This window comes from Schistocerca nitens, chromosome 2 (assembly GCF_023898315.1).
Source record: "Schistocerca nitens isolate TAMUIC-IGC-003100 chromosome 2, iqSchNite1.1, whole genome shotgun sequence".
Lineage (NCBI taxonomy): Eukaryota > Metazoa > Arthropoda > Insecta > Orthoptera > Acrididae > Schistocerca > Schistocerca nitens.
The window spans coordinates 37581051-37725229 of NC_064615.1; the positions used below are offsets into that span (position 1 = coordinate 37581051).

At 43.9% G+C, this 144179-nt stretch overlaps 1 protein-coding gene across 1 annotated transcript; it reads left to right on the forward strand.

Annotated features, from left to right (window-relative positions):
- Positions 1-51430: 51430 nt before the first annotated feature.
- On the forward strand, positions 51431-115515 carry LOC126234251 (UPF0764 protein C16orf89 homolog). The gene is made up of 6 exons (XM_049942943.1): positions 51431-51625; positions 74905-75045; positions 94511-94791; positions 97978-98122; positions 100909-101032; positions 115340-115515. The coding sequence occupies exons 1-6, from the start codon at positions 51439-51441 to the stop codon at positions 115449-115451; spliced, it is 990 nt and encodes a 329-aa protein (XP_049798900.1). The 5' UTR covers positions 51431-51438; the 3' UTR covers positions 115452-115515.
- The last annotated feature ends 28664 nt before the right edge of the window (positions 115516-144179 follow it).

Here is a 144179-nt window from a genome sequence, read left to right on the forward strand (position 1 = left end):
TTTAGAGTAAACTGAAGCCAATCAAAGTTCTTGTAGGACAAACAGTTTTTGAGAATATTTCTACACTTGTAAAGATTGTGATAACATTTTTACATTCAGATGCAGAAACTGGACGGAATTTTCTGTGTGTGTGACACTAAAACAAAAAAAATTAAATGGGATTTACACTTCTTAACTCGCTGCTATCAATTAAATCGGTTATGAAAGCTCAGAACAACGAATATATGCGACAAGCATTTGAATCTGCATAAGAAACAAACATATGATTTTAAGTAATCTTCAGCAAACGCAGTCACTAGCATCGTCTTCAATGAAAAAGAGGTGAGAGTACATACACCAAATTTTTGTTAAGTTACTTTACTGCATGACTGTGTTTATTCAGTGTTCATGAAAGCTTTACTCACGCATCTGTCTGAATTAGCTACTCTTCTCTATTATTTATCCAATAAGTATAGGGTGTTCAAAAAGACTATCCGCAGTGCCGTACGATTGTTAGCCGCGCGTGCCGTATGCCGCAGTGAATTTACCGAAATGAAACTCAGTGAAATACAAGTTACTAATATATTGAATATTCATTTTTACTTACAAATTTTCACATTAAATGTTGAATGTGTCCCCCCTGTAGTTGAATACACAATTCAATTCGTCTAATCATGTTTTCAAACACAAGCTGTAACATTTCTTCTGTAACAGAAACAGTGAAAGTGGATATTGCAGTTTTCAATTCATCGATGGATTTTGGTCGGTTTTTATAGACAGTTGCTTCCGCTGCACTCCAGAACAAAAAGTCAGGTGGTGTTAGGTCAGGCGATCGTGGAGGCCAAAGTCCCTGTGAAATTATGCGATCACCAAAAACATCAGCAAGGAGTGACATTGAAGCGCGAGCTGTATGCGCGGTTGCACCATCTTGCTGAAAATAACCGTTGAGTATTTCACTTAACACAAGTTCTATGAATGGGTACAGAATATCACTGCAGTATCGTTGTGCGTTTATTGTTTCGTCGAAAAACCCAGGCAGGCGAATAATCATAAGCCACGCGCGGCTAACAATCATACGGCACTGCGGAGAAACTTTTTGAACACCCCGAATAAAATTTAAATCAATCATTTCTTGATGTCTCGTACAAGGTGTTATTATGTTTTGTTGTTAATTCAGGGTATAAATAAATGAATGATTGTTCCCTTTATTTAGAGGCCCCGCACCCTGTTGCTGATCGCAACTAGTCGACAGAATTTGAAAAATTTCGTTCTGCTAGTAACTACCGCCAACCATTGGTATCTAAAACAGCGTGGCGTAGTAGCCATTAAGGTTCGTCCACACAATGCCCTTTCTCCGTTCCAACATTTCCCGAAGGGCAACTACGTACACACATTTGCGCATTTCCTAGAAATGGATGCCTTGCATAAGGGTGTATTCCTTCCCGGTTTCGCTGGGAATCACTCGCGCTGTTTAGCAGACGACAGGCAGTCGGGATCCGTATGTGTTTCGTAGTGTAGTGTGTTGAGAGTATACTTTACTGGGATTCATGTGCAATAATGGCTGTTGACTCCAAAGATAGCACGCTGAAATTTTATAGATGATTACAGACAGAGAGAGGTCATATTGAATGACCCTTTAAAGATTATATGAACAAAAATTTGAGGTGAGATGCCATGAGTGTCAAGTATTAGACTTAGTCTTCGATCATATTGGTGTAAAGAATAAGACTCGAAGTAGAAAATCCGGGAAGAAACAGCCGATAAACCTTTTAAAAGTATATGTGAATACTATGGAAAAATATTAATGTTGTGGTGACTAATAGCAAAGCACTTGAAGAGCAAGAAAGAAAACATGTGATAGTTGCAGCTTCTCAACAGGCTACATCGCCGATACAACAGACAGAAATGAAGAGCATCGATGATGGAAGAATACAAAACCGGAAAACACAACCTCCGTACTACGGATTCTGGTGTGTACGGCATTACCGAATTTATCGAGTATGAGGATGTTTACCAGTACATAATCTCTCTTGAATGAAGTTGTGTAAACAACTATCATAAAATCACAATGACGTATTAATAGTTAATTAACATTTAAAGAACAGCTAACAATCTCCCTTAAGTAGCCGTGGTATTATATTTCTCAGTTTCAAGGAATAAATACTGAAATGCGTTGTTTTGAAATGCGGAATAAATCACTCAAACTGGCATATAGGAAGCTGGTTACAAACTATCGAAATGTTATTGCTAATTTTATCGCTACATTTTCCCAAGCAGATATTCTTAAATCTCGCAATCACCAGCTTTCCTGGAAATATGAAAAGAAACGTCAGTGTCACTTTCTATTTCCCGTAACTCTGCTGTTTAGATACGAATCGTCTTGTGTTTACATTTTCGGTCACCTTTCATCACAATAAACACAGCACAAATTGCCGAGCGTAGCAGACTGCTTACACAATGAGGCAACGTCTGGACACGAGAAAGCGCATGCCTACGTGCATTCTTTCTACTAATTTTTGTGCATGCCATTATTTTCCCGTGCGTCAGCGATTGCGCGCGAAGAAAGGTGCATTGTCTGGACATACATTTACTTCGTCAATGGCTTACTGTTTCGCCGCGAGTTGTACGTTAGTGGAGTGCATAAGATGCGCAGCGGGACTCGAAACCGGTGTTGTTGTTGTTGTTGTTGTTGTGGTCTTCAGTCCTGAGACTGGTTTGATGCAGCTCTCCATGCTACTCTATCCTGTGCAAGCTTCTTCATCTCCCAGAACCTACTGCAACCTACATCCTTCTGAATCTGCTTAGTGTATTGATCTCTTGGTCTCCCTCTACGATTTTTACCCTCCACGCTGCCCTCCAATGCTAAATTTGTGATCCCTTGATGCCTCAAAACATGTCCTACCAACCGATCCCTTCTTCTAGTCAAGTTGTGCCACAAACTTCTTTTCTCCCCAATCCTATTCAATACCTCCTCATTAGTTACGTGATCTAACCACCTTATCTTCAGCATTCTTCTGTAGCACCACATTTCGAAAGCTTCTATTCTTTTCTTGTCCAAACTATTTATCGTCCATGTTTCACTTCCATACATGGCTACACTCCATACAAATACTTTCAGAAACGACTTCCTGACACTTAAATCTATACTCGATGTTAACAAATTTCTCTTCTTCAGAAACGATTTCCTTGCCATTGCCAGTCTACATTTTATATCCTCTCTACTTCGACCATCATCAGTTATTTTACTCCCTAAATAGCAAAACTCCTTTACGACTTTAAGTGTCTCATTTCCTAATCTAATCCCCTCAGCATCACCCGATTTAATTTGAATACATTCCATTATCCTCGTTTTGCTTTTGTTGATGTTCATCTTATATCCTCCTTTCAAGACACTGTCCATTCCGTTCAACTGCTCTTCCAAGTCCTTTGCTGTCTCTGACAGAATTACAATGTCATCGGCGAACCTCAAAGTTTTTACTTCTTCTCCATGGATTTTAATACCTACTCCGAATTTTTCTTTTGTTTCCTTTACTGCTTGCTCAATATACAGATTGAATAACATCGGGGAGAGGCTACAACCCTGTCTCACTCCTTTCCCAACCACTGCTTCCCTTTCATGCCCCTCGACTCTTATAACTGCCATCTGGTTTCTGTACAAATTGTAAATAGCCTTTCGCTCCCTGTATTTTACCCCTGCCACCTTCAGAATTTGAAAGAGAGTATTCCAGTTAACGTTGTCAAAAGCTTTCTCTAAGTCTACAAATGCTAGAAACGTAGGTTTGCCTTTTCTTAATCTTTCTTCTAAGATAAGTCTTAAGGTTAGTATTGCCTCACGTGTTCCAACATTTCTACGGAATCCAAACTGATCTTCCCCGAGATCCGCTTCTACCAGTTTTTCCATTCGTCTGTAAAGAACTCGCGTTAGTAGTTTGCAGCTGTGACTTATTAAACTGATAGTTCGGTAATTTTCACATCTGTCAACACCTGCTTTCTTTGGGATTGGAATTATTATATTCTTCTTGAAGTCTGTGGGTATTTCGCCTGTCTCATACATCTTGCTCACCAGATGGTAGAGTTTTGTCATGACTGGCTCTCCCAAGGCCATCAGTAGTTCTAATGGAATGTTGTCTACTCCCGGGGCCTTGTTTCGACTCAGGTCTTTCAGTGCTCTGTCAAACTCTTCACGCAGTATCTTATCTCCCATTTCATCTTCATCTACATCCTCTTCCATTTCCATAATATTGTCCTCAAGTACATCGCCCTTCTATAAACCTTCTATATACTCCTTCCACCTTTCTGCCTTCCCTTCTTTGCTTAGAACTGGGTTGCCATCTGAGCTCTTGATGTTCATACAAGTGGTTCTCTTCTCTCCAAAGGTCTCTTTAATTTTCCTGTAGGCAGTATCTATCTTACCCCTAGTGAGACAAGCCTCTACATCCTTACATTTGTCCTCTAGCCATGCCTGCTTAGCCATTTTGCACTTCCTGTCGATCTCATTTTTGAGACGTTTGTATTCCCTTTTGCCTGCTTCATTTACTGCATTTTTATATTTTCTCCTTTCATCAATTAAATTCAATATTTCTTCTGTTACCCAAGGATTTCTATTAGCCCTCGTCTTTTTACCTACTTGATCCTCTGCTGCCTTCACTACTTCATCCCTCAGAGCTACCCATTCTTCTTCTACTGTATTTCTTTCCCCCATTCCTGTCAATTGTTCCCTTATGCTCTCCCTGAAACTCTCTACAACCTCTGGTACTTTCAGTTTATCCAGGTCCCATCTCCTTAAATTCCCACCTTTTTGCAGTTTCTTCAGTTTCAATCTGCAGTTCATAACCAATAGATTGTGGTCAGAATCCACATCTGCCCCTGGAAATGTCTTACAATTTAAAACCTGGTTCCTAAATCTCTGTCTTACCATTATGTAATCTATCTGATACCTATTAGTATCTCCAGGATTCTTCCAGGTATACAACCTTCTTTAATGATTCGAAACCGGTAGCGGGAAAAAATAAAACAGTCTCAAAAAACAACTGTTGCATTCTTATTTACCTCACGTAATGGTACTAATAGACTACCACAGATGTACATGAAACGCTGATACTTCGCGCGTCATTTCAATCACTTCAAGTTTCGATAAGAACCAAAAACTGCAGCTTCCGACTCTTTCAGTTGCTACCAAGGCTTTAATAAAATGGCAAAGGTAATGTAAATCAGAACACTGGGAGGAGCTGTGGTCTAAATAACAATTGATTTATTCATTCTTAACATCATATGACAAGAGATGGCTAAAGAAATGCCACACAAACATTTTTATTTGACAAACGCTTTCAGTAATATGCAGTCTGTTGTTGTTGTTGTGTTGTTGTGGTCTTCAGTCCTGAGACTGGTTTGATGCAGCTCTCCATGCTACTCTATCCTGTGCAAGCTTCTTCATCTCCCAGTACCTACCGCAACCTACATCCTTCTGAATCTGCTTAGTGTATTGATCTCTTGGTCTCCCTCTACGATTTTTACCCTCCACGCTGCCCTCCAATGCTAAATTTGTGATCCCTTGATGCCTCAAAACATGTCCTACCAACCGATCCCTTCTTCTAGTCAAGTTGTGCCACAAACTTCTTTTCTCCCCAATCCTATTCAATACCTCCTCATTAGTTACGTGATCTAACCACCTTATCTTCAGCATTCTTCTGTAGCACCACATTTCGAAAGCTTCTATTCTTTTCTTGTCCAAACTATTTATCGTCCATGTTTCACTTCCATACATGGCTACACTCCATACAAATACTTTCAGAAACGACTTCCTGACACTTAAATCTATACTCGATGTTAACAAATTTCTCTTCTTCAGAAACGATTTCCTTGCCATTGCCAGTCTACATTTTATATCCTCTCTACTTCGACCATCATCAGTTATTTTACTCCCTAGATAGCAAAACTCCTTTACGACTTTAAGTGTCTCATTTCCTAATCTAATCCCCTCAGCATCACCCGATTTAATTTGAATACATTCCATTATCCTCGTTTTGCTTTTGTTGATGTTCATCTTATATCCTCCTTTCAAGACACTGTCCATTCCGTTCAACTGCTCTTCCAAGTCCTTTGCTGTCTCTGACAGAATTACAATGTCATCGGCGAACCTCAAAGTTTTTACTTCTTCTCCATGGATTTTAATACCTACTCCGAATTTTTCTTTTGTTTCCTTTACTGCTTGCTCAATATACAGATTGAATAACATCGGGGAGAGGCTACAACCCTGTCTCACTCCTTTCCCAACCACTGCTTCCCTTTCATGCCCCTCGACTCTTATAACTGCCATCTGGTTTCTGTACAAATTGTAAATAGCCTTTCGCTCCCTGTATTTTACCCCTGCCACCTTCAGAATTTGAAAGAGAGTATTCCAGTTAACGTTGTCAAAAGCTTTCTCTAAGTCTACAAATGCTAGAAACGTAGGTTTGCCTTTTCTTAATCTTTCTTCTAAGATAAGTCTTAAGGTTAGTATTGCCTCACGTGTTCCAACATTTCTACGGAATCCAAACTGATCTTCCCCGAGATCCGCTTCTACCAGTTTTTCCATTCGTCTGTAAAGAACTCGCGTTAGTAGTTTGCAGCTGTGACTTATTAAACTGATAGTTCGGTAATTTTCACATCTGTCAACACCTGCTTTCTTTGGGATTGGAATTATTATATTCTTCTTGAAGTCTGTGGGTATTTCGCCTGTCTCATACATCTTGCTCACCAGATGGTAGAGTTTTGTCATGACTGGCTCTCCCAAGGCCATCAGTAGTTCTAATGGAATGTTGTCTACTCCCGGGGCCTTGTTTCGACTCAGGTCTTTCAGTGCTCTGTCAAACTCTTCACGCAGTATCTTATCTCCCATTTCATCTTCATCTACATCCTCTTCCATTTCCATGATATTGTCCTCAAGTACATCGCCCTTCTATAAACCTTCTATATACTCCTTCCACCTTTCTGCCTTCCCTTCTTTGCTTAGAACTGGGTTGCCATCTGAGCTCTTGATGTTCATACAAGTGGTTCTCTTCTCTCCAAAGGTCTCTTTAATTTTCCTGTAGGCAGTATCTATCTTACCCCTAGTGAGACAAGCCTCTACATCCTTACATTTGTCCTCTAGCCATGCCTGCTTAGCCATTTTGCACTTCCTGTCGATCTCATTTTTGAGACGTTTGTATTCCCTTTTGCCTGCTTCATTTACTGCATTTTTATATTTTCTCCTTTCATCAATTAAATTCAATATTTCTTCTGTTACCCAAGGATTTCTATTAGCCCTCGTCTTTTTACCTACTTGATCCTCTGCTGCCTTCACTACTTCATCCCTCAGAGCTACCCATTCTTCTTCTACTGTATTTCTTTCCCCCATTCCTGTCAATTGTTCCCTTATGCTCTCCCTGAAACTCTCTACAACCTCTGGTACTTTCAGTTTATCCAGGTCCCATCTCCTTAAATTCCCACCTTTTTGCAGTTTCTTCAGTTTCAATCTGCAGTTCATAACCAATAGATTGTGGTCAGAATCCACATCTGCCCCTGGGAATGTCTTACAATTTAAAACCTGGTTCCTAAATCTCTGTCTTACCATTATGTAATCTATCTGATACCTATTAGTATCTCCAGGATTCTTCCAGGTATACAACCTTCTTTAATGATTCGAAACCGGTAGCGGGAAAAAATAAAACAGTCTCAAAAAACAACTGTTGCATTCTTATTTACCTCACGTAATGGTACTAATAGACTACCACAGATGTACATGAAACGCTGATACTTCTGCGCGTCATTTCAATCACTTCAAGTTTCGATAAGAACCAAAAACTGCAGCTTCCGACTCTTTCAGTTGCTACCAAGGCTTTAATAAAATGGCAAAGGTAATGTAAATCAGAACACTGGGAGGAGCTGTGGTCTAAATAACAATTGATTTATTCATTCTTAACATCATATGACAAGAGATGGCTAAAGAAATGCCACACAAACATTTTTATTTGACAAACGCTTTCAGTAATATGCAGTCTGTTGTTGTTGTTGTGTTGTTGTGGTCTTCAGTCCTGAGACTGGTTTGATGCAGCTCTCCATGCTACTCTATCCTGTGCAAGCTTCTTCATCTCCCAGTACCTACCGCAACCTACATCCTTCTGAATCTGCTTAGTGTATTGATCTCTTGGTCTCCCTCTACGATTTTTACCCTCCACGCTGCCCTCCAATGCTAAATTTGTGATCCCTTGATGCCTCAAAACATGTCCTACCAACCGATCCCTTCTTCTAGTCAAGTTGTGCCACAAACTTCTTTTCTCCCCAATCCTATTCAATACCTCCTCATTAGTTACGTGATCTACCCACCTTATCTTCAGCATTCTTCTGTAGCACCACATTTCGAAAGCTTCTATTCTCTTCTTGTCCAAACTGGTTATCGTCCATGTTTCACTTCCATACATGGCTACACTCCATACAAATACTTTCAGAAACGACTTCCTGACACTTAAATCTATACTAGATGTTAACAAATTTCTCTTCTTCAGAAACGATTTCCTTGCCATTGCCAGTCTACATTTTATATCCTCTCTACTTCGACCATCATCAGTTATTTTACTCCCTAAATAGCAAAACTCCTTTACTACTTTAAGTGTCTCATTTCCTAATCTAATCCCCTCAGCATCACCCGATTTAATTTGACTACATTCCATTATCCTCGTTTTGCTTTTGTTGATGTTCATCTTATATCCTCCTTTCAAGACACTGTCCATTCCGTTCAACTGCTCTTCCAAGTCCTTTGCTGTCTCTGACAGAATTACAATGTCATCGGCAAACCTCAAAGTTTTTACTTCTTCTCCATGAATTTTAATACCTACTCCGAATTTTTCTTTTGTTTCCTTTACTGCTTGCTCAATATACAGATTGAATAACATCGGGGAGAGGCTACAACCCTGTCTCACTCCTTTCCCAACCACTGCTTCCCTTTCATGCCCCTCGACTCTTATAACTGCCATCTGGTTTCTGTACAAATTGTAAATAGCCTTTCGCTCCCTGTATTTTACCCCTGCTACCTTCAGAATTTGAAAGAGAGTATTCCAGTTAACGTTGTCAAAAGCTTTCTCTAAGTCTACAAATGCTAGAAACGTAGGTTTGCCTTTTCTTAATCTTTCTTCTAAGATAAGTCGTAAGGTTAGTATTGTCTCACGTGTTCCAACATTTCTACGGAATCCAAACTGATCTTCCCCGAGATCCGCTTCTACCAGTTTTTCCATTCGTCTGTAAAGAATTCGCGTTAGTATTTTGCAGCTGTGACTTATTAAACTGATAGTTCGGTAATTTTCACATCTGTCAACACCTGCTTTCTTTGGGATTGGAATTATTATATTCTTCTTGAAGTCTGTGGGTATTTCGCCAGTCTCATACATCTTGCTCACCAGACGGTAGAGTTTTGTCATTACTGGCTCTCCCAAGGCCATCAGTAGTTCTAATGGAATGTTGTCTACTCCCGGGGCCTTGTTTCGACTCAGGTCTTTCAGTGCTCTGTCAAACTCTTCACGCAGTATCTTATTTCCCATTTCATCTTCATCTACATCCTCTTCCACTTCCATAATACTGTCCTCAAGTACATCGCCCTTGTATAAACCCTCTATATACTCCTTCCACCTTTCTGCCTTCCCTTCTTTGCTTAGAACTGGGTTGCCATCTGAGCTCTTGATATTCATACAAGTGGTTCTCTTCTCTTCAAAGGTCTCTTTAATTTTCCTGTAGGCAGTATCTATCTTACCCCTAGTGAGACAAGCCTCTACATCCTTGCATTTGTCCTCTAGCCATCCCTGCTTAGCCATTTTGCACTTTCTGTCGATCTCATTTTTGAGACGTTTGTATTCCCTTTGGCCTGCTTCATTTACTGCATTTTTATATTTTCTCCTTTCATCAATTAAATTCAATATTTCTTCTGTTACCCAAGGATTTCTATTAGCCCTCGTCTTTTTACCTACTTGATCCTCTGCTGCCTTCACTACTTCATCCCTCAGAGCTACCCATTCTTCTTCTACTGTATTTCTTTCCCCCATTCCTGTCAATTGTTCCCTTATGCTCTCCCTGAAACTCTCTACAACCTCTGGTTCTTTCAGTTTATCCAGGTCCCATCTCCTTAAATTCCCACCTTTTTGCAGTTTCTTCAGTTTCAATCTGCAGATCATAACCAATAGATTGTGGTCAGAATCCACATCTGCCCCTGGGAATGTCTTACAATTTAAAACCTGGTTCCTAAATCTCTGTCTTACCATTATATAATCTATCTGATACCTATTAGTATCTCCAGGATTCTTCCAGGTATACAACCTTCTTTTATGATTCTTGAACCAAGTGTTAGCTATGATTAAGTTATGCTCTGTGCAAAATTCTACAAGGCGACTTCCTCTTTCATTTCTTCCCCCCAATCCATATTCACCTACTATGTTTCCTTCTCTCCCTTTTCCTACTGACGAATTCTAGTCACCCATGACTATTAAATTTTCATCTCCCTTCACTACCTGAATAATTTCTTTTATCTCGTCATACATTTCATCAATTTCTTCATCATCTGCAGAGCTAGTTGGCATATAAACTTGTACTACTGTAGTAGGCATGGGCTTTGTGTCTATCTTGGCCACAATAATGCGTTCACTATGCTGTTTGTAGTAGCTAACCCGCACTCCTATTTTTTTATTCATTATGAAACCTACTCCTGCATTACCCCTATTTGATTTTGTATTTATAACCCTGTAATCACCTGACCAAAAGTCTTGTTCCTCCTGCCACCGAACTTCACTAATTCCCACTATATCTAACTTTAACCTATCCATTTCCCTTTTTAAATTTTCTAACCTGCCTGCCCGATTAAGGGATCTGACATTCCACGCTCCGATCCGTAGAATGCCAGTTTTCTTTCTCCTGATATGCAGTCTATGGTTTACAAAATGATCAACTGGGGATCAACACACCACACTCACCAGAACTATTCGCTTTATCTGACTTCATAAATGTGAATCCGTGGTATGGCCGAAAAACTACTCTACTGTCAAGCATCTATATTCTACTATTCCATAAAGAAAAATATGGTTCCAAAGAACAGGGTGCTGAGAAGCATATATTAGAGCCCTACGCCGTAGCAGCGAATACTTTTCCCCTCTGCAGGTCAGGGCGGCACAGCACGACACGCTCGCTGACTGCAGTCACGGGCAGAGATAATGTTATTAATGGCGTGCACCCACGGGCAGAGATAATGTTATTAATGGCGTGCACCCGCAAATATGCAAGTACGCGGCCTTGCGTTCAGCTGATTCAGAATGCAAATACTTCCCTATGAGCCTCTGAAACCCCAGTGGATTCCAGTGTACAGGTGGACCCGTTTGCTGTTCTGCAAAATAAATTTGACTCATTGACGGGGTATGTCAAACGTTTTTATCGCCGACCCACGCATATCTCGTGTGTGTGATGCAAGAAGCAGTACCTCTGACAGTTCAGATGGTGACTGGCACAGGCTCTAAGTGGCACACTAGCAAAGGACAGTAGTCTGACCTGCCATTCTTTGCTAGCGAAGCGCCACTACAAGAGTGATCTTCTCTTTCTCTACAGCTTTCCCCCGCAGCTCGGTACCATAGCACATTTGCGTGCTTAGACTGTGCCCACCTTAGCACAACCCAATCACGAGCTGGAGCTCAGCGTTCGAGGCTGGGAAAATGCCCTCCTGCTCTGCATACGCAGATTTGACCAACAAGCGACTTTCAAAATTAATTGGGAGACAAGGAAAAAAGATTCAACTTCGCACCCTCTTTCCCACACGTTTACGCCATGTCTTTGTTAAAAGCTTGACTTGAATGGAACTACAGACCTCGATAAAAAGATCGTTATCTCCCCTGTTGCATCCATTTCGAACTTTCCAAAGAACGGCCGTAAACTTGCTAAAAGCCTCAAGCCTTCACAGATATTTTTTGCAGCAGAGTCTGGACGCCTGGGCGCCACTGCTGCAGAAACTCTCAGCCATCTCATCCGCTTTCTACCTAAGAAGGGCCCATACTCCGCTTTATTGCCAGCTATCAGATCTTACAATGCCACTCATAGCTGTGGCGACTCCTCAGCGCTGGTCAGCCTACCTGGGCGTGGTCGCTGACCGATCGGCGCCAGCCAATGTGTCTGCACAAGGAGACCAGGAGACTTAGCTGTCAGCAAACCTTTTCACCCACGTTCTGCAGGAAAAAAGCTCCCTTCTGCTCTCAGCAGCCGTACGCTTTTACTGCAGTCAATTAACTCGGTACCCTCTTCCTTCGAACGCCGGTGAAGCCTACAGCTACACCTTCACCAGAGCACACAAGAAAGAGCTTTAACTACTGCCAAGCATTTCATCAAATATAGCAACCAAGCAACAAAGATCACCTACCCTATGAAGCAGCATGACATCGTATCAAAAGTGAGAGTGGCCTGCAATCTCTCAAGTTATTAGAACTGCGGAATATCTTGAAAATCTTGGCAGTGGTACTGGTACCAGCACTTATCCTGTATCTGTTTTGTTTTACCATTATACAAGATGAACAAGGTGAGCTTTCAGATGCAAATTTTTATTTCCTCAATTATGCATTTCGCAGTTTCACAATATACACTACTGGACATTAAAATTGCTACACCAAGAAGAAATGCAGATGATAAACGGCTATTCATTAGACAAATATATTATACTAGAACTGACATGTGATTACATTTTCACACAATTTGGGTGCATAGATCCTGAGGAATCAGTACCCAGAACAACCACCTCCGGCCGTAATAACGGCCTTGATACGCCTGGGCAGTGAGTCAAACAGAGCTTGGATGGCGTGTACAGGTACAGCTTCAACACGATACCACAGTTCATCAAGAGTAGTGACTGGCGTTTTGTGACGAGCCAGTTGCTAGGCCACCATTTACCAGACGTTTTCAATTGGTAAGAGATATCGAGAATGTGCTGGCGAGGGCAGCAGTCGAACATTTTCTGTATCCAGAAAGGCCCGTACAGGACCTGCAACATGTGGTCGTGCATTATCCTGCTGAAATGTAGGGTTTCGCAGGGATCGAATGAAGGGTAGAACCACGGGTCGTAACACATCTGAAATGTAACGTCCACTGTTCAAAATGCCGTCAATGCGGACAAGAGGTGACCGAGACGTGTAACCAGTGGCACCCCATACCATCACGCCAGGTGATACGCCAGTATGGCGATGACGAATACACGCTTCCAATGTGCGTTCGCCGCGATGTCGCCAAACACGGATGCGACCATCATGATGCTGTAAACAGAACCTGGATTCGTCCGAAAAAATGACGTTTTGTCATTCGTGCACCCAGGTTCGTCGTTGAGTACACCATCGCAGGCGCTCCTGTCTGTGATGCAGCGTCAAGGGTAACCGCAGCCATAGTCTCCGAGCTGATAGTCCATACTGCTGCAAACGTCGTCGAACTGTTCGTGTAGATGGTTGTTGTCTTGCAAACGTCGCCATCTGTTGACTCAGGGATCGACACGTGGCTGCAAGATCCGTTACAGCCATGCGGATAAGATGCCTGTCATCTCGACTGCTAGTCATACGAGGCCGTTGGGATCCAACACGGCGTTCCGTATTACCCTCCCGAACCCACCGATTCCATATTCTGCTAACAGTCATTGGATCTCGACCAACGCGAGCAGCAATGTCGCGATACGATAAACCGCAATCGCGATAGGCTACAATCCGACCTTTATCAAAGTCGGAAACGTGATGGACGCATTTCTCCTCCTTACACGAGGCATCACAACAACGTTTCACCAGGCAGCGCCGGTCAACTGCTGTTTGTGTAAGAGAAATCGGTTGGAAACTTTCTTCATGTAGGTGTCGCCACTGGCGCCAAACTTGTGTGAATGCTCTAAAAGCTAATCATTTGCATATCACAGCGTCTTCTTTCTGTCGGTTAAATTTCGCGTCTGTAGCACGTCATCTTCGTGGGTAGGAATTTTATTGGCCAGTAGTGTAGTAATCTGAAGACTGGAACTTTTTGAAAGCCCTAAACCAGTCATCTGATGAAATAAAATTTTTCATCTGGAAGCTAACTTTCTTTCTTTGTATAATGGAGAACATCTGTTCCTCGCCACACCTCTGACCACATCCCTGCGCTTCCCAAATGCCCAGTGGCGAAGAGCCTTAGGCAAAGGGAACAGACAATAAAATTAAGAAATATATATAAAAATTAAAAATGAAAACTAAAAATGAGCCTTTTCTGTTCAGAAACCTCTAATGGAGAGTAACTGGAAATAGTGCGTCATTTCCCAAAGAAAGTCTCCCGTCTTTAGTAGGAAGCACAAAATGTTGTGTTGCTGCAGTGGCATTGAGGCTAACAGCGGTAAGCTTCCCAAATAACATTGTGAATATTTTGTTTGAAAACAGTGACCATTCAGTGTAGAAAATTTTCAATAAAGGGAAAATGTTACTACCCAATGCGCGATTTTACAGAGATTACTCATAAAAAAAAGTTACGTTACGTATAACTTTCTATGTCAGCTTCATAGTGAAGTGTCCATCTTCTCGCTATCTGTCATACGTATTGTGATATTCGCATTTAAGTAAGACGCTGTGAGAAATTCAGAAAAGTTTGCAATGAAAAGTAAGCGCCACCACGATTTTGTGTATGGTGCATATTACACCGTATGTTGCTGCGAATGAAATTTAGCTAACATATTCAATTTTTCTTTCGACTTGGGAGGAGGTCTCTATCTGGCTCCAATCTCGAGAAAATGGAATTTATGTAGATTGTTCACTGCACGGCTGTCAGAATGAAATATTCATCACATACCTCATATCTCCTTAACCGCTCGAGATACAGAAACGAGATTTTGGCAATGATAGTACACAACGAGGAGGGTATTTTGCTGTATGATTATCAAGTGGAGCTTTCTTATCTATGTTGATACAGCCGAAGCTACAGTTTTTATTTAATTTTGTTTTAAACCCAGTACTGTATTGATAGCTAGTGAAAAGAGAATCTGCCGATATGAAAGTAAACGTGAAATTCCTTCTTTTATGTTTCAGCAAACTGATACAATGAGATTTTCCGTAACATATTGACTTCTATGGTCGCCTATTGCTTATTTAATAAGTCATTCTGTATTGCAATTTATACTGTGTTTTGGCATATCAAGCAAAATTAAACAAGACAAATGTAGCTGTTCCTCATAATTGATGATGCTTCTTCAGATGAGAATCGGTTAACAGTTCAGACAAAAATCATCTGGCAATTTCAGAGGAATCCTGTAAACCAATGTATCTTTAATAATGAACAGCTGGGAATGAAAATTGTCAAAGGATTTTCTTTCTACACCTCAGTTATATTTGACATATGAAAAATTACAGCAAATAGCTTACCGTCTTTACCTTGCTATCGACGTCAGAGGGGGGAAGTCAATCTTCTTGCTACAAATATCTTTCAATTGATCAGTCATACTGACTTTGACGAATAGTTGACAAGACTATGCAAGTCGTCAGTGTGTTCGCAGCTTCATAGTTATGGAGGAGTTTTATTGGGTCAGTTCTACTGTCCAGCAAAAATGCAGCAGTGTTCTACTAGAATTAACAAATTTGGTGCTTGTATATACACTCCTGGAAATGGAAAAAAGAACACATTGACACCGGTGTGTCAGACCCACCATACTTGCTCCGGACACTGCGAGAGGGCTGTACAAGCAATGATCACACGCACGGCACAGCGGACACACCAGGAACCGCGGTGTTGGCCGTCGAATGGCGCTAGCTGCGCAGCATTTGTGCACCGCCGCCGTCAGTGTCAGCCAGTTTGCCGTGGCATACGGAGCTCCATCGCAGTCTTTAACACTGGTAGCATGCCGCGACAGCGTGGACGTGAACCGTATGTGCAGTTGACGGACTTTGAGCGAGGGCGTATAGTGGGCATGCGGGAGCCCGGGTGGACGTACCGCCGAATTGCTCAACACGTGGGGCGTGAGGTCTCCACAGTACATCGATGTTGTCGCCAGTGGTCGGCGGAAGGTGCACGTGCCCGTCGACCTGGGACCGGACCGCAGCGACGCACGGATGCACGCCAAGACCGTAGGATCCTACGCAGTGCCGTAGGGGACCGCACCGCCACTTCCCAGCAAATTAGGGACACTGTTGCTCCTGGGGTATCGGCGAGGACCATTCGCAACCGTCTCCATGAAGCTGGGCTACGGTCCCGCACACCGTTAGGCCGTCTTCCGCTCACGCCCCAACATCGTGCAGCCTGCCTCCAGTGGTGTCGCGACAGGCGTGAATGGAGGGACGAATGGAGACGTGTCGTCTTCAGCGATGAGAGTCGCTTCTGCCTTGGTGCCAATGATGGTCGTATGCGTGTTTGGCGCCGTGCAGGTGAGCGCCACAATCAGGACTGCATACGACCGAGGCACACAGGGCCAACACCCGGCATCATGGTGTGGGGAGCGATCTCCTACACTGGCCGTACACCACTGGTGATCGTCGAGGGGACACTGAATAGTGCACGGTACATCCAAACCGTCATCGAACCCATCGTTCTACCATTCCTAGACCGGCAAGGGAACTTGCTGTTCCAACAGGACAATGCACGTCCGCATGTATCCCGTGCCACCCAGCGTGCTCTAGAAGGTGTAAGTCAACTACCCTGGCCAGCAAGATCTCCGGATCTGTCCCCCATTGAGCATGTTTGGGACTGGATGAAGCGTCGTCTCACGCGGTCTGCACGTCCAGCACGAACGCTGGTCCAACTGAGGCGCCAGGTGGAAATGGCATGGCAAGCCGTTCCACAGGACTACATCCAGCATCTCTACGATCGTCTCCATGGGAGAATAGCAGCCTGCATTGCTGCGAAAGGTGGATATACAGTGTACTAGTGCCGACATTGTGCATGCTCTGTTGCCTGTGTCTATGTGCCTGTGGTTCTGTCAGTGTGATCATGTGATGTATCTGACCCCAGGAATGTGTCAATAAAGTTTCCCCTTCCTGGGACAATGAATTCACGGTTTTCTTATTTCAATTTCCAGGAGTGTATGTTGAAAACATTATATGAATGCAGAGTGGATAACAAGGGTAGAGAAATGTGACAGTCATTACTTTACGAATCACCTGAGACTACTCATTAAGGTAAAAATTGATTGTAAATGTATATAACCTATTTTTAACAGACCAAAAGCAATTAAGGCGAAGAAGATCACCACTTCACTCTGAATGGGAATATGGACAAAAAGATGATACACTACTTCCTGCTAATTATTCATATTTCTCGGATGAAGAATAGGGTGAAAAACATTTTGCTAAGTTTTCGTTGTAGTTGTTGACAGTTAAAAATGGTGACTTACAGAATACTGCCAAAATTGAAAGAGAATTGGCGAGTTATTTTTGTCTGAATTGTAAACTTTTCTTATTTGCACAAGCCTCGTCAGTTATGATTAAAGGCTATGTTTTTCTTGTCGACAGGTTTAAAACACAGTCTAATTTGGACACACTGGTCTTGCAGTAGTTGTTGCGACATAATTCTGAAACAGCTACACGTTAAACAAGAAATTGATGACCAGAGAGGTCTGGTTCAGCTACTTATGCTATTATGGTTATCGCAAATTTTGCTAATAAACGTATCAGTAAATTAGCCTACTATGCCCAGTTTCATTCACTGCTTTCATATGGCATCATATTTTGGGAAAATTGTTCATTAAGAGAGAAAGTATTCATTGAACAAAAGCGTGTAATCAGAATAATAGCTGGAGCCCACCCAAGATCATCTTGCAGACATTTACTTAAGTAATATTCACAATACCTTCGCAATACATATATTCACTTATGAAATTTGTCATTAATAGCCCATCCAGATTCAAAAATAACAGCGAAGTGCATAGCTCCAAAACTAGAAGAAAGGATGATCTTCACTACTCTGGATTAAATCTCACTTTGAAACAGAAAGGGGTGAATTATGCTGCCACAAAAATCTTTGGTCATTTGCTAAATAGTATTAAAAGTCTGACAGATATTCAACCAACATTTAAAAGCAAATTAAAGGACTTTCTGAATGACAACTCCTTCTACTCAAATAGATGAATTCATACAGGGTGTTTCAAAAATGACCGGTATATTTGAAACGGCAATAAAAACTAAACGAGCAGCGATAGAAATATACCGTTTGTTGCAATATGCTTGGGACAACAGTACATTTTCAGGCAGACAAACTTTCGAAATTACAGTAGTTACAATTTTCAACAACAGATGGCGCTGCGGTCTGGGAAACTCTATAGTACGATATTTTCCACATATCCACCATGCGTAGCAATAATATGGCGTAGTCTCTGAATGAAATTACCCGAAACCTTTGACAACGTGTCTGGCGGAATGGCTTCGCATGCAGATGAGATGTACTGCTTCAGCTCTTCAATTGTTTCTGGATTCTGGCGGTACACCTGGTCTTTCAAGTGTCCCCACAGAAAGAAGTCACAGGGGTTCATGTCTGGCGAATAGGGAGGCCAATCCACGCCGCCTCCTGTATGTTTCGGATAGCCCAAAGCAATCACACGATCATCGAAATATTCATTCAGGAAATTAAAGACGTCGGCCGTGCGATGTGGCCGGGCACCATCTTGCATAAACCACGAGGTGTTCGCAGTGTCGTCTAAGGCAGTTTGTACCGCCACAAATTCACGAAGAATGTCCAGATAGCGTGATGCAGTAATCGTTTCGGATCTGAAAAATGGGCCAATGATTCCTTTGGAAGAAATGGCGGCCCAGACCAGTACTTTTTGAGGATGCAGGGACGATGGGACTGCAACATGGGGCTTTTCGGTTCCCCATATGCGCCAGTTCTGTTTATTGACGAAGCCGTCCAGGTAAAAATAAGCTTCGTCAGTAAACCAAATGCTGCCCACATGCATATCGCCGTCATCAATCCTGTGCACTATATCGTTAGCGAATGTCTCTCGTGCAGCAATGGTAGCGGCGCTGAGGGGTTGCCGCGTTTGAATTTTGTATGGATAGAGGTGTAAACTCTGGCGCATGAGACGATACGTGGACGTTGGCGTCATTTGGACCGCAGCTGCAACACGGCGAACGGAAACCCGAGGCCGCTGTTGGATCACCTGCTGCACTAGCTGCGCGTTGCCCTCTGTGGTTGCCGTACGCGGTCGCCCTACCTTTCCAGCACGTTCATCCGTCACGTTCCCAGTCCGTTGAAATTTTTCAAACAGATCCTTTATTGTATCGCTTTTCGGTCCTTTGGTTACATTAAACCTCCGTTGAAAACTTCGCCTTGTTGCAACAACACTGTGTTCTAGGCGGTGGAATTCCAACACCAGAAAAATCCTCTGTTCTAAGGAATAAACCATGTTGTCTACAGCACACTTGCACGTTGTGAACAGCACACGCTTACAGCAGAAAGACGACGTACAGAATGGCGCACCCACAGACTGCGTTGTCTTCTATATCTTTCACATCACTTGCAGCGCCATCTGTTGTTGAAAATTGTAACTACTGTAATTTCTAAAGTTTGTCTGCCTGAAAATGTACTGTTGCCCCAAGCATATTGCAACAAACGGTGTATTTCTATCGCTGCTCGTTTAGTTTTTCTTGCCGTTTCAAATATACCAGTCATTTTTGAAACACCCTGTAAATATGAAGTAACTGTAAAAAAATTACTTAATAATTTTGTACAAAAGAAAACTTACGTTAAAGTGACACGTTCCACATCATTACTAAATGTCGTATTCATGATCTATGGAACAATGATTAATGTATGTATGTATGTATGTATGTATGTATGTTTGTATGCAGCTTATGGAAAACATTGTTTCAGTTTGCAGTAACACAGTAGAACAAATTTCATGTTTATTTTCATAATATTAGATTCTCGTCTCAACAGCTGTCAAAGACTCTCAAAAAAATTCCAGTACTTGATTGAAAAGATAAAATAAAAACTGTAGTTTCTGCTACATCGCGACAGATAAGAAAGTTCCGTACGTTAACCTTATAGCAAAATATTCTCCTCTTTACGAGCTATCATTTGCCAATATCTTGTATCGATATCTCGAATGGGTTAGGATATATGAAGGTATTATGAATATTTTATTCTCGTGACGTGCGGCCGGAAGTGAAGATCCTAAATAAATTCCATTTTCTCGAGATTGGAGAAAACAGACCTTCCCACAAGTCTAAAGAAAAGTTCTGTATCTTAGCCAAATTTCACTTGCAGCAACGTATGACTGAAGAAGAACTTTCTAAGCATGTACATTCGGAGGCCAGCACTGGATGGTAGTGAAACATGGATGTGGGAAAAGCGGAATAGAAGAGAATGGAAGCATTTGAGATGTAGCGCAACAGGCGACTGTTGAAAATTAGGAGATTCAGCACAGAATCGGAGAGCAAAGAAATATGTGGAAAATACTGGCAAAAAGAAGGGATAGGATGCTAAGACATCTGTTAAGACATCAGGGAGTAGCTTTCATGGTACTAGAGGGAGATGTAGAGGGTGAAAACTGTAGAGGAAGACAGAGATTAGAATACATCCAGCAAATAACTGAGACGTAGGTTGAAGGTGGCACTCTGAGATGAAGAGCTCAGCACAGGAGAGGAATTCAGGGTGGGCCACATCAAACCTGTCAGAAGACTGACGATTAAAAAAAAAAAAGTGAAATACGCACCAAATGCAAGATCACACCGACCTTTATTTTCATTGCAACCTTTTTGAACTTCGCGCTGTGTTGCACTTGAATTCGAAAATCACATCAAGTATGACCGTTATCGAAATTCTGAGCACTTCATCCTGAAGCTGACATACAAAGCTAAAAGTAAAGTGAACATCATTTTTTACACACTAGTTTCTGTAAAATCGTTTGAGAAAGATTGCAGGGCGCGCGCCTGGATTCTGTTAGCGCAGCGCGTCGCCAACCGGCGTGTCGAAAGCGGGAACAGAAAGTCTTTCCAGATTGAGATTTTCACTCTGCAGCGGAATGTGCGCTGATATGAAACTTCCTGGCAGATTAAAACTGTGTGCCGGACCGAGGCTCGAACTCGGGACCTTTGCCTTTCGCAGGCAAGTGCTCTACCAACTGAGCTACCCCAGCACGACTCACGCCCCGTCCTCTCAGCTTTACTTCCGCCAGTACCTCGTCTCCTACCTTCCAAACTTTACAGAAGCTCTCCTGCGAACCTTGCAGAACTAGCACTCCCGGAAGAAAGGATACTGCGGAGACATGGCTTAGCCACAGCCTGGGGGATGTTTCCAGAATGAGATTTTCACTCTGCAGCGGAGTGTGCGCTGATATGAAACTTCCTGGCAGATTCAAAATTCTGTACCGGACCGAGACTCGAACGCGGGACCTTTGCCTTTCGCGGGCAAGTGCTCTACAAGGAGAACTTCTGTGATGTTTGGAAAGTAGGAGACGAGGTACTGGCGAAAGTAAATCTGTGAGGACGGAGCGTGAGTCGTGCTTGGGCAGCTCAGTTGGTAGAGGACTTGCCCGCGAAAGGCAGAGGTCTCGAGTTCGAGTCTCGGTCCGGCACACAGTTTTAATCTGCCAGGAAGTTTCAGAATGTCTCGTTCATTGCGGCTCGCTGGAAGGCGCTGTCCCACGCCAGTCGGCACCGCCAGCTGCCTGCCATGTTGTGCTGCCTCATTGGGTAACGAGGGGATATTTTCCGCGTTAGGTCAGGCCGCCTCGCGCTGGGTCCTCCTGTGAAGGTAGCCCGCTGTCTTTATGTGAGCACCGTTTAAAGTGAGACGACAGAGCGCACACATCCTGGCGCATTAAAGCTTTCCACAATTTCTACGAAATTTCGAAAATACAGTAAAATACTTGTAGGAAGTCAAATGGGACTCCTACAGTCCGTAGAAAATCAAAGGGCCAAATACTAAATCAAATTGTGAAAAGGATCACCAAAGATACTGAAAAGTAAATAAAACAGATAAAAGTGTGAAATTATTATAGTAAACATGAGAATATATGGTCATAAAAGTGAGATAAAGTCAAAATAGTTTGGAGATGGGATTTTAAAAAATAGTAGAGAAAGGTTAAGTTGGTGATTTCAGTGTGTCACATGTTCTACATAGTCTCCCACGTCTTCCCCACTGAAATACGACGCACAGAACGTTCAAACAACTGTGTGAAATTGTCAGAAAAGTCCTTCTACATCTACATCTACATCTACATCTACATCTACATCTACATGGTTACTCTGCAATTCACACTTAAGTGCCTGGCAGAGGGTTCATCGAACCATTTTCATACTACTTCTCTACCATTCCATTCTCGAATGGCGTGTGGGAAAAAGGAACACCTAAATCTTTCCGTTCGAGCTCTGATTTCTCTTATTTTATTATGATAATCATTTCTTCCTCCGTAAGTGGGCGTCAGCTAAATATTTCCTGATTCGGAAGAGGAAGTTGGTGATTGAAATTTCGTAAATAGATCTCGCACCAAAGAAGACCGCCTTTGTTTCAGTAACTGCCACCCCAACTCGCGTATCATATCAGTGACACTCTCACCCCTGTTGCGCGAGAACACGAAACGAGCTGCCCTTCTTTGCACTTTTTCGATGTCCTCCGTTAATCCTACCTGGTAACGATCCCACACCGTGCAGAAATACTCCAGCAGACGAATATACACTTACTGTACATGCAAATGCATATCTATTACATATTTTTTGTTTGCTATGCTGTACTATACACGTTCCTGCGGTATTTGCCTTTATAAGAACATAAGGCATTAATGTTATTATAAACATATGGGATTTTTATTGATAAAATGTTAAATAAAAGTATACATTTGTATGATCGGAGTTAACGGGTTTGCCGAACGCCCGTGTCCCCCAATTACTTCGTATGATTGACGCTCTACTGTACCTCATTTCCTGTCCCATTCGCGAATGGTGTGCGGGTAGAAAGATGTCGACAGCCCTGCATGAGGTCCGGTTTTCCCTTCGTGATCATACTGCAACATGCAATATCGCGAAAAATAATATGATGCTTGTCTCTTCTTGGAATGTACGCTACAGGAATTTTGACAGTAGACCTCGTGACGCAGAACGCTTTCGCCGTGGCGTCTGCCGCTGAAGTGCGAAGAGCACGGCAGTAACGCTCTCACGCTTACTGACCCGAACAAGTGAAGAACCGTGCTGCTTTTCTTTGGATCTTCTCTATCTCCTCCATTAACGTTACCTGGTAAGGGTCTCAGACTGACGGACAATAATCGTAAGAATCGATCAAAAGAGTGTTTTACAAGCCACTTCTTTGTGGATAATTCCATTTCCTCTGGATTCATGGAATGAATTTCAGACTAGCATCAGCTTTTCCTAAGAATAGTTGTATGGTTTCATTTTACTTTTGGTTCTTCTTTGTGATGATGCTCAACTTGCATGTTATTTTGTCTTGAATGTCGGTTATGTTCTCAAAGTATTGAGCCTTCATCTGAATTTCTGCACTTGGTCGTTTGTGGTAGATTCGAATTGTCAACAGCAAATTATGTCATCCGTGAGGATTTTTTCCAGCAAGGAAATGTCCGCGGTTTGCGCACCTCTCAAGTCGCGGCAGGCGTCCATTCGACGTCGTCCTTGTTCGGGAATCAAAGTGTGCGGGACAAACTTTGCACACACTTTTGTCCACTACAGAACTTTCTGCAGAATTTCTTGAACTCTTTATTTAGAGGTGTTTCGCTCACTGCTCCATGCGATTTGTGACACAACTATGTTGACACACTACAGCCACATGTCCACTACTTAACACTGTTTGCTTGCAACTGACTCGTCGAATGACACATACTGTTTACAGCTGTTAGTTCTAGATGCCACCATAGTTACTGTGCCGACGTCATTTGTATGCCAGGAAAGCTTTATGGACGGGCGGTATACTCTATGCAAGCCACCGTTCGCTGTATGTCAGAGAGTACCTTGTCACACTATCATTTCCCCCTTCCTGATCCACTTGTGGAATGGCACGCAGGAGGAACGCCTGTCAGTAACTCGGTATGATTTCGAATATCTCTGACAAGGGAACCTCCCCATCGCACCCCCCTCAGATTTATTTATAAATTGACACAGTGGATAGGCCTTGAAAAACTGAACACAGATCAATCGAGAAAACAAGAAGAAGTTGTGTGAAACTATGAAAAAATAAGCAAATTATACAAACTGAGTAGTTCATGTGCAAGATAGGCAACATCAAGGACAATGTGAGCTGATGAACGCCGTGGTCCCGTGGTTAGAGTGAGCAACTGCGGAACGAGTCCTCGAGTCCTCCATCGAGTGAAAATTTTACTTTCTTTATTTTCGCAAAGTTACGATCTGTCCGTTCATCCATTGACGTCTCTGTTCACTGTAATAAGTTTAGTGTCTGTGTTTTGCGACCGCACCGCAAAACCGTGCGATTAGTAGACGAAAGGACGTGCCTCTCCAATAGGAACCGAAAACATTTGATCGCAAGGTCGTAGGTCAACCGATTCCTCCACAGGAAAACACGTCTGATATATTCTTTACGACACTGGTGACGGCATGTGCGTCACATGACAGGAATATGTTGTCGGTCCACCTAACTTGCACACTTGGCGAATGGGTAAAAAGATTCTACTACCTTGCCCGATTTAGGTTTTCTTGTGGATGTGATAATCACTCCCAAAAAAGTGATGAAAACATAAGAGTTTGTCACATAAACTGCAACAAATGAATGCAACAGTTTCACAGTCGCACAGTTTTCCCTGTGCTCTGTCAAAACTTATGTTTTTTTACGTTTTCAAATGTTTCCGTGCGTAGACCGTCAAATCCTGTATATGTCCAAGCAAATCTGAACATGTCCTGGAATTTTGGAGAGCGAAGTTGATTATGTGTGAGTGACTGAACTTTGATAATTATCTGAAAATAAAAAATTAAACTTTTCACTCGAGAGAAGATTTGAACCAAGGACCTCTCGTTCCGCAGCTGCTCACGCTAACCACGGGACCACGGCGCTCGTAACCTGACACTCTCCTAGATGTTGCCTACCTTGCACATGGACTATTCAGTTTGTATGTTTTGCTTATTTTTTTCATGGTTCCACACAACTTCTTCCTGTTTTCTCGATTGAAAAATGGCTCTGAGCACTATGGGACTTAACATCTATGGTCATCAGTCTCCTAGAACTTAGAACTACTTAAACCTAACTAACCTAAGGACAGCACACAACATCCAGTCATCACGAGGCAGAGAAAATCCCTGACCCCGTCGGGAATCGAACCCGGGAACCCGGGCGTGGGAAGCGAGAACGCTACCGCACGACCACGAGCTGCGGACTTTCTCGATTGATCTGTGTTCAGTTTTTCAAGGCCTATCCCTGTGCCAGCTTATAACTAAATCTGAGGGGGGTGCGATAGGGAGGTTCCCTTGTGAGTTTCCCGTTAGCGTCGCTTCGGAAGATGTATTTGGAAAGTAATAACATGTTTTCAGACTCCTTTTGGACATAAGTTTGAGAAATTTTTACCGTAATCTTCTCCATGATACACAAAGCCTGGTTTTGTCGTTCCTGAATGGAATTAATAAGCTTCCTTGACGTTCTTCCGACTTCTAAACAAATTCGTGTACAAATTCTCCGCTCTGGTTTGAATATTTACTGTCTCCTCTAGTATTCCCACCCAGTAAGGGACCAAATTTTCAACGGTTACCTACATCACTTCAAGTGAATGAAAGACACAGTTTCTGTAGGACCAACGTTGTCAATATTCTGCTCTGTTCTGGTCCAACGGAGCGTCTGGCCCGTTTTTAATGGCTTCGACCTCGGCGCTTTCAGTTTCTTCCATTCAGTTCATAATAGTTCATACTTCCAGGTTACTTTATCCGTTTCATTTGAAAGGAAAACACGATGCTTTTTTTCAAATATGAGATCTGTTTGAAAGGCAGTGAGACAAAAGTAATCTCACCTATAGAGGTGGTTTAAAGCATGTTTGGTTTTCTTTCCAACATTTACAATAGTCGGCTGCGGCAACCAAGATGGACGAATTCGTTTAACCGAAACGGATTCGCTGCTGGTAATGCTGCTGCGAGTAACGTTGTTTGCATTGGTTTCCACTCCTCCAGACTCTACAGCTTGGGTGGTGTGGCACAGCAGCCCTGGTGAACCCAGAGATGTGCATCAGGGTGCCGGGGGCCTACACTTCTGACAAAATTAAAGAAAAACAAAACAAGTTTGCCTGTGATACAGGTACAGTAGCGTAGTGCAATGTGGTATAGTGTAGTCAAGTGCAGAATTACAGAACACAAAACCCGTGAGTTAGGAATGGGGCGCAAAACAGTAGTACAGTACCATTCCGGATGAGCATACGAGTATATCTGTGTGCCACACGGCCAAAGGGTAGTATGTAGATTCTTTTCCTCTCAATATGTAATTACTCCTTCTCTGTTTGTCTCTATTTCTCATTTTTTCCTTACTAAATACTTTCCCTAAACAGGGCAACGCTGAGACACTCTGATACGTTTAACTTTGACATTAATACATTGTGCGTTACAGTAGTATATACTACCGATATCTTGCATGCAATATCTATTCTGTTTTTCTAGCTAAATTACAGACTAAAAGGAAATAGCAAATAAATTTATAGTAAATAATTTCCACAGCTTTTGAAGGTAGTCTGAAGGAGAATTCACACAGCCATTACTAGTATCGAGATTTTTCGTTAGATAAGCTGGGTTAAGATTTGTGAAACTATCCACCAATGAATTACTTTGTTGCCTTGTGTGCGCTCATCTGCGCGTTTCAGGTTGTTCTAGCCGTGTGGAAACAATCGCTTACGAAATGAGACATCTCGTCTTCCCCACGGAACACAATTTTATCTCCAAGCAAGAATCACAGCCAAATTGATCGCGAATACTTTTCATGTAGACTGACGGTACTAGAAAATGCACTAGAAAATGCACGTCCTCATCATATCTGAACATTGATTGAAGAACTGGACTTTATAGCTGGACACGCCGATGTCTACTCATCATAAGAAGTAGAAGGCATGACTCACAGCGGAAGACAGCGGGCCGCCATTTAACAGAAGGCCAGCTTTGTTGCAACCGAGTAAATTATTGATCTTCGGTGCTCCGCCGTTAACACGTGCAGCCGGCATCTGTCTGCAACGGAGGACCATAAGCAGCAAGGTTGTAGTAGGCACTACCCTGGTTGTACCCTGATTTGCTGTACTAGCGAGCTGTTCCAGTGCAGCGCGTCGATCGACCGTCAGGTAACGCCAAAGTCGACGTTCGGCTTGCACATCAATGGTTCGTGAATCCCTGCAGTTAGACATGCTGTGCATTCGGGTTCGAAAGCCCGTGATCAGCTACTTTTTTTTCCCAGACGGATTAACAGCTATCTTGTTTCCTGTGGCCGCACACTCCCGGTCCCACTGAGTACCAACTCGCACTTGGAACAAGCTCTTGTGAGGCATACGTGGTAGAACATATTACACGTTTAATAAAATAATAATTAAGAAGTCGATTTCCAGCCCCTATATTGTGCAGCTTTTCTACGCTGTAATTATATTTTCTTGTGAATCCTTTCTTGTATAGAGTTTCCTGTTTTGCACTGTTTATGTCAAACTAAGGATGTCTGAAAACTACCAAAATTGAAAAATTAGCAAGAAAAGGAACCACACGAGATTAGTTTTCAGAATGAATCTTTGGTATCAGGACCAAAACCACGCGACTTGATAAGGAATAAGAGTTCGAAAAGTTTTAGAAGTCATAACAGCCAGTATCCTTCTGAGATAAGTGTAGCTTTACGATATTTGTGCCCCGGTGGGTAATAAAACACCCATTACCGGACATTAGTGATTGACGACGGCATAGCTGCTACTAGCTCTTACTGCTTGAGAGTAAGACATGATGTAGGCCTAAGCAGGGTGGTCCACTGATAGTGGCCGGGCCAAATATCTCGCGAAACAGGCATCAAACGAAAAAACTACAAAGAACTAAACTCGTCTAGCTTGAAGGGGGAAACCAGATGGCGCTGTGGTTGGCGCACTAGATGGCGCTGCCATAGGTCAAACTGCGTTTTTTTTTTTTAATAGGAACCCCCATTTTTATTACATATTCGTGTAGTACGTAAAGAAATATGAATGTTTTAGTTGAACCACTTTCTTCGCTTTGTGATAGATGGTGCTGTAATAGTCACAAACGTATAAGCACGTGGTATCACGTAACATTCCGCCAGTGCGGACGGTATTTGCTTCGTGATACATTACCCGTGTTAAACTGGACCGTTTACCAATTGCGGAAAAGGTCGATATCGTGTTGATGTATGACTATTGCGATCAAAATGCCCAACGGGATTGTGCTATGTATGCTTCTCGGTATCCTTAACGACATCATCCAAGGGTCCGGATCGTTCGCCGGATACTTACGTTATTTAAGAAAACAGGAGGTGTTCAGCCTCATGTGAAACGTCAACCACGACCTGCAACAAATGATGATTCCCAAGTAGGTGTTTAGCTGCAGTGGCGGCTAATCCGCACATCAAAAGCAGACAAATTGCGCGAGAATCGGGAATCTCAGAAACGTCGGTGTTGAGAATGCTACATCATCATCGATTGCACCCGTACCATATTTCTATGCACCAGGAATTGCATGGCGACGACTTTGAGCGCAGTGTACGGTTCTGCCAGTGGGCACAAGAGAAATTACGGGTCCATGACAGATTTTTTGGCACGCGTTCTATTTAGCGACGAAGCGTCATTCACCAACAGCGGTAACGTAAACCGGCATAATATGCACTATTGGGCAACGGAAAATCCACGATGGCTGCGACAAGTGGAACATCAGCGACGTTAGCGGGTTAATGTATGGTGCGGCATTATGGAGGAAGGATTACTGGCCCCCATTTTATAGATGGCATTCTAAATGGTGCAATGTATGCTGATTTCCTACGTAATGTTCTGCCGATGTTACTGCAAGATGTTTCACTGCATGACAGAATGGCGATGTACTTCCAACATGATGGATGTCCGGCACATAGCTCGCGTGCGGTTGAAGCGGTATTGAATAGCATATTTCATGGCAGGTGGATTGGTCGTCGAAGAACCGTACCATGGCCCTCACGTTCACCGGATCTGACGTCCCCGGATTTCTTTCTGTGCGGAGAGCTGAAGGATATTTGCTATCGTGATCCACCGACAACGCCTGACAACATGCGTCAGCGCATTGTAAATGCATGTGCGAACATTACGGAAGGCGAACTACTCGCTGTTGAGAGGAATGTCGTTACAAAAAATGGTTCAAATGGCTCTGAGCACTATGGGACTCAACTGCTGAGGTCATTAGTCCCCTAGAACTTAGAACTAGTTAAACCTAACTAACCTAAGGACATCACAAACATCCATGCCCGAGGCAGGATTCGAACCTGCGACCGTAGCGGTCTTGCGGTTCCAGACTGCAGCGCCTTTAACCACACGGCCACTTCGGCCGGCAATGTCGTTACACGTATTGCCAAATGCATTAAGGTTGACGGACATCATTTCAAGCATTTATTGCATTAATGTGATATTTACAGGTAATCACGCTGTAACAGCATGCGTTCTCAGAAATGGTAAGTTCACAAGGGTACATGTATCACATTGAAACAACCGAAATAAAATGTTCAAACGTACCTACGTTCTGTATTTTAATTTAAAAACCTACCTGTTACCAACTGTTCGTCTAAAATTGATAGCCATATGTTTGCGACTATTACAGCGCCATCTATCACAAAGCGAAAAAAGTGGTCCTACTAAAACATTCATATTTCCTTACATACTACACGAATATGTAATAAAAAATGGGGATTCCTATTTTAAAAAACGCAGTTGATATCCGTTTGACCTATGGCAGCGCCATCTAGCGCGCCAACCATAGCGCCATCTGGTTTCCCCCTTCAAACTAGACAAGTTTCATTCTTTGTAGTTTTTTCGTTTGATGCCTATTTCGTGAGATATTTGGCCCGGTCACGACCAATGGACCTCCCTGTATACGAAAGAGTAGGAGAGATCGGTGCACAACAGAGGTTATCAGTCAATGAGCACACAAATTTACGAGTGTTACTGGCTAAACCGGTTTCGACACATACGTCGTTTCCAATAGAGGACCCTTGAAGAGATGCTCACGCCTACTACGTTCTGACGCAGACATTGGCTAAGAAGTAGTACAGGCTCTTTAAAATGACTTAAGTGTCGAAACCGGGTTAGCCAATAACGAATATGTGTGAATATTGACTGATAACCTGTGTGAACAACTTTCCTAAGCTCGTACCCTCTACGCCAACAACAAGACAAATATGGACATATTAGAGGTATCCACAGACTGAAACACTATGGAACAGTGGTGAGCCTAGAAATATTCAATGCAGCAGAAACTCTTAAACTGACTGTGTAGGGAAAGCTTGAAAAAATTAGAAAGAATTGAAACCTAAGAAAAATACCTGGCCCCAAAAGCAGCAATGAATCTGAGTAGAGGTCAAGGTCAATTGCAGAACTATCTATGAAAGTTGAAAAAGTAATAGATGTAATGAGAAAAAAAGAGATTAAACTTCTATGGACAAATATGTCGGACATATAAATAAATAATTACTAATCCAAAACCAAACGAGTGCGATAAGAATGAGAAGGTATGGAAAATGTTGGAATCGACTTGGACACAGTAAGAATCAGAACACTTTTTAAAGAATCAATAGGAAAGTACACTTTCAGGACAAAAAATATTAAGAAGAGAAGGAACGACACTCTCGCAAAATGGAAGAAGTGTGAGCCCAAAGAAAAGTATAGCTGAAAACAAAGTAGCTGCAGCATTGTTGATTTATGGCTATTCGAAATGGAATTAAAAATAAAATCTTGTTTGAGTCTTGACTGGTTACCTCTGCAGTTCAGAAATGGTTCGAAATAATGTACAAAGATATATATTTTTAAGTCGAATGATGTACTTATTCATTGGCAATCGACAACTACTGAAAAGAGGAGTACAGTCATACGGCAGGGAAACTTTTTGCGAAAAGACTGCCTAGAAGAGGCAGTTTCACTTCCACTGGTAGGGCAACACCTCGTAATGCGGCATGAACTGCGCTGATCAGACACGCTTGATCTTCACACACTAGATCTCCTGGAATTTCTCTAGTAAAGTTTGAGTGCAAGCACTGACAAGCGTACTATTACTATAGGTTATTCGTCTTGATCTGACTGCAATCTAAGTAAAATTTGGCTCTTTTTGTTGTGAGTTGGCAGGAGAGCCAACACCGTGTGACCAGAGGAAGCCGAAAGGCACGCGTTTTAGCTCACGCCGGCTGGCGTGAGGTCTGGAACAGGACAAGGAAATTAGAATTTAAAAAAACGGACGTAGCTGGTGGAATACTTAACTTTAATCCATTAATGATGAACGTCGGTCTTGACGGTACATGATTCACAATATCAATAGTAACTGATAAAGGCGCCTTGCTAGGTCGTAGCAAATGACGTAGCTGAAGGTTATGCTAAACTATCGTCTCGGCAAATGATAACGTAAGTAGGCAGTGAACCATCGCTAGCAAAGTCGGCTGTACAACTGGGGCGAGTGCTAGGAAGTCTCTCTAGACCTGCCGTGTGGCGGCGCTCGGTCTGCAATCACTGATAGTGGCGACACGCGGGTCCGACGTATACTAACGGACCGCGGCCGATTTAAAGGCTACCACCTAGCAAGTGTGGTGTCTGGCGGTGACGCCACACTTTTTAATTAGGTTGCAGTCGGCTCAAGACTGATAACCTGTAGTAACAGATTGTAACAGCTACTGTGGAAGATGGCCACGTAAACAAATATATATTGATAAGCGTTGTATCAGTGTCGTCTTCTTCTTTGGAGCTTAGCTACAAAACGAAATGCTCACCCCTTTGCATGATTTCACTTGTACAAAACTTTAATATCGTTTCCTGAACCACTTCTGACCCCTCAAGTATGTCCACGTTATTTGGGGCACCATGTCCATAATGAACCGACCAAAGTTAGGAGGTTATTAAAGGCTCGTATGACTAATTCACTAAAATCCACAAACTTAACGATGCGTAAATTCCATCAGTATGATGGAGGCTCCTGAAAACATAGACATCCTTACCGTCTCGTTAAACACGCTCGTAAAGCTTCAGTTCACTGAAGTCCACAAACTTTACGTTGCGTGGATTCTAACAGTGTGCCGAAGCCACTGGAAAATACAGCGTCCTTATCAACTCGGCAAACACCCGTAAGTGAGTGGTATTTCCATGTGGAAGACTCGAATGGATCGTTAGAGCATATTAAAAAGAAATTAGCTGGAATCATTTTTAATCTAGTAATTGACAAAATCGTTCGTAAAAAATATTAGCTTAATGATTTTAAAGCCAATGAATAAAATGGAGCATTAGTGTTAAACGTTCGTTAACGACGATGTCTTTAAAGAGGCAGACCAATTACGAATCGTGTTTAATATCTGCATCTGTATTTTCTAAGTAGCTGAAAAGTATGAAGCAAAGAATAATTCTAATTATGTAATCTATTAAATTTCATGAAGGTGGCATACTTATACTATCTGATCAAAAGTATCCGAACACCTATTGGTGGACTTTAATGTGGAGTGTGTCTCGTTCACCGATATGACGCCTTGAATTCTCCTGGCAACACTTTCATGTATGAGATGTCTGAATGTCTGAGGAGGAATGGCTGCCCATTCTCGTCTCGAGAGTCGAATCCAGAGATGTAGTGCTGTTAGACGCTGGAGCCCAGAGCGAAGCCGGTGTTATGACTCATTACAGAGATGTTCCACTGTGTTCATGTGGGGCGCTGTGCAGGCCTATCCATTTCAGGAATATCATTGTTCACAGACAATTGCCTCACAGGTGCTGCTTTATGACAGGGTGCATTCTCATGGAGTTATAAACACTCATCGTCTCCGAACTGTTCCTCTCCTGTACGCAGTTGACAATGCTATTAACGTCTTCATATCCTTCCGCATTTGGGGTTTTATTAAGCGCAAGAAGGGGACCGCACCCTAATCACGAGAAAAACCACATACGGTTGCCAGAACTCTGCCGTGTTCGGAAATACAACCGGCAACTTGCTACGAACCTCATGGAGAGAGCAAATAAATTCAGTTGCCAGTGCTACCGTTGCAGATCAGAAACCGGTAGCATTTCCCCTTGAAACACTAAGAATGATTATCAGTATAACAGTAACGCTTGAAGGAAACGTTAATTTAAATCCTGATTTTATGAGAGGGCCTCACTTTAGTAGGCAATTTAATTATAAAGCTCGGTTACGTACATGAGTAATAGAGTTTGATCTGCTAATAGCATACGTATATCAGTTCATAAATAACTCAACGAACATATATTCCTTAGATCAAAAATGATTCAAATGGCTCTGAGCACTATTGCACTTAACATCTGAGGTCATCAGTCCCCTAGAACTTAGAACTACTTAAACGTAAGGACATCACACACATCCATGGCCGAGGCAGGATTCGAACCTGCGACTGTAGCGGTCTTATTCTACAGTTTTTTGCACTCCAAAGCTCCCCTACTACCATGGAAGTTATTCCCTGATGTCTTAATAGCTGTCCTATCGTCCTGTCCCTGCTTCTTGTCAGCATTTGCCACATAACCTTTTCCCCTCCGACTCTGTGCAGAACCTTCTCATTCCTTACCGTACCAGTCCAACTAACTTTCAACATTCGTCTGTAACACAATATCTCAAACGCTTCGATTCTCTTCTGTTCTTGTTTTCCCTCTGTCCATGTCTCACTACCATAAAATGCTGTTCCTAAAGTACATTCTCAGAAATTTCTTCCTTCAGTTGAGGCCTGTGTTCGATACTAGTAGACTTCTCAAGGCCAAGAATACCTTTTTGCCAATGCTAGTCTGCTTTTGAAGTACTCCTTGCACCGTCCGCCATTGTTTATTTTCCTACCTACGTAGCTGAATTTCTTAACTTCACCTACTTTGTGATCATCGATTCTGATGTTAAGTTTCTCGCTGTTCTCATTTCTGCTACCTCTCATTACATTCGTCTTTTCTCGATTTACTCCCAATCCACATTCTGTACTCATTACACTGTTCATTCCATTCAACACATCTTGCAGTCCTTCTCCACTTTCACCAAAGATAGCAATGTGATCAGTGAATCTTATCATTGCTATCCTTTTACCCTGGATTTTAATCCCACGCTTGAATCTTTCTTTTACTTCCATCATTGCTTCTTTGATGTACAGATCGAACAGTAAGGGCGAAAGACGGCATCCCTGTCTTACCCCTGTTTAATCTGAGCACTTCGTTCTTGGTCTTGCACTCTTGTTGTTCCCTCTTGGCTCTTGTACATGTTGTATATTATCTGCCTCCGCCTGTAGCTTACCCCTATTGTCCTCAGAATTTCGAACATCTTGCACCAATTTACATTGTTGGACGCTTTTTCCAGGTCATTATATCCTATGAACATGTTTTGATTTTTGTTTAGTCTTGCTTCCATTACTAACCGCAACTTCAGAAATGCCTCTCTGGTGTTTTTACCTTCCCTAAAGCCAAACTGATTGTCATCTAACACACCCTAAATTTTCTTTTCCATTCTTCTGTATACTATTCTTGTCAGCAACGTAGATACATGAGCTCTTAAGCTGATTACGCGATAATTCACAAAATTATCAGCTCTTGCAATCGTCGGAATTGTGTGGACGATATTTTTCCGAAAGTTAGATGGTATACCGCCAGACTCATACATTCTACACATCAACGTGAACAGTCGTTTTGTTGCCAGTTCCCTCAATGATTTTAAATATTCTGTTGGAATGTTATCTATCCCATCTGCCTTATTTTATCTTAAGTCTTCCAAAGCTCTTTTAAATTTTGATTCTAATACGGCAACCCCAATCTCTTTTATAGGCACTCCTCTTTCTTCTTCTATCACATCAGTTAAACGTCCGCCGGCCTGTGTGGTCGGGCGGTTCTAGGCGCTTCAGTCTGGAACCGCGTGGCCGCTACGGTCGCAGGTTCGAATCCTGCCTCGGGCATGGCTGTGTGTGATGTCCTTAGGTTAGTTAGGTTTAATTAGTTCTAAGTTCTAGGCGACTGATGACCTCAGAAGTTAAGTCGCATAGTGCTCAGAGCCATTTGAGTTAAACGTCCCCCTTCATAGAGGCCTTCAGCGTACTCTTACCACCTATCTGCTCTCTCATCTGCATTTAATCCCCATTGCACTCTTAAAGTTACCACTCTTGCCTTTGATTTCATCGAAGATTGCTCTGACTTTTCTACATGCTGAGTCAGTTTTACTGACAATCATTTCTCTTTCGATTTTCTCGCATTTTTCATGCAGCCATTTCGTCTTAGCTTCCCCACACTTCCTGTTTACTTTATTTCTCAGCGACTTGTATTTCTGTATTCCTGAATTTCCCTGAACATTTTTCTACTTCCTTCTTTCATCGATCAACTGAAATATATCTTGTGTTACCTATGGTTTCTTCGCAGTTAACTTCTTTGTACCTCTTTTCTTCTTTCCAATTTCTGTAAATGCCCTTTTTAGAAATATCCATTCCTCTTCAACTAAGCTGCCTACTGAGCTATTCTTTGTAGCAGTACCTATAGCCTCAGAGAACTTCAAGCCTATCTGTTCGTTCCTCAGTACTTCCGTATCCCACTTCTTTGCTCACTGAATCTTCCTGACTAGTCTCTTAAACTTCAACGTACTTCTCATCACTGCTAAATCGTGATCTGACTCTGAATCTGCTACTGGCTACGCCTTACAATCCAGTATCTGATTTCGGAATCTCTGTCTGACAATGACGTAATCTAACTGAAATCGTCCCGTATCACCCGGCCTTTTCGAGGTATACCTCCTCCTCCTGTGATTCTTGAACAGCGTAGTCGTTATTACTTGCTGAAGTTTATTGCAGAACTCAGGTAGTCTTTCTCGTCTCTCATTCCTAGTATCAAGCCAATATCCCCCGTAAGCCTTTCTTCTAATCCTTCCCCTACAACCGCATTCCACCCCTCCATCACTATTAGATTTTCATCCCCCTTCACGTACTGAGTTACCCGTTCAATATCCTCATGCACTTTCTCTATCTCTTCATCTTCAGCTTGCGATATCGGCATGCACACCTCAACTGTCTTTGTTGGTGTTGGTTTGCTGTCGATTCTGACGAGAACAACCCTATCAATGAATTGTTCACAATTCATAACGAATCCTACTCCTATTATAGCATTTTCTGCTGATATTGACGTTATCCTGTACTAATCCGACCAGAAATCCTTGTCTTCTTTCCATTTCACTTCACTGACCCCCACTATATCAGATTGAAATGTCAACACCCTTTATATATTTAAATACTTTTGTAATACTTAAACAGAACAATTTAAATGTGAAATTATTTAAACTGAGGGTGCTCTGTACTTTACACTGAGAGTAAGCCTAAATAATTATACTCTCCCAGTAACTCGGAGTGCCTATTCATTTGTGTGTCTTCCTACTTAACGTAGTTCTGTACCTAACATCTACATTCTGCCTTTTCAACTTAGTGCCGAACCTTTCAACCAAAATTAAATGTCAGCTGTCTGTTTATCACGTTTTTCGTGACTATTTATGCAGCGAAATAGCTTAATCACGTTTTAGGCACCAATTTAACGAATGTGTATGTGTGTGTGTGTGTATGTGTTTGAAATTAACCTTGTAATACTTGCTGTAAACATTGCACTTTATTGCGTTACTGATATCTTTATGTAGAAATTTTAAATGTTGAATTAATGCTGCGACGCTTGAAAACCATATTAAACAAATTAAAATGTGGAAAATAATTAATTTGATGTCCCGTGATGCACTACATCAAACGCGGTATGCAGATCAACGTATGAATGCTGCCATCTGTCGGTGACGACAAGCAACAGGACCATATTATAAATTCCTGTGGAACAGTAGTTAAAGTGAAACTCATTGTCAACAGCTACGTATCTGTATTTTGTTAATTACATTGCATAGGCTATTTATGGAGAGTGTTTTATACTCATTCTTGTATTCCATAGTGAATACAACATAGTTTCCAATGAAATTTAGAGGTGCGACAGGCAACACGATCAATAAACAATATTTTGTAGTGGGGAATGAAAACACAGTTGGCAATTATTTTTAAAATGTGGCATTATTTTACACAGTTTATACGGAGTTCAGTTATTCATTTTGAGGTGCGTGTGTATTTTGCTGCCATATTTTAGATGTGGAAACATAGCAAACATAATTTTTTAACAAATGAGTCACATCATTTAGATACTTTTGAGTACAGTGCAAATTTGAATACAGTCCTGGGGGTACATAGTGATTGGCTGTTTCATTTTAATGGCCAGTTAAGTACTGGGATGTCATTGGAGGTGCCCAGGGTGGAGGGGAGCAGGAGGGGCAGGGTAAGGATTAGAAACCACAACTGTGCTAGTTCCACCATTTTGGAATTTTTTTAAATTTCCCACTAACGCAACTGCGTTAATTCCACCATCTTGTATTTTGATTGGCTGGAGAGAGGTAGTGGGGAGGGTGGGTAGGGGTGGGACTACATTCGTTACTTGATAAATAAGGGAAGTATGGCATGCCATAGATAAGGGGGGTATGGCTTGTGACATATGAGTTTGTCTCTGCCTGTAGGCAGCCCAATGGGCAAAAGTCAAAACGTTCTGGAATGTATCTTTATATGCTACTCACTTTTTAATTCATTTATTAATTATTGAAGAGTCTTACGTGATGATCCTGGGACCTCCATGACTTGTTTCATTTTGTCACTGGGTCACAGTAGCTTTAACCCTTCAAAATAATGAAAAAAACTTCAACAGTCTATGGTACTCATCTTTACCATTTCAATGAAACACGTGGCACTGAACAATAAAGATAGCTCTCATCACACAACTGTGTTCTGTGATGATGTGACAACTTCTTCCAGAAAACGTCTGTGGGGAAAACTGAATTTTTATTAAAAACTGTTGTACGCGGGCGAGATGTTTGCATGAATGCTGTTCGGAAAGTAAGATCCATTTGGTCGCGAAATTGAAACCACTATGCCAATGCCGGCTGGTGTGGCCGAGCGGTTCTAGGCGCTTCAGTCTGGAACCGCGTGACCGCTACGGTCGCAGGTTCGAATCCTGCCTCGGGCATGGATGTGTGTGATGTCCATAGGTTAGTTAGGTTTAAGTAGATCTAAGTTCTAGGGGACTGATGACCACAGATGTTAAGTTCCATAGTGCTCAGAGCCATTTGAACCATTCTGAACCACTATGCAAATCAAAAATATTTTATTTGCAACCGTTAGCTACACCTTCCAGCTTCTCTCTACGTTGTCGCCACTCCGACTTACACAACTGTCGTCGCGTTGTTCAAAATGGTTCAAATGGCTCTGAGCACTATGGGACTTAACATCTGAGGTCATCAGTCGCCTAGACTTAGAGCTACTTAAACCCAATTAGCCTAAGCACATCACGCACATCCATGCCCAAGCCAGGATTCGAACCTGCGACAGTAGCAACAGTGCGGTTCCGGACTGAAGCGCCTAGGACCGCTCGGCCACAGCGCTCACGTTATTCCAACTTTTCAATACCCTAGTCTTAGAGGGCTTTCCGTCAGTTCTTCATCTTGGTCTACAGCTCGCTGTCTGTGCCAAAATGCTGTCTTCATGGACAGTGGTTCATGTGAGCAGAGATGGAATTCAGGGGAGACATTTACGGGCTGTATTGTAGTTGATCGAACAATAAGCATCGAAAACGCTGCAGGAACATCTTCATTGCCACTGCAGAGTGTGGCCAAGAATTGTCATGAAGAAGGAAACGCATGGCAGTTATGTTATGAGGGCTGCCTGACTGCAGGCGAAATCTTTCACCAGCCCCTCATACTTGACGGGAGACACTAACAGAACTGAAAAGAGCGACGTGATGCCATCGATGGGCATATTAGAGGCACTGTCCAATATATCTGTGCAAAGCGTCATAGGATTTTCACTGTGGTTTCCATTTTGCGGCCTATTGGACTTGACTTTCCGAACAGCCCTTGTACAATGATACTCTATACAAACTCTATCAATTTCCCCACAGACTTGTTCTCCCAAAAAATATAAATAAAACTGCGACATTGCACGTCCACTTATACATCTAAATCTACATCTACCTGGTTACTCTGCAATTCACACTTAAGTGCCTGGCAGAGGGTTCATCGAACCATTTTCATACTACTTCTGTACCATTCCACTCTCGAATGGCGCATGTGAAAAGGGAACACCTAAAACTTTCCGTTCGAACTCTGATTTCTCTTATTTTATTATGAAGATCATTTCTCCCTACTTAGGTGGGTGTCAATAAAATATTTTCGCATTCGGAAGAGAAAGTTGGTGATTGAAATTTCGTAAATAGACCTTGCCGCAAAGAAAACCGCCTATGTTTCAGTGACTGCCACCCCAACTCGCGTATCATATCAGTGACACTCTGACCCCTATTGCGCGATAACACGAAACGAGCTGCCCTTCTTTGCACTTTTTCTATGTCCTCCGTCAATCCTACCTGGTAAGGATTCCACACCGCTCAGAAATATTCCAGCAGACGATGGAGAAGTGTAATGTTGGCTGTCTCTTCAGTAGGTTTGTCGCATCTTCTACGTGTTCTGCCAAAAAGCGCAGTCTTCGTTTCGCCTTGCCCACAGTATTATCTATGTGGTCTTTCCAATTTAAGTTGCTCGTAATTGTAATTCCTTATACCCTAAATTTATCGGATTTCTTTTAGTACCCATGTGGCTGACCTCGCACTTTTCTTTGTTTAGTGCCAATTGCCACTTTTCGCACCATACAGAAATTCTCTCTAGATCATTTTGTAATTGGAATTGATAGTCTGATGATTTTACTAGGCGGTAAATTACAGCGTAATCTGCAAACAGTATAAGGGGGTGCTCAGATTATCACTTAGACGATTTAAGTAAATGAGGAACAGCAGAGGGCCTATGACACTATGTTGCGGAACACCAGATATCACTTCTGTTCTGCTCGATGATTTACCGTCTATCACTACGAACTGTGACCTGTCTGAGAGGAAGTCAAGAATCTAGTCACACAACGGAGACGATACTGCATATGTACTCAATTTGATTAAATAGTCCGGAGTGGCCGTGCGGTTCTGGGCGCTACAGTCTGGAACCGAGCGACCGCAACGGTCGCAGGTTCGAATCCTGCCTCGGGCATGATGTGTGTGATGTCCTTAGGTTGGTTAGGTATAATTAGTTCTAAGTTCTAGGCGACTGATGACCTCAGAAGTTAAGTCGCATAGTGCTCAGAGCCATTTTTTTTATTAATAGTCGCTTGTGAAGAACGGTATCAAAAGCCTTCTGGAAATCTAGCGATATGCAATCGGTCTGAGATCGCTTGTCGACACACTCATTACTTCATGGGAATCCGTGTTGGTTATGTATCAATAAGTCATTTTCTTCAAGATGATTCATAATGTTCGAGTACAGTATATGCTCCAAAATCCTACTGCAAATTGAGGTCAGTGATATGGGTCTGTAATTCAATGGGTTATTGCTATTTCCTTTCTTGAATATTGGTGTAGTCTGTGCTACTTTCCAGTCCTTAGGAACAGATCTTTCGTCAAGTGAGTGGTTGTATATGATTGCTAAGAAAGGCGCTATTGTGTCTGCATACTCTGAGAGGAACCTGATTGGTATACCATCTGGACCGGAAATGATTTAAGTTGTTTCGCAACACGTAAGATATCCGCTTTTATGTCACTCATGCTAACAGCTGTTCTGGTTTCGATTTCTGGAATATTTACTTCGTCTTCTTTCGCGAAGGAATTACGGAAAACTGTATTTAGTAACTCCGCTTTAGTGGCACCATCATTGGTAACATTTCCACCGCTATCGCGCAGTGGCGGTATTGACTGTTGGTTACACAATGTCGTTAAGGAAAGCACCTTTGCGGGGTTCATTGGAGACTTTATAATTAAGACAGAACATTTTTGAACCCCGTCAAAGTGTCAGCCTTGGTAGATCGGGTTCGAGCCATAGTTTTTCGGCTGTTTTTCATAGACACAAACTAAACATCTGGCTATATAATCGATATCTGAGTATTGTAGAGGAGGGAGCAGAGGGAACTTTGGAGAGCGGATCTGCGGACAGAGCGGCGAGCACGAGCGCGGCGTGACTGCCGGCAAGTTGCTGTGGTCACCAACACAGGGCGCCCCGAGCCGACCAGTAGGGTACTTCTAGGCACTGAGGCAGCTGTGGCGAGGTGGACAGCGGGAGGACCGAAGCTGCGCCCGTTACCTGCTGCTCGATTATCCTGTATCACAGTGCGTGGGTTGACAAGGCTTCAGCGAGGAGACAGGAACATGCAGTTGATTTTCGACTACGTGCTGAGACAGATGGTTCGTGAATTTGGGGAATCTGCAAATTCAATAACCACTTAAGCGACGTTTTTGCCATATGATAGTGCTCGCGAACATTATTAAAGTGTAGTACAATTCCATTCAATGCAGGTAGAATCTGACTGTCCAGTTAGTGGACTCCTGTCTCACTGTAGATGACGTTTGGTAATTTGATAAACTACGTTCAGTTTTGCTGTCCTGTTCATGTAAAGTCAGAGAGAAAGAGTAACGTTGTCTGAGGTTTGCAGAAACAGACCGCCCAAAGGGGTGGGTAGTGCTTAAGAAGGAAACTGTTTTTAAGTATCAGATTTAGGTTAAATGTTGAGTGCATATTTCATATGTTTTTCTAAATGGGTATATACGCTTGCTAACGACAAGAAAAGCTTTGTAAATTTTCTATCTTATCGTAAAACTAGTATGCTTAGAGCGTAGTTGATCAAAGATCAGCGTGATTTGTAAAAATCTAGTAAGACAGTTAACAGCAAATGAACCTTTTTATTTCGTGAAGTTGAAATTTTTATTAACTCGTGTTCTACATTAAAATGAAAAGAGAATTTACTTGTGTAGACAATTTTTCCAAAATTAATCTTTTTGCTAAGAATCAAGCAATACGATAGAGCACGGCACAACTGTGGAACAATGTTCGTTTCTTGTTTCGGCTACTGATGTCAAACACATGTTTTTAAAAGTTTGTATCGTCATTCAGGACTCCTTCAGTACGTTCCACTTCCCTACATCCGCGTCCTGTCATTGTTTAATTTGTAGTCCTTGGCTCTTCAATACTACATTTTTATGTGAACATATACCACACTGTTCCAGAGTAACATGGTATGCCTGGTAGGGAATAAAGAACTTTCATAACTGCCATCAATCATATGTCTGATTCCTTCTGGCAACCAATGAAGTAGACTTGGCCAGTCTCCTGATGATGCCTTTCATTTTTACGAAAGCTCGTTCCACTGTGTTAGTGAACCGCGTTCTCGTTCTACGTTTGTATGTGTCCGAAAGATCCTCTGACGTCTTTGTCGTGGCATAAGTCTTCCAAACTTAGATCCAGAAACTAACACAACGGAACAAAACATTTCTAAAATTTCTGTTCGTCATCTTTGTGTGATTGGGGAACCACATTACGTTCTCATTATATGAGGGTTGGAATTTAAATAGTGGCAACTATTTATTCAGAACTGATACAAAAGCGTTACATGTTTGCACCTTTTACTGTCCTTCAAAGTAGTCACCTCCATTGTGTAGAACCCGTTGCCAGCAATGTGGAAGGCGTAGTATGCCGTTAGCAGAGCCTGTTCTGTTGATGGTGCGAATGGAGCGGTCTACTGCCTGTCGAATCTCGGGAACAGTTCTGAAGCGAATGTCACGAAGTGGTTCGTTCATCTTCGGAATCAAATCACAGTCACAAGGACTTAAGTCTGGGGAGTGAGGTGGATGGTACAGTACTTCCCAGTCCCATCGACCGAACAGAGCAGCCACAGCTTGCGCTCTATGCGCCAGCGCATTGTCGTGCAAGATAATGGGTGGGTTGCGCATAAAGTGTCGCCGCTTCTTTTGCAAAGCTGGTCGCAGGTGATGCTCCAAAAACGAACAGTAATACTGTGCATTGACGGTCTGCCGTGGAGGAACGTAATGCGTTAGGATAACACCACCACAGTCGTACACGGGAATCACCATCAACACAACAGGCTCTGCTAACGGTATACTACGCCTTCCACACCGCTGTCAACGGGTTCCACACAACGCTGGTGACTACTTTGAAGGACAGTAAAGGTGCAAACATGTAACTCTGTTGTATCGGTTGTGAATAAGTAGTTGCCACTATTTGGGTTCCAACCCTCGTACTTAGAGTACTGCATGAGCAGCAACTGTCTCCAAACGTGGATTGCGTAGAAAAAGTGTGAACCTGGTGTGTCAGCCTAGGTTTCCTTGTGTTGATAGGAAGAGAAAGAGAACCGACGTACCTGGTGCCAGGGAGTGGCACAATTTTAGCAATACTTACGATCATAATTGTCATTCGCAGCTAGAGCAATAAACGGACGCGAAACATGCCTCTGTCCCAAGTTCGTACTAATAGGTGGTATCTGAAAGAAAAAAAATTATTTACTTGTGCATCGTACATTCTGGCATAGAGAATAATCATATACACTCTAAGAGAAATAAAAAACAAATAAAAAGAAAACGACGCACCACGAAGGAATTTTCGGGAATGAGACGGAAATCGTAGATGTGACGTACATTTACGACAAACAACTAATTACAGTTTCAGAAAAATTGGGTGATTTATTAAAGAGAAAGAGTTTCAAAAGTTTAGCAAGTCAGTAGCGCATTGATCCACCTCTCGTCCTTACGCAAGCATCAATTCGGCTTGATAGAGCGGTTTGAAATCTTCAAGAGGGGTATCGTGCCAAATTATGTCTTACTGGAGCCTTGGATCGTCAAAATCCCGAGCTGGTTGGACGACCCTGCCCATAATGCTCGAAACGTTCTCAGTTGGGGAAATACCTGGCGGCCTTGCTGACCAAGGAATCATTTGGATAGCACGATGACGAGCAGCAGAAACTCTCGCCGTGTGTGGGCGGGCAGTACGTTCTTGATGGCTCGCGATGAAGAGCAACAAAACGGGGCGTAGAATATCGTCGAAGTACCGCTGCGCTGCAAGGGTGCTGCGGATGACAAACAAAGGGGCCCTGCTATGAAAAGGAATGACACCCCAGACCATCAGTCCGGGTTGCCTGGCCGTATGGCGGGCGACATGCGGGTTGGTATGACACCACTATCCGGGTCGTCTCTAGACACGTCTTCGGGGCTCTGTTCGAAGTGTAAGTCATTACTGAGTACTAGTCCAGGTCCTCTATACTGCCTATATATCAGGCGGTCCCTCGAATTCTGGTTACAGTTCGCCGCTTCACTTCCAAAGATGTTTCCGCAGCCGCAGACGTTACGGGAAAGTTTTACACTCCCACCACGGCCTGTCAGGCCGTAAACTTAAAGATTAATACCACCTGCGAAAGCCTATCTTGGATGATCACTTCCTGTAGTATTCTAAACCGATTACCGCTGACAAGGCACGACACTAGTTTGCGGTCCCCGTCAGTTACTTTTTTCCGACCGCTGTTCTCACGCTGAGTTACGTGTCTGCATGTTGTACACATTCCGTGCAGACATGTTGGACAGTACGTGTCGATACACAAACAAATCAGGCAACATCATTCACGGTGTTCTCATGGGTACATCAAAACGAGGTAGCTCCTTTCTGCCTTTCTGTAACGCGTCTACGTCTACCCATGTTATTGCAGTAATGCCATGCAACCAGCGCACGGCCACAGTATGTTCTTCCTGTCGGTTAAATTTCGCGTCTTTAGCACGTCATCTTCGTGGTGTAGCAATTTCAACCAACGCACGCCACTGCCATTACTGACGTCATCGGTGGAGGGTCACGTGACCGCCTGGTTCCAGCTCTGCACAACCAACAGCACCCCAGAGCGACCACTGAGATCCTTTAAGATGATGACTACTACACACATCAACAAATGTTTTTCATCACCCCAGTTCCCAGAACTCCTGAAGATAGTGGATATTGAATCACAGAGACAGTCCCTTTGCCTATTCAGAGATGTCATTAAACCTGCCCAAATATGTAAACAATCATGCATGAGCAGCGCCTATTAGACGAAGGGATTCCGATAGCCGATCAGTTCCAGTCATTCCACCAGCATGGAGGTACACGGCTCGTGTTGTCTGTAGTTCAGCCATGCCTACACGGTCAATAACGCGGTTCGATCGCGTCCACATTGTTTTTTTTTTTTTTTTTTTTTTTGTGCCAGGAAGGGTTCTGAGCAAGGGAAGTGTCCAGGTGTCTCGGAGTGAACCAAAGCGATGTTGTTCGGACATGCAAGAGATACAGAGAGACAGTAACTGTGGATGACATGCCTCGTTCAGGCCACCCAAGGGCTACTACTGCAGCCATATTTGCAACCACGACACCAAGCAGGACGGTACAGATGGGCCCAACAACATCCTGAATGGACCGCTCGGGATTGGCATCACGTTCTTCTCACCGATGAGTATCGCATATGCCTTCAACCAGACAATCGTCGGAGACGTGTATGGACGCCACCCGGTCATGCTGAACGCCTCAGACACACTGTCCAGCGAGTGCAGCAAGGTGGAGGTTCCCTGCTGTTTTGGGGTGGCTTTATGTGGGGCCGACGTACGCCGCTGATGGTCATGGAAGGCGCCGTAACAGCTGGACGATACGTGGATGCCATCCTCCTACCGTTAGTGCAACCATATCGGCGGTGTATCGGCGAAGCATTCGTCTTCATATACGACAATTCGCGCCCCCATCGTGCACATCTTGTGAATGACTTCCTTCAGCATAAAATCACTCGACAGAGTGGCCAGCATCTTCTCCAGACAGGAACCCTATCGAACATGCCTGGGATATATTGAAAAGAACTGTTTATGGACGCACCAACCACTTTGAGGGATCTACGCCGAATGGCCGTTGAGGAGTGGGACAATCTGGACCAACAGACCCTTGATGAACTTGTGGATAGTATGCCACGACGAATACAGGCAAGCATCAAATCAAGAGGACGTGCTACTGGGTATTAGAGGTATTAGAGGCTGTACACAACGGTGTACAGCAATCTGGACCACCAACTCTGAAGGTCTCGCTGTATGGTGGTGCAACATGTAACGTGTGGTTTTAATGAGCGATAAAAAGGCCGGAAATTATGTTTATGTTGATCTCTATTCCAATTTTCTATATAGGTTCCGGAATTCACAGATCCGAGACGATGCAAAAGTTTTATTGATGTGTGTATTTTGTCCTGTGAGGGTATAAGAGATTCAAACTATGTGATGCACAGGAAAATTTGATAATATGTTAAACATATAGTCTGTAAACAAGTGTAATTAATTAATGACAGAAAGCCTTTCATAGCTTGCCAGTGGCTTAATTCGTTACACAACTGGAGAAAATTAGACATGTATTGTTAATGATGATCTGACATTCAGTACTGGCAGTATGTTCTTGTATAAAGTATGACAGCCCCATGTTGAACACAGGATAGCAGATGCTTCTTCATGATCAACGATTTATTTTACACCCAAGCGTTATTTTTTCACATCATCCACTTTTGGGCCGAACATTTCTACTACTGTTTAGTACTAAGAACAGCTGTATTCTCACAAACCGCATAGTGTCAGTGACCCCGGAACAAATCACTTAATTTGACGCCGTATTTAAAAATTCATAGCTAGAATTTTGGCTGGCACCACTTAAGTTGTGTATGGAGACCTGACATTACAGTGTAACAGGGGTAGACATAAAGCTTGAATTATTGTTGTTGTTGTTGGTGTGGTCTTCAGTTCTGAGACTGGTTTGATGCAGCTCTCCATGCTACTCTATCCTGTGCAAGTTTCTTCATCTCCCAGTACCTACTGCAGCCTACATCCTTCTGAATCTGCTTAGTCTATTCATCTCTTGGTCTGCCTCTACGATTTTTACCCTCCACGCTGCCCTCCAATATTAAATTGGTGATCGCTCGATGTCTCAGAACATGTCCTACCAACCGATCCCTTCTTCTAGTCAAGTTGTGCCACAAGCTCCTCTACTCCACAATTCTATTCAACACCTCCTCATTAGTTATGTGATCTACCCATCTAATATTCAGCATTCTTCTGTAGCACCACATTTCGAAAGCTTCTATTCTCTTCTTGTCTAAACTATTTATCGTCCACGTTTCACTTCCATACATGGCTACACTCCATACAAATACTTTCAGAAACGACTTCCTGACATTTAGATCTATACTCGATGTTAACAAATTTTTCTTCTTCTATTCTCTTCTTGTCTAAACTATTTATCGTCCACGTTTCACTTCCATACATGGCTACACTACATACAAATACTTTCAGAAACGAGTTCCTGACATTTAGATCTATACTCGATGTTAACAAATTTTTCTTCCCATTGCCAGTCTACATTTTATATCCTCTCTACTTCGACCATCGTCAGTTATTTTGCTCCCCAAATAGCAAAACTCCTTTACTACTTTAAGTGTCTCATTTCCTAATCTTATTCCCTCAGCATCACCCGACTTAATTCGACTACATTCCATTATCCTCGTTTTGCTTTTGTTGATGTTCATCTTATATCCTCCTTTCAAGGCACTATCCATTCCGTTCAACTGCTCTTCCAAGTCCTTTGCTGTCTCTGACAGAATTACAAGGTCATCGGCGAACCTCAAAGCTTTTATTTCTTCTCCATGGATTTTAATACCTACTCCGAACTTTTCTTTTGTTTCTTTTATTGCTTACTCAATATACAGATTGAATAACATCGGGGATAGGCTACAACCCTGTCTGACTCCCTTCTCGACCACTGCTTCCCTTTCATGTCCCTCGACTCTTATAACTGCCTTTTGGTTTCTGTACAAATTGCAAACAGCCTTTCGCTCCCTGTATTTTACCCCTGCCACCTTCAGAATTTGAAAGAGAGTATTCCAATCAACATTGTCAAAAGCTTTCTCTAAGTCTACATATGCTAGAAACGTAAGTTTGCCTTTCCTTAATCTTTCTTCTAAGATAAGTCGTAGGGTCGATACTGCCTCACGTGTTCCAACATGTCTACGGAATCGAAACTGATCTTCCCCGAGGTCGGCTTCTATCAGTTTTTCCATTCGTCTGTAAAGAATTCGCGTCAGTATTTTGCAGCTGTGACTTATTAAACTGATAGTTTGGTAATTTTCACATCTGTCAACACCTGCTTTCTTTGGGATTGGAATTATTATATTCCTCTTGAAGTCTGAGGGTATTGCTCGCTTTGCTCCTTTGACAAGGCGGCTATGGGCGTAATCTAGCTTAGCCTGACACAGTTACAGATTCTCTTCTGCTGGCTCGGTTTCATTTGCATTTTGAATAACTGACGTGAGCAGTCACGGAAACCATTGAAGGGCGACTTTTGTCACGTCCAGGATGCCGTGTAGGATGCTGAATCTGATCCTTCACTGATGTTCTCTTTTCCACTGTCGGCTCGATTGTGATACGCCTGTGCCCGAGTGCTAAGGCCTCTCTTGCTATTCCTGCTTCTACATAGAGACAGAGGGTCTCCCATTTCGTTCTTTTTCATTCGCCTTGTATGACAACTCTGAAAGCTTGTGCCCCACATAAGTGTCATGTGATGGTACATATGATGGTGTCGTGTGACGGTACATTGTTCTGCACGCAGCCACCAACTCGTCACGGATTGGTTCAGCGTTGTTCCCTCACATATAATGAAAACGAATCACCGCACGATACACACCATTGGGATATCCACCATTTTGTTTTCGCTCCTCCAGCGGAATACTAAGGTGCTGTGGCACGGGAATTTCAACGTACACCAGGACTTCAGACAAACAAAAATTAATTATGTAGCTGTAGCGCCGGCCGCTATCGCCGAGCGGTTCTAGGAGCTTCAGTCTAGAACTGCGCGACCACTACGGTCGCAGGTTCGAATCCTGCCTCGGGCATGGATGTGTGTGATGTCCTTAGGTTAGTTAGGTTTAAGTAATTCTAAGTTCTAGGGGACTGATGACCTCAGATGTTAAGTCCCATAGTGCTCAGAGCCATTTGTAACTTTATATTTTCGAGGAGGTGGTTAAAACGTGAGGAAAGCGTATTGGTGATGTGACCAATACGTCTTCCGGCGTGGAGTTCAAATTGTCTCTGGCTAATCTGACGAGCGACAAGGTCAGGTACGTGGGTGGGTACCGATTGCGCGCGAAAAGGTTTGCTGTTTGTCCAACTGTGCGACAGCAAGTTCGGCGTTACCTCAGCAAACAGGTCGGCTACAATGAGGTATGCTATAACAAGTCGTCTGCGCGCGAGTATTTTATTTGCTACTTCTTCCTGTTTGCACTTAACTGATGCTAGCAGTGTTATTATCAATCACTTTAATTCCTATTCCTCGTATGTCAGTAGCAAGTTACAAATGGATTGTTAGGTTACTGTAGAGCAGCCGTGTGATACGTTTCACAGGGCTTTCGGCCTGGATTTTCAGAGGGCACATTCACACATAGTATATAACTTTGTTTACGGTGTCGTTGAAACATTAAAATGAGTGATATAGAGAGGCATCACCGATGTAACAAGAAACTTGAAAAACATGATCAACGTACACAGGAATTGATTTTAAAGTGCAGGAATGCAACTACAACCGTTTGAATTGTTTAGAAAGCGTTTCTTATTATTTTCATAAGCAATGAAAATAGTTTCCGTGCGGTTTTAAAAGACGTTGACGAGTGCACGATTATGGGCAGGTGTATTTTATCAACTACACTACTGGCAATTGAAATTGCTACACCACGAAGATGACGTGCTAAAGACGCGAAATTTAACCGACAGGAAGAACATGCTGTGATATACAAATGATTAGCTTTTCAGAGCATTCACACAAGGTTGGCGTCAGGGGCGACACCTACAACGTGCTGACATAAGGAAAGTTACCAACCGATTTCTAATACAGAAACAGCAGTTGACCGGCGTTGCCTGGTGAAACGTTGTTGTGATGCCTCGTGTAAGGAGGAGAAATGCGTACCATCCCGTTTCCGACTTTGATAAAGGTCGGATTGTAGCCTATCGCGATTGCGGTTTATCGTATCGCGACATTGCTGCTCGCGTTGGTCGAGATCCAATGACTGTTAGCATAATATGGAATCGGTGGGTTCAAGAAGGTAATACGGAACGCCGTGCTGGATCCCAACGGCCTCGTATCACTAGCAATCGAGATGACAGGCATCTTATCCGCATGGCTGTAACGGATCGTGCAGCCACGTCTCGATCCCTGAGTCAACAGATGGGGACGTTTGCAAAACAACAACCATCTGCACGGACAGTTCGACGACGTTTGCAGCAGCATGGACTATCAGCTCGGAGACCATGCCTGCGGTTACCCTTGATGCTGCATCACACACAGGAGCACATGCGATGGTGTACTCAACGACGAACCTGGGTGCACGAATGGCAAAACGTCGTTTTTTCGGACGAGTCCAGGTTCTGTTTACAGCATCATGATGGTTGCATCCGTGTTTGGCGACATCGCGGTGAACGCACATTGCAAGCGTGTATTCGTCATCGCCATACTGGCGTATGACCCGGCGTGCTGGTATGGGGTGCCATTGGTTACACGTCTCGGTCACCTCTTGTTCGCGTTGACGGCACTCTGAACAGTGGACGTTACATTTCAGATGTGTTACGACCGGTGGCTCTACTCTTCATTCGATCCCTGCGAAACCCTACATTTCAGCAGGATAATGCACGACCGCATGTTGCAGGTCCTATACGGGTCTTTCTGGATACAGAAAATGTTCTACTGCTGCCCTGGCCAGCACATTCTCCAGATCACTCACCAATTAAAACCGTCTGGTCAATGGTGGCCGAGCAATGGCTCGTCACAATACGCCAGTCACTACTCTTGATGAACTGTGGTATCGTGTTGAAGCTGCATGGGCAGCTGTACTTGTATACGCCATCCAAACTCTGACTCAACGCCCAGGCGTATCAAGGCCGATATTACGGCCAGAGGTTGTTGTTCTGGGTACTGATTTCTCAGGATCTACGCACCCTAATTGCGTGAAAATGTAATCACATGTCAGTTCTAGTATAATGAATACGCGTTTATCATCTGCATTTCTTCTTGGTGTAGCAATTTTAATGGCCAGTAGTGTATTATGATATAGCTTAGAAGTAATGGAGAGTCCTAAGTCTCTGAAACTGGGAAGGAATTTGCTGCAGTGCCAACCTGCGTTTTCATGGCTTGCAATTAACTTCAGCATCCGCAGTTCAGCTATTTCGAAAAGTGGCCTCGCGCGCAGTTGACCACTTCAAGAGCAGGTAAAATTTGGTGTCTGGGCGCAGTCGGTATCACCCGTGAGTTGTCTTCGAAGCTATATTCCGGCACGGTGTTGTTTTCACTCCGTCTTCGGTGTACCCAAGTGTGCGCCGGCTGCCGCGTGCCTACGTCACTGGCTGGGCTGCGCAGGCGGCGGCTGCGCACGGAGGACGCGCCTGCCTCGGCCGCAGGTGGCTGCCCGCCCTCAGAAGCCATGCAGACGCGCAGCCAGCTGATTCTGCTGGCGCTGCCGCTGCTGCTGCTGCTACGGCCGGGCGCCGCGGCGGCGGCGGATGAGCTGCAGCAGCGGGCGCTGCTGGCTCTGTCCGACGCGCTCGCCTACCTGGAGGGCCAGTCGCAGGCGCTCCTCGACTCCGTGTTCTCCGTTGCCATCACCGACGGTAAGCTGTCTGCAGGCCAAAGACCTACACTGTTTTCTTCTTTTCGCCTGCAGGCTACGCGGCAACCTTCCGGTATTTTAGGAATGTTATAGTACGTTGTAATCAGAAGCGTCGTAACTCTTTTTTTTTTTTTTTTTAATAGTCTGGCATTTCGACGAAGGAGAATTGCTATAACGGTGGGTAGTGGTTGATGATATCTTATTAACTGTGCAAGATTTCCGTCTGCTGGTTTGCATACATGCGAAGAAATTGTTATTTATATCTTGTGCTGCTTCTCTAACACATTCGCAGTATTTCAGAATAAAGTTCAGTCGTCAATTGCACAATTACACTACTGGCCATTAAAATTCCTACACCAAGAAGAAATGCAGATGATAAACGGGTATTCATTGGACAAATATGTTATACTAGAACTGACATATGATTACATTTTCACTCAATTGGGGTTCATAGATCCTGAGACATCGGTACCCAGAACAACCATCTGTGGTCGTAATAACGGCCTTTATACACCTGGGCATTGAGTCAAACAGAGCTTGGATGGCGTCTACAGGTACATCTGCCCATGCAGCTTCAACACGATACCACAGTTCATAGAGAGTAGTGACTGGCGTATTGTGACGAGCCAGTTGCTCGGCCACCATTGACCACACGTTTTCAATTGGTGAGAGATCTGGAAAATGTGCTGGCCAGGGCAGCAGTAGAACATTTTCTGTATCCAGGAAGTCCCGTACAGGACCTGCAAGATGCGGTCGTTCATTATCCTGCTGAAATGTAGGGTTTCGCAGGTATCGAATGAAGGGTAGAGCCACGGGTCGTAACACATCTGAAATGTAACGTCCGCTGTTCAAAGTGCCGTCAATGCGAACAAGAGGTAACCGAGACGTGTAACCAATGGCACCCCATACCATCACGCCGGGTGATACGCCAGTATGGCGATGACGAATACACGCTTGCAACGTGCGTTCACCGCGATGTCGCCAAACACGGATGCGACCATCATGATGCTGTAAACAGAACCTGGATTCACTAGAAAAAATGACGTTTAGCCATTCATGCACCCAGGTTCTCGTTGAGTACACCATCACAGGCGCTCCTGTCTTTGATGCAGCGTCATGGGTAAGCGCAGCCATGGTCTCCTACCTGATAGTCCATGCTGCTGCAAACGTCGTCGAACTGTTCGTGCAGATGGTTGTTGCCTTGTAAACGTCCCCATCTGTTGACTCAGGGATCGAGACGTGGCTGCACGATCCGTTACAGCCATGCGGATAAGATGCCTGTCATCTCGACTGCTAGTGATACGAGGCCGTTGGGATCCAGCACGGCGTTCCGTATTACCCCCTGAACACACCGATTCCATATTCTGCTAACAGTCATTAGATCTCGACCAACGCTAGCAGCTAAGGCGCGATACGATAAACCGCAATTGCGGTAGGCTACAATCCGACCTTTATCAAAGTCGGAAACGTAATGGTACCCATTTCTCCTCCTCCCACGAGGCATCACAACAATGTTTCACCAGGCAACGCCGGTAAACTGCTGTTTGTGTATGAGAAATCGGTTGGAAACTTTCCTCATGTCAGCACGTTGTAGGTGTCGCCACTGGCGCCAACCTTGTGTGAGTGCTCTGAAAAGCTAATCATTTGCATATCACAGCATCTTCTTCCTGTTGGGTAAATTTCGCGACTGTAGCACGTCATATTCGTGGTGTAGCAATTGTAATGGCCAGTAGTGTATGTTTTTCTTTCGCTTTATCGGTTTCAACAGATTAATCTGTCATCTTCATAAAGTTACAACTTTTGGGGTATTATAAATCATTAGAACTTGACCAGACATTTATGTAAGTTATAAGAAGTGTGTTACAGAAACTAACTTACTGTTGGTATTGGTTTAGGAGCTGTCAATATCTTCTTCAAAGAAGCGTAATGCCATGACATGTCCAAAATGTATATATTTTATGTGATAATTATAAGTACATACTAATAATTTATAGTAAATGAATCACATTTAAGTACATAGGTAAGTTGTGCTAGCAGCAAGCAACATATATAAAAGCACATAGAATGTATAAGTAAGGTATACAGAGAAAGTTACATACAATACATTTTATATATGTTCCTTGGTGCCAGCACACAGAAACTTGACTACGTACGTACATGTGATTCATTTACTGTAAATTATCAAATTGTGTTTATACTTACACATACAATACCAGTATGTACATTTTTGGACATGTAATGGCATTATTCTTCCGTGAACACGATACTGAATCTGCTGAACGAATACTAAGTGACTTTTCGTAATAGGCCTACACTTCTTACACTTCACTTAAATGTATGGACAAGTTCCAAAAATTTATAATTGCTCAAATTTTGTAGTCTTCAGAATATGGTAGATTAACCTGTTGAAACTGGTAAAGCAAAATAAAAATAAAAAAAAATTACTGCAACTGACCACTGAATTTCATTATGAAATATCTTCCACAGCTGCTGAGGAAATCACTGCTATGAATAAAATCAATCACAGTAAGCGTTATTTCGTGCATGGATATGGTGAACATGTCTTTAGAGAATGATCCATGATTAATTCTCACGCGGATGATGGGAGTTATAAATTTCCTATTCGCCACAATTACGTGAAACGAGAGCTTCGGCCGGCCGGGGTGGCCGAGCGGTTCTAGGCGCTACAGTCTGGAACTGCGCGACCACTACGGTCGCAGGTTCGAATCCTGCCTCGGGCATGGATGTGTGTGGTGTCCTTAGGTTAGTTAGGTTTAAGTAGTTCTAAGTTCTAGGGTACTAATGACCTCAGATGTTAAGTCCCATAGCGCTCAGAGCCATTTGAACCATTTTGAACCAGAGCTTCGCGGAATGGTCTGTTGTATTTGTCCATAACATATCCCTTTACTGCGATTCGATAACTGATATTCGTCTTACCACCGGCTTCTTGCTCCTCTGTGTAACCTATTCTTCAGGTCTGCTGGCAGTACTTTGATATTTTTAAATTTGCTCTTTCGAGCGAATCTTACTCAAAATAACGTCGTTGCTGTTTAGATTATGTTGCCCCGAAATATCGGAAACACATTTCGGGACTGATTTATTTTTGCCATCAACTACAACTATGCAATTCACCGTGTGCTTCCGGCTGTGCCAGTTATTAGGAGATTTTACCGTTCCATTCGCGCATGGAGGGTGGGAGGAATGATTACTGCAACGCTTCTGTGTGTGGTGTAACCAGCCTCGTCTTCGCCGTCGCTACGGGGACGACACGTAGGGGGTAATAGTACAGAGTGGTTATAATTAAGCTTTCGCTACTTGAGGCAGTGTAGATGGAACCACCTTTATAGGAATGATGTTCAGACTGAGCGCTGCAAGATGTGCGTTTTTGGAAGAGTTTATGTCATGACTTGCTGTTAGGCGCCAGCACTGGTACGGCGACATAGTGCTGAAACACAAGCATCAGCGTGCATTGCAGTTGCAGACAGTCAACTCTGGTCTGCACAATACGAGCAGGATTTTAGTCGTAAGGCTTTTTTTATCAAAACAATAGTAATAGTGTTGCTGCTCTTCGCAAGTATAGACTCATTAAAGGAATACGGAGACGTCCTCTTTCCGCACGGGGTTGAAGAACATGTCCGACTTAACTGCCGATTTGGGAATTGTTCCTGGGAGAGGTCAACGGCGAACTGCCCCACAAATCGTTGAAGAAGTTGCTGTTGCCATGGCTGAGAATGCTGGACGCAATGTGCGATCTTCTAGCTTCGTCACTGCAACAGAACATTCCGTGGTCCTCCGTTCGAAAACTGCTACGAACGAACTCTAGTGCGGATCCAGGCCATCGTGGTCGCCACATTCTGCAACGTTTGTAACCAACCTTAAACGTAAACATGGTACGCAGTTAACAGGGTTACTCTTTCACACGCAAATTAAAATGTACACTCCTGGAAATTGAAATAAGAACACCGTGAATTCATTGTCCCAGGAAGGGGAAACTTTATTGACATATTCCTGGGGTCAGATACATCACATGATCACACTGACAGAACCACAGGCACATAGACACAGGCAACAGAGCATGCACAATGTCGGCACTAGTACACTGTATATCCACCTTTCGCAGCAATGCAGGCTGCTATTCTCCCATGGAGACGATCGTAGAGATGCTGGATGTAGTCCTGTGGAACGGCTTGCCATGCCATTTCCACCTGGCGCCTCAGTTGGACCAGCGTTCGTGCTGGACGTGCAGACCGTGTGAGACGACGCTTCATCCAGTCCCAAACATGCTCAATGGGGGACAGATCCGGAGATCTTGCTGGCCAGGGTAGTTGACTTACACCTTCTAGAGCACGTTGGGTGGCACGGGATACATGCGGACGTGCAATGTCCTGTTCGAACAGCAAGTTCCCTTGCCGGTCTAGGAATGGTAGAACGATGGGTTCGATGACGGTTTGGATGTACCGTGCACTATTCAGTGTCCCCTCGACGATCGCCAGTGGTGTACGGCCAGTGTAGGAGATCGCTCCCCACACCATGATGCCGGGTGTTGGCCCTGTGTGCCCCGGTCGTATGCAGTCCTGATTGTGGCGCTCACCTGCACGGCGCCAAATACGCATACGACCATCATTGGCACCAAGGCAGAAGCGACTCTCATCGCTGAAGACGACACGTCTCCATTCGTCCCTCCATTCACGCCTGTCGCGACACCACTGGAGGCGGGCTGCACGATGTTGGGGCGTGAGCGGAAGACGGCCTAACGGTGTGCGGGACCGTAGCCCAGCTTCATGGAGACGGTTGCGAATGGTCCTCGCCGATACCCCAGGAGCAACAGTGTCCCTAATTTGCTGGGAAGTGGCGGTGCGGTCCCCTACGGCACTGCGTAGGATCCTACGGTCTTGGCGTGCATCCGTGCGTCGCTGCGGTCCGGTCTCAGGTCGACGGGCACGTGCACCTTCCGCCGACCACTGGCGACAACATCGATGTACTGTGGAGCAATTCGGCGGTACGTCCACCCGGCCTCCCGCATGCCCACTATACGCCCTCGCTCAAAGTCCGTCAACTGCACATACGGTTCACGTCCACGCTGTCGCGGCATGCTACCAATGTTAAAGACTGCGATGGAGCTCCGTATGCCACGGCAAACTGGCTGACACTGACGGCGGCGGTGCACAAATGCTGCGTAGCTAGCGCCATTCGACGGCCAACACCGCGGTTCCTGGTGTGTCCGCTGTGCCGTGCGTGTGATCATTGCTTGTACAGCCCTCTCGCAGTGTCCGGAGCAAGTATGGTGGGTCTGACACACCGGTGTCAATGTGTTCTTTCTTCCATTTCCAGGAGTGTATTTCTTTCAATGGCGTATTTGTTATTTCACTTCCGCAAGTCCTTACACATGTTTTCACAAAGTTTCATTGTCCTTTGATCTCTGGTTTTTCGTGGGAGTCCTCTCTGGTAGCGATACTTTAATTGTAACCTCACTGTATATTCCTAGGTTCATTACTTGAAGCTGGTTCCTCGGAATTTGTAAGTAGGATTTCACGAGACAGTTGGCATCTGTCTTGAAGTCTCCCAGTTTTTCTTACATCTCCATGAAGGTGTCATGTGATTTAAACAAACCTGTGACCATTGGCACGGCCCTGCTGTGTATACGTTCAACAATCCTCGTTATTCTTACTTGGTACGCGTCCCATACACTTAAGCAGTAGTCTAGGACGGGTCTCACGAGTAATTTGTAACCAATCCCCTTTGCAGACTGATTGCATTTCCACAGTATTCCACCAATGAACCGAAGTCTGCCACCTGATTTACCAACGATTGAGCCTAAGTGATAGTTCCATTTCACATCCATACAAATTGTTACACACAGATATTTGTGTGAGCTGTAGTCATGGCCTGACTGACTATTTGTGTGCTTTTACAGCTGTGCAGCTAAAATACACAGCACGAATAAAAAAACCCCAACACACTTCCCTGGAGCATGCGTGACGTTACTTTTACGTCTGTCGGCGACTCTTCATCCAAGATAACAAGCTACGTACACTCTGTCAAGAAATATTCATAATTACTTTTAAAAACAGTCTTGATCACGATTTATTTAACAAGGTGACCGGTTTCGACCACTACTGTGGTCATCTTCAGACCATTGATTAGGAACTTCTTTCTGTTGGAGAATCACTACTGAGTGGTGATTCTCCAACAGAAAGAGGTTCCTACTCAATGGTCTGAAGATGACCACAGTAGTGGTCGAAACCGGTCACCTTGTTAAATAAATCGTGATCAAGACTGTTTTTAATAGTAATTATTTATAAGACATTGATCACTGCTGTTCCCGTAATGCATTCAAGGAGTAGTGATTCTCCAACAGAAAGAGGTTCCTACTCAATGGTCTGAAGATGACCACAGTAGTGGTCGAAACCGGTCACCCTGTTAAATAAATCGTGATCAAGACTGTTTTTAATAGTAATTATTTATAAGACATTGATCACTGCTGTTCCCGTAATGCATTCAAAAGTAAGAAATATTCAGTCTAGTCACAAATTTCGTTTTATACCCACATACGACCGCACTTCCGACGAAAAGCGTAGGTTTGGTGCTGAGTAGATTTTTTTTCTGAAGGCAAGAAATACCAACTGCCTTAACCTAAGACTTTCAAGTAATCGTGTGATAAAAGCACAGGTTAGGTTTCGCATGACGGATATTTTCGGAATCCACACTGGCAGAAATGGTTGAGGTCATCCTCTTAGTGATTCTTTCTTACATTTAAGCCCAAATTTTCTGACGTTTATGAGTTTTTAAAAATTTCCTTCTATTTTTATAACATAAGAATAATTCGACTTGCGTTTCACTTCACGTAGAGAAGAAAGGAAATGGAGGTACAGGTGGGTTTTAACATCCCCGACGACGCACTCGTTTCAGAGGGAATACAAAGTCGGATAGGAGAACGATGCGAAAGAAAATTGGCTATCTTCTTTTCAGCGGAGCCATGTCAGTATTTCGGTTAAGAGATCCGGGAAATCACGATAAATCTAAATCGGGATGCATGGAGATGGATTCGAGCTCCGAACCTCCTGAACGTGAGGCGCTGAAAGAGAATAGGACAACTTGTCTAGTCAGTCTAATCAAGTTCCTGCTTGTGCTGGTCAGCACTGACAATACAGTAACCGAATAAAAGCTTTTATATTTTCGTCTGCCATTATGAGTGTTCTTCAATAATTTGAGTCAGCGTACACACGACCCTTATAAAACTCTTCACTCTAGCAACATTCGCATTTAACACGAAAAAAAGCTGAATACTTTACACGGATCTGTCCGAAGCGCCTTGCACACAGCTAGAAATGAATCGCTCTCCTCGACCTTACATAATCTGAGTAGGTGCCTGAGATAACGATTAACTTCCACAATTGCAGCATGAACTCGCTAACTGCTCAAGAACAACAGCACTTATCGCGATGTAAAAAGTTTGCCCAATCATAGTCACAAATTATTTATTCCTATAGTGTAATATTTAATCCTTCCATTATACAAAATACTGAGTCGTCTACTATTTGAACATTACAGACTGAACTGACAGCTGAATAATTTTTGTGTATTAAACGAAGTAAATTATATAGAGGTATGTGCTACGCAGTAAAGTGACTTACAAGCTGGAAATAATAAACGACTTCTGAAGAGATATGTTGAAACAACACCACTAAAATATCAGCGTCATAATTATGTAACGTATGAGGGCATATTCAAAGAAGTAGATCGAAGTTCTCTAATGAGTTTAAATGTTGTTTCACGATTATTCCCGGGAATTTATGCTGCTGCGTACTTCGTAATTGCGTTATTTTCTAGTACTTGCCGGTTAGAAATCAACAATTGCTACACGTAACGGTGTAGTCTGTAAAATTAAATGTGAATAAATATCAGAAATAGCAGTGCCAACCAAGATTATCTGCCGTAAAAATTCTTTTAATCTATACGGAAATATTTTTCGGCATGATTTAATCATGTTATTATTATTCGGACACTAATCTTGCACACTTTTCATCTTTTTCATTTCTTGTATTTTTTTTTTCCAGCCACTACGCAAATTCGCTCGCATGTGGTATTTGCTTTTTTCGTAGCGGATGCTACGTTTGATCCACAAGACTGGGTGCAGTGTACGAACTGAGCGTCTCGACGGAAAGTGTCCTCTGTAGACATGATATGACTCTTTATGTTGTTCTGGAGTTACAAGCGTCGTATTGACTTGGGTCACAAGCTATACAAAATAAAGGATTAAGTTGGTTATCTGATTCAGCTGCATATTCCGAATGGGTCTAATTACGACCGTATGAGTCACATGAGGTATCAGTTTTATTAATTCCGCACGATTCTTTTACTGTGTGACCACTTTTGTATCCGTCCACGCAACAGCGCAGCAGTCTTGCACTCACTGCCTCTTTGTCGCCACACGCTTTGTTCACAGAAAGCAGTGAGTGTGTGACGTTACGCAACAACATGAATCCTTCATGAGAGCTTCCACAAATAAGCTCGTGTTTGCTGCGGCGGGAATCAGATGGTTCCCGTTCTCTGAGCTCACATGGTGCTCCAGACAAATTGCCGACCATTGCGAACCGTTGCGGAAATACACTCCTGGAAATTGAAATAAGAACACCGTGAATTCATTGTCCCAGGAAGGGGAAACTTTATTGACACATTCCTGGGGTCAGATGCATCACATGATCACACTGACAGAACCACAGGCACATAGACACAGGCAACAGAGCATGCACAATGTCGGCACTAGTACAGTGTATATCCACCTTTCGCAGCAATGCAGGCTGCTATTCTCCCATGGAGACGATCGTAGAGATGCTGGATGTAGTCCTGTGGAACGGCTTGCCATGCCATTTCCACCTGGCGCCTCAGTTGGACCAGCGTTCGTGCTGGACGTGCAGACCGCGTGAGACGACGCTTCATCCAGTCCCGAACATGCTCAATGGGGGACAGATCCGGAGATCTTGCTGGCCAGGGTAGTTGACTTACACCTTTTAGAGCACGTTGGGTGGAACGGGATACATGCGGACGTGCATTGTCCTGTTGGAACAGCAAGTTCCCTTGCCGGTCTAGGAATGGTAGAACGATGGGTTCGATGACGGTTTGGATGTACCGTGCACTATTCAGTGTCCCCTCGACGATCACCAGTGGTGTACGGCCAGTGTAGGAGATCGCTCCCCACACCATGATGCCGGGTGTTGGCCCTGTGTGCCTCGGTCGTATGCAGTCCTGATTGTGGCGCTCACCTGCACGGCGCCAAACACGCATACGACCATCATTGGCACCAAGGCAGAAGCGACTCTCATCGCTGAAGACGACACGTCTCCATTCGTCCCTCCATTCACGCCTGTCGCGACACCACTGGAGGCGGGCTGCACGATGTTGGGGCGTGAGCGGAAGACGGCCTAACGGTGTGCGGGACCGTAGCCCAGCTTCATGGAGACGGTTGCGAATGGTCCTCGCCGATACCCCAGGAGCAACAGTGTCCCTAATTTGCTGGGAAGTGGCGGTGCGGTCCCCTACGGCACTGCGTAGGATCCTACGGTCTTGGCGTGCATCCGTGCGCCGCTGCGGTCCGGTCCCAGGTCGACGGGCACGTGCACCTTCCGCCGACCACTGGCGACAACATCGATGTACTGTGGAGACCTCACGCCCCACGTGTTGAGCAATTCGGCGGTACGTCCACCCGGCCTCCCGCATGCCCACTATACGCCCTCGCTCAAAGTCCGTCAACTGCACATACGGTTCACGTCCACGCTGTCGCGGCATGCTACCAGTGTTAAAGACTGCGATGGAGCTCCGTATGCCACGGCAAACTGGCTGACACTGACGGCGGCGGTGTACAAATGCTGCGCAGCTAGCGCCATTCGACGGCCAACACCGCGGTTCCTGGTGTGTCCGCTGTGCCGTGCGTGTGATCATTGCTTGTACAGGCCTCTCGCAGTGTCCGGAGCAAGTATGGTGGGTCTGACACACCGGTGTCAATGTGTTCTTTTTTCCATTTCCAGGAGTGTATTTTTCCACACAAGCGACGTATCTGTGCATCCCCCCTTACTCTCAGACATATGGTGCCTTTCCCTGGGCTCTTGTTAAGACCTTTAAAAATAAACCTAAATGTTGTGGTCGTGGAAAAAAATTGTGTTTCCCTCTGAAATAAGTATGTGAAAGTTTTGTACCTAGAGGATAGTGTACCTAGAAACACACGATATTGTTTGGACGTTACTTCAGACTACTAAATTACAGGTCCATATCGTCAACGTCGATATGCAGCAGGGTTTTGGAACATATATTGCGTTCGAACATTATGAATAACCTCGAAGAAAACGGTCCATTGACGCACAGTCAACATGGGTTTAGAAAACATCGTTCCTGTGAAACACAGCTAGCTCTTTATTCACGTGAAGTGTTGAGTGCTACTGACAAGGGACTTCAGATTGATTCCGTATTTCTGGATTTGTGGAAGGCTTTTGACACTGTGCCACACAAGCGGTTCGTAGTGAAATTGCGTGCGTATGGAATATCGTCTCAGTTATGTGAGTGGATTTGTGATTTCCTGTCAGAGAGGTCACAGTTCGTAGTAATTGACGGAAAGTCATCGAGTACAACAGAAGTGATTTCTGGCGTTCCCCAACGTAGTCTTATAGGCCCTTTGCTGTTCGTTATCTATATAAACGATTTGGGAGACAATCTGAGCAGCCGTCTTCGGTTGTTTGCAGATGACGCTGTCGTTTATCGACTAATAAAGTCATCAGAAGATCAAAACAAACTGCAAAACGATTTAGAAAAGGTACCTGTATGGTGCGAAAAGTGGCAGTTGACCCTAAATAACGAAAAGTGTGGGGTCACCCACATGAGTGCTAAAAGGAACTCGTTAAACTTCGGTTATACGATAAATCAATCAAATATAAAGGCCGTAAACTCAACTAAATACTTAGGTATTACAATTACGAACAATTTAAATTGGAAGGAACACATAGAAAATGTTGTGGGGAAGGCTAACCAAAGACTGCTTTTTATTGGCAGCACACTTAGAAAATGTAACAGTCCTACTAAGGAGACTGCCTACACTACGCTTGTCCGTCCTCTTTTAGAATACTGCTGCGCGGTGTGGGATCCTTACCAGATAGGACTGACGGAGTATATCGAAAAAGTTCAAAGGCAGCACGTTTTGTATTATCGCGAAATATGGGAGAGAGTGTCACAGAAATTATACAAGATGGCTCTGAGCACTATGCGACTTAACTTCTGAGGTCATCAGTCGCCTAGAACTTAGAACTAATTAAACCTAACTAACCTAAGGACATCACACACATCCATGCCCGAGGCAGGATTCGAACCTGCGACCGTAGCGGTCGCTCGATTCCAGATTGCAGCGCCTAGAACCGCACGGCCACTCCGGCCGGCAATTATAGAAGATTTGGGCTGGGAATCATTAAAAGAAAGGCAGTTTTTGTTGCGACGGAATCTTCTCACGAAATTCCAATCACCAACTTTCTTCTCCGAATGCGAATATATTTTGTTGACACCGACCTACACAGGGAGAAACAATCACCACGATAAAATAAGGGAAATCAGAGCTCGTACGGAAAGATATAGGTGTTCGTTCTTTCCGCGCGCTATACGATATTGCAATAATAGAGATTGTGAAGGTGGTTCGGTGAACCCTCTGCCAGGCACTTGAATGTGATTTTTAGAGTATCCATGTAGACGTGGATGTCTTTAATTTACTAAGTTACTCTTATATTCACACAAACCTTAACATTCTATAGTTGAACAAAGCTGATGGCGCATTCAGCGCTAAAAGCGTTGATTAACACACATACTTACGGCTTAAACATGTCTTCCCATTACTTTTATTCCGTTTATTATTATTTCGTAGACAACCTTATCGGCATGTTACTACGAGAAAGGTCGGTCTGACATGCTTGTGCGTTGAGTTGTTACGAGAGATCGATGCTCCTCCGGAATCTCTGTGAAAATTTTAGCACGACTGACTCTCGCGCGCAATTACCTTTTACCTCAGCGACAGCTTGATTCGTTCCCGCCTCTAGTTCCACCCTGCGGAGAACTCGAAATGAATAGCAAAGCTGCCCATGCATCACCGTAACACCTGATGGCACCCGAGTCTTGGGTCTGCATTCTAAATTCACGCCTTGTGTCTACAACCAGGCAAGTCGCGATGTATACGGCGTGCTGTAACAACTGCTTATACGACACGCGATACAATGTACATGCGTATGAAAAAGGTAGTTGCTATCGTTACATAAGCGTGAATTTACACAGTCCATTAATTTTCGGTTAATATAAACTCAATGTTTTAACTGATTCTTCACTAAATCGTGAACAGCTGAAAATGTATACGTGAATTTGCATATTTTACCTCCTGTCTTCAGCAGCAATTTTCTTGCAAGTATATTTCAGTTCGTAGAAATATTATACAATAACAATATTGTAAAAATTATTCGTCTCTGAATTGTATAAAAAAGAATTATTTATTCGTCCTCATTTAAATACAAACCGCAAAGGTGCTGTGAATCAATTTACAAGTGACAATTATTTGTGGAACACTGCTAACGCAATAAAAAATATATTTTTAAACGAAGTATCAAGCGAAGTAAAAAATACTTTATTTTGATGTATTTTTTTCCCTACCGTTACCAGCAAATACATTTAATTTTTACACAGAACAGGTGGTAACCCAAATAGGGAAACATTAACAGTAGACTGGTTCCTCAGCAGAGCCTAATGACTTCGTGTGTGAAGTAGTCTTTGGATATACACTATTGGCCATTAAAATTGCTACACCAAGAAGATGACGCTACAGACGCGAAATTTAACCGACAGGAAGAAGATGCTGTGATATGCAAATGATCAGCTTTTCAGAGCATTCACACAAGGTTGGCGCCAGTGGCGACACCTACAACGTGCTGACATGAGGAAAGTTTGCAACCGATTTCTCATACACTAACAGCAGTTGACCGGCGTTGCCTGGTGAAACATTGTTGTGATGCCTCGTGTAAGGAGGAGAAATGCGTACCATCACGTTTCCGACTTTGATAAAGGTCGGATTGTAGCTTATCGCGACTGCGGTTTATCGTATCACAACATTGCTGCTCGCGTTGGTCGAGATCCAATGCCTGTTAGGAGAATATGGAATCTGTGGGTTCAGGAGGGTAATACGGAACACCGTGCTGGATCTCAACGGCATCGTACCACTAGCAGTCGAGATGACAGGCATCTTATCCGCATGGCTGTAACGGATCGTGCAGCCACGTCTCGATCCATGAGTCAGCAGATGGGGACGTTTGCAACACAACAACCATCTGCACGAACAGTTCGACGACGTTTCCAGCAGTATGGACTATCAGCTCGGAGACCGTGGCTGCGGTTACCCTTGACGCATCAGAGACAGGAGCGCCTGCGATGGTGTACTCAACGACGAACCTGGGTGCACGGATGGCAAAACGTCATTTTTTCGGATCAATCCAGGTTCCGTTTACAGCGTCATGATGGTCACATCCGTGTTTGGCGACATTGCGGTGAACGCACGTTGGAAGCGTGTATTCGTCATCGCCATACTGGCATATCCCCTGCGTGATGGTATGGGGTGCCATTGGTTACACGTCTCGGTCACCTCTTGTTCGCGTTGACGGCACTCTGAACAGTGGACGTTACATTTCAGATGTGTTTCGACCCGTGGCTCTACCCTTCATTCGATCCCTGCGAAACCCTACATTTCAGCAGCATAATGCACGACTGCATGTTGCAGGTCCTGTACGGGTCTTTCTCGATACAGAAAATGTTCGACTGCTGCCCTGGCCAGCACATTCTCCAGATCACTCACCAATTAAAAACGTCTGGTCAATGGTGGCCGAGCAACTGGTTCGTCACAATACGCCAGTCACTACTCTTGATGAACTGTGGTATCGTGTTGAAGCTGCATGGGCAGCTGTACCTGTACACGCCATCCAAGCTCTGTTTGGCTCAATGCCCAGGCGTATCAAGGCCGTTATTACGGCGAGAGGTGGTTGTTCTGGGTACTGATTTCTTACGATCTATGCACCTAAATTGCGTGAAAATGTAATTACATGTCAGTTCTAGTATAACATATTTGTCCAATGAATACCCGTTTATCATCTGCATTTCTTCTTGGTGTAGCAATTTTAATGGCCAGTAGCGTAACTTGAGTAACAAATTCATCTGGCACAATGCAGCCCTTTTATAGCGGCCCACGTCGACTGTTGGTGGTGTGATTGTTAACTGGAAATGAGAAGAAACAAAAACAGCCGTAACAAGACGAGGCAGTTCTCACGTACTGACGCACAGGGATCGATCAGCATTGCGGAGGATGGTGGTAAAAAAATTACGTGAAATCAGCGGAAGGAATCATTAGTGAGTTCCAAAGAGCTACCAGCAGTCCAGCTTGCACAGTGACTGTGCGTAGGGAGTTAGAGGGAATAGTGCACAATGGTCGAGCAATTCATTACAGGCCACATATTTCTGTAGTCAATGCTAAGCGACCTGCTGTGAGCTGAGGCCCCAAAGACGTCTGTGAGCCTGTGGGAAAGTCAGAAGGACGTCAACATCTGTAGACATTAACAGCGACAAATCGTCTGCGGTCTCCCGCCTGGATGACGCATTTCACGCTAATAGCTTTTCCAGGACAGTGCAGCACATGGCCTTCACCGTTACTAACAGTTTTTTTTCCTAACAGTTTCTCTTACCTTTAACAGCAGTAACCAGGCAGCAGACTTCCACATTTAATTAAGTGGGTATAAGTTCAGATGTTTTTAGCTAACGTTACCGATATGTGGCGTACGTCATTGTAAACGTTTATGTGTTATATACAGGGTGTTTCAGATGAAGCGTATGCCCCTGTAACTTACGAAATAATAGGTGACAGGAAAATTTATTGTGGTAGGTCCACATATGAAACGTTACACTTTCTGCGGGGCTATGAACATAGTTTATTGATTTCTTTTCCAGAGAGTTACGAGGCGTGTTTTTTAAGTAAGTACCGTTTTGAAATTAAAAAAAGACATGCTAAGATATCTCAATAATTTTATTTTTACATGAAAACCTGAACCTTAATCTACGCACTGACGTCATTACAGTCTGATTCTTCCTTGTTTACGTTGTGTACTAAAAAATGGTTCAAATGGTTCTGAGCACTATGGGACTTAACATCTGTGGTCATCAGTCCCCTAGAACTTAGAACTACTTAAACCTAACTAACCTAAGGACATCACACACATCCATGCCCGAGGCAGGATTCGAACCTGCGACCGTAGCAGTCGCGCGGTTCCGGACTGCGCGCCTACGTTGTGTACTGAGTGTTTAAGATGCCTCCGATAACCGTGAGTCCCGCCGACTGTGAAGTACGGGCTGTTATAAGATTTCTTAGTGCTACAGGCCTAAAAGCGATCGATGTTCGTTGTGAGATCTGTGCAGCTTACGGAGAAAAAATTATGAGTGATGGAATGGTAAGAAAGTGGGTGAGAGCATTTAAAGATGGCCGCACAAATGTGCATGATGAACAACGGACTGGGCGTCCTTCGGTCGTTAATGAAAGTTTGGTGCAGGAAGTGGACAATAAGATGAGAGAAAAAGAGACACTTTACGATTTTCTCCTTGCGGGATGACTTTCCTAATGTTTCTCGTAGTGTTTTGTATGGCATTGTGACCCAGCACTTGAATTACCGAAAATTGTGCGCACGTTGGGTACCGAAAATGTTGACGGATGTGCACAAAACCAAACGTTTAGACAGTGCATTGACTTTCCTTGAGCGGTACCACAACGACGGTGATGATTTCTTAAGCCAAATTGTTACGAGCGATGAAACATGGGTGGCCTACGTCACACCAGAATCAAAGCAACAGACCATGGAAGCTGAGCAAGGGCATCGTTTTGCTGCAAGACAATGCCCGTCCGCATGTGGCGAATCAGACCAAAGATCTCATCACATCTTTTCGATGGGAAACTCTAGATCATTCTACGTACAGCCCCGATCTTGCGCCCAGTGACTACCATCTGTTCCTGCACTTGAAGAAACACCTGTGCGGTCAGCGTCTTCAAGACGATGACGAAGTCAAAACAGTGGTGATGCAGTGGTTAACAAGTCAGGCGGCAGACTTCTATGATGAGGGTATTCAAAAACTGTTACAACGTTATGACAAGTGCCTCAATATTAACGGAAATTATGTAGAAAAGTAGATTAAGGTACAGGCTTTCGTGTAAAAATAAAATTATTGAGATATCTCAGCGGTCTAAGGCGCTGCAGTCATGGACTGTGCGGCAGATCCCGGCGGAGGTTCGAGTCCTCCCTCGGGCTTGGGTGTGTGTGTTCGTCCTTAGGATAATTTATGTTAAGTAGTGTGTAAGTTACGGACTGATACCTTAGCAGTTAAGTCCAATAAGATTTCACACACATTTTTTTAAATATCTCAGTAAGTCTTTTTTTAAATTTTGAAACGGTACTTACTTAAAAAAACACGCCTCGTACAGGAACCAGACACAATTTTTAAAGAGAACATTAGTTTTTCCTATTATGTAGCTGCTGTAGTTAAATCAGTTCTGTACAAATCAGTTTAAAACACATTTCTATCGCGGTTAGTTTGGGAATTAGAAACTTTCAGAGACTTAAGAGTGGATGCAACATGCTGTACATAATACTTAACTACGCGCAGATGAATGTTCTGGTGGCGGAATGTTGACGTAAACTAGGTGTTCCAATGTGAGCCCGTGTTTCTGAGTGCACAACGCAATGCGTCTTCTAAATGACCCGCTGACGAGACGTAACGTCGACGGTGTCACGGAGCGACAAGCTTCGTCGATGTGTCATCTGAAGTCATTTGTGGTTGTGAGCTCGGTGATACAAACACGACTCCTTGGATATGTCCTAAAAAAAACCAAATCTACTTGTGTTAAATCGGTCGCACGTCCGAACCATTCCTGAGGATCTCGACACCCCAATCATCTTCCAAGGAATCGTTGTCCAGTTGCTGCGCTGTATCACCTGCAGAATAGGCTGGGTGACCATAGTGTTGCATCCTCAGACGACCACCAAGACTAATGACCTCAGCAGTTGAGTCCCGTAGTGCTCAGAGCCATTTGAACGACCACCAATGTCTACGTAGGCACTTTCAAAGAGAGCACCTAAATCGTCGACGATGAAAGCCCGGTACAGTTCACCTGTCAGTCTATGTTGTGTGGACCGATGATTTCATCCCCAAGGATTCCACAACAAGCAGTAATGGACCACTTCCGTTACTGATCGACAGAGCATACCCACCAAGTATTTTCTGTGGCCCAGTGATACGTATTACGAGGTGTGGCTAGAAAAAAACCGGACTAGTACTGGTGAAACAATAAAACGAATGCAATAAGGCTGAAAGTCGCGTGGCCTTTCACGTGACTCTCGCTCCGCCTACTGCTCGAGTTTCATCTGCCTCCTGCACTCAATCTGCCCGTGGCGTCTGTTTTAAGTAGTTGATGTTTTGTCTGTGCGTCGGAAAATGTTGAGTGTACAGAAAGAACAGCGTGTTAACATCAAATTTTGTTTCAAACTAGGAAAATCTGCAAGTGAAACGTTTGTAATGTTACAACAAGTGTACGGCGATGATTGTTTATCGCGAACACAAGTGTTTGAGTGGTTTAAACGATTTAAAGATGGCCGCGAAGACACCAGTGATGACACTCGCACTGGCAGACCATTGTCAGCAAAAACTGATGCAAACATTGAAAAAATCGGTAAACTTGTTCGACAAGATCGCCGTTTAACAATCAGAGCAGTGTCTGAGTTAACAGGAGTTGACAAGGAAAGTGTTAGGCAGATTCTTCATGAAAGTTTCAACATGAACAAAGTGTGTTCAAAAATGGTTCCAAAGTGTCTCACAATTGAACAGAAGGAACGCCGAAGAATGATTTGTTCTGACATCCTGGAAAACATTGAAAGTGATCCCACCTTGTTACAAAATGTTATTACTTGCGATGAATAGTGATTTTTTACTTACGATCCCGAAACTAAACGCCAATCGATGCATTGGAAAACTCCTGGTTCTCCACGACAAAAAAAGCACGAATGTCAAAATCGAAATTCAAGGCAATGATGATTGTTTTTTTTTTTTGACATCAAAGGGATTGTGCACATTGATTGGGTACCAGAGGGACAAACAGTGAATCAGCATTACTACATTAGCGTCCTGGCTACCCTACGTGAGCGAGTACGGAGAAAACGGAACGATTTGTGGAGAAAAAAGTCATGGATCCTTCACCAAGACAATGCCCCAGCTCACAGTGCGTTGTCAGTGAAGACGTTTTTGGCAAAACACAACATTCCCATCTTAGATCATCCACCCTACTCACCTGATTTGGCCCCCTGTGACTTTTTTCTTTTCCCTAAAGTCAAGTCAGCTTTGAAAGGAACTAGATTTGAGACTGTTGAAGCAGTAAAAGAAAAAGCGACGGAAGTAATGTATGGACTTACCGAAAATGATCTGCAGCATTGCTATGAACAGTGGAAAATTCGTATGGAGCGGTTTAGAGACCGAGGAGGAGAGTACATTGAAGGAGATAACATGAAATTGTAAATAATTGTAAATAAATGTTTTTTCCAGCATCAGTCCGGTTTTTTTCTAGCCGCACCTCGTATGACGTTCACTGCACCATTGTTTGTAAAGCGTCCAGGGTGAAATTATCCAAGGTCCCTTTGCAGAAAGTAACACTCCGGTTGAAATCCTCCCCTAAGAGCACTGGTGACAGGTGGTACCGGTGAAACTTGTGACCCTGTACGATATGTCACACAGATATAAGGCTGATACCAGTGACTGCAGCAACGTTCGTAGGCTGAAACGAGGAGCGTGATGTATTGCAGCTAAAACAAACACCTCCATCGCTTCACTTCTCCCTGTTCTTCATCTGTTACCACCGCGCCTTCTCAAACCACTTGTTTGCCGAAGTCGTTGTTCAGCACTTAAGAACGTAATGGCATCCGGAACTTCTCGACCAGGATGTCTCACAGCAAACGCAGTGGCTGCTTCATTAGCATCACGTCGGCATTCGCCGAGCATCAGCAACATGTCAAAGTGCTGGTTGGATGTGTATGCCATTTTTATTCGACGCCGTTATCTGTGGCGCACTGAACCCGTTTGTTTGTGCGGTATGACCTGCCGCGTATATGACAGCGTAAGGCGGCGGCCAGCAATCCCATCCATAAGCCGTTTAGATGAAGCGTTGTGTTGTGATTTCAAGAACTTGGGCACACATTTGAACCCGCCAGCAGAACATTCTTCTACGCACAGCCATTTCCTGCCTGTCACCCATTGTTTTGTAAGTTGCAGAGGTGTACATCTTATGTCAAACACACTGTATACACTGGGAATAATTTTTGGCATAATAGCGCACAGATTCAAAACTTAATGAAAGATAGTTTTTTATCATTAATGCCAAAGCAATTAAGACCGACATAGATTTACTTTTAAAAACTTATTTTCATTGGAATTCCACATTTTCACACTGCAATTAGTTTCAGCTTACAGTTAGTACCTAGTTGTAATGAAGCTACGCACTTTATCGAGAAATGAAAGAAAGAAACAATGTTGTGTGCCCACGTGGCAGATTAAAGTTGTGTTCTCTAACTCTTAAATTTCATGCGTAATGTTATTACCTACCGAGCTGTTCAGACACTACATTGAAAATTTGATAAATTAAAACGCTGAAGAGCAGATTAATAACTCACGGAAGTATGTCCGTCTTACAATAAAGTATAATTTCAAAGTTTGCATCAGCCAGCCCTCGAACCTGGTTCTTAATAATCTGGAAAGAAGGTTGAACAAGTCAATAAAATCTTAAAATTCGTGCCTCATTCCTCGGTCATTCATTAAAACAGAAACTGTATTAATCTTTTCTCTTGGATGTAGTTATTTTTAAAATATTTTTTAAAACACGAGGTACCGTTATCTGTACGCCACAAGCGCTACACTTGAAATTTTCTCTCGACGGAGAAGGAATCGATTAGAATGAGCCTTGTACGGTTGCATACTAAGGGCACTTCATCTCAGGTACAGTGGTTTGGTGCTTCGTGGTAAGGATATGGGCTATTAAGTGGAAGAAGAAAAGAGCTACGTATGGATTAAACAGTTTCTGTATCGGTCCCTTGTTTATTACTCTAATAAGCGCTTCAGTGTCTCTCGCTGTTATTTTCGGTTGAAAATAAGGAAAATTACATTCATTGTAGTGCTTAGTAATGCACATATCGCTTTTTGAAGGCTGGAAACCAAGTGAAAGTATTAAACACACAACAATATGTCACCATCAGTCACCTGCCTTGCTGCTAAAAAAATACCTCCTGTGTTACTTAGTCCCACAAAAAGAAAGTAATTTTTGTTATTTAATATGTGAATATGATATATAACACGTATAAGGATGGCAGAAAGACGAGAGCAAAGCCTGTGTTAATTTGTTGAAGACTACTGGGACACGTTTTATGTTCACGCATTGTGGCGGTTCTGGAGACCAGAAAATTCCTCTGAATGAATCAGTATGGATAGTGCGAAACCCGACTGACGCCGTTTATTCACGAGATCCAGAAGGCAGCAGATACCGGCGCCAGGTTGATGCTGTGTTCCTTCATTTCCGGATGTCGTTTGATACGCTACCACATAGTCGCTCAGTGAATCAAATACGTGTCTACAGAATATCTGACCAACTTTGTTTTGTAAACTTTTGTGAAGAGTTCCTTGCAATGTTTTCCGGGAGGAATGGTCAATATTTATGGATATGTCATGAATTATCATTCGAAGCAAAAATGTACAGTAAACACGAGCTCTAAAATGCATATCTTAAGAGGTATGGGCACTTCTTCATCTTTGATACGTGAAACAAATCTCTTCTATTGCAAGCTGTTTGCTTTGAGTATTTTGAGAGGTGGTAATGTGGACCAAAACAGGAAAAAATTCAATAAACATGGGCTCTAAAGAACATACTTTAAGAGCTGTGAGCACGTGTTATCTTTGCTACTGTGAAACACATCTCTTCTATTGAACAAGTGCACATAACGGCATTTTAGGGCCCACGTTTACTGGAATTTCTTGTCGTTTACATCCATACTACCTCTTCCAAAAATGTGGAAAGCAAAGAGCATGCTGTAGAAGAGGTTTGTTTCATGTATCAAAGATGAAGAAGTGCCCATAGCTCTTAAGGTATGCATTTTAGAGCCCGTGTTTACGATACCTTTTTCTTCGAAATGAATTTCCTGTCATATCTCTGAACGTTGACCATTCCTTTGGGGCAACCTGTAGATCAGAGCATGTCATTCTTAACAGAGGCAAAGCTTCCTCCAAGGGAGTGCTATAGTGTCATTACTGTTCACAAAATACGTTAACGACGTGTCAGATAACGTCGGAATCCTCATGAGGTTGTTCCGGGATGATGTCTTCGTATAGAGAGAAGTCGCAACTCTAGAAAATTTAGCAGGAAGACCGGAAGACGATTGACACTTGCGCAGGAATTGACAGTTGATTCTCAGAGTAAACAAATATAACATGTTGTGCACAAATAGACGGAAAGATTCTTTATTGATTACACGATTTCCGAACAGTCACTGGAAGCAGTCACATCCTTTAAATATAAGGAATTATGCGTATTGGATGATTTAAAGTGAAACGACGTAATAAAATTAATCATAGGAAGGACAGGTATCAGACAGAGATTTACTCAGGAAGTGTAGTCCACCCACGATGGAGGTAGCTTACAAAACTCTCGTTTGATAGATAGATAAATACTGCTCGTCAGTCTGGGTTCCTTGCCAGAAAATTGAAAAGATCCAAAGAAAGGCATCGCGTTTCGTCACGGTTTCGTTTAGTTAACTAGCAGCAACATGAGAGTCGTTGTGCATCACGATGTAGCTCTTCTTCTTCTTCCTTTCTTCCTAGGCTAAAGGCTCTTTCCTTCAGTACCCGGCAATCTACTCTGAGGTTGTCGCTGCATATTTTCCTTGGACGCCAATATTTCTTTGACCATTTGGTGGTTTATTTCTTACTATTTTCACAATCTTCCATCCGTCCATCCTGTCTCTGTGTTCGTTCCAATCATGCTTTCTCTTATGTACTCATTCATTCATGGAGTGAACTTAACATCCTTTTCTAATGCTTTCACTTCTCTGTCTATCTCTCAGTCTTCCCTGGAATCCTCTGCAAAATTTTCATTTTCGTTGCTTCCAAAAGTCTTTTTGTTTTTGATGTTTCTGATCTTGTCTCAGTTGTGTATATCATAATTGGTCTTGCTATTGTTTTGTATTCTTGCCTTTCCTATAAGTTTGTTGTTCCAAATAGTATCATTTAAACGTCTTACCACTTTGTTTGCTTTTGCTATTTGTCCTCTAACATCCTTTCCTTCATTTACACTGACAGACAGTTCAACACCACGATAATGTCATTACCTGTTGAATAATTTTTCCATCGACTACCAGTTTGCATCCAAATGGTTCCACAGATGTGGGTATACATTTGGTTTTTTGCATGTGTATCACCATGTTTAGGTTTTTGGCTGCCACGTTAAATATATGTAAAGTCTCTACAGGTTATCTTTACTGTTTGCCAGCAGAACTGGATCATCAGCAAATCAAATGATTTTTATTTTTTGTTCCCCATTCTGTAATGACTACCAGTCAATAACCTCTTTATCGCCTCGTCCATGATCATATTAAGAAGTAGCGGACTCAGAGAGTCACCTTGTATAATGCCACTATTAACCGATGTGTAGCTAGTTAAGATGAAACCAGTTTTCGCCTAGATATGGTTAACTTTTAAAATTCCAAGAGCGTACCTTCGTAGAACATTCAACCAATGTATTGCTGCCTTTATTCCAGCTCACGTAGAGGCTTACCAGCAATCGTTCATCTCTCACACCATTCGTGATTGGATTGGGGAGAGGGTAGGGGGAGGAGTCACAGTGGTACACAGAATTCTCTCCATAATATACCATAAGGTGGCTTGCAGACCACTGATGTAGATCGTGGAAATAGGGGTACATATTACTAATAGTGATATGGTGTGTTCGGCAACGGAGGAATAGTATAATGAAGCCATAATTTATAAAAAAAAATGCAGAAGTTTCGAGTGGGGAATACATGTGGCAGTTGATGTATGTGAGTGAGTGCCTGTGAGAAAGTCTGAAATTCTGTGTTTCATGTGTCTTCACCTGTTAGATAAACTCCACCGAGATTCATTGTGTGTGTGAGCTGTGGTGTCGTGGTGTGGGCGCAGGGCAGCTGCAGGACATGGTGGAGGCCACCCGCGACGCCAGCCTCAGGAGCACCCTGCAGCACCTGCAGGCGCGAGCTGCCGCCTTCGTGCGCGACAGGAGCCGCCAGCTGGCCCGCGTCGCCGACCACGCGGGCGCGCAGAGTAAGTGCTACGCTGACAGACTAACCAGTAAAAGTGACGACTCTGTAAAAATGAGATGTGGGCAGTTCTCTACTAAACATTTTGAGGGAATTTCTGTAGGGGCTACGAAGTCAGCATAGGGAGATAGTGTCCACTCCTGTCACCTGCTCCTACAGGGAGGGGGTGGGGTTGGGTTGGGTTCTTGGGGAAGAAGACCAGACATCGAGGTCATCGGTCTCATCGGATGAGGGAAGGAGGGGGAAGGAAATCGGCCGTGCCCTTTCAAAGGAACCATCCCGGCATTTGCCTAGAGCGATTTAGGGAAATCACGGAAAACCTAAATCAGGATGGCCGGACGCGGGATTGAACCGTCGTCCTACCGAATGCGAGTCCAGTGTCTAACCACTGCGCCACCTCGCTCGGTCTCCTACAGGGAGTTTATTGTACAAGCCACTTGAAAGATGATATAAACGCTTAGGCTCAAAATTACGGAGACTGCAGAGCACCCTAAACTGATATTTCAGGTAAAGAAATGAACAAGAATTTTTTATGTACTTTTCATGCGCTATCCTTAAAGGTACAGCGGGGCTGTTCGGGTAATGACCCACTGGAGAGGCATGGCCTTTTCAGACAAACATCAGTCGAGTTAATGGTGGGGCAAAAGGGGTGCCAGTTCGAAATATAGCATGGATGTAATTAAACTTTCGCTACTTCAGCCAGTGCAGACGGAAAACTGTTTACCGTATGGGAACCCAACTTTATAACTACAAATATATGTATATGTAGGTCAGTACCCGACATTGGGCAGGTATGTATTTACTCCAGCTGAGAGTGTTATTCCACTCGTCTATCAGCCCAGCTCCACCTCCTCCATCTGTCTGTCCATCTTCTCCTTCCCCCTTTCTCTGTCCACCACCTTCTCCCACATCTCCATGTTCATTTCCTCCTCTTCCCTTTCTACGTCCATTTCCTCCTCTCACTCTCTTTGTTTATCTTCTCCTACCATCTCTCTGCCGATCCCTTCTTCCCCCTGTGTTTGTCCATCTCCTTCTCTCCCCTTTCTCTCTCCGCTCTCCGTTTCCTCCTCCTCTTTCTGCCTATCTCCTCCTCCCCGTGTCCATTTCCTCCTTGCCCATCATTGTCTGTCCATCTCCAAGTTATCACACTCACCTCAATGCGAGGCTGGTGGTTCTTACCCTCACAGTATTTCTCTCCGTATCGTAAACAGCTTGTGTACCAAATTTGTTTCAAATTGTTCCAGGGATTTATCGTGAGCTTTCTACCCATGTCTTTACTCACTCTCACACATGTCAAATATATTTGACATATTTCTCAGTTTTAGACTTATTTCACCGGTATCTCTAGCGAATTTCACTTGCAGTTTCATTTTCACATAACTCAAACTCTATCCATCTCTTTTTCTCTCCCCTATCTGTGTCCATTTCCTCTTTCCCCTCATTTTTGCTCTTCTCCTCTTCCACCTTTCTTTCTTCTTTTTCTCGCCCCTACTCCAATAGGGGGCTGGTGGTTCTCACTGCCACGGTATTTCTGATGTGTCGGCAGCTGGGCCAACACCTTGTAAATAGAGGTGGCTTAAAAGGCACGCGAGACTAACGCAGACGGGCGTGAAGTACTGGAACAGGATACGTAATTAATGCTATGAAGGAAAGAACGGAGTTTCTCATATACTTATCTTTAATTTCTTCTTGTACATCTCTATGGTGAACACAAGTGAGACTCTAATTACAATCACTGTAAGGCTAATGGCGCCATGCTAGTTCGTAGCCATTAACTTAGCTGAAGGCTATTCTGTCTCTCGGCTAATGAGAGAGAAAGGCTTAGTACGTCTAGTCGCTAGCTCTGTCGTCCGTACAACTGGGGCTGAGTTCGAGTCAGTCTCTCGAGACCTGCCTTGTGGTGGCGCTAGGTTTGCGATCACACAGTGGCGACACGTGGGTCCGACATGTACTACAGGACCGCGGCCGATTTAAGCTACCACCTAGGACGTGTGGTGTCTGGCTGTGACACCACATTCCTCCCCCGCAAATCGGCGAACGGTCGTGAGATAAGGCTTCCGCCCGCCGTGGGGAGGACCCCATGTTGACGTATGCAATGAGGTGGGGAGCCTAACAACAGGCGAGGCTGTGCCACCCGCACCCGGCCATTCGGTCCGAGGGGAGCTAGGAAACGCCTGAAAACCTAGTCCAGGGTGCACGTCAACATGCGGTGTAGGCGCCCGTAAAGAGACAGGAGGGGCCGAAGGGTCGACCTCCATGTGGTCGGAGAATCCGACGCGCGACGACGACATCTGGTCCGGAGCGGGCAAGAGTTCCATGGCGGAGGACAGCTGGTCACGGGAAGCGATCGGCGGCGCGTGACCCAGGGAGGCGCGTGGCGGCTGCAGCGAAGCGTCCCCTGCGGGCGGCGCCGGAGGCGGCTGTGGCGGCTGCGGCGGCGGCGGCGGCGGCGGCGCGACGCCATGAGGCAAAATGGACGGCAGCGTCGGTAACACCTGGGGATGAGGCGAGCCAGTAGATGGGGCCCCAGGGCGCTGACCTGACGGCTCCGTCGCTGAAAGCAGACGGGGAGCGGCAGAACCCAGGCGACGACAGAGGCGCAGCTGATTGAGATGCCGACGCACCTCACTAGAGGCCCCCAAAACCAAATACATCGCGCGGCCGAGGCAGCGAAGAATGCGCCCCGCGAGCCAACGCCGTGAACCGCGATAGTTGCGATAGAAGACAACGTCGCCAGGAGCAAAAGCAGGAGTCTGCCGCTGCACAGGAACCTGATGCGGCGGATGCAGCAAAGACATCAAGGTTCGATGAGAACGACCATGGAGCAACTCAGCCGGCGAGCGACCATCGCGGGGCTGAGAGCGATACGAGGACAAAAAGAGCAATAATGCGTCCTCCCGAGAATGCGACACTTTCAATTTCAACATCTGTGACTTGAAAGTCCGGACCAATCGTTCCGCGGCACCGTTTGACTGAGGCGAAAACGGCGCGGACGTCAGATGGTGAATACCATTGGCCTTGCAGAAGGACTGAAATTCTGCGGACATGAATTGTGGGCCATTGTCGGAAACAATAGTATGCGGAAGACCTTCAATGCAAAAGATAGCAGACAAGGCTTGGATTGTGGCAGAAGACGTCGTGGAAGACATCCGGACAACAAAAGGAAAATTACTGAAAGCATCGACCACAACCAACCAACGAGCATTCCAGAATGGACCAGCAAAATCGATGTGCAAGCGTTGCCAAGGGGAAGTGGCTTTCGGCCATGCAAAGAATTTCCGCGGCGGTGCGGAGTGTTGTTCGGCACACGCCACGCAAGAGGAGCACATATTCGTAATCGCAGCATCGATTCCGAACCAAGTACAGTGCTGACGAGCAAGTTGTTTCGTACGCACTATACCCCAATGTCCGTGGTGAAGAAGCCGTAAGACAGAGGACTGTAACGAACGTGGGACCACGACTCGGGACTGATCATTATCAGAACGCAACAACAAAACACCACGTCGTACAAAAAGTCTCTCCTTGTGAGCAAAAAATCGGCGAACCAGCGGATCCTCGATCCGTGACTTGGACAAGGGCCATTGCGTAGCAACAAAACGCAAAATGGGAGCAAGGACAGGGGCAGCAGCTGTGGCTGGAGCGACACGATGAAAATCAATCGGAAACGATGCGACCACGTCCTCGGTTTCCGCATCAATGAACATGCAAGCAAGTTCGGAAGAATCGAATGCTTGATCCTCGGCAACAGGCAAACGGGACAACGCATCAGCGTTTCCGTGCTTAGCAGTGGACCGATACAAGATATCGTAGCGGTACTGCGAGAGGAAAAGAGACCAGCGAATGAATTTCTGCGCCGTACGCGGAGGTACCGGCTTGTTCGGATGAAAAAGCGATGTCAAAGGTTTGTGGTCCGTGATGATGGTAAAGTGACGACCATACAAGAAATCGTGAAACTTAGTAACACCAAACACGAGAGCTAAAGCTTCTTTCTCTATCTGGGAATAATTTCTTTGCGCAGATGAGAGCAATTTTGACGCAAAGGCAATAGGGCGATCATGCGATCCATCTTTGTGCGCAAGCACAGCACCGATCCCGAAATCCGAGGCATCTACCATCAACAAAAGGGGTTTCTGGGGATCGAATGGCGTAAGGCAAGTATGTGAAAGCAACGCCGATTTCAACTGGCGAAAGGCGCGTTCGCATTCCGTCGTCCAGACGAACGGAACACCTTTACGGCGTAAGCGATGAAGCGGAGCTGAAATGGAAGAAGCATTGCGCAGAAATTTATGATAATAATTTATTTTACCCAGCACACTCTGTAGCTGTTTCAAGTTCTGCGGTGACGGCAAATCCTGTATGGCACGGAGGTGCTCCGGACTCGGATGGATGCCCTGGGCATTTATTACATGTCCCAGGTACGGTAAGTCACGAGCAAAAAACACACATTTGTCCTTCCTCAAGCGAAGACCATTTTGTCGCAAGACCTGAAATAACGTTCGGAGATTTTGCAAATGTTCGGCTTCTGTCTTTCCGGAGATCACAATATCGTCCAGATAGTTCGCAGCAGTAGGGACCGACGCACAAATACTTTGTAAATATTGCTGAAACAATGCAGGGGCGGATGCACACCCGAAAGGCAGTCTTTTGAAGCGATACAAGCCAAGATGCGTGTTTACCACCAAGACGCGCTGGGATTCTTCGTCCACAGGTATTTGCAAGTACGCATCTGCTAGGTCCAACTTTGAAAAATATTTTCCCGGGCACAGTTTGTCAAAAAGATCTTCCGGGCGGGGCAAAGGAAAAGTAGCAGTTACTAGTTGTGGATTCACAGTTGCCTTGAAGTCCACACAAAGTCTCAATTTTCCGGAAGGTTTTGGCAAAATTACTAAGGGTGAGGCCCAGAGAGAAGCCTGCACACGTTCAATTACACCTTGAGATTCTAAATCGTGTAATGTTCTTGCGACCTCATCACGCAATGCGTGGGGAACATTGCGCGCTCTGAAAAACTTCGGTTGCGCGTTTGCTTTCAGTTCCAAATGTGCTTCATAGTTCTTAGCGCAACCAAGGCCCGGTGCAAAAATGTCTGCAAATTCGTCACATAGACTAGAAACACTGGCGGAAGGCACAGTCTGATTCACTGAGAGGACCTGATTTACGATAGACAAGTTAAACAACTGAAATAAATCTAAACCAAACAAGTTCACTGCAGTAGAAGAACGAAGAACGTAAAATGACACAAGTTTTGTTTGTTCCTTGTATGTTGCAAGAAGGCTGCACTGTCCTAACACTGGTATTTTCTGGCCTGAGTAACTATTGAGCTGAACATTTGCGGCACGCAACGGAGGTTTGCCCAGTTGGTTGTACGTGTCATGATTGAGCAATGAAACTGCAGCTCCGGTATCGAGCTGGAATGGTATCACTTTGCCTGCAAAGTCTAAGTCTACAAAAAGTTTATTGTCCTGCTGACGACAAAAGCGACTGTTTTGTGCAACTGGAACAGACACTGGGACAGAATCACGTGCGACGTGACGGGACTCCCGGCGACGTCGACGCACACTGTTTGTGGAATGAACACTGTCACCGGACGGGGTGGAATGAACTACATGAACATCCATGGGCGAAGGTGCACGAGCCTGAGTTTCCTTGGTTCGATTCCGGCGCGAAGCAAAGGGCCTGGAATTGGTGTGAGTGTCTGATCTGAGCTTTTTCTGGTAAACACGTTGGACATGTCCTTTCTTATGACAGTAAAAGCAAATAGCTTGGCGTGACGGGCAATTGTCACGCGAATGTCTAGTTGCACACCGCGGGCATGATTTCACTGCATTAGCTTGCTTACGCGGCGCACGTGTTTGCGAGCTAGGCTGCCGCCGCGCTGATGGGCGCGAGGGCCGCCTAGCGTCCCGTGCAGCGGGCCCGGCGGGCCGGTGAATGTGACACACTGCTGGCGAAGTTTCAAACGAGTCCTGAGCAAAGTCAAGTGTGTCTTGCCTGTCCAATATGTCTATCACTTGTTGAAGGGAGGGATTAACTAGTTTCAAAATCTGTTCCCGTATGCGAACATCAGAAACGTTCTGTGCTATTGCATCACGCAGCATAATATCTGAATAAGGAAGTCCACATTCGCATTCAAACGCACACTCCCTAGTAAGTCCTTGCAATGTCGCAACCCACTCCCTATTAGTCTGACCGGCCGTACGTTTTGTACGAAAGAACGTATACCTTTTTGCAACGACATTTACTGTTTCCTTGAAATAGGCATCTAAAGCAGACAAAATTTCGTCGTAGGACAGAGTTGCTACGTCGCGCCGGGGAAACAACTTCACTATCACTCGGTAGGTGGACACACCGACACAAGAAAGCAAAAACGGCTGCCGCTCATTACCTTGAATTCTGTAGGCTGCTAGGTGGAAGTCGAACTGACGGGACCACTCATGCCATGACTCGTGGGTTGCGTCGAAGGGTCTGAATTGAGGGGCAACAGCATGTTGTGGCGGCGGTAGCGATGAAGCGGCGGAGGCCGCATCGGTGTGCAGCGCACGTTGACCCTGGACGAGCTGTCCAAGAGCATCCAATAACGCCTGCGTCTGCTGATTCTGCAAGCGATAAAATTCGGACAGTACATCTGGAGATTGTGGCGAAGCCATGTCACAAAGAAATTAGGGCAAAGTAAAACACAAGAGCCTTTGTAGACTCGTCGCCATGTGATGTATCGGCAGCTGGGCCAACACCTTGTAAATAGAGGTGGCTTAAAAGGCACGCGAGACTAACGCAGACGGGCGTGAAGTACTGGAACAGGATACTAATTAATGCTATGAAGAAATGAACGGAGTTTCTCATATACTTATCTTTAATTTCTTCTTGTACATCTCTATGGTGAACACAAGTGAGACTCTAATTACAATCACTGTAAGGCTAATGGCGCCATGCTAGTTCGTAGCCATTAACTTAGCTGAAGGCTATTCTGTCTCTCGGCTAATGAGAGAGAAAGGCTTAGTACGTCTAGTCGCTAGCTCTGTCGTCCGTACAACTGGGGCTGAGTTCGAGTCAGTCTCTCGAGACCTGCCTTGTGGTGGCGCTAGGTTTGCGATCACACAGTGGCGACACGCGGGTCCGACATGTACTACAGGACCGCGGCCGATTTAAGCTACCACCTAGGACGTGTGGTGTCTGGCTGTGACACCACAATTTCTTTCCAGATTGTAACTAATATGCGTACCAAATTTGGTTGAAATCGTTCCAGGGGCTTAGCACGAGCTTTCTACCCGTGACTTGGCTCGCACACACACATGTCAAATATACTTAACATATTTCACACATATTTTTACACATACTTCATTGGTGTCTTTATCGGATTTCACCATGCAATTTCATTTTCGTGTAGCTCAAAGTTTATGACGTCGTATCTGCTTAACTATGTGTCGCACAATGATATATTGTTGTAGGTACCGTCAGCGGAAGATCTGGATACTATCTTTCAAAAATGTTGCGAATAGAGTTAGTAGTAACATAGTAATAAATTTAAACGTCTTGCATGATGCTGCAGTTTTTCACGCATATCACTGTTTATGACGTCATATCTCCTGAACTATCCTTCTCACAATGACATAAAATTGCTGGTACATTCAGTGGATAAAAGTCGCGGATACAGTTAGCAGTAAAGAAGTAATAAATTGAAAAGTAATACTTATATGGCAGTTTTACTGCAAGAACTGTGAAAATGTAGTAAGCGAAAAACATTTTCCTGTCACCATTTTAAGGGAGTCGTCAGCGAGAAGAAGTTTCGTAAAGATTTGAAATTATGTGTAAAGTTTGTTGCAAGTTACTGAGTGCTCTCATTTTAAAATACTGGGAGTATGGATATACGCGTGTCTTGGGCTACACTGCTTTTCGCCCTATGATAGGTAGGTGGTTCTTACCAGCGTGTGCATTACAGTTGCAGACAGTGAACATGGCTCTGGACAAGGTGAGTAGCAAAACTGCTGCTACTCTTCGCGAGTACCGGCGCATTAACGGAACGCGGAGAAGTCCCCTTTCCGCATTGTGGTTGAAGAACATGATTCGGAAGTTAACATTAACTGGCGATTTGGGAATTACCCATGGGAGAGGCCGACGGGCAACGGTGTCACAAATGGCTGAAGAAGAAGTTAGTGTGGCCACGGCTGAGAATGCCGGACGTAATGTGCGATCTTGAATCAGTGCACAAGCTGTATCACGATAGCTCAACATTCCATTGTCCACCATTCGAAAATGCTACGAGCAGTTGTGAAATGGTATCGGTATAAACATCCAGCCTGTCGTGGAGCAGATGGTCGTCATACGTGGTACAAAAATATGAAACGCAATTAACATATGTTATCCTCTGATGTGGAAATTAAAATGTGTTTCTTTCAATGATTTATTCTTTTACCTTCCGCGAGTACTTACAATAGTTTCCACGAAGTTTCATTGCCCTACGATCAATCGTTTTTCATGGGGCCCTCTCAAGTAGCGGAAGTTTAATTATAACCTCCCTGCACTTGGAAGGGAGCTGTGAGTTCAGCATTTGCCCTACAACCTAGGGAAACCTCCCAGAAACTTTAGCCAGGACCAGCGGATGGGAACTGTTTTTAATTTGATTCTGGGACATTATTTCCTAGACCAAAAAGATGAAATCTAAGGCATATATAAGTTCAGTTGTATCGACGTGTGTAGGGGTGCAGAGAGACATCCATGTTTCTAGTTGCAAGTCATCGATGTATCGATGTTATTTTGAACGATGTTTTATATCTATGTTTTGTATGACATTTAGAACAATGCCCTCGTTTATCAATTGCTATTCACAGTTGAGGATTTCAAGACTCTTAGCAGTTTTTATACTTGTTTGTGAAACTGGTGACCTAGAAGCGGGGTATGACTGCGATAAATTGATTGGTTACCAGAAACTTGATCTATTAAATTTGTGAAAACTATGAATTGGTGGTTTAATCTTAATTCTGGACAGGTAAAGAAATACGTTGTTTGTTGCTCATTATAGAGGAGTTGTTGTTGGTGTTTCTAATACAATTATTCTTCAAAATTACTCAGTTATGAGCTAAATTGTAGTATATTCTTCCCTTACTCCATGAAATATTTTATTGTTTCGTTTCATACATATAGTGATGAATAAGTTTGTATATTAGAGTTGTGTGTAAAAATAACTACACTCCTGGAAATTGAAATAAGAACACCGTGAATTCATTGTCCCAGGAAGGGGAAACTTTATTGACACATTCCTGGGGTCAGATACATCACATGATCACACTGACAGAACCACAGACACATAGACACAGGCAACAGAGCATGCACAATGTCGGCACTAGTACAGTGTATATCCACCTTTCGCAGCAATGCAGGCTGCTATTCTCCCATGGAGACGATCGTAGAGATGCTGGATGTAGTCCTGTGGAACGGCTTGCCATGCCATTTCCACCTGGCGCCTCAGTTGGACCAGCGTTCGTGCTGGACGTGCAGACCGCGTGAGACGACGCTTCATCCAGTCCCAAACATGCTCAATGGGGGACAGATCCGGAGATCTTGCTGGCCAGGGTAGTTGACTTACACCTTCTAGAGCACGTTGGGTGGCACGGGAAACATGCGGACGTGCATTGTCCTGTTGGAACAGCAAGTTCCCTTGCCGGTCTAGGAATGGTAGAACGATGGGTTCGATGACGGTTTGGATGTACCGTGCACTATTCAGTGTCCCCTCGACGATCACCAGTGGTGTACGGCCAGTGTAGGAGATCGCTCCCCACACCATGATGCCGGGTGTTGGCCCTGTGTGCCTCGGTCGTATGCTGTCCTGATTGTGGCGCTCACCTGCACGGCGCCAAACACGCATACGACCATCATTGGCACCAAGGCAGAAGCGACTCTCATCGCTGAAGACGACACGTCTCCATTCGTCCCTCCATTCACGCCTGTCGCGACACCACTGGAGGCGGGCTGCACGATGTTGGGGCGTGAGCGGAAGACGGCCTAACGGTGTGCGGGACCGTAGCCCAGCTTCATGGAGACGGTTGCGAATGGTCCTCGCCGATACTCCAGGAGCAACAGTGTCCCTAATTTGCTGGGAAGTGGCGGTGCGGTCCCCTACGGCACTGCGTAGGATCCTACGGTCTTGGCGTGCATCCGTGCGTCGCTGCGGTCCGGTCCCAGGTCGACGGGCACGTGCACCTTCCGCCGACCACTGGCGACAACATCGATGTACTGTGGAGACCTCACGCCCCACGTGTGAGCAATTCGGCGGGACGTCCACCCGGCCTCCCGCATGCCCACTATACGCCCTCGCTCAAAGTCCGTCAGCTGCACATACGGTTCACGTCCACGCTGTCGCGGCATGCTACCAGTGTTAAAGACTGCGATGGAGCTCCGTATGCCACGGCAAACTGGCTGACACTGACGGCGGCGGTGCACAAATGCTGCGCAGCTAGCGCCATTCGACGGCCAACACCGCGGTTCCTGGTGTGTCCGCTGTGCCGTGCGTGTGATCATTGCTTGTACAGCCCTCTCGCAGTGTCCGGAGCAAGTATGGTGGGTCTGACACACCGGTGTCAATGTGTTCTTTTTTCCATTTCCAGGAGTGTATAACGGCTCGTATTAGGACAACATTTGACACACAAGGAGACCATGGCTGGACAAATGAGTATCCCTGGGGTATTTTCAGACTGCCGTGGGCAACTGAGTTATCTATATCTAGTTAATCCAGCTAATGGCCTACCTGTCTGCCAATTATTCCAAGTAAATTGCCTATATGAATCCCTTAAATATGGGTTTCCAAAAGATACAATTATACTCCGGTTAAAAAGTGAGTTAAGCAAACAAATGAGAAGGTGGTTTGAGAGTCAAATATAACTCGATTACGGCACTGCCTACTGCATTGGTCTCAAGGTTTAAGATATTACATTTTAAAGTGAGCACATACTTAAATGAAATCTCAAAAACCGGCCAAAAAATCGGTAATAAATACGATTCCTCCGACGAGTCAGGATAAAAAAGATAAGTACATAGTAGCATGAAGTTTAGGTCGTTGTCGTGTACGGCTACAATGGAGACCGAAGTTCAGATGTATAGTGGTTCATCTGTTGCTCCGATAACTCTAAATCGTATTGACTTGTTGGAAGATATAAAATCTATGTTCGCGGGACTATATAAGTAAGCCATGATATTTACCAGTTGTAGGAAAATCGATGATAACTCAGCAATGTAATCGTTTGAAGGGGAAACGGCCATCGAATCTCTCGTCTTTAATTTAGTTACTGAACAGTAAAGTACGTCATCGAACCCTAAAAATGAAAAAAAGTACTGATTACTGATCACAGCAATTACGTTGTTATCTGCTATAATTGTGTTTAGATTTGTGTTAGTTTAAAGTTTATAATAAAATATAGAACTGTAATCGGCTGTCATTTCATCTAAAATTGTAATAGCAGTTAGTTAATTTCTTTCACATGTACACTTCATAGTACGGTAAAAACCTACAAAGCAATAGTTTTTCGTCGAATTAAAAATCTGAAAAACAATCAGTCTTATCATACATCGCTGTTCCCCTCGGAACATCAGTACATCGAACTATCGATGTTTATCAAAACGATGTATGTATCCCTAGACGTGTGCAATGTGAGAGGTTCATACTGTGCAATGTATGTGAGGCACATATTTATAAACTTCTCTTAATGACCAACAACTGCGCACAGCATGACATTGGTGGCGCTACGCTGAAAAACAATATACTCGGTGACATTTACAATCATTAACAGTTCGTGACTGATTGTCAATATCGAGCGTTACTCATCATCAGAATTTACGGATATGCATGTAATGTAAGGTGCAGCCAGATGTACAGAGAAAAATTTCGCAGTAGACTTCGTCCAAATGGCAATAAACTAGTGAACACCCGATTCTTTAAAGACTCGAACTCCAATGAACAACACAGCTTCTAAAATCTTATAACAATGAGTTAATGTGTTACATATTTGACGTTAAGCATTTAAGCGAGAAGAAGTTAGGAAAGGTTTCGAAATTATGTTTAAAGTTTGTTGGAAGTTCTCATTAGGAAACACCGAAGGATATAGTGTGGGTAATTTGCGCTTCATTTTAAGCAAAAGCTAGTTTTTCACGCCTCTCGATGTTCATGACGTCATATCTCTTGAACGATGCATCATACGATGATTTAATTTTGGTCGTAGGTTCAATAGTATGTGTGGAGGAAGTCCGAAAAATTTGTTGTGAATAGTTGGTATTAGTACAGAAGTAATATATATATATATATATATATTTGGGAGAGGGGGAGCGGTGTCAGCGAGAGGAAGGTTCCTAAAGGTTTGAAATTACGTGTAAAGTTTATTGTATGGTGTCAAGAGGTCCCATTCTCAAATGCTGGATGACTGAAGTCCAGGAATTTGCGCACCGTCAGTTACGCTACCTGAACGCAAACACACACTTTCTAACTGTAATACTTAAAAATCAAATTCTTGTTGGCCCTAGAAGCCATTGGATAGGCAACCTGCAAGAGGTTCTGAGTTTCGGGATATACCGGCTACGTCGCCTAAGAATCGTCAGGTGCATTTTCTCTGGTGTTTCGGCAGATATTTGCAATTTCGTTATTCCAATATGTAGATGGTATCAACCCAAACAAATACTGCGTATCACGCATTTCATGCAACACCCAGCGTCGATGGAAAGCGTCTCTGTGTTTCCCATAGCACTAGACTAATTTAGGGTCGCATTATCAAATGGGCACGTAAAATTCCACTTTAAAAAAATATTGTTTCTAAACGGAAGCAAGCTGACGCTTCGTGACGGTGGGCGTCGCATGAAATACGTGATGACCAGTATTTCTTGGGCTGACACTATCTACATATGGCAAAAACTGAATTGTTAATATCTGGCGAAACGCTAGAAAAAATACGCCTCACGACTTTTAAGAGAGACACCCTGTATATGATAGCAGCCTGTGGCATTATGGGCTGGGAGACCCATCTGGGGTAGTTCGGTCGCCGAGTGCAAGTCTTTTTAAGTGAAGTCACTTAGGCGACTTGTGCGTCGATAATGATGAAAATAATGTAACGCAGTACTCAGTCCCCAAGCGGATAAAATCTCATACCTAGGTGGGAATCGAACCCGGATTTCCCATACGGCATGATTATTAACTACTCCATATAACTAACATAATTATTCTTTAACATAAAGGATATTTGTCTTTAATATTATTACAAAATAAAACTTTTCCTTGAGACAATGAGTAAAAAATTGGCACATTCAGCTTCATAGTTTGTCATCCGTTTAAGTTCATGATGATCTGTCGCGAGGAACACCCAAAAGTCCTATTGAGTCTTTTCCTCACAGTCAAAAAGTTCTCGTTTGAGGGCGTTGCTGCAGTGTATATCCATTGTAGAGCGACTCCATTGTTGGTGCGGCATGAAGGGGATGGACCCAGACAATCATTGTAGGTCATACCATTCGCTCCTTCCGGCTCCTTGATCTTTCCCTTACCATCTGCGCTCGTCCTGTCCGCCTCTCCCCAACCCTCACCTACCTTGGACTCACCATTGACCGACACCTCACCTGGATCCTTCATCTCTGCTCTATCCAATCGAAAACCCACAAACCCCTCCCTGTCCTTAACCTCCTCTCTGGCTGGACATGGGGATTGAATCCCTCTACCATCCTCCACTCCTACAATGCCAGTCCTGCCTGCATATCCGCCCCCCCTCCCCAATTCTATAAATCCCTCCATATCCTCGAGCTCCTCTACACCTCCTGTCGACTTGATCCCCCTCATCCCCTGGTTGCTCCTCTCCAATCCCCGCCCCCTGCCACGTATTCACCGTTGGGTCCCACCTACCCTCCACCTCTACGCCCTCCATCTCCTTTCCCGAGGTGGCTTCCATCAACTGCCCCTCCCGCATGATGCACTCTCTCCGTCCTATCAACAACGATCCTCACCTCCCCCTCCGTCCCTCTGTCCTTTTCCCGGGCTCCCTCTCTGCCCCCCTTCCATCCTGTTTTTTTTTTTCACCTACCCACTCGTTGATTCCATTCTCTCCTCCTGGGTCCTTTTTCTTTCCCCTCCACTGCCTTCCCCACTCCTTTTCGCGTCTGCCCTGCCCCCCCCCCCCTTTTCCTGTGTCCTCTCCCTCCATCGGCTCCCCCCTTTTTTCTTTCCTCTTTTCCCCCCTTTTTTCCCGTCATCGGTCCGGGTCCTCCCCCCTACCCCCCCCCCCCTCTCATCTGCCGCAGTGTCTCCTCTATCATGCTGTTTTAAGTGCATGTTCAGTGTTGTGTGTCCCCTGTCAGTGTTGCGAACAGACACCATACTGTCGCTAGGTGTGCTTTTAAACTATTGCGAACAGAAGCCAGACTGTCGCCATGTTTTTTTAATTGTACCTGTCTATTTAATGTGTGTTTTAATCAGCATCACCGACCCTTTGTTTTTGTATTCTCTTCGCAATTTTTCGCCTTGTTCCAGTTTCAATCAGTCACCGTTTTATCACCTGTTTTTTATTTTTATGATATCTCCTAATTTTGTTTTTAAGTTTTGTGTAGGCTGCAGAGTGGCATATTAGGCTTCTGCCAGCCTCCCCCCCCCCTCCGCCCCCTCTGGGAGGGGAATCGAAATCCAATAAAGAAAAAAAGGGAGGGACCAGTGCGGCACTCGTGTATTTCCGACGTGCGTGGGATAAATGCGGAAACGTGAACTATGGTGACATTATAACCAAATGCACACATTTGTTGGTCAATGTAGAATGTGTATGGGGCAGCTTGTCTGTCGAAAACCACCGTTACGGAATGGTGTGCGAAGGTGTGTTGCTGCTCCTTGATAACGCGCGTCCCCATATCACAAATGTCGGAAGGCAGGAGACACACGACCACCCGCCGTGTAGTCCTGACCATTCCCCAGGCGATTGTCACACCTTCGGCCCCCTAATAAAGGCCTTGAAGCGTCGATGATTCTGTCAGACGGGGATGTGCGGCGGGATGCGGACTTCTTCACGCAGCAGACCCGGTGTTTTACCGGAAGAGTGTCTTCGACTTGATGCATCAGTAGTAAGACTGCCTCAGTGATCCCGATGGTTTTGCCGATTGGCGTACCGACTCTGGAGGGTACGGCCTTCGAACGGAAACTTTTTGATGGCCCGCTATAACATTCCATATGATCGTTTAGACAGTTCACTGCGTTCCTCTTCACTTTGGAAAATCGGACATCAGTTGGGTTGAGTAAATCCGCTGTGTCCCCGCCCGGTTGGCCATGCGGTCTAACGCACAGCTTTCCGGGTGGCATGGCGCGCCTGGTCCCCGGCACGAATGCGCCTGGCGGATTTGTGTCGAGGTCCGGTGAACCGGCCAGTCTGTGGATGGTTCTTAGGCGGTTTTCCATCTGCCTCGGCGTATGCGGGCTGGTTCCCCTTATTCCGCCTCAGTTACACTATGTCGGCGATTGCTGCGCAAACAAGTTCCCCACGTACGCGTACACCACCATTACTCTACCACGCAAACATAGGGGTTACACTCGTCTGGTGCGAGACGTTCCCTGGGGGGGTCCACCGGGGGCCGAACCGCACAATAACCCTGGGTTCGGTGTGGGGCGGCGGAGGGGTGAAGTGGACTGCGGTAGTCGTCGTGGGGTTGTGGACCACTGCGGCTGCGGCGGGGACGTTTCTAGGTCCCCGGTTAACATACAATACAGTACAATACAAATCCGCTGTTGTTATTGTACAGGGTGCAATCCACTTGATACTCGGCAGCACCATTCCAATTCCATTCGATGTTCCTTCCTCGTTTATACATGTAAATCTACGTTCCTCACTGCCGATAAGATTACATGTGGAGCTCAAGGGCGAATCGGTGAGGTATATTGTGTATAGAGAATGAGATTTTCACTCTGCAGCAGAGTGTGCGCTGATATGAAACTTCTTGGCAGATTAAAACTGTGTGCCGGACCGAGACTCGAACTCGGGACCTTTCATATCAGCGCACACTCTGCTGCAGAGTGAAAATCTCATTCTGGAAACATCCCCTAGGCTGTGGCTAAGACATGTCTCCGCAATATCCTTTCTTTCGGGAGTGCTAGTTCTGCAAGGTTCGCAGGAGAGCTTCTGTAAAGTTTGGAAGGTAGGAGACGAGGTACTGGCAGCAGTAAAGCTGTGAGGACGGGGCTTGAGTCGTGCTTGGGTAGCTCAGTTGGTAGAGTACTTGCCCGCGACAGGCAAAGGTCCCGAGTTCGAGTCTCGGTCCGGCACACAGTTTTATTCTGTCAGGAATTTTTGTATTGTGTATAGATTGAAATTAGTTGGAATTTTGCTATTGACGGCGGTGTACCGCTGGACCCTCACGCTCATTGTTAAATATTGGTTCTGAGTATTGTTGCATTCCGCTTGCCACTTTGTACTTTTGTATTTCTCTTCTCTAATGTTCCCAGCTTTGTGTTACGTTAACATATTGTATATATTACCTTACGTTTGTCAGTTTGTTATCGGTCGTTGCCACTTGCATATAACTGTAATCAATGAGAAAATGCTTTAAATGATAGTACGTTCGGTATACGGTTGACGCTGATAGGCGGAATAAGGCTAACTGGTGCCACTTCATTTAATAAATGTGCGGTGAGGCTAGTAGGCATATTTCTCCACTTCAATAAAATCTTTTCGGTTTACAAGCCCCGTCACTTCGAATAAACCACTCGAGCTTTCGGTAGGTGTCTCGTCCATCGTCATCAGGAGGTAAAATCACTGAGTGCCATGGCTGTGTTCCGCTTATACAGATATAATGGGGGCGTCTGGAAGCTTCCAGAGAGGGCCGGAGTGACGCATGCGCGAAAGGCATGTTTGGTAGCTCGTAGCAACTCCGTCCAGCCGCTGGAACGGAATCTACGAGAAAATTGGGGTCTGCAGTGCACTTGTGACGTCACATTAGTAGGCTTGTCCGCCCCACTTCGCGAAAGCTAGGGTCTGTGAAGAGGCACGGGAAAGGTAGTCACTAAACGTCTTAACTTTGTCGTGTGCCATCGAGAGCTTGCAGGCATTTAAACGCCAGCCAAGAATTAGTAAACTCGTCTGAAAAAGTTACTCGCTCCTCACCAGAGACAGCTACTGGCACTCGTAAGTCATGGAGACTCACGCCCCATGACGTACGCGCCATGGCCTGTCTTTCTCGTGGGCCTCACGCGGGACCGAATGACGTCTCACGACGCGAAGGACTGGTGCCAAGTTTGAAACTGACGCTCCCGTGTGTCCCTATAAACGTCAAGCCTATGTCTTTGCTTTCACTCAATGTCCAAAGCCCGCAGCCCCCCCCCCCCCCTTTGCCCTTCTGAGTGTGTACCTCTGGTCTCTGTTGAAGCCGCTGCTGTTTATTGTTTATTCTAAATTCGGCCGCTTCTTTGATAACAGAACCCCAGAACTCTAGTCTTTTCAAACTGTACTTTATGCCCATTTTCTAGACAATGTTCAGCCGACTTCTTAAGTTCCCTTTGATGTGTCGCGAATGCTCTGCACAATCCTCAGCAACAGTGCGAATGCTTTGACCTATGAACAGCGTAAATGCTACCATATTCTCAGGGTACACCATATACGCCATGAACTCGAAGATCTATGTTATATTTAAAGGGCGTAACATATCTATTATCTTCGAGGCGAGCCAGAATACTGATCTCAGTCCATGACCTTTCAGCATGCATCCTATCTTGTTAGTAGTTGCTCTACAGTATCGAAAGCTTTTTCAGTTTCTCCCTTGCTACCTTGCACTTCATCAGCCCCTTCTCTTAGCTCCTTGTTTTACTTACTCTGTCTTGTGTTTCTGGGACATATCTGCTGCTCCGGGATGTGCAATAAGGTATTTCTTTCTTTTCTGGCGCAAAGGCCTCATTTCTTTATCCGGTTTTTCCTTTGCTGCAGTCTTCAACTTGCCCAGACTCTTACGTGTGGTTTCCGCTGTTCGGTTTCAGAAGACGTGAGTCTAGTTGAGGGGTCCCTGTCAGTGCATGTTTCTTGTGAGATACCTTGCGATTTCCCTAATTATAAGGGGACGACGTTGCCATGAGCTATTCCTCCACTTACCTCGATACAATAACAGTTCTTTCTCGAAAATGGAGCACAGCAAGCATCGCCGCAGCGAAAATAAATCGAAATGTTAACTTAAAAATGATATTCAAATGCGTGTGTACCGACGCGTGCAATGCGAACACAAGCAGCATTGAATTTATTACACGGGAGTAATTTTGGGTACTAATGTTCTACAAATGATTTTTCTCAAAGAATTTTATAGCAAAGAATTAATTTATAACTTTCTTTTAAGATCGTGAACAATATTGACTTCATACGAGAATGAATGGTTTTAGAAACAATTCAAACTGATTGATTATTCAAAAAAGTCCTTTACACGAAAAATTAACTTACCCAAAATGACCTTTTTTTCTTTATTTAGAAAATGTTAACTGCGCACTAGTACGAAAAGCTACGGATTTACCTTGAATTAAGTTCTTCGCAAAATTCTTTTCAAAATTCATAAATGCTCTCATCATCATCTTATTGAATCATTTCCAGCATAATTGTATTCAATATTTAGCAGCTCAATTTCAGATAGAATTATCCCGACCTTGCAGTCCTACGTCTACTACCCAACACATCTCGACTAACAATATACTCTCTCTGAGCGCAGTTAGGAAGAGACGGTGTAACAACGCAACCGATACTCGCGGATCAACAAGTCGTGCTCTCAGACAGATGCATATTGATAAATGAAAGTAAGGGAGTTAACAATTCTGTAAAAGCCAAGATGACATACACACTTGACAAGGTAGTGAATAAAACTGGGAAAAAGTAATTTACTGTACAACCTGACTGAAGGAAGGGACTGATTGCAGGGCACATCCTGAGGCATGTGATTATGAGGGTAACTAAAGGCGAGGGATATAAATTGTGAAGAGAGATCAAGGAATGGTTACAGTAAGGAGGTTCAAATGGGTGTAAATTGCAGCAATTGCTACTCATAAATGTAGAGGCTTGCATAGGCTACACTGGCATGGAGAACTGAATCAAACCAGTCTTCAGACAGAAGACCACAACAAAATTTATCTTCGTTTATTTATTTATTTCACAATCAAGTGTAGATACACATTGACGGTTGGGGTATGTGGTTTCATCAGTGTTCGTTCCCCAACTTATAACATCTTATGATTTTAATTTGTGTGGTAACAATAAGATGAAGGAAGAGTCAATAAATGTTAATAAATGAAAGTGGTCGAACTTAGGTCAATTTATGGGTCAAGGACTGTGCTAAATACACCCAACAGAAAGTGGTGGTGTCGCGAGTCGGATGTCTACGACAGACTTGTCTGCGCTTCCAATGTTTATATTCGTATTAGTTTCGAAGATGAGGTGTCGTGCGACTTAGAACAGCACTGCCACAGCCCAGTGTGGGAGCAACCTGAGTAGCAGCGAGCACGCGTGTTGCAGTGCTGCAGCTCGCGCAGCCACGGCTGTGGCGAGGCCTGGGTCGGTACGGCACGTCGCCGCTAGTGGCGCCAGCGCAGCCTGGCGCGCTGACCGCCAGTTCACTGGCGAGCCTGCTGGTGCAGCGCTGGCCCTCCGAGGCCGACTCCGACCTGTGCCTGCGCGGCCTGCTGGACGGCTGCGGAGTCTCCGGCGGCTGCTGGAGGGTCGAGACCAGCAGCGTGCCGGTCCCCAGGGGCTACTCCACCACGCACCGCCTGCTCTTCTACTCCGTCGCCTGGAGGGTAAGGTCTACTTTCCACACATTTATTGTATTTTCCTCTTTCAGTTTCGATTTCTATTGGAGGGGGCTGTGTTTATCTATCATCAAACATAACAAATCATCAACATAACAAATTACAAGCAGCAAGTATTTTCTGTGATTTGTCAAAGGTATTTGATTGTGTGAACCATAACATCCTTTTAAATAAATTAGAATTCTATGGTGTAATGGGCAGTGCTGGAAAATGGTTCAAGTCATACCTCGCTAACAGGAAACAAAGGGTGTCAGTGCAAGGGACTAGTGAATTAAGTCATCAGTCATCATCGGAATGGGAAGAAATTACGTGTGGTGTCCCACAAGGATACATCTTAGGCCCATTGCTTTTTCTTGTGTACAGTAATGATCTCATATCAGTTACACTGTCAGAAGCAGAGTTCGTTTTTTTTGCAGATGACACAAGTATTGCAATAAATAGTATGTCGAGTGTAGTTCTAGAAAGATCTGCTAATGATATTTTCATGGATATTAATAAATGATTTAAAGCCAAATCACTGACATTATACTTCGAAGAGACTCACTATATGCAATTCAGAACCTGTGAGAGGTTTCCACCCAGCATATGCATAAAGTATGAAGGAGAGCAGATAGAAGAGGTTGACAGTCTTAAATTCCTGGGATTACAACTTGATAATAAATTCAGTTGGGAGGAGCACACCACAGAATTGCAGAAACGCCTTAACAAATCTGCATTTGCAATTCGAGTGTTAGCAGACACAGGCGACATAAAAATGAAAAAGCTTGCATACTTCGCCTACTTTTGGGGTAACTCTTCAAGTCAAACAAAAGTTTTCAGAGTCCAAAAGCGTGTAATACGTATTATTTGTGGAGTAAATTCACGGACGTCCTGTAGAAACCTGTTCAAAGAACTGGGTATACTAACTACTGCCTCTCAGTATATTTACTCCTTAATGAAATTTGTCCTAAATAATATATCTCTTTTTCGAACAAACAGCTCAGTTCATACATACAATACCGGGAACAAAAATGATCTGCACAACGACTTAAAAGCACTTACTTTAGCTTAAAAATGGGGTCTATTACTCAGGAACACTCGTCTTCAATAATTTGCCAGCAAACATAAAAAATTTAGTTACAAAGAAAAATCAGTTTAAAAGGAGCCTGAAAGACTTACTAGTGGCCAACTCCATCTACTCTATTGATGAATTTTTTAACAGAAACAAATGATGTATTGTATATACTCATACTATTAGTATTGTTATTCCAGCTTAAAAAAAATTGACATGTTCCACATCCACGAGGATCTCCTCAGCGCGGATCTATGGAACGAAAAACTAATCTAATCTAATCTAATCTAAATATTTCTTTCTTTATTGATCATTTATTTCCCACTCCATGGGTTGAGCGGTGGCAGCAACCAAGTTGCTGCTGTTCAGTCAACTGCCTTTAAAATATATACATAGTCATCGCCGTCTTACATACAGTAATTGGGACTGTCTGTTCCGTCTTCACACGTTTACACTGAGGTGACAAAAGTCACGGAACTCCTTTCGCCCGTTGTAATGCAGCAGCTCAGCATGTCATCGACTCAACAAGTCGTTGGAAGTTCCTTGCACAAATATTGAGCCCCTCTGTAGCTGTCCATAGCTGCGAAAGTGTTGTTGATGCAGGATTTTGTCCACGAACTGAGCTCTCGATTATGTCTCGTAAATCTTCGATGGGACTCATGTCGGGCGATGTGGGTGGACAAATCATTCGCTCAAATTGTCTAGAATGCTCTTCAAACCAGTCACGGATAACTGTGGTTCGGAAACGTGGTGCATTGTCATCCATAAAAGTTCTGTCGTTTTTTGGGAAAATAAAGTCCATGAATGGCTAAAAATGCTCTCCAAGTAGCCGAATATAACCATTTCTAGTCAATGACTGGTTCAGATGGATCACAGGACCAAGGCCATTCCATAGCGCACACCGTTTGTAGCCAGCACCAGCCTTGTTGACAGATTGGGTCCATGGCTTTGTGCGGTCTGCGCCATACTCCAACACTACTATCAGCTCTTACAATTGAAATCGGACCACGGTTTTCCAGTCGTCTAGGGTCCAACTGATACGGTCGCGACTCCAGGAGAGGTGCTGCAAGCGATGTCGTGGTGTTAGCAAAGGCACTTGCTTCAGGCGCCTGCTGCCATAATCCATTAATCCATTAACGCCAAATATCGCCGCATTGTCCTGACGAATACGTTCGTTGTGCGTCTGCAGTTATTCAGGTTGTGTTGCTCGCATGTCAGCACTGACAACTCTAAGCAAACGCCGCTGCTCTCGGTCGTTAAGTGAAGGCCGTCGGCCGCTGCATTGGGTGAGAGGTAATGCCTGAAATTTGGTATTCTCGGCATATTCTTGACTCTGTCGCTCTAGGAATATGAAGGACCATGTCCAATACTAATGTCTCATAATAGCATTTCTAAAGCTACAATGCAATATAACCCAAGGGAAAAGAGAAACGTTGAAGGTCCCTTAAAGAGGGGGCGTCAACAATTCTGTGGCCGAAAGAGGTTTCCCCTAAAAAACACCAAATACACAAGTAAAATTTTTTGGGCAATTTGCAAACGAAAAATTGGCTTACTATGCATGTGTTGTTACTTGTCTCTCATACTTTTCCTATATCAGTGGTAAATTTTGTATTATATGGCAGTTTGTTGTGTAATTATATCCTAATGTGAGAGCTTTCTTTTCAGGAGTTGCCAATATTTGTAGGAATAACATGGAATTTATCTTGTGGTGTTGTACAGTGACTGTGGATATTTGATTTTATTTTCGTGTAGCCACTGCTAATTGTGTCTTAACTAACAGTAATCTTTTCAAGATGTACATACAAGGCATTCATATAATTTTGAATAATACTTACACGGATCTTTAATTCTCAGTATAATTGAAACAGCTCTCTTTCGTTTTAGTAATGAAAGTGTTTCAAGCAGAAAATGTGTGTATTTTTGTGAATTTCACAACGATTTTGATTTGTGGAGAAATGATTGCGACCGCTTACAGTTACTCTTTACATTTTCTTTGTTAATTTGTTCTCTTTTCGCGATTTTGTTTCAGTTTTGGACACTACTGCATTTTAGCTCTACCAGCATGTCAACCGTACCGTTTGTCTGTTATAAGGAGCGTGCCTTCACAGACCATTCTTTTTCAGCTCGGCTGCGCCAACGCCACGTCTTTCGCTGATACGGACTGGGGCAGCCGGATCCCTGAGCTGTGTGCCAGCATCTTGCTGGACGCCGAAGAACTCGCCGCGGGCGGCTACCTATCACCCACCAGGGACCTCTTCACCGAGCAAAGTAACCAAGACATTTGTACAGCTTATAGTGTGCAGTGTCACCTAATAAGCGTTGTCCACGGTGCAGCACGACGTTCAGCTGAGCAGCAGAGCAAAAGGAATTTCTGGTTTGTCAGAAGATAACACCACAGCAGCAGTTTGTAACAACAGGCGCGAGGAAAGAAATTTTGGAACACCCAGTACTTCAGATGATTTACACGCTGCTCGACCTCTATTGAGTATTGCTAAGCACCGGGCGCTTCACGAGCGCAAAACGACACAACACAACACGATAGTACATTTCGCACGATCACTACATGTATACTTCGCAATCAGTCTCACAATGTGAGTGCATTGTACTTCGGGTGCTATAATAAATATGTGAACACATTCTCATTGCTAAATCAGATATCTATGGAACTTCTTTGAGCGCAGATTACACTCCAGTTACAACACATTGTCATTAATCTGCGTTTCACAGATCGAATATACGAGGGCGTACTGAAAAGTAATGCCTCGAAATTTTTTATGTGAAACTCTTGAAGCTTCTTAAATAAAAAAAAAACATTATTAACATTCTTTTCCATTGCTTGGTCGGTTTCCTTTAAATCCGTTCCGTGGTCCGAGGCATGTTCCCTTTTTAAAAGCAGTCGATTTATCCACTACTGGCTTGCTAGGCCTATCGCAGCTTCACCAGAGCCCCGTTAGCCGTCACGTTTCAGGGCAGCACAATATGGAATGCATTTCTCTGCAAAGAAAAGTGAAATAATTGTCACAACAAGGAAGAAGAATAGGCCAAATGTGGATATAACTTGTGGAGGGGAAAAACTACAAGTGGTAGAGAACTTCAAGTACCTGGGAAGCATGATTGAAAGTAAAGGGGGAAACGCAATGGAAATAAATGAAAGGTGCAGAAAAGCAGGGCAGTTCTACAAATGCATTAGGGGGCTTATTTGGAGCAAGGAGGTGCCACAGAAATCCAAGGGAATTATATACCGAACCTACTTTGTCCCCATATTGACATACGGAAGTGAGACATGGGTAATGCACAAAAGCGACAAAAGTAGAATACAGGCTAGTGAAATGAAGTTCCAGAGGAGCAGGTTGAGTGTAACAAGACGAGACAGATTGCGAAATGTGTATGTGAGGGAAAGACTAAAGGAGGAACCAGTACAAGACAGGATAGAAAAATCAAGACTGCAGTGGTATGGACACATGAAGAGAATGGATGAGGGAAGAATTCCAAAGAGGATGTTTGATCTGCAACTGGAGGGGAAGAGGCCCAGAGGTAGACCAAGAGATAGATGGGTGAAGGGAGTGAAGGAATGTGTGACGAGAAGAGGAGAGAACTGGACGAAGGTGGAAGAGGGGGAATGGTGGAAAGACAGAACACGATGGAGAGGCTTGTGTTCCCGACAGACCCAGCCAGTGGCTGGAAACTGTCCAAGATGATGATGATGATTATTAACATTCTACATATTTATTCTTCATGTATAGATATTTATTTCTCAATAAAATTACTCAGGCGGCGAATACATTTCTCCCAACGAGAGACCAGTTTCTCGAGACAGTTACTGTAGAATGTTTGACTTTGCTGACGGAGCTACAACCGCACCTCTGCTTGCAGCTTGCAGCGCTTCGTTACTATTGGAGTGAAGTCCTCGAGGGTGCTCTTTAAGTTCTGGAAACAGATGAAAATCGAGTGAGGCCAAATCGGGACTGTATGCAGGATGATCGATGACAGTGAACCCGAGGCGTCGGATTGTTGCAGATGTTTCAGCGGTCGTGTGTTCTGTCATTGTCCTGGAAAGGATACTCCATGCGTGGATGAACCCTTCGAATTGGAAACTCGATTACATCGCGCCATTTCTCATACACATACATAGTTATGTTACACGCTACAATTCGGAACCCTGAAGCGAGAGAGGGCTGCAAATATGTAGACATGAAGAATAAAAATGTAGAATGTTAAAACGTTTGTTTTATTTATAAAGCCTTAAGAGCTTTCGCAGAAAAAAATTGGAGGCACTGCTTTCCAGCATGTCCTCGTGAAGTCAGTTAACAATGGGGTACCTTGGTTGTTGACTCAGAATTCATTTCCACACTTTCCGCAAGACGCTGTATGAACGTAAAGCACAAGGATAATGTTTCGGAAACTGAATAGAAGACAAGGCATTCGATTTAGTGGAAGGAAGGAGGAAAGGAACATTAGAGTTGAATGTACCATCGACAAAGAGAGGATGGAGACGGTGCACAAACTCGAACTGGACAGAAAATCAGCCGTGGCCTTTCGACTGAGTTATATAAACCACGGAATCATTAAATCAGGACAGCTATATAGAGATTTGAAGTCCGTTGAACCTTTGCACTATCTCTCTAAATCCTGTACTGGAAGGGAGACTTTTGCTATGCTGGATGTGTAATACAGCAGACAAATTTGTCCTTGCATCCAGCGTTTCTAGTTACTAAGAAAAGGACACTAATTTATTCGTTCAGCTACTACTGTAGATAAATAACTATTTATATTTGAAGCTGTTGTTCTAGAAACTAGATTTATTTTTGACCGATGAGAATATTTTTTTGTACTCTGTTGAATACTGGTCCCATAACATATCGTGTGCCTATTACTTGGGATACAGAAATTTGTTCAGAACCAAAACGTATTCAAGTTTTACTTTGAAATTCGTGGTTTGATTCTTCTGAGATCCTGTGGACTAAATAGCAGGCTTTATTCATAAAGTTGAATATCATCTGCAGTTAGTTTACGTTAGTCCTATTACAACAAAGTATATTTTTTCTCTGTTCCAGTTGTTCTTTGTGGCCTAGAGGGATTTAAAGAATTTATAAAACCTTCGTGGCTGGAGAAGATACTATCATGGCAACGACCATTTGGCTGTTACGGAAATCTGCATAATTCTATACTACGCAAAAGGTAAGTAAATTTTCTCGCAGTCGGTTGGTAAAATAAAGTAAATGACGGGGCGTCTTTTGATGGAGAATCCCAGAGCCGTGAAACTTTCATCCGAAAACGACGCTGTCAACAGTTATAAGCAAGGAACTATCTTCCCCAACACCTCCCCTCCATCGCCCCAACATAAACAATATGAACTCATAATATATATACAAGGTATCACGGTCCATTTCTAAGAAAGGACGGATATATTTACATAACATAATTATGATGTACCAGCAGAGTTCCCAGTGATGCTCGGGTAGTGCTTATTCCAACCCTGTGTTACGGCTTCTGTACCACTTGTCAGCAGCAGACACAGTGGCTGCGCCAAAGACTGAGACGGCGTGGAGTTTTACAATTATTTATTGAACTTTCTTTACAATTTCTCCCTCGTCTTCGCTGCCCAGCCCTTCAGATCCCTCCGCCTGGTTGCTGCTGTGTAGATTCTCTGATAAAGCGAGCAACGCGCGCCGCTGATCGCACTCGGGAGCCTCAGGCCACCAGTGCTCCGCTGAAGCCAGGATGCCCTGTGGTTGAGATGAACTCGCCGCCGCTCGGCACCCCGTAGGCGCACGCCCACACAGCCGCGTCGCCGTGAGGTCAGCTGCCGACGCCTACTGCACCGGCGGCTGGGAAGCCGTCAGTCGCGATGTCCGCGAGGTCCCGTCACGGACGGACCACGCGCCGTGGGGCCGGGTTGCCTTGAAGTCCGGGCGTCAGTCCCCGGCGGCGCCTGTGACCGAGACCGCGCTGCGGCCGGTCCTGCTGGAAGTTCTCGCTGTAGTTAGTCAGCCGTGGTGCCGACCGAACTCGGGCTGACCTCCAGAGCTGAAGTTGACATCTGGCGGCGAACGGATGACTCCTGCGAGCTGGAACAGACTTCCAGAATCGTCACCTACGAAGATTGAACATTCGGACACGGACCACGTCCGCCCTCAGATCCCAACTGCTTCCTAATTACTTCTGTCTGTTGCTGCCTGCGTTCCACTATTTATATTCAGCAGAAGGACGCTTTTTACCCTCAGTGGTAGCTTTTTGTTATTACTCCCGGACTATATTGCAGCGTAACTTGGCGTGCTGGCCTCACTTCCCCTTACTCAGCACCCTCCAGGCTTCGCTCGGCGCTCGGTCCGTGTGCGTCCTTGCGTCAGTCTGTTGGTAGGCTGCTGCTGTCAGCAAAGCTATCTGTGCCTGCCTATTTCGCAACGCCTCGGTCGCCGGCGTGCCTCTGTTTTGCCGTTCTCCACTGCGTGAAGCAACGCTTACTACACGTGGCTGCAACACTTGTGTTAGTCCATTTCCCCCTGTCCATTACCCTTACCCCTCCCTCCGTTAACCTCCTCCATTCCCAGTCTCTCTCCATCTCTTTCTGATCTTCTGTCTGTCTATCTCCTCCTACCCCTTTCTCTGTCCATCCACTTTTCTGCCCTCTCTCTGACCATCTGCTCGCCCCCTCCACCCTGTCCATTTATTCCTTCCCCCCTCTGTCCCCCCCCCCCCCTCTGTTAATCTCCTCCTCCTCTTCCTCATCTAATTCAATCTCCTGATGCCCTCTCTATTCCCATCCCCTTCTCCCCCCTTCGCTGTTCCTTTCCTCCTTCCTCCTCTCTCTCTCCTTCTCCACCTGCTTCCTTTCTGTGACTATTTCCTTCTCTCCCCTCTTTCAGCCATCCCTTCATCTTCCCTTTCTCTATCCATTTCCCTCTTCTCCTCTCCCTGTCCATGTCCCCTTCTCATCTCTCGGTGCCCCTCTCTTCTTACCCTCCGCCACCCCATCTCTGTCCATCCCCTCCTCCTTCTTTTCTCTGCCAATCTCCTCCTGTCCCCTCTGTCCATTTCCTCTTCGCCCTCTTTCTATCCATCTCTTTGTCTCCCCCCTATCTGTGCCCATTTCCTCTTCCCATCTTTTTCTGCCCTTCTCCTCCTTCACCCATCTTTCTTCACTTTCTCGCCTCCCCCACCCCAATAGGAGGCTGGTGGTTCTCACTGTTACACTATTTCTTTCCAGATTGTAGTAATTATGCGTACCAAATTTGGTTGAAATCGTTTCACAGGGTTTAGGATGAGCTCTCTACCCGTGACTTTGCTCCCACAAACACATCTCAAAAACATTTCACATACATTTAACATAGTTCACACATATTTTCACACATATCTCACCTGTATCTTTAGCGAATTTCACCATGCAATTTCATTTTCATGAAGCTCTATGTTTATGATGTGGTGTCCCCTGATCTGTCTGACGTACAGTGATGTACATCATGCTACATCCAGCAGAATATATGGACACTGTCTGCGAAATGTGATGCGACTAGAGTTGCTGGCAAAAAGTTAATAAATTTAAATGCCATGCATGATTCGACGGTGTTTAGCGCACCTCAGTGTATATGACGTTAAATCTCCTGAACCATGTGTCGTACAATGACATAATTTTCCTGGTGCATTTAGTTGTGTATGTTAATACTATCTGCAAAATGCGTCGGGAATACAATTAGTTCTAAAGAAATGACAAAATTAAAACGTCGCGCTTCATGCTGTAGTTTTACTGAGTGACCAGTGAAAGTGTAGAAAACAATAATTTTTTTTTCCTTTCATAATTTTGTGAGGGCTGCCAGCGACAAAAGTTTCGTAAAGGTTTCAAAATATGTTTAAAGTCCGTGACAAGTCAATAAATCTCTCATTCTCAAATACTCGGTGAGTAAATTCTTTTTCGCGCCTCTTTTTCATCCTCACCTCATCCCTCCGATAGGTAGGTGGTTCTTAACCCCGCAGCGATTCTTTCCAGGCAGTAAGTGTTAAGTGTACCAGGTCTGGTTGAAATCGGTCCTGTGGTTTAGGAGGGGATACCGAACATAAATACATACATACAATCGTACGTCCATTTTTATAGTATGTGTCGATTTCTGTGATAATTTGCGCTGTTGTTCTTTTTCATGAAAAACGATATAAGAAATGTGGTTGTTGTTAGTGAAATATTCCGCAATTCCTTGGTTATTTGAAAGACGAACACCAACAACGGCAACCATCTGCTTACTCTTCAGCATGTTCCAAAAAACTGCAAACGTTGCTGCTGTTCATCCTCTGTTAAGTAGGGCAAGTAAACAGTTCCTTTTCCCTTCCTGTGCCTCTTCCCCAAGATTTTTGTTTTCCCGGATCTTCCTCTTTTGTTGGCTGCGAAGTTCAAACCTTGTTTCAAAGCTAGACAAGGGTTTACAAATTTTTCCATCATTCCAGCGGTTGTGTCTCGTCAGACTAGTTTTACCTTCTCCTATCTTTTTATTTCATTCCCAAGGACCCAGAAAGTCTGATATTTTGACTTCCACTTAAAACTGGTTGACGGTATTCTATACGCTGATGAGCCCAAACATTATGACCACTCCCTGCTTCGAGACAAAATAGCCGCCTGATGGATTTGCGTGAACTGACACGGTAAGGAAAGTACACTCAAGTGACAAAAGTCATGAGGTACTATGACACCTCTACGTACGTTGTGCCAAACATGACGTTAACATACAATAAGTGTTACCCTCTAGGAGGAATTTTGAAGTTTGACCGTATGTTTACCTAATGGACAGACAGATCGAACATGAATTTCGCATAAATGGCAATTAGTAGAAAGACTTTAATTTTGGATGCTAAGAAAGTAGTGAAGTTCTCGTGAATGAAATAATAAACGGGCGCAAGCCTAACTAGGCATAATAATTTGAAACATGATGTTCAAGTAATTCAAATATAATTTTGCAAAAGGGACTTTCATTCTTTTTCTCTTTGTAAAGTCCAATGAAAACACACGACTAACAGACGAACTGAACAGTGTGTAGCAGTAGTTATCATTTGCATAAATTGGAAATCACAGAAAAATAAATGGCAATTTACTCCTATTGATAACAATTACTAACTCAGTCATTAATTAATTCAGCACCAAAATGTTATCAAATGTTGGTCACGAGACTAAAATTGGCCATGGAAAAAGTCCTGGTTTAACTAACACATACACACACACACACACACACACACACACACACACACACACACAAATGCAAATTAATAACACTGTACAAACACTTTTTTACCCTCTCTCATTTACGGAAATACTTCAGATTTCTTTAGCAAAAGCAATATTTAGTTTATCTGTCTGGTAATAGAAAAGAATATAGTGGGGCCCATAAACTGTTACTTACTCTACAGGAAAATGCTGTAACTATTTCAGAGACAAATTGCATTACACTAATGTGGATTTCTAACACCACTTAAATTTGTTTATATTTCAACACCATATAGTAATTTATTCAACTGTTATTCTCAAATAAAAATTCAGAAATTAGTTCATGGTAATAGTCAAAGCAAAAATCTAATTTCCTGTAAATCAAATTATGTGCCTTTTTCAGTACCTGTGAAGTGGGTGGTTTACCTAGAAACGTTTATACACTTCAACACTGAAACTTTGGCACATTCAAATTAGAAACAATTCAATGGTTATTCAGAAACAGGATACTCGATCTTTTGCAGGTTTAGGATAGGACCCTAAAACGGTTTTACGATCAGGACAATTTCAAAGTTCGCATACATGTTTTTATCACTTGAATTACAATTGAAAAACAACACACACAAACATACTGGTCCATACCAAGATACATACCTGATTTCCTGACGTTGGCGGAGCATTGGCGCAATAGTGGTGGCAAGCACATGGCGGCTATCTGCTCTTACCTCTTGCTGTTTAAGGCTCTTTTCAAATTTCTTCTTGTCGCCGTATTAATCATTTTAGAGCCATTCCATAATACAGGAGCACCATATTACAGCCGAAACCACATCCGAGGCAATTTTAACATAAATCGGCTTCCGAATGCCTCATTTGGCACCCACGGTATTGACTGTATAACTCTTGGCCACTGACTGCGTAATGTGCTCCTCACTTGCCGCCCAGATTGTCCGCCAATTTCACCTTTTCCCTCGCGCCACACCATTTCCGTTTAGATTAGATTAGATTAATTATTCATTCCATAGACCCATAAAAGAGGGAATCCTCCTGGGTGTGGAACATGTCAGATAAACACATTACAAAAATGTAATTAGAAAAACTTGAGTTTCATTAATTTTAGTGATCCTCAGTCAATAAACAGTAAAATTATGTACATGAATTAAATTTAAACTTCTAATATTTATAGGTTTAATACTTACATCTGCTTTCATTAAATCTATCATTCAGACATTTGCAGTTTCTTGACTATTACAACCAAGTATTGTCAAAAATTAAGGTATAATAAATTTTCATTAAAATGGTCTACTGCACTTGTTGAGAAACTCATAGATGGAATGGAAGGAGTTGGCCACCAAAAATTCTTTTAAATTATGTTTAAATTGTGCCTTGTCTGAAACTAAACTCTTAATGCTTGCCGACAACTTATTGAAAATATGCGTTGCTGAATACTGGACTCCTTTCTGGACAAGAGTAAGTGATTTTAAATCTTTATGTATATTATTCTTATTCCTAGTATTGATACTGTGTACTAAGCAGTTAGTTGGAAAAACATATATATCATTTACAACAAACTTCATTAAGGAATAAATATACTGAGAAGCTGTGGTTAATATGCCCAATTCTTTGAATAGGTTTCAACATGATGTTCTTGGATTTACACTACTCATTACTCTTATTATACGCTTCAGTACTCTAAAAAAAATTTTCTCTGTTTGTGGAGTTACCCCAAAATACACTCCTGGAAATTGAAATAAGAACACCGTGAATTCATAGTCCCAGGAAGGGGAAACTTTATTGATACATTCCTGGGGTCAGATACATCACATGATCACACTGACAGAACCACAGGCACATAGACACAGGCAACAGAGCATGCACAATGTCGGCACTAGTACAGTGTATATCCACCTTTCGCATCAATGCAGGCTGCTATTCTCCCATGGAGACGATCGTAGAGATGCTGGATGTAGTCCTGTGGAACGGCTTGCCATGCCATTTCCACCTGGCGCCTCAGTTGGACCAGCGTTCGTGCTGGACGTGCAGACCGCGTGAGACGACGCTTCATCCAGTCCCAAACATGCTCAATGGGGGACAGATCCGGAGATCTTGCTGGCCAGGGTAGTTGACTTACACCTTCTAGAGCACGTTGGGTGGCACGGGATACATGCGGACGTGCATTGTCCTGTTGCAACAGCAAGTTCCCTTGCCGGTCTAGGAATGGTAGAACGATGGGTTCGATGACGGTTTGGATGTACCGTGCACTATTCAGTGTCCCCTCGACGATCACCAGTGGTGTACGGCCAGTGTAGGAGATCGCTCCCCACACCATGATGCCGGGTGTTGGCCCTGTGTGCCTCGGTCGTATGCAGTCCTGATTGTGGCGCTCACCTGCACGGCGCCAAACACGCATACGACCATCATTGGCACCAAGGCAGAAGCGACTCTCATCGCTGAAGACGACACGTCTCCATTCGTCCCTCCATTCACGCCTGTCGCGACACCACTGGAGGCGGGCTGCACGATGTTGGGGCGTGAGCGGAAGACGGCCTAACGGTGTGCGGGACCGTAGCCCAGCTTCATGGAGACGGTTGCGAATGGTCCTCGCCGATACCCCAGGAGCAACAGTGTCCCTAATTTGCTGGGAAGTGGCGGTGCGGTCCCCTACGGCACTGCGTAGGATCCTACGGTCTTGGCGTGCATCCGTGCGTCGCTGCGGTCCGGTCCCAGGTCGACGGGCACGTGCACCTTCCGCCGACCACTGGCGACAACATCGATGTACTGTGGAGACCTCACGCCCCACGTGTTGAGCAATTCGGCGGTACGTCCACCCGGCCTCCCGCATGCCCACTATACGCCCTCGCTCAAAGTCCGTCAACTGCACATACGGTTCACGTCCACGCGATGGAGCTCCGTATGCCACGGCAAACTGGCTGACACTGACGGCGGCGGTGCACAAATGCTGCGCAGCTAGCGCCATTCGACGGCCAACACCGCGGTTCCTGGTGTGTCCGCTGTGCCGTGCATGTGATCATTGCTTGTACAGCCCTCTCGCAGTGTCCGGAGGAAGTATGGTGGGTCTGACACACCGGTGTCAATGTGTTCTTTTTTCCATTTCCAGGAGTGTATGATAGCATATGACATAATGGGGCGAAAATAAGCAAAATATGCTAGTTTTTTATATTTATATCTCCTATGTCTGACATCATTCGCATTGCAAACACAGACTTGTTTAGGTGCTTTAGCAGTTCGTTGGTATGTTGCTCCCAACTGAATTTATTATCAAGTTGTAATCCCAAGAATTTTACACTCTCAACTTCTCCTATTTCCATGTCATCATATTTTATACACACACCAGAAGGATATCTCTTGGAAGTTCTGAACTGCATATAATGGGTCTTTTCAAAGTTTAATGACAGTGAAGTGACTATGAAACCCCTTGGCGGAGGGTGTTCCCTACAGTTTTTCCTTCCTTATAATACAACTTCCCTAAGTATGAACCAGTTTTCTACATACAATTTCTCTTACATAAACAGGAATATTTTATAAAGTTTCATGGTTTAAACTCACTGTTAAGTTTTTTCAAAATATCCATCACAAACTTCCACTTCCCTCTGGCAATTGAAAGACATTAATCAGTACAGACCAAACATTTCATAGTTACATGCATAAAATTACACAGTATAAATTGGAATGAAAGTAAATCTAACCTAATCTAATCTATTTTTAATCGATCTTAATGTTACAGTACCTCCTAACATTGTGTCGGATCTCCTTTCAACCGGCGGAGTGCTGCAACTCGAGGTGGCGTGGACTCAACAAATCGTGGAAGTCCTCGGCAGAAACACTGAGCCATGTTGTCCCTATGGACGTCCATAATTGCGAAAGGGTGGCCGGCGCAGGATTTTGTACACGAAATCACCCCTCGACTGTGTCCCTTACACGTTCGATTGGATTCAAGTCGAGGGTACTGAGCGAACAAATCATTCGCTTGAACTAGCCAGAATGTTCTTTAAACCCGTGACACGGTGCATTGTCATTCGTAAAAACTCCACCGTTGTTTGGAAACATGGTCCATGAATGGCTGCAAATGGTCTCCAGGTAGCCGAACATAACCATTTCCAGTCAATGGTGTGTTCAGTTGGACCCGAGGACACTGTCCATCCCAGGTAAACACAGGTCGCACCACAATGGAGCCACCACCAGCTTGCACAGCGCCTTGTTGACAACATGGGTCCGTGGCTTCGTGGGGTCAGCGGCACACTCGAATCCTATCATCATCTCTTACCGACTGCAGTCGAGATTCATCTGGCCACGCCACGGTTCTCCAGTCGTCTAGAGTCCAACCGATATGGCACCACGAGCCCAAGAGAGGCGCTGCAGATGACGTCGTGCTGTTAGCAAAGGGACTCGTGCCGCTCGTCTACTGCCACAGCCGCTTAACGCCAGCATTTGCCGCACTGTCCTAAAGGGCACGTTTGTCCTACGTTTCTGTGGTTATTTCACGTCTGTTAGCACTGACAGTCCGCCTGCTTAGCTGGGTGGTAACGTGCTCGCCTCCCATGCAAGCGGGCCCGGGTTCAATTCCCGGCTGGGTTGGAGGTTTTCTCCGCTCATGGACTGGGTCTCCCATGCAAGCGGGCCCAGGTTCGATTCCCGACTGGGTTGGAGATTTTCTCTGCTTGGAGACTGGGCGTTGTGTTGTCTTCAACATCATTTTATCCTCATTACTGGCGCGCAAGTCGCCCAATTCGGCGTCGAATGAAATAAGACTTGCACTTGGCGGCTGAACTTCCCCGAATAGGGGCCTCCCGGCCAACGATGCTGTACACTCATTTCATTTCATTTCAGCACTGACACCTCGCTGCTCTCGGTCATTAAGTAGAGGCCGTCGGTCCCTGCGTTGTCTGTGGTGAGAGGTAGTGTCTGATATTTGGTATTCTCGGCAGGATATTGACACTGTAGAAGTCGAAATATTGAAATCCCTAACTGTTTCTGAAATGGAATCCCGTTAATTTGAGTCCAATTACCATTCCGCGTTCAAGGTTTGTCAATTTCCGTCGTGCAGCCATAATGACGTCGGAACGTTTTCACATAAATCACCTGAGTGGAAATAACAGCTCCGCCAATGCACTGCCCGTTTATCCCTTGTGTACGCGATACTAGTGTCATCTGTACACCCGTATGTGTATATCGCAGACTCATGACTTTGGTCACCTCATTGTACACAATGTAGCAGATACTAGTGGACAATCATCCAAGCGACGACACAGGCCGAAAATGGGGAAATACATCGACATAAGAGGCTTTGATATAATGCATAGTGTTATGACCCTGCGACGGGGCGCGAATTTGGCTGATCAGCTGTTCACGTTCTGCTGTCATAAGTATTTATGCAAAGTGGTTTAAGCACGGCGAGACACGAGGAGGCGACAAGACGTCAGTACCTCATCACAGAACAGGCTCCGTACTGCAGCACAGGCGGCGATTTGCGGCAGACATGGAGACAGAGCACAATATTGATGTAAGAAAAAACTTTCGGCCCACACCGTTCAGCGCACACTGTTGAATCTGGACCTCCGCAGCAGATGAGCCCTCCGTGTTCCCACGTTGAACCAACGAGATGATCAATTACGACTGAAGTGGAGACGGGATCGTCTACATTGGATGGCGGATCAGTGGAAACGTGTCGCTTGGTAGCATGAATCATGTTTCTTGTTATACGAGGTCGATGGTCATGGTCGGACACGCCGTCGTTCAAAAGAATGATTGTTCGAAACATGAACTGCGTCATGGACAAAGACAGTTGGGAACAGTATTTTGTTATGTGGGACATTCACCTGGGCTTGCATGGGACCAGTGGTAGTAACTGAAGGCACTTTGACAGCAGTGGAGTACGTTAACGCTATAGGACGCCACCTGCATCCGTTCATACTTTATGCCCTCCCCGAGAGCGAGGGCATCTTCCAACACGATATCTATCACTGTCACAAGGCCGGAATCGTGCTGCAGTCGTTCGAGGAGCGTAGGAGTGAACTCATGTTGATGTCTTGGCCACCATATTCGCCTAATCTGAACACGATGGAACACACCTGGGCCACTGCCGGGTGGTAGTTCTGCACCCATTAAACGCTGGTCCCTAGTTCACGGAAACTGCGTGGCGCAGCATAGGCTACTGAGCGCGTGGTCGTATTACGTAGGTTGGAATTTAATAGTGGCAACTATTTATTCACAACCGATACAAAAGAGTTACATGTTTGCAACTGTTACTGTCCTTCAAAGTAGTCACCAGCGTTGTGTAGAACCTGTTGCCAGTGATCTTGAAGGCGTGGTATACCTTCATCTTCGTAGTCAAATCAAAGTCACAAGGACGTAAGTCCGGGGAGTATGGTGGATGGTACAGCAATTCCCAGTCCTAGCGACCGAACAGAGCAGCCACAGCTTGCGCTGTATGCACCCGCGCATTGTCGTCCAAAATGAGGGGTCCCCGCTTCTCTCGCAAAGCAGGTCGAGATGATGCTCCAAAAACGAACAGTAATACTGTGCATTGACGGTCTGCCGTGGAGGAACGTAATGCGTTAGACTAACACCATCAAAGTCGTATACGAGAATCACCATAACTTTCATCATACTGGGGCTCTGACGCACTTTCGACTTTCGCGGAGACCCATAACGACGCCATTCGTGGCCCATGTCTCATCCAGTGTTACGATACGGCGTAAGAAAGCCTCTCCTTCGCGATCATAGCGTTGCAAGTGCGTCTGAGCAGCGTCGTTACGCATCCATTTCTGCATTTCCGTCAAGTCATGCGGAACCTATCGTGATGCAGTTTTTCGCATGCCCAGGCATTCCTTCAGGATGCGAAGCACAGTCGTATGCACTAATCCGGTTTCGTGGACGACCTCAAGAATCGTATTGCGTCGATCACTGTCCACTAACGCGACAACAGCATGCACTACCTCTTCAGAGACGCTAGGACGACCTGCCCGATGCATGTCTGCCACAGTTTGCCGACCTTCGTTGAAGGTTTTTACCCAACGTACCACTGTTCTGTACGGCAATGCGAATCCCCGCACGCCTCTTGAAGACCCTGGTGAGACTGTCGTGCTGTACGACCTATGGCACATTCAGTCTTGATCCAGCTCCGTTGTTCCTGATTCGAAAACATAGTGACACCGTTACGTTAGACCGCTCGCTCGCAAGTGACTGTCTTTCCTTCGATTGTGCGCACGCCGGTGACATGGGACGGGCGAGTCCACTTGCTCCGAGGTAAGGTAGGTATGTCAACAACGTGTGCTATCAGCGACAATAGTAGATTCCATTGCATAGTGTGTCCACAGCAGAGTTGCCACTATTTAAGTTCCAACCTATGTATATTGGCTAGGCGGTGTTTGTCTATAATGAAACAAGTGATGTAAGTATAAGGGGTTATCAAAAAGTTTCTGATCGAAGGTCGTACAGTCCAGAATCGGTATACTAGTCATAAAAAAATCACCATGAGTGTTGAGACGCTTCATCCCACCCACGCAACACGATGGAGATTATCGTTCGGTAAAACACGGTGTTCTCCTGGGTGAGGAAGTCCGTAAGTGCGTGTTGCACATCCCCGTCCAGTAGGAATCGTCAGCCCTTCAACGCATTCTTTAAGGGATAACCACCTGGGGAGAGATCAGGAGGACAGGACTATAGAGCGGGTGTTCGAGTGTCCCCACTTCGGTTGGCGTAACTTCCGCATTACGACATCTACGATATGAGAAAGTGCGTTACCGTGAAGCAACAGCACCACTTGGCGTGCCATTCCATAACAGTGGTTTTCGACTAACATGCTGCCCCATGCACAGTCTCCATTCTACCGGTGTTTGTCCTTCAGCAGCCAAGAAAAGAATAACAGCACATAGGTCTTTGTTTGTATGATGCATTTGGTAATAACGTCGCCACAGTTAACGTTTCCGTATTTGCCGCACACTCGTCGCAAAGACACGAATGCCACACTAATGCACTGCCTACATGTCGGTGCCCATATACCCTCATCGTAGTCGCGCTACGTTCCGTACAGGGCGTTCGGAAATTCCCATTACAAATTTCTAGAGCTTGTAGAGGGTTGTTTCAAAAGTAAAATTCCCAACTCTGTACCCTTACCGTGCATGGTGCAATGCGAAATCTGGTAACACCACCGTGTTCGCCGGATACCCCACCACTGATCCAACAACCAGCGTGGCTCTGAAATGGTCAGTACCAGTGATGGAGCCCGTCTTCGCCGTCACCACCAAGTCTGAAATTCGTGCGGTCATCAGACTTTTTCACGCAAGAAAGTTACCACTTGTACAAATTCGTCGGCAATTGAGTGAAGTGTATGGCGAAACGTGTATAAGCATTCAACACGTCCGAAAATGGTGTAGGGAGTTTTTCAACGGCCGTACGAACGTCCACGACGAACAACGAAGCGGGAGGCCGTCGATCTCCGACGAAGTTGTGGCGAAAGTTGAGCAAATCCTGCTCGAAGATCGGCGAATCACCATCCGGCAACTGGCTGCTCAAATTCCTGAGGCTTCTGAAGCTTCAATTGACAGGATATTGAATGAAAAGCTAAGCTACCACATGCTTTCAGAAGTCCACGAATAGCAGCGCGTCGACTGTGCTCGGAAGTTCTGGAGTGAATGCGACGAGAATAAGGAAAACTTCCTTGATTCCATTGTTACGGGGGATAAATCGTGGTACCATTATGTTACTCCGGAAACAAAACAACAATCGCGCCAATGGGAACACACCTGATCGCCACCACCAAAGAAGTTTAAGCAGCAGCTGTCAGCAGGAAAAATCATGGCATCGGTGTAGTGGGACCGGCGTGGTGTATTGCTCATTGATTTTATGCGTAGAGGGACCACCATAAACTCGACAGGTTATTACGAGGCCTTAAAAATCTCAGATGGGCAATCCAAAATCGACGTAGGATGAAAACTCAGCAAAGGCGTAAGCCTGCACCACGACAATGCCCGTCCACGTGTGTCGCAACAAACGAAGGAGCTAATCGACAAATTTGGCTGCGATGTCATTGACCATCCCCCTTCCAGCCCCGATTTGGCACCCAGCGATTTCCATCTGTCTCCGAAATTGAAGGAGCACCTAGGTGGTCTATGATTCCAGACGGACGACGAGTTGCAAGAAGAAGTATTCAAGTTTCGCAACGGGTTGACTTCTTCGAGCTGGGAATGCAAAAGTGGATTACTCGACAGAAAAAAATGCATAGAAAAAATGGGGACTATGTGGAAAAAAAGCTTAAAGATCAACGTTTCCAATGGTGAAATCGTTTTTTCGAATAAAATATTCCTTGTGTCTAAAAAAAGTGGGAACGTTATTTTTGAATAGGTGCCCATGTCCGGGAACGTACCGTTTCCGTTCTTCGACGGTTTCAGTTCAGATGTTTAACTCATCCACTTCTGCGTCAGGAATTGAATTAGGCCTGACGCAGTACAATTATTAGGTAACAATTCGAAAGGAAAGATAACGAAACATTCATTTATCACTTAAGCACATTTCTTTGCAATATTAGTTAAACATTACATGTTTACATTATTCCAAAACAAAAAAGAACCCATCATATTGTACGTACAGAACAGTACTGATGCATTACAACAGCGCCTCGACGTAGCTACACCAATGTTGTTACAGACAATGCACCTAAGAAGCATGTTCTGGTACACACTCTCCATCTCACCTGGTGTCTCCTCAATTTCTAGCGCAGCGGCCACAACTCGTGCCAGCAAATCTTCCTGTGTCTCTACAGGAGTCTCGCAGCAAGACAGACGTTAAGTGACATCACGTGAAAGTGTGACGCAGTACACGTTATCCTGTCTACCCTACTGCATACTAGGACAAGCAACTCTGAGATTTTTTCCTTTCCCTCAGCAGATGTGGAGGCGTTACACAACCTGAATTGAAATCGTAGTAGAACGGAAGCGGTACTCATTCCCCTCTACAAGCTTAGAAGTTTGTAACGGGAATATCCGGTGATGCTGTATACGCTGCAGCAACGCCCTCAAACTGAATCTCTTTGATCACCCTTTAATGAAAAGAGTCTTGTATGTATGCAGCAATAAACTACAATGGACTGTTGTTTCAGACTCAGATTTCTGTGTATGGCATTCCAGCTCTTCGTTATTTACATCCCTCAAAACTTCCATCATATGGCCAGCAAAGGATTCGTATAGGAGTGTAGCTTATATATTTGAAGTAATACTGTAGTGTAAGCTATAGTAAACCACAAAATGTGTGGGTATTTCAAAAATTGTACATTTTCATGTTCACAGGCGACGGAAGAGAACAGACATCGCAGGCGACTACGACTGTTCGATGCACTTCACTGGCTTAGCCGTCAGTGGAATTACGCTGTTTCTCCGTGATATGATAGAAACGAGATAACGAGAAACTATATTGTAATTTCACTTTAAAGAACTTAATAAAACTTTGTTGAAAGCATGCAAAATATTTGTGATCATTGTATAAAATCACTACATATTCTCACTAGACAAAATGCTAGCCATCTAGCGTACCGAAGCCACTAGTTAATAAGCACTTGCAGATGGCATGCAATGACGGGAGCAAGTAAAAAACTTCTGGGAGTGTGGGCTCGCGCTCAGAAAGTCCAAGGAGGGTGTAAAGTACAATATCTGTTTTGTAACATGCGGCGCACGACCATTGTCACGCAATGGCTAAACGGAGGGATTGGCTACGCGACAAAAGTCGTCCGTTAGGTATCGCAGATGTTTCATCGTAGATTAATCGACATAACAAAGTAAAAAATAAAAGAAGTTGGTGCACCACGAAGAAATTATCCGAATGTGACGAAAATCGGTAGGTGTGATGTACATGTAATGAGAAACAAATCACAAAACTGGATGATTTATTCAAGAGAAAGAGCTTTACAAACTGAACCAGTCAATAACATGTTGCTTACCCAAGCAGTTACTCGGCTTGGCATTAACTGATAGAGTTAATAAAATTCTTCTGGGTTTGAGGCCGCATTGTCATCTGTAAAATCCTGACGTTTCCGCGACTGTTGCAAGGCGCCTTCCTCAGAGTGTATTGCCAAAACGTCGGAATTTTACAGATAACAAGGCGGCCTCAAACCCAGAAGAATTTTATTGACCGTCACAGCGGCCGCAGAAGCCTACGTTTACATTTAACTGATAGAGTTGTTGGCGTGCCAAATTCTGTCCATTTGGTGCGTTAGATCATCAAAAGGCAGAGATGGGTGGAGGGCCCTGCTGGTAATGCTCCAAACTTTCTCAGTTGGGGAGAGACTGAGCGACTTTGCGGGCCAAGGTACAGTTTGGCAGGCACAAAGACAAACAGTAGGAACTTTCACAGCGTGCAGGCGGGCATTCTCTTCTGAAATAGAAGCCCAGTATGGTTTTCCGAGAAGAGCATCAAAACAGGGCGTGGAATATCGTCGACGTACCGCTGCGATGTAAGAGTGTCGCTTATGACAAGTGCAAAGATCCTGCTATGAAAAGAAATGGCAAGCCAGTGCATCACTCCTAGTTGTCGTCCAATATGGCGGCCGACAGTTAGGTTGGTATTCCATCGCTGTCTGGAGTGTCTCCAGGTATTACTGGTCATTGGGGCTCAATTCGAAGCGCGTCGCATCACTGCAAACAATTCTGTTCCAGCCAATGAGATTCCAGGCCGGAGACATATCTGAAGACGCTGCAGACACCAGTTGGGTACCAACCTGACAGTCGCCCACAATGCAGCCTGGTAACCAGAAGTGATGGACTGGGAGCGCTAATTTTTTTTTCATACCAGGACCCATTTGATTGCCATCCACGGCAGCCTTTCTGCATAGCGGTTCGTCGACGATACTCTACGCCCCATTTTGATGCCCGTCATGGCAAGCCATCCTGGGCTTATATTTCAGCAAGATAATATCCGCCCCTATACGACGAGGGTTTCTACTGATTGTGTTCGTGCTTGCAAAACTCCAACTTGGCCAGGAAGGTCGCCGGATCTCCCCGAGTTGAGAACGTTTGGAGAGCTATGGCCGCGACCTTCCAACAACCTCAGGAGCTCGACGATCTGACGCGGCAGTTGCACAGAAACTGGCACGATATCCCTTAGGAGGACATCCAACAACTCTTATCAATTAATGCGGAGCCGAATAACTGCTTGCATGGTGGCCAGAGGTGGACGAACACGTTATTGCCTTGCTTAAAAAATGGTTCAAATGGCTCTGAGCACTATGGGACTCAACTGCTGAGGTCATTAGTCCCCTAGAACTTAGAACTAGTTAAACCTAACTAACCTAAGGACATCACAAACATCCATGCCCGAGGCAGGATTCGAACCTGCGACCGTAGCGGTCTTGCGGTTCCAGACTGCTGCGCCTTTAACCGCACGGCCACTTCGGCCGGCTGCCTTGCTTAAACGCCGGCCGCTGTGGCCGACCGGTCCTAGGCGCTTCAGTCCGGAACCACGCTGCTGGTACGGTCGCAGGTTCGAATCCTGCCTCGGGCATGGATGTGTGTGCTGTCCTTAGGTTAATTAGGTTTAAGTAGTTCTAAGTCTAGGGGACTGATGAGCTCAGAACCATTTGAACCTTGCTTAAACTGTAAAGCTCTTTCTCTTGAATAAATAATCCAACTGTAATGATTTATGAGTCTATGCGTGTAAATCACACATACCGATTTTCGTCCCATTCGGATATTTCCTTTTGTGCTGCATTGTGTATGTGTGTGTGTGTGTGTGTGTGTGTATTGCCAATGGCCACAAGAATATCATTACCGCAACTGAAAAGAACGACAGGGTACACGGTTAAATATAACTTTGTTACGAGGAAAGGATTGCGGTAGCAAGTCAAGGAGCGAACGCACAATCAGCTCCATCTCGAGATAAGATCTATCTTCTGAAATAATAATCTCGCGTCCGCTGACCGACAACCGAGCGCTCAGAAGAAAACTGAATATCCGCATTCATACATTCGGACTGTCTGTTCAAGTCGCTAGAACTGATCCTCACTGCAAATACAGAGGATCATTTGTAACAACGCACTCGGTGTCAGGCACAGTTACACACAATCTCACCAAACAATGCGACTTTATATTGCGAAAGTGGTTTGATACTGATTTCCTTTACATTCAGATCAGTGTCCAATCCATGCCAAGGTTAACCACATCTATCATCGATGTTCATGCAAATGTCACACACTATCAGGACAAATGTGGCAGATTTTTCTTGTCTGGCGGGCATAATTATACTCCTCAGTCCTATCAAGAAATATGTTCATGAAAACAAAGTAATGTAATATGACTAAGTAATATTTCCCGGCGTAGTAATTCATTAAATTCCTGTCGGGTCTGCAGCCAAGTCATAAAGTCACTTTGTGTAATCTGGCTGCAGACCCTGCAAGAAAATGAGAAAGTAATGTGAGACATGCTCACTATAATGTACAACAACCCACGAAAGGAAGGTTTATGAAGTACGACGGGCTAAATCTCCCTGTTTTAATTTCATAGTTTTGTAAGAGGTGATATTTAAAATTGAACAGTTAACAGCGTTATGTGATACTGCTAGTTCATGGAGCAACTTCAACTTGACTGCATGAAACATTTAGTGGTTTGTCATTTCTGTTTGTCAGCCTGAACATTTGCAGTTACCAAGCTACAGGTCCCATTCTGTTGTTCACAATGCTGAACAAGCAAGTTGGGACTTATCCCCTCCAATTTCCTCCGCTTACTCTGGAATTCGTGCTGTCGGTGATGCTTCCATGCCTCCAGCCTTTGATAAGCATCAAAGAGAAAGTGCACAGGCAAGCCTGAACCAATACAATATAAGGCACTAAAATGTTGATCGTAGTATCAAAAATGGAGGAAGAAGAAGCTTAATCCCTTGGAATGTGATGTTAAAAATGAAGAGGGCGTACAACAGCGAAGGAACCAGGAAAAGGCAGCATAGTTGGATATCTGCTGTCGCTTCGCGGAAATGTTAACTCGGTCCCGGAGGAGAGCAGTAGAGGGAAGATACTTGGGTAGACAGAGATTGTCATATGTGGGACAGATTATGAAAGATGCTGGGCGTAACGGATATGCAAAATAGGAAATATTTGCATGAAATGGAAAGATAGAGTATAGCATCAGACCCGTCAAGACACAACACTGGAATAGCTTAGAAACACATTCCATCCTCGTATCGACGACTGCAGCAGCTGAATACATCCTCGTAAACGCGGAATGGGAACCAAGCAGTTAACCATGGTAAATAAAAACAATAAAAAATACACTGATTTGATGTGTTACTGACATTTTGTCTGATAACTGTTTAAAAGTTTCGTTCCTCAGCAAGAACATATCCAGAATCTGAGTTGGGGAGGAAGGGGCAGGGAAATAGGTGGGAACTCATATTAGTTTCATGGTGAATCGCGAAATAATTTTGAGATTTCATGACGAATGGTTGTGGGTGCACTTGCTTACTAGACAGCATCTATTACATGCTCCACCTTTCTTCAGAATGTTACTGAACCGACTCATGTGTCTGTGGGCGGCACAGGAGGCTTGTTCGGCTTACAAAGATTATTTTCCTAGGGGAAGGCAGCTGTCCGCCATCCCAGGAACCCCCACTCCCCCACCCACCCCCCGCAGCCACCGCCGCTGGGTAGGCCCATGTTCAAAACCCTTACTATACCTAAGCCTTACTATGGCAGAATAGTAGTGTAGTGGCGGTGTCACTCCTCTTTTGACATCAAACTGATATGCAAATTAATTAAATATATCAATTAATGAGCCCCACCGTCGACTATCCCCGCCACAGACCACGCCCACCCCTACATCCAGATGACGTCACGTGTTTTTCTCAGCCTGCACGTGTGAACCAGACCCTCCCCCTCCCCCACCACCAATCTAACCTCTTGGCCGGAATTTCGAATTTTGGCAGGAATTTAGAATTTTAGTGGGATTTCTTTGTCCCAGGGCTGTGCTGACATTCCAACCCCCCCCCCCCACCTCCCCGCCCAGGAGTTGGCGGGTAATTAAAATTGGCGCTGTCCTTTCCGGAACTCGAACCCTGGTCCTCATGGGCGGAAAGACCAAGGGCACCCCCTAACACAATTAAACCGCCAGAGATGCTTGGAATTGACGAGAGATTACAAATGGCGGTGTCCCTTCCAGGACTCGAACGCTGGTCCTCCTGGGCGGAAAGCCCAAGTGCACCTTCCAACATATGGAAACCATCCAGATGCGGGAGAGAAAAGTTTGGTTAGAGTACTCTACTTATTTTGGTCTGGAAACTGATGCAAGGATCGATCCTAGTTACATAATTAATCACAGACATCGGACCTAATTACACAACTATATGCATAACGCTACACTAGGACGGCATAAAAGAGCAATACAACTCAAAAACTGACGATACCATACAATGGTGTTATGCTGCAGGGAAAAAAATTCGCAAACCACTCGAAACTAGTGACAGACACACTCAAACTCTACCCTACACCAACAAGCTGGCGGGAAAAAGGCAAGAGTGGAAGATACCATCTTTATTCTTTTCTGGCGGGAAATACATTCCAGTGACGAGATGCTGGTGTTGGACAGAGAGGGGGTTAATAAGTGTATTATCTGTCAGTATACAGCTGAGGCCAGTATTTGTAGTTGTTTCACAACAGAGTTCGCTACAGATGCCTGCTCAAAGCCATCCTGCAGCCCAGGTAATCGTAGCCAATACACGATACCACAACTGATGGAAAAAAATGCGTCACAGATTTAATTACTTTCGAAATTGTCGTGAAAAATCCAGCACCCGTAATGAACGGGTCATAATGCATCACATATACTGGGGAAAATCGTCGTTCTAAAAGACAAAAGGGGGCGGTACTTGAATGTGCGCTCTCCTCGATAGGCGTCCACAAACTGCCGAAAATCGAGGCCCTCTACCTCCCTCCCTCCCTCCATCCACCTACGGGGAGGGGACAGGGGTTTCTTGAAACAGCCAGCTGCTCTGCCTACCGCCTCGCAGCACGGGCAGGCCACGTCTGCACTCGGCTTTCCACCATCTGGCCGCCGCCTTAAGCCGATGGTCTTAGACCACGCAAAAGGGAAATTTAGTAGTATAACCCCACCTATCTGGAGAACGCTCCAGGCGGCTACTTGAAACGTTGGCTGCTTGCGAAACAGAAAGCCCCTTCCGTTTAAGGCAAGCGTTCCCTCACGCCAGCATCCCTCGGATCCGTGATAAATGACTGCTATCCCGACCGAGGGAGAACCACGTCTGTTAGGGAGCTCACCCGTCATTCTGTGCTGAACTATTTAACATAAACACGACTCCTACAATGAAGCAACTATTAAAAAAGGGAAACACATTCGTGACGACCATTTTCTTTTAGTTTTATGAGCACAATCGGTATAGCTTTTGCATTCGACTGCAGTCGCATCTCATTATTTTGTGATGTCCAGTGGAATGTAGCGCCGCCGATTAAAGATGATCAGCAGAGACATGCGGACCCTGCGTAAAATCTGGAAAAAAAGCTTCGACTATTTTCGTGCGCGAACTACCGATCATTGCAGAGTGTCCTCGTTATTTCGAAACTTGTCATCAGAGTAACGAAAAAGCGAGAATTTAAACTCCAAAGAAAAAATAATAATAATCTATCTTAAAGGCTAATGTAGGTCGCTGTCTGGTATACTTTGGTGGATATGTTCGATAATTAACAATGAATGAAGGTACTGTACAGTCATCTACTTACATTCACGATGGTTCAAATAGCTCTGAGCACTAAGAGACTTAACTTCTAAGGTCATCAGTCCCCTAGAACTTAGACCTACTTAAACCTAACTAACCTAAGGACATCACACACATCCATGCCGGAGGCAGGATTCGAACCTGCGACCGTAGCGGTCGTGCGGTTCCAGACTGTAGCGCCTAGAAACGCTCGGCCACACCGGCCGGCACATTCACGATGGTACTCTCGAAGTAGTAGACGGGCTGTTTAGCAATGATACAGAAATTGGTAAGCATGCTACCGCGTCATTGATCAGTGTTGAAATTACGATAAAATTGCTAAACTTGATCGCACTATCAGCTATGCTGCTTATTATTACAGTTCATCAACGGTGTCTTTTCCATCCCAACAGTCCACTGGTACGCTGTTGATTACCACATAATGTGATTTACAACATGCGGTGTCTAGTTTCCTGGGGGAGACAATGGACCAGACGTGTTAATGTCAGTTTAGATAAACTCCCACTACATATAAAATAATTTCAAACGTTTGATTACTTTGCAAATAAGTTAATTTGTTAAAGCTACATTGACGTCTTCAACTTTTGTAGTCCTGTCTTCCTCAGTTGCGTGTAATATTATGGTATATTGATAATTTTTAGCTATGGACTGTCTGACAGCAACTGAAATTTTGTTTTATTTAGTTGCTGTCAGACGGTCCATAAGTAAAAATTATCAATATACCGTAATATTGTTAAAGCTAGTTTCTCATGCATATCAATTGGCCTATATTTAAGGTTTTTTTACTTGCTCGATGTCGATGAGGACCATTTCACTTGAGATCCGTGGTTTTACATTAGTACATCTGTTTTCTTGGGTAAACATTTTGGCCGGCCGCTGGTGGCCGAGCGGTTCTGGCGCTACAGTCTGGAACCGCGCGACCGCTACGGTCGCAGGTTCGAATCCTGCCTCGTGCATGGATGTTTGTGTTGTCCTTAGGTTAGTTAGGTTTAAGTAGTTCTAAGTTCTAGGGGACTTATGACCTCAGCAGTTGAGTCCCATAGTGCTCAGAACCATTTGAACCATTTGGTAAACATTTATCGTGTATTATTGTTTCCTGTCGTGTTCTAAATCTTGGAGAATCCCTTCACTGCGAATCTACTGCAACGAGAAGTATATCTAATCTAATGTAATCATCTATGACGTCATATGCCTTGAACTATGAGTCATACAATAATATAAATTTGCAGGTGCATTCAGTGTTGTGTGTGGATACTGTCAACAGCATTAGTAGTAAAGAAGTAAAATTTTAAAACGCCGTGCCTGATGCTGAAGTCTGATTGCATGAATAGCGAAAATTTAATAAGTGACAAACTTTTTCCTTTTCATTGTTCTGTGTAGGGTATCAGCGAGACAAAGTTTCTAAAAGTTGTGAAATTGTATGTAAAGTTTGTTGGGAGTCTCTGACTGCTTTGCTTCTTAAAATTTTGCGCACTATCAGATACACTGCCTCAAGACTATACTCTGTTTCTAACTTTAGTACTTGACTTCCAGTGAGACCTATAACGTACGATTGTACCTCTTAATGAGGAGGCGGTGACAGCATTTTAAATTTTTAATTTCGGTCAGTAATAGTATGAAATTTACGGTAAAATACAGGGAGCGAAAGGCTATGTACAATTTGTACAGAAAGCAGATGGCAGTTATAAGAGTCGAGGGACATGAAAGGGAGGCAGTGGTTGGGAAGGGAGTGAGACAGGGCTGTAGCCTTTCCCCGATGCTATTCAATCTGTATATTGAGCAAGCAGTAAAGGGAACAAAAGAAAAGTTCGGAGTAGGTATTAAAATCCATGGAGAAGAAATAAAATCTTCGAGGTTCGCCGATGACATTGCAATTATGTCAGAGACAGCAAAGGATTTGGAAGAGCAGTTGAACGGAATGGACATGGTCTTGAAAGGAGGGTATAAGATGAACATCAACAAAAGCAAAACGATGATAATGAAATGTAGTCGAATTAAGTCGAGTGATGCTGAGGGAATTAGATTAGGAAATGAGACACTTAAAGTAGTAAAGGAGTTTTGCTATTTGGGGAGCAAAATAACTGATGATGGTCGAAGTAGAGAGGATATAAAATGTAGACTGGCAATGGCAAGGAAAGCGTTTCTGAAGAAGAGAAATTTGTTAACATCGAGTATAGATTTCAGTGTCAGGAAGTCGTTTCTGAAAGTATTTGTATGGAGTGTAGCCATGTATGGAAGTGAAACATGGACAATAAATAGTTTAGACAAGAAGAGAATAGAAGCTTTCGAAATGTCGTGCTACAGAAGAATGCTGAAGATTAGATGGGTAGATCACATAACTAATGAGGAGGTATTGAATAGAATTGGGGAGAAGAGGACTATGTGGCACAACTTGACTAGAAGAAGGGATCGGTTGGTAGGATATGTTCTGAGGCATCAAGGGATCACCAATTTAGTACTGGAGGGCAGTGTGGAGGGTAAAAATCGTAGAGGGAGACCAAGAGATGAATACACTAAGCAGATTCAGAAGGATGTAGGCTTCAGTAGGTACTGGAAGGTGAAGAAGCTTGCACAGGATAGAGGAGCTTGAGGCTGCATCAAACCAGTCTCTGGACTGAAGACCACAACAACAACAATTGTATGAAATACTGAAAAATCAAATTTCCATTGCCTCTGGAATTGATACGGATGGTTGTACCAGTGGCACCAAAGCGGTGAAAATTTATTGAAATTGGGAGGAAGAAAGCTGAGTAGATAAAAATATTACACTGCCTGACAAAAAATTGAAGCACCCAAAAGACATGGTGGTATATCAAAGTAATTTCATTCCCAGAGACAGCATGAGTGGGTATGTGAATGATTATACTGTACCTGCAGCCCTGACGAGTCTACACACCAGCAGCAGCAACACACAAGATTACTTCAGTTCTTTTGTTTCGCGTACTTATGTGAAGAAATGATCCGCATTTGTGTATTTTTCTGTGTTAACTAGTGTGTACTGAGGTACATAAGTATATGGATAAATTTCAGTTCATTTGCATTGTGCGAGGTGACTTTGGAGGGCACTAAAGGAAGAAAACACAAGCAACGCCTTCCGATTCGCAGTTCCTGGCCAATCGACGCTTACCTGACAGTGAATGGTGGACAGTGGCAGTGGACGGTGTCACGTGTCTCTGGGCGGAAATCGAATATTTGTATTGGCTGCAAGGTTGTGCCCCTACACTTTAAAACAGGTCTGGGGTATTGCTCACCATTGACATAACATCTGAGCCACCACCGGTGCCTCGTTTGTTGGGAGCTGAGCTTCATAAAAGTCCTGAACAAGTGCAAAGGGTGGGTTTGGTTTTGTTTGTCATTGGGAGCTCCAACGTTAGGCGGGTGATAGTGTCCCTTCGAGAAATGGCAGGCAGGTCGGGGAACAATGTCAGTTTCCTCTTGGTTTGCTTGCTGGCGGGAGGGGGGGGGGAGGAGGAGAGGGAGGGGGTATAATGTCCACTCTGCCAGCAGCGATTGAATGCACTGGATGCATATGGCTGTAGATCGTGGTTATGTCGGCATGAATGACGCCTGCCACCTTGGTTTAGAGACCATCCTCGGTTCCTACAGGGGGCTGTCTGCTTTGCTGAAAGCTATCCTCACATGAATGTTGGTATCAGATCTAGCGTTCCTAGAACTGATCGCCCTCGTCTGGTTTGGAGCCGAGTAGAAGGCCTAAACCAGAAGTTCAGGCGACTCTGTGTCGATCCTGGATGCGGATTTCTCGACCTCCGCTATCGGGTGGAAAGCTGTGGGACTCCCCCTCACCCTTAAATTATCACACAGGCGCTACACGCAGGGAGCGGCTACTAGGGCAACGGAGAATCTGTGGTCTGCACATGTGGTTTTGGCTGGCTCTGAGCACTATGGGACTTAACTTCTGAGGTCATCAGTCCCCTAGAACTTAGAACTACTTAAACCTAACTAACCTAAGGACATCACACTCTTCCATGCTCGAGGCAGGATTCGAACCTGTGACCGTATCGGTCGCACGGTTCCAGACTGTAGCGCCTACAACCGCTCGGCCACCCCGTTTCTTAGGATAGAGGGATCCCTCCATAGGCCCGACAAGATACTTTCCGATTTACTATCCCCTTTAATTAAAGAGAGTAGTACTCATCATGACAGAGTGATGATAGAAAATGTTAATGTAGTGTTAGTTAACTGCAGGAGAATCGATGTAAAGGTCCCAGAAATAGTCTCTCTTACAAAAGGTAACAATGCCCACATAGAACTAGGGACAGAAACTGGAATTCTAAATTCAAATATACCACAAATATAGGTTGAACGCCAGCGATCATAAGACCATTACACGATCACTGAACACGGGTGTAAATGTAAATATAGGGAAAGGCAGGAAGATAGTTCTGCTTAGCAAGAGTGACAAGAAACAAATTTCAGGTTACCTGAGCAGTCAACAAGAAAATTTCATCTCCGGCATTGGCCACTTTGAGCATGAATATGCAAAATTCATGAGTAATGTTACAATATGCTATAGACAGGTATGTGCCGAGCCAAATTGTGAAGGATGGGGAAGTCCAGCTGTAGCTAGACAGCCGTTTTAGAAAGCTACTGCGAAACAAATAAAAACTGAATGAAGCCAAAATTAGCCGAGGGCTTGGTGCGTTCAAAGGGTTCTAAAGTAAAATTCTATCTACCGACATGATAGAAAATTCGAAGAAGCTTTGGTTTTATAAATCAATAAATGGATCGAGATGATCTGTCCAGGCATTCTGCAACCATAATGACAACGAAAAGGAGGATGTCACAGAGATAGCTCAAATACAAAAACTCTTTTTCCAAAACTGTTTCACTGAGGAAAATCACAAGGTAATTCATACTTTCCATTTTTGCACGAACATCAAAATGATTGGTATGGAAATAAGTGACGAGATAGAAAAGCAACTGAAATTGTTCAACAGAGGAAAGCCCATTGGACCTAACGGGACAACAACACGATTCTACATAGAGCATGCAAGAGAATTTGCTCCTTTTCTAGTAGCAGAGTGCCATAGTTCGCTGGAGAAGCGAAGCTTTCCTAATGACTGGAAAAAAGCGCAGGTCATTCCTTTTTTCAAGAAGGTCATAGAACATATGCACAAAACTATCTGTGGCGTCGGTCCGTTGCAGAATTTCGAAACTTGTTTTATGCTCACGCATTATGATATTTCTCGAGACCAAAAGTTTCGTCTGAAGCATTCAGCATGGATTCCGAAAAAAAAAAAAAAAAAAAAAAACGATCATGTGAAATTCAAATCGCTTTGTTCATCCACAAGACCCAGAAAGCAACAGGTAGGTTGACGCTGTGTCACTTAAGTTCCACAAGGTGCTCAACACAGTTCCACACTGTGGGATAATGAACAAAATACGTGTGTATGGAACATCGAACTAGCTCCGTGTCTGGACTGGAGCGTTTCTAGATGGAGAACACAGCATATAATTCTAAACGAGGAAAAATCTTCAGACATAAGAGTTACTTCGGGGGTATCCCAATGGATTGTTAATGGGCTATTTATTTTCACAACATATGTAAATAAGTTAGTAGATAACGTCGGAAGTTCCGTGAGTCTTTTTGTGGATGATGCTGTGTAACCTACTGAGGAATGCAGTGCTAGAAAATTGCTGCGAAACGCAGGATGACCTGCAGAGGATCGACGTTTAGTGCTGGGACTGACAGCTGACCCTCAGAATAAGCAAGTCTACCATATTCTGCATGAGTAGGCAGAATGACCCAATACTGTATTATTACATGATTTCAGAACAATAATTGGAAGCAAATGTCTAGGAGTAGGCATTCAGAGAGATTTAAAGTCAAATTGCACATAAAACTAATGACAGGTAATGTAGATTCCAGAGTAGTAGAACTATGGGGACTCTGGTGCTCAGTTCAAGTACCCGCTGATAATCTACACTGCAATCACTAAAAAATACAATAAGGCACTGGTCAGAAATTCAAAAACACAAGATGGGAGTGTGATAAATTAAAAAAATGCAACATGGTGGTGATAAACCGAAAAAATGCAAGATGATGGAGCTAGCTCAGTTGTGCTTTGCACTCCCTTCCCCTCCCCTCTCCAACCAATAACAGCGTAGGACGTTAGTGGGTATTAGAACGAGGCGGCCAATCACAATGTAACTGAGCCATGCACGATGTAGTTGTCAGATTACGTAAGCTTCACCTGAATTGTGTAAAAATGATGTCATGTTCAAAGATATTTGTCAATACTACAATATTTCCGTATCGACAAATGTGTGAGTTTCACTTGAATTGTTGCCATAGTCATTGTGTGTAAATTGGCACCTTCATATTTAACGTTTTGATACATGAGTCTTGTTCCAGAATGAGATTTTCACTCTGCAGCGGAGTGTGCGCCGATATGAAACTTCTTGGCAGATTAAAACTGTGTGCCCGACCGAGACTCGAACTCGGGACCTTTGCCGAGTTCGGGTCTCGGTCGGGCACACAGTTTTAATCTGCCAGGAAGTTTCATGAGTCTTGTTATTTACACATCTACTTAAAGTCTGTGTTGTATATCAAAAATGTAAATATTTTGACTCTTCTAGTATAATATACAGGTTAAGATATGCTTGACACCTATCACGTGCGTATATATTCCTGTTATTCCCACATCTATAAAATACATAAGAATATTCACTCTACTGGTCTAACATACAGATTCAGATTTGCTTGATGCCTAAAACATGAGCATGTACTCTTGTTATTTGTACATCTACAAAACGATAGTAAAGAGAATAAGAATATATGCCAAGAACATTTGAAAGCCTATCTCACGCAAATGTAATCATATCCTGAGCTGGTTATCTGATCAAAAAATTCTGGTCTGCTTTGTATATATTTCATGGGAGCTGTTCAAAAGAAAATATTCTTAAGTGCACAGCAGAACGGATGCGGTAACTGTCACATCTTTCGATATAATGGCAAGTTTGCGTGTTACCTGCAACAACAGTACAGCTTTCATATCAGAGCCATGAATCACCTGCAGTGACTAGAAATACAACAGTATATTCCTTTTCTTGAGAGTATTATGGACCCCGCTGGAACTGGGCATTGAAGAGATTTGATAGTAAATACTGAAAATTAGTGCCAGACTCGGATTGAAACCCAGATCTCTGCTTAGCGTGAGCGGTTGCCTTAACTGTGTCAGTCATCTGAACATGCTTCCCATCCATCTCAGAATTTCAGCTTGTCACAGGTTAGTAGCGTCCACTGTACATTCACCTACTTGCTCACAGTGAGCCCTTTATTCCTGCAAGAGGCTTGGATCCTGTTGTGCATCCACATTGAAGTTATCGAGGCAGTCATGTCTAGCAACTATGCATAAAGAACTAAGATTCAGAATGGAAGGGAATACTGCGTAAATATCAATTGATCACATTGTAATGATTAGTCAGATTAGATTAGATTAGATTAGATTAATACTAGTTCCATGGATCATGAATAAGATATTTCGTAATGATGTGGAACGAGTCGAATTTTCCAATACATGACATAATTAGGTTAATTTAACAACATACTTAAGTTAATATAACAACTTTATTTTATTGTGTTTTTTTTGTTTTTCTTTATTTTTTATTTTTTTAATTATTTTTTTGTTTTTTTTTTCTTAATTTATATCTAAAAATTCCTCTATGGAGTAGAAGGAGTTGTCATTCAGAAATTCTTTTAATTTCTTCTTAAATACTTGTTGGTTATCTGTCAGACTTTTGATACTATTTGGTAAGTGACCAAAGACTTTAGTGCCAGTATAATTCACCCCTTTCTGTGCCAAAGTTAGATTTAATCTTGAATAGTGAAGATCATCCTTTCTCCTAGTATTGTAGTTATGCACACTGCTATTACTTTTGAATTGGGTTTGGTTGTTAATAACAAATTTCATAAGAGAGTATATATACTGAGAAGCTACTGTGAATATCCCTAGATCCTTAAATAAATGTCTGCAGGATGATCTTGGGTGGACTCCAGCTATTATTCTGATTACACGCTTTTGTGCAATAAATACTTTATTCCTCAGTGATGAATTACCCCAAAATATGATGCCATATGAAAGCAATGAGTGAAAATAGGCGTAGTAAGCTAATTTACTAAGATGTTTATCACCAAAATTTGCAATGACCCTTATTGCATAAGTATCTGAACTCAAACGTTTCAGCAGATCATCAACGTGTTTCTTCCAATTTAATCTCTCATCAATGGACACACCTAAAAATTTACAATATTCTACCTTAGCTATATGCTTCTGATTAAGGTCTATATTTATTAATGGCGTATACCATTCACTGTACGGAACTGTATGTACTGTGTCTTATCAAAATTCAGTGAGAGTCCGTTTACAAGGAACCACTTAGTAATTTTCTGAAAGACAGTATTGACAATTTCATCAGTTAATTCTTGTTTGTCAGGTGTGATTACTGTACTTGTATCATCAGCAAAGAGAACTAACTTTGCCTCTTCATGAATATAGAATGGCAAGTCATTAATATATAATAAGAACAACAAAGGACCCAAGACTGACCCTTGTGGAACCCCATTCTTGATAGTTCCCCAGTTTGAGGAATTTGATGATCTTTGCATGTTACGAGAACTACTTATTTCTACTTTCTGCACTCTTCCAGTTAGGTACGAATTAAACCATTTGTGCACTGTCCCACTCATGCCACAATACTTGAGCTTGTCTAGCAGAATTATATGATTTACACAATCAAAAGCCTTTGAGAGATCACAAAAAATCCCAATGGGTGGTGTTCGGTTATTCAGATCATTCAAAATTTGACTGGTGAAAGCATATATGGCATTTTCTGTTGAAAAACCTTTCTGGAAACCAAACTGACATTTTGTTAGTACTTCATTTTTACAGATATGTGAAGCTACTCTTGAATACATTACTTTCTCAAAAATTTTGGATAAAGCTGTTAGAAGGGAGATTGGACGGTAATTGTTGACATCAGATCTATCCCCCTTTTTATGCTAAGGTATAACAATAGCATATTTCAGTCTATCAGGGAAAATGCCCTGTTCCAGAGAGCTATTACACAGGTGGCTGAGAATATTACTTATCTGTTGAGAACAAGGTTTTAGTATTTTGCTGGAAATGCCATCAATTCCATGTGAGTTTTTGCTTTTAAGCAAGTTTATTATTTTCCTAATTTCAGAGGGAGAAGTGGGTGAGATTTCAATTGTATCAAATTGCATAGGTATGGCCTCTTCCATTAACAGCCTAGCATCTTCTAATGAACACCTGGATCCTATTATATCCACAACATTTAGAAAATGATTATTAAAAATATTTTCAACTTCTGACTTTTTGTTCGTAAAGTTTTCATTCAATTTGTCTTCCTCTGCTCTTGGTTGACCTGTTTCTCTTTTAATAATATTCCAAATTGTTTTAATTTTATTATCAGAGTTGCTGATTTCAGATATGATACACATACTCCTGGATTTTTTAATAACTTTTCTTAATATAACACAGTAGTTTTTATAATTTTTGATAGTTTCTGGGTCACTACTCTTTCTTGCTGTCAGATACATTTCCCTTTTCTGGTTATAAGATATTTTTATACCCTTAGTAAGCCATGGTTTGTTACAAGGTTTCTTACGAGTATATTTAACTATTTTCTTGGGGAAGCAGTTTTCAAATGCATTTACAAAAATGTCATGAAATAAATTATATTTTAAATTGGCATCAGGTTCACGGTACACCTCATCCCAGTCTAACTGCTGTAGGCTTTCCCTGAAATTTGCAATTGTTAAATCATTGACTGGACGTACTACTTTGGAGGACTGTTTAGTATTGCTGAATGGAGCTATGTCATATATTGTAACTAGCTGTGCACTATGATCAGAAAGACCATTCTCAACAGGCTGAGCATTTATCTGGTTAAACTTATCTTGGTCTATAAAGAAGTTATCTATCAGTGAGCTGCTATCCTTTACCACCCGAGTAGGAAAATCAATAACGGGCGTCAAATTGAAAGAACCGAGTAATACTTCAAGGTCATTTTTCCTATTACCCTCTTTCAGAGAATCTACATTGAAGTCCCCACAAATAATAATTTGCTTCCCCCTGTCTGACAGATAGCACAACAAGGAGTCCAAATTTTTCAGAAATAGATGAAAATTTCCTGATGGGGACCTATATACAGTTACAATTATAAATGTGCCTTTATTTAATTTAAGCTCACAGGCACATGCTTCTATATGTTTCTCTACACAAAACTTTTTTATTTCTATACTTTTTGCACAATGATAACTTTTGACATACACTCCTGGAAATGGAAAAAAGAACACATTGACACCGGTGTGTGAGACCCACCATACTTGCTCCGGACACTGCGAGAGGGCTGTACAAGCAATGATCAAACGCACGGCACAGCAGACACACCAGGAACCGCGGTGTTGGCCGTCGAATGGCGCTAGCTGCGCAGCATTTGTGCACCGCCGCCGTCAGTGTCAGCCAGTTTGCCGTGGCATACGGAGCTCCATCACAGTCTTTAACACTGGTAGCATGCCGCGACAGCATGGACGTGAACCATATGTGCAGTTGACGGACTTTGAGCGAGGGCGTATAGTGGGCATGCGGGAGGCCGGGTGGACGTACCGCCGAATTGCTCAACACGTGGGGCGTGAGGTCTCCACAGTACATCGATGTTGTCGCCAGTGGTTGGCGGAAGGTGCACGTGCCCGTCGACCTGGGACCAGACCGCAGCAACGCACGGATGCACGCCAAGACCGTAGGATCCTACGCAGTGCCGTAGGGGACCGCACCGCCACTTCCCAGCAAATTAGGGACACTGTTGCTCCTGGGGTATCGGCGAGGACCATTCGCAACCGTCTCCATGAAGCTGGGCTACGGTCCCGCACACCGTTAGGCCGTCTTCCGCTCACGCCCCAACATCGTGCAGCCCGCCTCCAGTGGTGTCGCGACAGGCGTGAATGGAGGGACGAATGGAGACGTGTCGTCTTCAGCGATGAGAGTCGCTTCTGCCTTGGTGCCAATGATGGTCGTATGCGTGTTTGGCGCCATGCACGTGAGCGCCACAATCAGGACTGCATACGACCGAGGCACACAGGGCCAACACCCGGCATCATGGTGTGGGGAGCGATCTCCTACACTGGCCGTACACCACTGGTGATCGTCGTGGGGACACTGAATAGTGCACGGTACATCCAAACCGTCATCGAACCCATCGTTCTACCATTCCTAGACCGGCAAGGGAACTTGCTGTTCCAACAGGACAATGCACGTCCGCATGTATCCCGTGCCACCCAACGTGCTCTAGAAGGTGTAAGTCAACTACCCTGGCCAGCAAGATCTCCAGATCTGTCCCCCATTGAGCATGTTTGGGACTGGATGAAGCGTCGTCTCACGCAGTCTGCACGTCCAGCACGAACGCTGGTCCAACTGAGGCGCCAGGTGGAAATGGCACAGCAAGCCGTTCCACAGGACTACATCCAGCATCTCTACGATCGTCTCCATGGGAGAATAGCAGCCTGCATTGCTGCGAAAGGTGGATATACACTGTACTAGTGCCGACATTGTGCATGCTCTGTTGCCTGTGTCTATGTACCTGTGGTTCTGTCAGTGTGATCATGTGATGTATCTGACCCCAGGAATGTGTCAATAAAGTTTCCCCTTCCTGGGACAATGAATTCACGGTGTTCTTATTTCAATTTCCAGGAGTGTATATGGCAACTCCTCCTTTCTCCATATTTTCTCTCATTACATGTGCAGAGAGCTTATATCCACTTACATTTACCTTATCCATATCAGTAACAATGTGATGCTCAGACAGGCATAGTATATCTATTTCATTCTCAGCTTCTAAATCTTCTAAACAAACCAGAAGCTCATCTACTTTATTCTTCAAACTCCCAATATTTTGATGAAATATACTTACATTATTTTTAATTATACTTTTATGAGAACCTTTCCTTATTCTAACATTTGCAGTACTCTCCTGTCTGAGTTTCTCATTGTGCTTAGGCCTAGTTCCTATACCAGTGGTCACACGGTGTTCAGAGAGGCAGATTAAGTCAACTGGGTTGGGTGACTTTAATTCATCAATGCAATTACCTAGGACTGAGATACAACTTGGTGGAGATAAAATTTCTGGTGATTGGTGAAAATTTATAATTCATAGCTGTGATTGGTGATCCAATGTGCTAGAATTGTGCTGTTTAATTTCTTTCCTAAACTGAAGATTTGTTTCAATCCTGACCTCTCGTAGAACTTGACATCTTTCTGTCTTACCTATCCTAAAAAAGGTGCTGCTCCAACACCTGTAACCACTGGTATTTTACCATTCATGGCAGTGCCTCCCCCCCTTAAATTTCCTGCTATTACCCCAGCCAGTTTCCCCTTCCCTTTCCTGTTGAGATGTAGGCCGTGCCTTGTATAATCCCACCTACTGAGATAATCAACAGGAACCACACCAATATGAGCCCCCGCACCCGACCCAAGCAGCCGTTCCAGCTCCAAATTAACTCTCCCAACAGAAGAGTTCAAATGAGGCTGGTCATGGCGTCTCAGGACAGATACAAATTCAACATTGGTGTGTCTCGATGCCGACGCAATCTTTACCAGGTCACACTCTATACTGTACCCAGGATCTCTGTCGATGCTGTTCCCTGGCCCTCCCACAATAACCACGGTGTCTTCCCTGGTAAATCCTTTACAGAGTGAACCTAAATCCTCTGTCACCTGAACCAGACTAGCACTTGGTTTGAAAAAATTTGTGACCTGGTATTCTGGTCCTAATTCCTCCTGCAGAAGTTGGCCTACACCTCTGGCTTGAGAACTGCCTAACAACAAAACTTTCTTCCTTTTCGATGACTTTCCTACATTCTTTTTCAATTTCCTATTGAAAGTTTGTTGTGTCCTGTCTACACCTACCTCTGCTTGAGGCTCATCAGTTTCTAACTGAAGCAACAGATCAAACTTATTTTTGACATTCACCACAAAACTGTCAGACTTAGTTCTAGGCCTGTTCCTTCTGCTACCTGTTGCCACTTTCCACCTCTCTTTGCCCTTCTCCCTCCTTAACCTGTCCAGATCTTCCCTAGCCTGATCTAGCTCAGCCTGAAGGGCAGCAAGTTTCCCCTCCTGTTCCACTATCTTCCTATCTCTGCTGCAAATCCTACATAACCACTGATGAGCCTGATCCACTTTCCCAACACCCACGCCACTGCAATCCCCCCAGTGAAAAAAACTACTACATCCATCACACCAAACCCCGGAACTAACAATTCTACGGCAAGTCAGACACTTCTCACTCATGGCAAAAATAATACTTTGGCTAGAATAAATCAATTAAATTACCGAAAATCAAAAAAGACGTTACAAGAATTAAGCCTATTCACAAATGTATATAAGCAAGTTTCTGATTTAAAATTCCGCTGTTTTTCTGAAATCTGTATTAAAACAATGAAGGTATACGCTATTTATTATATATTTCACTCGATTGAATGTAAAAAAGGACAATTAAAAGAGGTACTTTAACTTTGATTCTCCAAAAACGTTACGAGAATTAGGCCTATAAACAAATGTATATAGGCAAGTTTCTGATATAAAGTTACGCTGTTTTTCTGAAATCTGTATTAAAACAATGAAGTTATACGCTATTTACGGTAGTTTACTTATTTGTTACCGAGAAACTAGTTAAATTACCGTGAAACAATAAACAAACACGTTTACAAAATTTAAGCCTAAGCGCGACTTCGCGAAGTTACGATCTTTTCGTGTTTTCTGAAAAAATACGCAAAGAAAAGTCAAACCTTTAATGGCAAGACTAAACGATACACTAATGCACGTATTTAATTTGTTGTCGGCGTTAAACTAAATTATATTCCTGTCTAAATCACTTAACTTTCTGGAAATGGTTTCTGGCGTCACTTACTCGGCGGCCATCTTGGAACTCAACCTCATCAGCAAAATATCTGGGGATGAAGTTTAGCAACAATATAAGGTAAAACCAGTTGTATAAAAACTGAAAATAAATAGTTCAGCCGGCCGGTGTGGCTGAGCGATTCTAGGCGCTTCAGTCTGGAACTGCGCGACTGCTATGGCCACAGGTTCGAATCCTGCCACGGTCATCGGTGTGTGTGATGTCCTTAGGTTAGTTAGGTTTAAGTAGTTCTAAGTTCTAGGGGACTGATGATCTCAGATGTTAAGTCCCATAGTGCTCAGAGCCATTTTTAAACAGTTCAGTTATGTGAGAAACTGTATCACATCTACACACCAGCCATTATACTGTGTGGGAACACTGTTCCATGAAATAATATCACTGAGTCCCACACAGGGAATTCTTTTACAGGCAGTCAGGCTGGTGAATTGGATGCATTCAACTTGTTGTACAGCGTATGATTATGCTGTCAATAAAAGCGTTGTACACAGTGTATGGATCAAGTGATTATCCATCATACTTGTTTCCTGTACCTGTGGATTCACATTGGTGATTCCCAGCAATCATGACCGCATGCAAATTTTAACATTCCGGACTACAGCGCAAAAACAATGCTGTCAGCATGCCCACATTGTGCTGCTCGATCATCACCTATGGACAATGTTTCTCAAGCCATGATGTAAGCTGTTATGAATAACAACCAACATACAACGCGTGCGATAAAAGGTGACGGTGTCGCTGTCCTGGACAGTGCTCCATTAATGAGCAACACTGCTGAACAGTGGAGGATAAGAAACTATGTACTTCACAATCAAGCATGGGTCCCTATTACCATTGCAAATTGGACTACACCCATGCCACATCACTCCAACCAGTTTGATCTGTGTTCAGTTGCTTTTGAAGAGACATCAACCAGGTAATGCCTGAATCTGGTCACTCTGCAGCCAGCTACATCGTCTTCCACCTCATCCAACACACAGCATGATGTGTTATCTATGGACAATACTTGCTCAATTGCTCTTAAGCTATGAACATTGTCTTGCCAACCTATGTCACAAAATTTGTTACCCTACAAAGCCACTTGGGGGAACATCCTTACACAATAAGTGATACCATCCTTTCCCTCAGCAGTCAACAGGTATGACACTGTGAAAGCTGCACTGCTCAGCGCCTTCTACATACACAGGTCTACAACACTTGCTGTTGATCATTTGTTACACAAAGTTTCAATCTGATTCCACCTGTCTGCTTTGACCCGCGATGTAATGGTGTTGTGGTGTGATGTCATTTGCCATGGTATTTTTTTAGTTGGTGCATTGTTGTATTTGATGGCACCCTCTGGTGGTGGGTGTTCAGTTTTACATATGATACTAGGTTCATTTCAGTCTTGGTTATCACCATGGTGACACAGGTTTATTTTTTTGTGTATGTATGTGTGTGGGGGGGGGGGAGGGGGGGCGGGTTTGTTATTTTTGTTTGTTATTTTTATTTTGGTTTTATTCTAAAGTAGTTCTGATGTTTTGGCTGTTTTGTATTTATGATATTTCGGTTGTGTTTTAATTTATCTAATGAATATGGGGGTTTCCAAGTTGTTGGGGTTTTGGTTTAGGTAGTGTTTTGTGAGTTATGTAGGTGTGTGAAGTTTCTGATAGTGCTCTTTTTATGTTTGGTTTGCCAATAGGTATCTATTGCAGATGGTATTGTAGGCTTTGTTTGAGCTATATAGGTCATCTGAAGTGTACAGTTCTTGTTGGTTTTGTGGCTGCAGCATCATGTTGTAAGCTGAGATATTTTACAATATTTGTTTTGGGATGGTGTGGTGTTTTGTATTGTTACATATTTAGCTTGTTCCCACCTTAATCCCCCATTTCTTGTGGTTGTTCTGTTAGTATCATTTTATTGTTGGAGTGAGATGTTCTTATGTTGTTTTAATTTTTGTCCACATTTTTGGCATGTGTGTCTGGTCCTGGCATTGTTCTCATTCTGCATTTTGTATATGCTTGAAGTAGGTGTTTCTGCCATATTGATGACATCATGAGTCAAAGCAGATGAGTGGAATTGGACCGTTCCCTAATTCCATGTGTTATGTACGCCACTTGGAAGTGTTATATTTCATACATTATATGCCTGTAGTTCTTGTGTAAGTTATAGGATACAAGTTCTGTGTTCCATACTGGCAGGAAAATTTATAAATACCAATAAGAAATGAAAGACATTTTCTAATTTCCCAAATGCAAGAAGCTGAGAAATTGCTGGCTCACTTAATATCCAGAAACAATTTTGTGCTACACACTGTTTAAGTGTAAGTAAAAGATGATAAATTTGTAATGTTTTATTTGTTTCCACTGCATATTTGCAATTGTTTTATAAAGTATATAAGTATATATGTGTAAAGGACCAAGGTCATTGGTTACTTGATTTGGCACTATACCTGACAAATTCAGTATGATATGAATATATGAAGCTGGTATCTGCACAGATACCATTGGTGACCTTACAGCTCTCGAAGAATGAAATTACAATGAAATCAGACCTTTAGCTGCTTACAGGTGTTGATAAATATCAACGGGGATAGTATAAAAATGTGTGCCCTGACAGAGACTCAAACCCGAGACCTCCGTCTTACATGGCAGATGCTCTATCCGACTGAGCCACCAAGGACACAGATAATAGTGCAACTACAGGGACCTATCTCTGTCATGCTTCCTGCGAGACTCATACTTTCCAACATAACTGTTCACACACTACATTTGTAGTGCTCCTACCATACTATACTCATTATTCACGGCAGTAAATCAACCGATTCCCATAAGAGTTTGAGCAATGTGAGTGCATCTGCACTCAAGAAGGTCATTGGCCGGTAAGCCTTGTCTGTATAAAGATGGTATATGTTCTTTCGGACATGTAGTGTGTGGACAGTAAGTTGGGGAGCGTGCCAGAGATAAGTTCCTGCTGTCACACTATTCTTTGTGTCCTCGGTGGCTCAGTCCGATAGAGCATCTGCCATGTAAGCAAGAAGTCCCGGGTATGAGTCCCGGTCAGGGCACACATTTTTCAACTGTCCCCGTTGATATTTATCAATGCCTGTAAGCAGATAAATGTCTGATTTTTCATACAGATCAGTAGGAACCTGGCTGCAGAATGTTTGTCATTAAAGACACTGTTCAGTCAGGGGATAGTTCTATTGATTCTTGTTTTGTTGTAATAGATTTGTCACAACCATTTCATCTGAAAACCATTGTTTTGATAGCATGCTACTTTAAGAAGAAAACAGGACATATTTAACTGTAAATCTCAATTGACTGAGGGTAAAAAAATGATGTGTTCCATCAGTATTTCCTGATTGTACATTCTATTTGTCATCACAACTGGTTTTCTGGGAATTTCCAGATGGAAAGCAAATTTGTCTGTAAGCAGCTTAGCTTCAGCCAGAAATGAATATAAGTGTGAAATCAGCTGAGCAAAATGAAAGAGAAAATAAACTTTCAAGAATATCTCAGTTAATGAGGGATGGGGTGCATTGAATTAACATTTCTTTGTTCTGGACTGTCTGCAGCAAGACAGACAGTGTAATTTTTGTTAATGGAGACACACAAGGATCTGCACCTTAGTTGTGTTATTCTGTCATTATTAATGGAGAGCTGAAAGTTTCAGTTTTTATAAAGGAATTTTTTGAAACAACTTGTCGAACATTTCCAGTGACAATAAATTGTTATCATAATATTGAAAATATACTAAAGACTGGCAAACATACCTCTCCAGATCTTGAATGTAAAAAGTACTCATTAGGATAATGCAAAGTACTGGTATTTTAGATATGCTTCTACATCTACATCCATTCTCTGCAAACCACCATGAGATGCATTGCAGAGCGTACATTCCATTGTACCAATTATTATGTTTCTTTCTGTTCCATTCATGTATGGAGCACGGGAAGAATGATTGTCTGAATGCCTCTGTGCATGTAGTAATTATTGTAATTTTATAGTTGTAGTACATCCCTACAGTAATCATTTAAAACCAGCCCTAGAAACTTTGTTAATAGACTGTCTCAGGATAGTTTACATCTGTCTCCAAGAACCTGCCATTTCAGTTCCTTCAGTATCTCTGTGACACTCTCCCATGTATTAAATAAACCTGTGGCCATTCGTGCTGCCCTTCTCTGCATATGTTCAAAATCCCCTGTTCATCCTATCTGGTATGGGTCCCACACACTTGAGTAATGTTCTAGGATGGGCGTATGAGTCATTTGTAAGCAGTCTCTTTTGTAGACTGATTGCACTTCCCGAGTATTTTATTAATAAACCAAAATCTACCACCCGCTTTACCCATGATGTGATCATTCCATTTCATATCCCCACAGAGTGTTACACCTAGGTATTTGTATGACCTGGCCAATTCCAGCAGTGACTCATTGATATTATAGTTACGAGATATTATGTTTTTTTTTCATTTTGTGAAGTGCAAAATTTTTATTTTCTTAACAATTAGAGCAAGTTGCCAATTTCTGCACCACACTGAAATCTTATCAAGATCTGACTGAATAGTTATGCAGCTTCTTTCAGATAATACTTCATTATAGATAACTGCATTATCTGCAAAAAGCCTGATTTCACTATTAATATTGTCTGTAAGGTCATTAATATACAATATGAACAGCAAGGATCCCAACACACCTCCCTGGGGCACACCCAATTTACTACTACATCTGATGATGACTCTCCATCCAAGATAACATGCTGTGTTCTTCCTACCAAAAAGTCCTCAATCCAAACACAAATTTCGCTTGAATACCACATATGATGGTATTTTTGACAATAATCATAGGTGTGGTATTGAGTCAAATTCTTTTTAGAAATCAAGAATCACTGCATCTACCTGCTTGCCTTGATCCAAAGCTTTCAGTATGTCATGTGAGAAAAGTGCAGGTTGGGTTTCACATGATGAATGTTTTTGAAAACCATGCTGTTTGGCATTGAGTAGGTCATTCTCTTCAAGACACCTCATTATGTTTGAGCTCAGAATATGTTCTAAAATTCTTCAACAAATCGATGTCAGGGATATTGGACATTAGTTTTGTGGATCACTTCTACTACCCTTCTTGTAGATGGATGTGACCTGTACCTTTTTCCAAGTGGGAGCAGTTTTTTGTTCAAGGGATCTACAACAGATTATAGTGAGAAGAGGGACTAACTCAGCTGCAAATTCAGTATAGAATCTGACAGGGATTTGATTGGGGCCTGGAGCTTTGTTCAGTTTTAACAATTTCAGCCGGTTCTCAACACCACTGGCACTAATACTCGTTTCATTCCTTCTCAGTGGTACAAGGATTAAACTGAGGCAATTCTCCTGGTTGTTCTTTGTAAAGGAACATTTGAAAATGGAATTGAGCATTTCAGCTTTGCTTTGCTACCCTCAATTTCACTTCCTGTCTCATTTGCTAGGGACTGAACACTAACTTTGATGGTACTAAGAGCCTTTACATATGACCAGGATTTCTTTGGATTTACTGAAATGTCATTTGACAATATTCTGTTACGGTAGTCACTGAAGGCATCACACATTGTTCTCTTGATACCCAAATGTGTTTCATTCAGCATCTCTCTATCTATAGCCCTACACTTTATTTTATACTTATTATGCTGTAATCTCTGTTTCTTTACAGTGGCTGTACTCCATGGAAGTACCATCCCGTTGTGAACTGTTCTACTGCATACATACCTATCCAGTTGCTTACTGAAGACTCTGATGATAAAGAGTTTTTTTTTCAGTTTGTAAAGTCCTGCATGCATCTTGTGAGTAGCAGGCACCAATTAAGATACAAATCAGAGGCCTTGCTGTTTTTCTCTCTTGTGCAAATTATACCATTGGTAGTCTGCAGGTTCATGGGGGAATCTGGAAACTTGCTAATTCCCCCATCCCAAGCACAATTCCTTTTCATCTGCCTTTTCCAATAATGCTGCTACAGAACTGACAGCCTTGGATTATTTGTGAGCTCCTTTGGTGAAGCAGTTATTGTTTTTCTTCTTGACTTTGTCTGCATCCATTCGAAAAATTATTTTTGCCTGTAAATATTTGCTGTAAAATACTTCCTTTGAACTGGGACCTGTTGCTGCTTTGAAGTGATCACTTGGTAGTCATAGAATGCATTTAACTAGTATACCACATTTTTTTACTAGTTCTACATGTGTTGGATATGCTTGCAGCACATTTTTTGGTTTTGTGTGGAAGGATGCGGTAAAATTTTGTTGTGATGGTGTGAAAGAACATTTGATATGCATCAGTTGTTGCCATTTCCTGTAATCCAGGTTGCCAATGTACTGCAGATAGCGCTATTTGAAAAGCATTTAATGTTTCCTTATTTATGACCCTTTTTGTTAATATGTAATTAGAAACCCAGGAAACAACTGGTTGCTTATTAACACTCTTTGTATGAAGTTTCATAACTAGCCAGAGTTAAATGGGTCACCTGCAACTGCTAAAAACCTTGCTGTGGTGAGAACAGACAGGGGAGGAATGGTTGGTTTTCCTGATTGGTTTTCTTGTACTGCTGCATTTTAAGTAATTTTCTATGTGCTTTTTGTTATTGGCTTAATTGATTCTTGCTTCATCCTGTTCCATAACTCGCATTCTGCTGAACAAGTTAAGATATACCTTAACAGCCAGATGAAGGCACTGTGGGCTGTTCAAGTAAAGTATACAAATAACACATCATGACATGAGAAAAGTAGTTGATTTCTTTTTAAGTCACTGCATTCCCTTTGTAATATCCAGTTGCCGTTCTTATATACTACACTCCTGGAAATTGAAATAAGAACACCGTGAATTCATTGTCCCAGGAAGGGGAAACTTTATTGACACATTCCTGGGGTCAGATACATCACATGATCACACTGACAGAACCACAGGCACATAGACACAGGCAACAGAGCATGCACAATGTCGGCACTAGTACAGTGTATATCCACCTTTCGCACCAATGCAGGCTGCTATTCTCCCATGGAGACGATCGTAGAGATGCTGGATGTAGTCCTGTGGAACGGCTTGCCATGCCATTTCCACCTGGCGCCTCAGTTGGACCAGCGTTCGTGCTGGACGTGCAGACCGCGTGAGATGACGCTTCATCCAGTCCCAAACATGCTCAATGGGGGACAGATCCGGAGATCTTGCTGGCCAGGGTAGTTGACTTACACCTTCTAGAGCACGTTGGGTGGCACGGGATACATGCGGACGTGCATTGTCCTGTTGGAACAGCAAGTTCCCTTGCCGGTCTAGGAATGGTAGAACGATGGGTTCGATGACGGTTTGGATGTACCGTGCACTATTCAGTGTCCCCTCGACAATCACCAGTGGTGTACGGCCAGTGTAGGAGATCGCTCCCCACACCATGATGCCGGGTGTTGGCCCTGTGTACCTCGGTCGTATGCAGTCCTGATTGTGGCGCTCACCTGCACGGCGCCTAACACGCATACGACCATGATTGGCACCAAGGCAGAAGCGACTCTCATCGCTGAAGACGACACGTCTCCATTCGTCCCTCCATTCACGCCTGTCGCGACACCACTGGAGGCGGGCTGCACGATGTTGGGGCGTGAGCGGAAGACGGCCTAACGGTGTGCGGGACCGTAGCCCAGCTTCATGGAGACGGTTGCGAATGTTCCTCGCCGATACCCCAGGAGCAACAGTGTCCCTAATTTGCTGGGAAGTGGCGGTGCGGTCCCGTACGGCACTGCGTAGGATCCTACGGTCTTGGCGTGCATCCGTGCGTCGCTGCGGTCCGGTCCCAGGTCGACGGGCACGTGCACCTTCCGCCGACCACTGGCGACAACATCGATGTACTGTGGAGACCTCACGCCCCACGTGTTGAGCAATTCGGCGGTACGTCCACCCGGCCTCCCGCATGCCCACTATACGCCCTCGCTCAAAGTCCGTCAACTGCACATACGGTTCACGTCCACGCTGTCGCGGCATGCTACCAGTGTTAAAGACTGCGATGGAGCTCCGTATGCCACGGCAAACTGGCTGACACTGACGGCGGCGGTGCAGAAATGCTGCGCAGCTAGCGCCATTCGACGGCCAACACCGCGGTTGCTGGTGTGTCCGCTGTGCCTTGCGTGTGATCATTGCTTGTACAGCCCTCTCGCAGTGTCCGGAGCAAGTATGGTGGGTCTGACACACCGGTGTCAATGTGTTCTTTTTTCCATTTCCAGGAGTGTACTTCAGGCTAAGCATTTATGTAATCTCACTCATTTTAGAGATCATCGTCTGTCTACACACTGATATAGTTAGAAACTAGTTAATATGAGGAATAGTATAAGCTGAAAGTTACATACCTCAGTCAAAAGACTCTGATAAAATATGGGGATGGCTTTTAGTTTGTTTTGAACACCTTGGGATTTCTGATTTGCTGCATGATGTCTTCGAGTGCCATGTTAGATTTTTTAGTGAAACTATGCTGGCAAC

Bases quoted from the DNA above. Each gene is read 5' to 3' on its own strand.
- LOC126234251 (XM_049942943.1), top strand. From the start codon at position 51,439: ATGCAGACGCGCAGCCAGCTGATTCTGCTGGCGCTGCCGCTGCTGCTG. The intron at 51,626-74,904 runs GTAAGCTGTCTG...GTGTGGGCGCAG, and splicing joins CTCCGTTGCCATCACCGACG to GGCAGCTGCAGGACATGGTG. The intron at 101,033-115,339 runs GTAAGTAAATTT...TCATGTTCACAG, and splicing joins AATTCTATACTACGCAAAAG to GCGACGGAAGAGAACAGACA.